The sequence below is a fragment of the Leucopleurus acutus genome (genome assembly GCF_964270905.1).
Source record: "Leucopleurus acutus genome assembly, chromosome: 8".
NCBI lineage: Eukaryota > Metazoa > Chordata > Mammalia > Artiodactyla > Delphinidae > Leucopleurus > Leucopleurus acutus.
The window spans coordinates 106279305-106422831 of record NC_139151.1 but is presented as its reverse complement, the minus strand read 5'-3'; the positions used below and the strand labels follow the sequence as shown (position 1 = coordinate 106422831).

General features: G+C 51.2%; 2 protein-coding genes across 4 annotated transcripts; both read right to left on the bottom strand.

Moving 5' to 3' along the window:
- Positions 1–7347: 7347 nt before the first annotated feature.
- On the bottom strand, positions 7348–40482 carry CTTN (cortactin). Of its 3 annotated transcripts, XM_082845801.1 has the most exons (18): positions 40392–40482; positions 36521–36617; positions 34191–34277; positions 33981–34054; positions 31849–31978; positions 28134–28244; positions 27012–27066; positions 25745–25855; positions 23413–23523; positions 22760–22870; positions 21892–22002; positions 20589–20644; positions 16829–16898; positions 14623–14771; positions 11875–11964; positions 9888–10029; positions 9009–9080; positions 7348–8560 (listed from the first exon to the last, which is right to left on the bottom strand). In XM_082845801.1, the coding sequence occupies exons 3-18, from the start codon at positions 34275–34277 to the stop codon at positions 8424–8426; spliced, it is 1617 nt and encodes a 538-aa protein (XP_082701927.1). In that variant the 5' UTR covers positions 36521–36617; positions 40392–40482; the 3' UTR covers positions 7348–8423. The 3 variants fall into 3 exon arrangements, with proteins under 3 accessions (XP_082701927.1, XP_082701925.1, XP_082701926.1); XM_082845799.1 differs by lacking the exon at positions 21892–22002; XM_082845800.1 differs by lacking the exon at positions 21892–22002 and having other exon boundaries at positions 40368–40465.
- An 11472-nt stretch (positions 40483–51954) lies between these two features.
- On the bottom strand, positions 51955–141614 carry PPFIA1 (PTPRF interacting protein alpha 1). The gene is made up of 28 exons (XM_082844956.1): positions 141448–141614; positions 139929–140192; positions 105570–105671; positions 104892–105056; positions 104393–104467; positions 103937–104038; positions 103493–103714; positions 100999–101145; positions 99446–99580; positions 98031–98114; positions 95842–95973; positions 94603–94665; positions 93455–93534; positions 89509–89644; positions 86538–86761; positions 84015–84246; positions 78670–78821; positions 77627–77799; positions 77128–77221; positions 68551–68632; positions 68258–68458; positions 61037–61212; positions 60839–60936; positions 58924–59099; positions 58147–58215; positions 56757–56922; positions 54006–54074; positions 51955–53332 (listed from the first exon to the last, which is right to left on the bottom strand). Exons 2-27 carry the CDS (start codon positions 140190–140192, stop codon positions 54016–54018), a joined length of 3609 nt encoding a protein of 1202 aa, XP_082701082.1. The 5' UTR covers positions 141448–141614; the 3' UTR covers positions 51955–53332; positions 54006–54015.
- Positions 141615–143527: the final 1913 nt, after the last annotated feature.

Genomic DNA, 143527 nt, shown 5'->3' with positions numbered 1-143527 from the left:
GCAACCCTCCAGCTGTGCAGCGTCGGGGTACAGCTGAAGAGCCACAGCGTCCTATTTGGCTGTGTGGCACTGAGTGCATGCCCCCGCCCCCCACTCTCCCAGGGGCGGTGGCCCTGCAGTTTGCCGAGCCTGCATGGGGACACCTCTGAGGGCAGCCCATCCGGCCACACCGAACACCCCGAGGCCGCCTCCATCCTCCTGAGCAGAGGGGCCGGTGATTTTGCCCTGGGTGACCCCCCCCCAACCATGGTTTACTCTCCAGGGTGGGACCTCCTCATCTGGGAACCAGTCGCCCGGTTCCCACCTGTACCAACCACCAATGAACCAAGCAACCTCTGGGCTTCTCAGTGTTTCCATCTGAAATATGGGCTGACAATCCCGGTGGCCCCAGGACCTTTGTGGGGGCAGATGAGGTCCTGCATAGGAAATTCTTTGGCAATGCAAAAGGGAATAAACACACACAGGCTGAAGTATTTATTTAACCAGGAGGTAAATATACATGTGGTACAAAACTCAAATCAGGAAAAGGCATGTCTCCCTGCCCCACTGGGCTCCCCAGACCCGGGGCCCCACCCCAAAGCCTATTAAAGATCCCTTGTGATTGTTTCCTGGCCGGGTGCATACATCTGCAAGCATGTGCGTATGAATCATTTAAAAAACCCAAATATACCTCACTCTACACACTGCTGGGTACTAGTCTTACCCTTTTTAAAATTATTATGAAATATATTGGACATGCCAAAAGGATGGGGGAAAAGGAGCACCCAGGTCCCCACCCAAATGAAGACACCAAACACCACAGGTAGCTGTGGTGTTTGGTGTCCAAGCCCCTTGCACCCTCCCTCCAGAGTCTACCTCCTTTCCTCCCACCCAGAGGTAACCACTGCCCTGAGCTTGGCGCTTATCATTTCTATGGATGTGTTTATATGTTTATTGCTTGTGTATGTGTCCATAAACAATATGTAGTATTATTGTGCACATTTGAAAGCCTTATGTAATTGGTCTCTACTTCATGCATGATAAACCCACAATCCTTATAAAGAAAGAGAATGGTGCCCGGCACTCATTCACCACGCAGCTGTGTCCGCTGCCATCATCAGCGGTAGTACCCTGATTACTGGCATTCATGAACTCTGCAGCTGTTCCAATACGACTTTTGAGATTCATCTAAGATGACAGATGCATCTCTAAATCATTTGTGTTCACAGTTGAGTAGTATTTTATTATATGCATATATCAAAATTTATTTATCCGTTCATTTGTTGATCCATCTTATAGAGTATTTCCTTTTTTTCTGCTATAAAAACAATACTTTTGGGGCTTCCCTGGTAGCGCAGTGGTTAAGAATCCGCCTGCCAATGCAGGGGACACGGGTTCAAGCCCTGGTCTGGGAAGATCCCACATGCCGCGGGGCAACTAAGCCCGTGCGCCACAACTACTGAGCCTGTGCTCTAGAGCCCGCGAGCCACAACTACTGAGCCCATGTGCCACATCTATTGAAGCCTGCGCACCTAGAGCCCGTGCTCCGCAACGAGAAGCCACTGCAATGAGAAGCCCGCGCACCGCAACAAAGAGTAGCCCCTGTTCGCCGCAACAAGAGAAAGCCTGCATGCAGCAACGAAGACCCAGTGCAGCCAAAAATAAATTAAATTAAAAATTAAGAAAAAAACTTCATCACCCCAAAAGGAAACCCCATGCCCATTAGCAGTCACTCCCCACTCCTCGTCGTCCCCCAGCCCCCGGCAACCACTAGTCTGCTTTCTATGGATTTATTGAGGCTGTTTTTTATCTCTACGTCACCAATTCTTATGCAAAAAAGCAAGAATATATAGTCAGTCAGCCCTCCATATTCATGGGTTCTGTATCCTCAGATTCAACCAACCACAGATTGAAAGTATGTGTGGGAAAAAAAATTCCAGAAAGTTCCAAAATGCAAAGCTTGAATTTTCCATGCACCCAGCAACTATGTACATAGTACTGACATTGTATTAGGTATTATATGTAATCTACAGAGATTTAAAGTATATGGGAGAATGTGCATGGATTATTTGCAAATACTACGCCACTTTACAGAAGGGACTGGAGCATCCACAGATTTTGGTGTCCGTGGGGGTCCCCGAAGCACCCTCCCCAGTCCCCGGGATACTGCGGGACAACGATAGTGGGAAACAAATCACTGCTTTGCTCAGAGAGGGCAACCAAGCTGTACGGAGTTATTGGCACCATCTAGTGGTCAGCTTGAGGAAATGTCTTGCTAAACCTCCTCCCCTTCTCTATTCTATCCACGCCCCTTACAGGATCCTGCCCAAGCTTGCCCTTTCCAGCTCCTTCCAACAATCATTAATCTCCTTTAGGCAAAATCTCCACCAAATACCACACAACCTCTTCCGCCACCCAGAAATGAGGACTAGACAAACAAGTGATGCCAGTATCTCTCTTTGCCAGTGGGCAGATTTTCAGAAACGCCGCCACCCTCTCCTTGAGGCAATGTCCCCTTATGGACCCAAGCCCTACTCACGTCCGCTGTTCCAGCAGCACACCTTGCTGGACCTAGAGCCTCATCTCCTGCCCCATGCGCCTGGCAACGCCCCTAGGCTCTAGGTGCAGGTACTGACGAATCGATGACCTCGTGGTAACCTGGGTGTCAGGGCTAGCTTTCTGTGCTGTGTGCCTGCTCCCTCTTCTGTTTCACCCCTAAACACGTTCTTTACCTTCTTACAAGCTGGACTCTGCATTAACAAGATGCTTGTTAAAATTTATCTAACACTCTTGGTGTTTTATGGCAAGAGGGTTTTCATAATGTCTAGTCCCAAATATTTTCAGAATTGAAAGTCCTTGTTTGAATTTCCCGTGAGCTTGTAGAGAATCATTTGTGTATTTTTAAGAAAGGAAGCAAACAAAGGAGAAAAGGAAGAAAAAAGGGAGCCATTCACTGAAAGTAAATTAAACCCAAGCAACAACAAAAAATGTTTTCACTTACTAGATTGTCAGAGGTTTAAAATTTTTACAATACTCATATTCGGCAAAAATACGAAGAAACATGCTCTCTTGCGTAAACTACAGCAAACCTATTTACAGAGAAATTTCCTACTCATTAACCCAGTGAATCAATCGGGAATTGTGTTTGCACTTACAACGGATACTGAAAATAACAATGGTGTAAATAGAAGTTTTATCAACACACACACACACACACACACACACACACACACACACACACACACACACACACACACACACACACACACACACACACACACACACACACACACACACACACCCTGAGCTGTGAGTTGAGTTTTACTCAGGTTCTTACTGAACGGAACCTGAACTGGAGACCACCTCTGATAGCTCTGAGAGGAAGGGGGAGGGGCCAGTCTGTATATGGCCGGCTAGGAACATGCACGGCCAAGCATACACCTCAACGAAAGGTCACTGTTGGGACTTCCCTGGCGGTCCAGTGGTTAGGACCCAGCACTTTCACTGCCAGGGGCCCAGGTTCAATCCCTGGTCAGGAAACTAAGATCCCTCAAGCCACGTGGTGCAGCCAAAAAACATTTTTTAAATAAAAGTTAAAAAACAAAAGTTCACTGCTGCTCACGAGCAACAGGTATGCATCTCATTTAATGATGTGTGTGCGTGTGTGTGTGTTTTCTGTGTATGGGAAGATGCAAGAATCTGGGTTCATTACAATTCTTCTGAGGTCTCCATCTACCTAGGGGGCCTGTCTTTCCGAAGTACAGACAGCTTCGTGCTGTTCTTCGTCCTCAGTTCCTCTCAGGGTGCACTGTCAGCAGCTGCAGTGACTAATGATTTAATCCTTGTAGAACTGGATGGTGGGCATCATTCTTTATTTTAGTTTATTTCTCTGCCTCATTAAAAAAAGAAGTACTGAAGCGGCAAGACTAGTGTGGCCACTCCATGACGCCATCGTGAACCCAAGCTCTGCTTCTGCTCCGCCATCCTCAGAGGGAACCTTCAAAATGCCTCATAGTCCAAAACAGCTGGCAGAAGGCCAGCCATCACACCCATATTCCAGACGACAGAAAGGGGAAACAGGGGAATGGGGACTGGCTGTGAATGAGCACGGGATCAGGGCCTCACCTACGAGGGACACTGGCCAAGGGGAACGGCTCTGATTTGAAGCCACTTCTCAACACTCACACCACAGCAGCTTGGGTCACTCGTTCAATCACTACATCAGCTGCAGATCATCGATCCAGCACCTTCTGGGAACCTGATACCAGCCTCGTGGGGGAGGAGAGGGAAAACAGGGACCCTGCTCTTCAAAAACAGCCTAAGGGGGCTTCCCTGGTGGCGCAGTGGTTGAGAGTCCGCCTGCCGATGCAGGGGACACGGGTTCGTGCCCCGGTCCGGGAAGATCCCACACGCCGCAGGGCGGCTGGGCCCGTGAGCCACGGCCACTGAGCCTGCGCGTCCGGAGCCTGTGCTCCGCAATGGGAGAGGCCACAGCAGTGAGAGGCCCGCTTACCACACACACAAACAAACAAAAAAAAAAAAACAGCCTAAGGACGGGAGATTAGCTCCCCGTGGCTGCTGTCACAAATGACCCCAAACCTACTGGCCCAGAACAACAGAAGTCCGTTACCCTACAGCTCCATAGGTCAGCATCCAGCGGGCGTCTCTCTGGGCTAAGATCAAGGTGAGGGCGGGGCTCGTGGCTGCAGGAGGCTCCCAGGATGAACCTGTTCCCTCGCCTTTTCCGGCTTCTAGAGGCGCCCCCAGTCCTTGGCTCGTGGCCCCTCCCTCCACCTCCCAAGCCAGCACCGGCGGGTCAAGTCCTTTTACAGGCCATCGCTCTGATCCCCCTTCTGTCTCCCTCCTCCACTCTTAAGGACCCTTGGGATTACATGGCACCCATCGGATAACCCCAAACCAAGGCCAGCTGATTAGAGACCTTACTTGCCCTTTGCCATGTAGTGTGACACAGTCACAGGCTCCCGGGACTGGCACGTGGACATCTTTGGGAGGTCACTATTCTGTCCACCCGAGGGTTATCAGGCCTACAGAAAATGTTCACACGCATCTCCTCACACAGCCCACCCGGGAGGTGGTGTTTCCATTTGTTTTTTTTCTTTACGTTATTTATTTATTTTTCGCTGCGTTAGGTCTTTGTTGCTGCACACGGGCCTTTCTTTAGTCGCGGTGAGCGGGGGGCTACTCTTTGTTGCGGTGCGCGGGCTTCTCATTGCGGTGGCTTCTCTTGGAGCACGGGCTCTAGGCCTGCAGGCTTCAGTAGTTGTGGCACGCGGGCTTAGCTGCTCCGCGGCATGTGGGATCTTCCCAGACCAGGGCTCAAACCCGTGTCCCCTGCATTGGCAGGCGGATTCTTAACCACTGTGCCACCAGGGAAGCCCGGTGTTTCCGTTTCTAATAGGAGGTTTAATCAACAGAGAAAATACTGACAATCTAGAGACGGCAGATGTTAGTGGGAAATCTCTACAGCTCACAAATGACAACTGAACTGTCTCAGATGGTTTTGAACATCACTGAAGAAGCAATATTATAACTCTGATTGTGGGCAGGAAAAAGGAAGCTTCTCAGCCAACCTATTTCTATTTGCCTACGTTCCCTTCCATTTGTCATTTTCACAATCACAGATGCAGAGTTTGTCTTCCCAGGGTAGAACAGACAGGTCAGAAGAAATATCCAAAGGGGTATTGGGAGAAAAAAAAAAAACCCAACAGAATTTAAAACCTGGGTCTGAGAGGATAAGATTAGGGTCTCCTAATGTTTCAGGAAAAACAAATTCCTAAAACGTATTGTTATGTCTTACTGGTAAGATGCATACACTCTACCCATCAGATCCTTAAGGTATATCCTGGCAAAACACTCCAAATTCAAGTACAGAGAATGAGCCCTGAAGCCCCTGTCTGGGAGGAAAGAAGACATTGTTTTTAATCCCTTTTTCAGATGAAGAAATCAGAGCGTAAAGTCAAGCAGGTGCACGCCCCATGCGGCACGTCCAGGGCGCAGAGCATCAGAACAGGCCTTCCTTTCCCGAGAGGCCCCACCTGCCCGCCAGGCTCTGCGGTCAGCAGGACACACACAGACACGTCACACGGACACGGCCAAGAGGTGGTCACAGGCGGAGACAGGCTGGGCAGACGCTGGGCCAGCGGGGCCTTCCTGCCCCTGCCTTTGTCACGTTCTGCCCTCACCCCGTCGTGGGGAAACCTCCCTGCCCCATTTCTTCAGGAACAGCGTCCCCCGCAGGCGGCTGCAGGCAGGGCGGCCCGACTCCCAGCACTGGGGCCTCCCATCCGACCCCACACATTGCCGTGGAGGGAGGGGCCTCTCAGGCTTGGGTCCCGCGAGCAAAGCTGGCCCAGGGGGCAATGGGGCTACCTCCAGACTTGAAGGGGCTCAATGGGGCAACTCAGCACCATGAGAAGGTTCCACAGGGGGGTCTGGTGGGAAGGAAATGAGCCCAGGAACTCAGGCTCCCAGCTCCCAGGTGACCCAGGTCAGCTCCCACCAGACCCGGGGAGTCAGGAACACGATGGGGGGCAGCCAGGGCCGACTTCCAAATTCCTGAATTTTCAGAGAGCGCCACTGTAACAGTCCTCCAGTCTTAGCTTGAAAACAAAAGGTCACCACCACACCTGCCTGAGGGTCTAGGCAGCCCACCAGGCCAAGGTCCTCAAGAGGGGGCTGGGGAGAGCACATCTTCCAGAAGCTTCGAAGCTCTCGTTCCGCCAGATGAGCCGCCTGCAAGGGGAGCCCTGCCTACCGCCTTGGAAACCAGGGAGCCGGGTTAGCACGCAGCACACCCCACCCCTCACCGTCGGAGGCTCCAAAGCAGGAACCTGCACAACTGGGAGCGGACCACCACGGAGCGGGGCGGCCTGGACGTGTCAGTCCTGACGCTTCTCTGCTGCCGCCCACGACCTCCGGGGCTTCCTGGAGGCTGACCTGGAGGCTGCAACCCCTCTCCCCCCACCACCCAAGCCTGCCCTTCCTCCGCTCAGCACCACTGTCTCCTGGACACGGACTGCTGCGCCCCAGAGGAAAATGATACCTTTGGCTACACTGCAATCACCTCGCGATGTATTTTGAAAACCGTAATTCAGAAATGAGTTTTAAACACAGCATTTTCCGTCTTGCTTGGAGCCCTTGCACAAATTTCGAGAGTTAAAACATTTCATGTCCTAAAAAATACCTTTTAAGGAGCGTGCTTCTTCAAAAGGGAAGCTGGCTGGCCCAGAGCTGATAAATACAAGGTTTTATACCTCGCCGGGTGGTGACAGCAAGGCCGTCCCCCACTGTAGAATGAAGTGAATCAGCAGCAAGTGGATCAAAAAAAGTTTATTTTGAATATTTAATTTAAAAAAATCATACCTATGAGGTGTGCTACAGAAATTCAGATACAAGAATTGCATATAAAACCCGACCTAATCGTTGTAAAGCAAATGCACTTCAGGAAGGAAAACGTGTACCTCATGGTCACTGGCATCCCAACACCAGAGACATTTCCACGTGGTCCCCCAGGAGGACACTGCCGCGGCCACGTGCAGGAGCCGGGTGGGCCTCGCGGTCCCTCCCGGGGGAAGGGCTCCCCGCAGCAGCCACGGCAGCGTCTCGGGCCACAGCACTCCCTCTTGTTCTCAGCCAAGTCAATCCATCAGATTTTGCTGTCACTTAACGTGATATTTTGGCAAAAAGAGCATGGCCTCCTTGATGGGAAGCATTTCTGCGGTTCACCATGGGGAAGGGACCTGCCTTCCCCCAGCAGCGGCTGTCTCCCCACAGGGCGGACACAGGCCAGCTGCCCGGGGCTGGGGACAGCGGGAGGACAGTCTTTAAGGGACTGGTGACACTGAAGCGGGGGCGGGAGCAGGGGCCCAGCAGCCCTCCTGGAGGCCGGGCGTCGGGGGGGAGGCGAGAGAACGAGGACAAGAGGAGGGAGCCGCGGAGAAAGGGGGGGGTCTTCGCTGAAACCCAGCAAAGACTGTGGGATTTCACAGCGCAAGGGGCTTTTCCGACCGAGCCGACAGCTCCCGTACTTTCTAGCGACTGCCCCACAATTCTAACTTCCTATCAGGCCCTCCCTCTTCCTCCAAAACCCTGGGTGGGGACTCCTGCCCCCACCTCGTTGGAGCAGAGGGCGAGAGGCGGGCAGGGACAACACGCACTCAGGACCAAAGGTCCCCGAAGTGGCTCCAGGCAACAGTTGATTTGGCAGGAAAAAAAAAAAAGAAAAACAACTTAAATGCATAAAAACAATCACCGAGTCCTCCAAGGAGCATGATTACAATATATTAGCAAGTTCTGTGGCGTAAACATTTTCAAAAGCATCAGCAAAGTATTAAATATAAAAGCAGTGCACACTCCCCTCGGCACCCTGAAGAAAACACCGGAAGGCGGGCGTGGCCACAGACGGCGAGGGCGTGGCCAGCTACCTACTGCCGCAGCTCCACGTAGTTGGCGGGGAAGAGCCCATACCTGCCCTTGCACAGCCCGCGCCACCAGCCATCGTCAATCATCTCGATGTTGGTGATGATGTCATCGGGGTCGAAGGAGATCTCATCATCGCCCGCTAGGGAGGAGGGCACAGAGAGAGGGCAGCGGTCACACTCGGCGTTCCCTGCTCAGCCACCAGAGGAAAAGCCTCCAGCAGCCCCTTGAGCTGGCGGTCTCCCACTGAGGCTCCATGGGAGTGCAGGGTTCTGGGGGTGCAGGGTCCTGGGGGTGGAGGGTTCACTGTCTCCCCTACTCTGTGAAGGGGGCTCTGCACGCACAGGGGCGGACACAGAGACAGGGCAGAGCCCTTCGAACAAAACCCTAACCCAGAGCAGATGAAGTGTGGCTGAGGGAGATACAGGAATTCCTTGGACTGTATCTGCAACTTTTCTATAACCTTGAAATTGTTCCAAAATAAATTCTTTTTAAAAATCGTAAATAACGCCCTGAGAGTCAGACTTTGAAGAGACGAACGACTGGAAGCCCCGCCACCACCATTTCCAGCCCTCGGGGCGGTGTCTCACCAGCCTGGTAGTCGTAGAGGGCGATGGCTGTGATTCCAAGATCGTTCTCATATTCACCGTAGGTACCCTCCTCTAGAACAAACCAGAACAGGGTCTGAGAGGGAAGCAGAGCTCACTCTCCCTCCCGTCAGATGCCCCTTCCTCGGGTCCGGGTGGAGGAGCCTGTCAGGAGAGGATGCTGCAGGGGTGCCGAGCGTGAATCGGGAGGGTGCGCCGTGGGCCGCCGGGCTCCTGCCCCCAAGGGGAGGACCGGCTCCAAGGAGCGAATCCACGTGTAATGATCTCGATAGAGGCACTGGCGGCTCTCGGGGTGTCGTTTCTGACATTTTAAAGACTGACCACTACTTTTAGGAAAGGTCGCGTCATGAACGAACGAACGGCAAGCAGCAGACGGCTGACCACACCTCGCGCTGTGCCCAGGGAAGGTGAGAGCCCTGCCCTGGTGTAGACTCTGATACTGATTCTCAAGTCACTCCAAGTGGGGAACGGGCTTGTGTTAAATCTGTCCAAACACAGTAAAGGAAAGCTCATCTCTAGAAATCAAAGACCAATTTGAGTGCTCATCCATCCATAGGATTTTCAGAGCGCGCAGAAATCTCCCCCTTCAGAGACCTCAACGTACTCTGGCTTCCTGGAAGACCTCGCGAGCTTCTACTCTGATACAACAACAGCAAGAGCCCCTTCCTCCAAGCCCACCCCTCTCAGCGCCCTCAGCACAAGCAAGGATCTCCTGGAACCCCCCGGGAGGCCAGGCCAAGCCCCCTGGGGTCTGGGGCCCGCAGCAGGAGGACAGGAGCCCCGCAAGCATGGCAGAGGTGGGGCAGGTCGGCCAGCAGGGGAACAGAAGCAGAGGGCGTGGAACGCAGGAGACCCGTGTACCTGCTTGGTAGTGGCCCGGGGCCTCCGTGCTTTCGTAGACGGCCTCGGGGTCATAGGCCTCCCGGTACTCGGTGGCCTCCGTGCTGTACACCGGCTCAGGCTCACCGGTGTGGCTCGGCTCGGCCTGGAACGGAGCCGCGGCCTGCGGAGAGTCAAGGAGACGGTTCCCGTGGCCCGTGCCGGGTCACGGCCACGGCCACACGGCCAAGAGAGACACGCGGACCACTCTCGGCCCCGGCTGAGACAAGACAGACACAGGGATGGGGAGGCGTCACCTGCTCACACCCCGCGGATGCCTGGGCCCTAATGGGTCCCGCAGTGCTGAGGGCCAGGCTCCCCTTCACAAGCCCGTCCTCACACCCCCGATACCCTGAGTCCTGCCGTCACCAAAGACCTGCCAGCTGCGAGAGCCCCACTTTCCTGGGGCAGGTCTGGCCCGTTTCCTCTTTGGGCCCCAGCCCTCCCGGGCCTCTGCCGGCAGCTCCACGGCATCACCCCATCCCACTGGCTAGGGCAGCTGAGCCTGCGGGTGGCGGGTTCCATCCTCACCGAACCCTCCGTGGAGGTGAGGCAAGGAAGTGACCAACAAGTCCCACGCAAGAGGACATCAAGAGCGCTCTGCTGACAGCCACCTGCGCCCCGACCCCAGTTCCCAAACATCCACCACCGACAGCGGCTTCAACCAGCGTTTCCGACCAGGGTCCACCTGAGGGCACCCTCGCGGGTCAGAAAGGAAGGTGCCCACGGAGAGCCCCAGGGAGAGCCGGCGGTCAGGCCTCGGCTTCCCACAGAGGGTGACAGAGGGGTGCGGCAGGCCGGGAGCGCTACTCCACAGGCCACAGGGCAGGGCTCCACCTGGGCCGGGCACCGGGCGCCACTCCAGGGCTAAACAACGGGGTGACGGACTCCTACTGGCAATTGCCCCTGGAGGTGAAGGGAACAGACCGGAGGGTGAGGGGCCAGACGGTACTGCAGGGTCACGCGGAGCCGCTCAGTGGTCAGCGGGTCACCCCGAGCAGGTCACTGCAGGGACACTGCACACAGCCGCCAGCAACGCCCTAACCTTCCCGCAGCAGCCCCCCCACCCGTCACGTGGTTGGGCAGGGCTCCCTGCCCCACCCAGCACAACGTGTCATTCCAGCCTTCTCAAGGGACCAACCGCTGGTGACGGGCCCAGCAGTGGGCCCCGACGGGCGGATGCACAGGGGCCCCCTTTGCACGGGATTACAGATTCTAAGACCGCACCCGCCATACCTGCCACACCTGCCAGGCAGAGGGGTGAGCCTACGGACCACCCCGAGGCCCAGGCCCACCCACGGTGCTCCCGAACCCTCAGCCCCTTTAGGCCCCAGCCGAGTTGAGCCAGTTTCAGTCCCCTGTGACTCAGTGAGCTCTAAGTGGTGACGTCCAGGTGAAAGGGACAGCGGGACAGAGGGGACTCGGGCTGGGCCGGGTGTGGGTGTGGACGGCAGGGGCCGAGCTGCTCTGGGAGGGGGGCCTGCGGAGCCTGTGGAGACCCGGCCGTGGGCAGGGGGGCAGGTGGCTCAGTGACCCAGGGGTCAAAGGAGCAGGTCCTGGGGACTGAAGACTGAGGAGGAAGGGCCAAGGACAGAGCCTCCGGAGAACACGGTGCTCGAGAGAGGCCAAGGGAGGAGGGCCGGGGGCTGCGGCCGGGCGGGCGGGGACGAGGGTCCTGGAAGGGGGTGTGGTCCGGGTCGAGGGCAGCAGGGAGTGGGTGAGGGAAAGACCCGGGCACCGGCTGACCCTTGGAGGCTGACTCAGGAGAGCACAGCGGGGCCGGCAGGCGGGTGAGAAGGCTGGTGGGGAAGCCGAGGCAGCGAGCGGCCCCCCCACCCCTCGCGCTCAGGAGGGCTGCCCTCGGGGCACCGAGCAGCACAGGGCGGGACCCCATCCACGGGGTGCTAAGCTGGGAAGGGCGTCTCCAGGGCGTCAGAGACTCATGGGCAAAGCGGATAAAAGCACCAACCTCGCGGACGGGGCTTGAAGGCAGCCTCTCCCGGGCCGGCTGGGGCGTGGGCGACGCGGGGGGCGTGGGCTTCTGGGCCCGGGCTTGCTCCTGGAATGCAGAGACAGCAGCAGTCAGCACGTCGGCAGGCCTCCCCGCGACTGCTGCTGCTGCCGGAGGAAGGAGCGGCAACACGGAGCAGAGGCAGGGCGCAGAGACGTCAAGGGAGCGTCTGCTCTGCAGGCAAGGTCATGCGGTCAAGTCTTCTCTCAAGACACGGCCCTGGTGGCCCACGCAGTCCTGCCCCCAGGGCTGACGGAACCAGCCAGAGGCGGCAGTGCCCCCCGCACACCTGATCCGCACGCCGTCACCTGGGCTCCAAGCTGATGCTGTAACGGATTGAGACCTCCGGGGACCTTCTAACGGAGTGAAGGGATTTTGCACGTAGGACGGACGTGAATCTTGGGGAGGCCAGAGGATGGACAGCGGTGGACAGATGCTGACATCCCAACCCCCAAAGTCCTGTGAATGTGTGCCCTCACAGGGCAAGAGGCTGCAGACGTGACCAAGGTAAGGACCCGAGACAGGAGGTGACCCTGCATTACCCGGGTGGGCCCAGTGTCATCACAGGTCCTTACAAGCGGTCCTTACAAGCGGGAGACAGACAGTCAAAGCAGAGCTTGGAAGGGGCCACGAGCCAAGGCGGGGGCAGGGGGGAGGGGAGGGGGGCTCTAGAAGCTGAAAAAGGCAAGGATGCGATTCCCCTCTGCAGCCTCCAGAAGGAAGCAGCCCCGTCACCCCTCCCAGGCCTTCCGGCCTCCAGCCTGTGAGGCGGTAACCGTGCGCCATCCTAAGCCACGGCACGCGGCCCCGGGAAACCGGTGCTGACGCCTGTGAGGTGGACCTTCTCCACACCACCGATCAGGAACCTGACGGCCCGGGGAGGGAAGTCGCTCGCCCAGGGACAGGACGGGGGCAGCAGACGCAGGAGCCGCACCGTCCCCACCCACTCCCCGCCTGCTCTGCCAGGCCGCCTGACAGCCGGCGGCGGCACTGCCCACTGGAAACCACCCCCTCCGGAGACCACGCGGCTCTGGACCCCAGTGTGGCTTTGCCTGACCCGCACCAGCAGGACGGTCACGAGTCCTCACGGCGCTGGCAGCTCGCCCACGAGTGAAATCCCTGAGGCAGCACGATTCCCCGAAGGGGCCAGGCCTAGGCCGGGCCTGCCGCCCACCACGCAGTGGCACGAGGACCCGTGACGGCCCCTCCACCCCACCACACCCCAATCTGGCGGGGAACAGAGACGTTCCTTCTCGGGGGCACACTCGCTCCCGAGAACGTGCGGGTCGAGCATCCGTGGCCGCCCCGCCTGCCACAGGGAGCGCTCGGACGCGTGCGGGCCGTGTCCTGCCCCAGGAGAGCGCCTCACAACCCAGAGGGCTCTGGTGCGAGCGGTACCGTGCCCATCGATGGGAGCCACTCGGGGACAGGCGGGCGGGGAGAGGCTGGCAGGGGCTGGACACAGCGAGGGACAACACGGCGGAAGGGACAGCGAGAGAACCTCAAAGGCAGAGGGGCTGGACAACAGCGACCGAGAGCCTCCTTCTTCTCAAGCCCTCCAGCCCTTCTGCAGCTTTCAGACTGCAGGGGTCCAATTCCGAACCATAAAACGAGGAAGGCGTTATGTGAAAACGAGACCAAGTTATCGGAAAAAATGCCTCCTAGTGTGCACGTGTGTGTCTGCAACAAAGAAAAACTTATAAGCACCTAACTAAAAACTTAAAGGAGAGACAGCTTTAGAGTTTCTGACAATTAAGGAACGGTATGTGGTAATTATACACGTTTGCTATCATCCCAACTTCACCACGTGTGATAAAAACGTGTTATCAGGGCTTATTTAATTCCCAGCTCCAGCGCCCAGCGTTTCCTGCCCCTGCCCGTCGCATGTTAACTGCCTCAACCGCCCACTCACCCTTGACGGGCTCTTCAGAGCCCTAACCACTGATTTGAGGAGGAAATGTCCTTAGGTTTAAATAGAGCTTTACAATCTACAAAACAACACACGCGTTATTTCAGATTCGACTTCCTAGCCACCCGAGTCATGGCGCCCCCACACCCGTTTCACGGGCAAGAACGTGGGCCGCGGGACAGTGCGCTGATCCCGTCAGGCCGCCCGGCTGGTAGGTGGCGGAGGGGGACCCGGGCCATCAGACGTCAGTCCAGCTACAGAGCTTTAGGAAGGAGCGAGTCCACACCCTCCGGCTCACCCCTCACAGCTCGCACCTTCTCCAGCGCAAGGACAGTTTGTAAAGGACCACAGAAACAACCGCCGACCCGAGCTCCAGAAGCAAGGGCTACAGAGCCGGCAGACGGCCTCCTCCACGGGGATCCCTTCTGTGTCCTCAACCTGCCACCCGAGGGGACAGCGGGTTCCCGAGGGTGACGGGTGGGAACAGACTGAGGGGGAGATGTGTGGACGGGGGCTGGGCCAAGGGCACGAGGGCCGCCAGCCTGACGGGGGAGGACAGGCCCGCAGTCGCCCAGCACTGGAGCAGCACGGCTGGAGCCGGGGCACGTCGACCGTCTCGTGTCTGGTGGCAAGAACCTGGATCGTCTGTGTGGCTGAAGGCTAAGTTCCTGAGAGCACAGCCTTCGGCACGAGTTCAAAACGCTTTCTACTGACCACTTTCTGCAGCAGATGCAGGAACGAGCCAGACACACAGCCCCGCGCACGCAAGGGGGGGCCCGGGCGCCGCCCGCACTCACGTCCAGCTGCCTGCGCGCCGCCTGCTGTTCCCGCTGCTGCCTCGCCATCCTCTGCGCCCGCTCCGCCTCCGCCTGCCGCCTGTCCTCGTGCTCCTTTTCCCTCGCCAGGTTTTCAAAATTCGCTCTGATGTCACTGGTTTTGCTGCTCACTGCAGAGGAAGGAGAGATTTACTCAGGGCACCACCATCTCCCCCGGACCGGGCCCGCGCCAGGGCGGCCTGTCCCTCGGGCAGGCACCCCAGCTGAGGGCGATGCGCCCCCTCGGCTGCCGGCTCAGTCCCCCACCAGGAACGGCCTTCACCGTTGCGTGTGCTGTACCCACAGCGGGAAGACGGCATAGCCCTGCATCTGCAATGCTCTTACATTCCGAACACCACTGTTTTCTTTACCACCAGACACTCACAAGGAAAGAAAATCCCCCTAAGGATGCCCTTGATAAAACAGTAGAAAGTACTGATTGTGAGTAGATCTCAACCCTTTTAACATTTTGTGTGACAAAATGGGAGGGCGGAGCCCACTGCGACTGCCCCTGTGGACGTGCCGTGGGGCCTCCAGGGAGAACACGTGCAACTATCTGAGATGCAGGCTGAACTGATTTTTTTCCTGGAACATCATTTTCCCGGAATGGACAAACTACGGTTACGCCGCTGGGGTACGTGCCAGACCCTTTCTCCGAAAGGAACGAGCTGAGCCTATCCTGTCAAAAAACAACTACAGTATTTGTTGTCAGTAGGAAAACTCAAGCTTTCAAGCAAAATCAGAATTTTGGAAAATCCGTGTCCACTGCCGTGAGTATGACAATTTCCCGGTTTTACTCAGAGACTCCACGACGAGGTTGATACCGTTACCGAACGTGACCTGGGGGGCGCTGTATAATGAAAGGTGCCAGGGTGTGGAAGATCAGCGTGACTCGGTGATCGATACTCTCCAATGACCCTGACGTGATGTCACAAAGTCTTGCTGCGCAAGAGAGACCAACCTTTAAGAAAACCACTGGAAGGCTGCCTGCTGGACTGGGGTACAGAGAATACGACCGGAAACGACCAGTAGAATACTCTTCCCTTTTCCCACTGCTTATCTGGGGAGTCCAGATTTTCTTCACCACCCTAACGTGTCACGAGAGACTGAAGGAGTGAGAAGCAGCTAAGAGAGCTCAGCTGGCCAACACTGAGGAGATTCCACAGAAACGTAACACAACGCTACCCTGGAACCTAGCCAATATCGTATAATAACTGTAAACGGAGAATGATCTCTAAAACTTCTGAATCACTAGGTTGTACATCTGAAACTAATATTGTAAATCAACTAACTATACCTTAATGCAAAGAAATGCTACTCTTCTGCACTTTCTGGTTTTGAAAATGTAGTTATTTTTTTCATAAAAAGTATTATGCTAATAAGTGATAGTTTCACTGCTTTTAAATGTTTAAGTGAATTAATAAAATGGTAAATTCTTCTCGCCTCTATTTTAATTCTAACACAGTAAAGATCAGAAAACATAACCCATGTAAACAAAAGTTCTTTGGGGCCTCAGCAATTTCTGCCAGTGTCCTGAGACCAGAGTGTGTGGACTGTTGGCCCACAGGGCGTCCACAGGAAATAAATGGTCGTCTCCACTTGCTGCGTTTAACTGACCACTTCTATCATGTGTAATAACTCCCCCAACTAAACGATGTCCTTCCCAGGCTGGCCCATGTTTAACGGCTCCCCAGCAGACACCAGGACCGCAGGAGGCCCCACGCACGCAGCAGGCACCGGAAGGGCGGGTTGCGAGCAGCCCGGTCCTCGCCCGCGAGTGAGGAAGGAGAGGGCTGCCTGAACTCATGCAGACGCGGTGACATGCTGCTCAGACATGCCACGGCCGGGGCAGCGGCAGGTTCCGCAGGAACCTCCCAGGGCCCTTGAGGACGTGCAGTTAACCTAGCTCTGCTTTGGGAAGCACCCCCCAAAACAGATCCCCGCCGCCAGAGAGCTGCAACGCCCGTGTCTGAAAGGTGCCTCTGAACCTCTGCAGGAATGAACAGCTTCAAACGGGTAATCAACTGCTGTCCCCAAAATACACAGATCAACCACGGTCTCCGTCAATGCTGCATCTGCTCCTGCCGACGCTCCTCTCCCCCTTTAGCACTGTCCTGGGGACACCACACAGCGTGGAATTTCTCCCGGGAAAAAACACGGTGCTGCCAGGGGGTCTGCTAGGACTTACCTGCTTCGACAGGGACAGTCTTCTGGTAAGTGGGGGCCACCGTGGCAACGTCCTCAAAGGTGGAAGCGTTCTACCAAGACAGGAAAGGGGAGATCAGGAACGTATTTTTCTTTCTTCCTTTCCTCTCCCTGCACAAAGGCCTGCCCCAGGTCTTCCAAAAGAACCAACCAGAGAGCCCAAAGATTTCATATCCACCTGTTCTGCACATTAACAGAGGAGTGAAAAGTGTGTTGATAACACGTTGGCTGGTGACCATACGGGTCAGTCAGAGAAGAAACACACCTATGGGGAGTGGGGGGTGAATGAGCAGGGCCAGGATGTTTAGGGCAGTGAAACTACTGTGTAGGAATCGACAGTGGTAGATGCGAGTCACTACACGCCTGTGCAAACCGGCAGAATGGACCATCCCAGGAGAGAACCCTAAAGCCGACCTCAGCGCTGGGTGCCTACGACGTAGGCTCAATGCAGGTGCACAGATCCTAACAAATGGACCACTGGGTGGGGGAGGGGAGGTAGGGAGTATACGGGAAATCTCTGCACCTTCCTCTCAAATTCGAGCAAATTGCTCAAAAAAGCAGAAAAACCAAAAACCCTACCACATGCCTCCACTTCACAACCATAAACCAAGCACGTGTTCCTCCCAAGCTCTCGCCACGGACAGAATTTGCAGGCGAGCCCGGAAGCCTCTGCTGCGCTAGGAGAGGACCCTGGGACGTACAAAGGCCCCCCGATCGTCCACCTCTCCCAGTAAGCGCGACTCCAGTTTGGTTCTGTAGGGACCCAACTCTGTGAGACTAAAAGGACAGCGACAACCGTCCACGTAAAGGCTGACACGGGCGCGGACTGACAGCTCAGGGCAGCACTGGCCACTGGGCACAAACCCTTCCCAGGGAATCACGCCAGGGGCTCAGGACGGTCACTGCTTTCTTGACACAGGAACCGTGAGAAAGGATGCGCGGAAGGAAGCCTGTGACCGGCTGACCCTGAGGCCGGCCGCGAGCAGCAGCTTTGGGAAGTGCGCACGGCCCGCACCAAGTTCAGGTGCAGGCAGCTCCACGAGGGCGGCAGTGGTCCAGGGGCTCTGGTCGGCACGCCTGGGGGCCAGCCCCGACCCTCCCGCCAAAGCCCCCTTCTCCTGCCTCCTCCAACTCCGAGGTAGCTGCTCGGCTGCCCAGACCACACCCCTCCTCTGCTCCCCAAACCTCCCCATCTCTTTCCAGAACAACCTCTAAGGCCCCGCCCCCACCGGCTCTCCCACAAGGCTCCTGCCTGCCCTGCGGCCTCGGCGGGGAAGGGGTCAGCGCCCCCCCAGCTTCCGGGCCGTGGCTCCGGCACACCCGCTGCCCGTCCCGTCCGACCAACTCTCCAGCACGATGCTCAGAGCCACCTCTCTGCCTTCGCCCACAGGCTTCTGGCAAACACCACGACCCCAAGCCTCTAGTTTCCAGCTGCGGGGTCCCCACCACACTGCACCCCCATCACCAAGACCCGCCCACCGACTACAGCCTTCCCCTCTCCTGCTGGCCACCCTCCTCCACCTAGACCCAGCTCCCCGCTCCCCACCGTCCAGCCTGACCAACTCAAGGCCTCGGCCTCTCCTGGGGCTCACCTGCTGGAAACCTCACACCTGCTTCCACCACCCACGGGGACTACGTCAGACCTGAGTCCCTGCGCCGCCTATCCCCAGGGATGGTCTCATGCTGCCGCCAAGGCTGAGACCTGGGCAGGTGCCTCACCCTTCTAAGCCCCGGGCTTCCCAAGCGCACAGCACAGACCACTAGCTGGCCACAGGGGCACCCCGCGCACCCCCGCCACGCCCCGGGGTCTCCCTGCACCTCCCTGTCTATGGCCTGGGCTCCTCCCACCTTAAAACAGAACCATCCCCTCGGCTGACCAGTGCCCAGTTCTCCCCGATCATGGCCCAAACGTGGTTGGCACGGCTCCCTCCCTCCCACAGCCCAGACCCCTGCCAGACGCCAAGTGCCACCACCTGGCTCGCCCAGACAGGATGTCCCCAGCAGTGCCTCGGGGCAGAGACGGCCCCTCCCCCCACCAACTCTCCACCCTCAGACCAGCACCAGTGGACCCTGTGGGCTCCCCGCACCTCACCAGGTGCCCTGCCCAGTCTCCTCAGACCAGCCTGCCACTGCCATCCCACAGGCGTGGCCCATGGCCCCCTCGCCGCTCTGCAGGCTCCCCAACCCCACCTCCGTCTGCAGGCACCCCCCCCACCCCCTCCATCCGAACCACCTGCGCCGCCTGGCAGCCCAACCAGACGTGCCCACGGGGAACTCATCCCACCCAGCCCTGCCCCTCCCCCAAGTTCCTGAGCTCAGCAGACAGCCCCACCATCCACCCGGGAGGCCCTCCCCCTCACCCCTTAAGCGCAGGGGCTTCAGCACCCACGCTGCCTCAAGGAAGCATCTCTCTCCCTCCGCCGCCATCCCCAGGCCAAGCCAGAAGCACCCCGATCAAGGCGCTGAAGCCGCCTCCTAACCGGGGCCACAGCCTTGCGGCTTCCCCCGCGATCCACTCTCCACCCCGGGGCAGGGAGGCTGCTTGGTGCACGTCCTGTTCACGTCATTTGCCTGTCAAACCCTTGCAGGGCCGCTCAGAACCCATCTGACGAAACACAAAACCTCACCGGGGGTCCGCAGGGCTCCCTGAAGTGGGTCGTGACCAGCCACTCACCACCTGCCCCCCTGCAGCGGGCCCCGTCTGGCTTCTCTCAGACCTCCTGTATCTGCCACAACACCGACCGCAGGCCCGCCAGGTCCTCGGTGTCCCCGTCCCCACGCCCACACACACACTGGCCTCGTCCTCCCTGGCGAGCTCCCACCACCCGCAAAGCCGAGCTCAGACTCGCACCCCCTCAGGACACTCCCGGCCCCGCGGCCAGAGCCCTGTGCCCTGCCGCTCGCTCCCAGGGCCCACACGCAGTCACGTGATGGGGTCCCCCGAGGGGTCAGTTGGGAGCCTGATGGAAGGGGAACTCCACAGGGATCGGCCCTGGCGCCCAGACTACCGACCGGGCAGGGCAGCCTCAACCTCGGTCCAGCTGAACCGACGCGAGACAGACCACGCCCAGTCCCCAGTGAGGACCGCTCCACGCGGCTCCACGCAGCTCGTGGGTCTGCTCCTCTGACGCGGTTGGAATTTAGACCAGAAACCCAACCACCTGACGCACTGAGACTCTGAAACCAAGCAGGAGGGACCAGCTGGACTAGGGCACCACAGGGGGAGCAGAGCGTGGAGCCGCGCGGCCGTGTCACCCTGCCTCTGGGGACCCCCTGCGGCGACGTGCACCTTCCGGATCCGCCTTCCCCAAGACGGCAGGCCCCACGACGCGGCCAGCGTGACCAAAGAGCTCGGTTTCCAGATGGGTTCACTGCCAAGTACAGTCACAGCCACGTGTCTGGGAGGCGTTCGCGACGGCGGCCCAGCGCCGCCTGCCTGGCCAGGGACCCCGCCCCCCCCCCCAATACGTGACAGGGACAGCAACTGCCTCACAGCGTGGCCTCGAGGGGTCCAGGAGAGGACACCCGTGACACAGGAGACGAAACCCGGCACGTGTGTCAGCTAATGGCACCGCCACGGTGATGACACACGCCTGCCTGAAACGCTCGCGCTTCTGCAAACACGCGCCAGGCACCCACCAGAGACCAGAGACCACCCAGGGAACAGCCATCTGCCCGCCAAGAGCGTCAGACGGCCGATCCTCCCAGCAGAAAACCCCGAGCCCTGGACGTGAAGCACTCACCTTATCCATCCGGTCCTTCTGCACCCCGTACTTCCCACCGAAGCCTCTGGAGTAGTCTGCAACGTGACAGCACGGCATTTAGTCTCGGGCTGAGGCCCGCCAGCTGCCGGCAGCAGGCGCATGCAAACAGGTCCAGAAAGAGCCCGAGAAAATGCACCCAGAGCAACAGAACGAGAACGTGGAACGATGAGCCTTTGCTTGTGAGTTGGGCTTCTACCCGTGGTGCTCGGTAGCAGGCAGGTGAGAGGCAGGAAAGAGGTGTGGCATGCTCCCCGCGTGCTCCCGGGGGACAGGGGTGCGGGTGGCAGGCAGGGCGCCACCTCCTAGCACAGTCTCTGCTCTGCGCTCCTGCTCTACTGAGTGCTAAAAAGAGGCTCAGGTGCAGGGATTCTCTCGTTTTACTTATTTTTTTTCTCTTGCTTTTTTAAAAGAGAAAAAGTTTCCCGGAACTTCTACCAGCCAAATACTTATGTTGCAGCAACACAGGTCTACGTGACAGTCACACTGCCGTGCAGTATCAACGCCACGTCCACGCGGTCTGCCGGGTCAGCCCGAGGTGATTCTCTCCCTGAACGCTGGGGCTGAGCGCCTAAACTCAGCCCCGTAAAATGAGGACACGACTCTTTGCCAACTGTGTGTCCCGGTTCTAATGATCAAGCCTGAATTTTGACAGACATTAGATAGCTGCTCTGAGCAAAAGCACGTTTGCCATCTGGACTCCCAATATATGCACCCAGAAACCTCCTGTCGAGTTCCAGCTTTGCGTACGTACTGTCTGGTTCTGTGTGAAGGAGTCACACAGAGATGGTGTCATCAAAAAAACTAGCAAAAACCAAACAAACACCACCACAAATGAGACACAGAAACCACGTGGACACGCCTGCCCCGCGCCCCTGGCCCAAGGCCAGTGATCGGGCTGAACCAGACACGTTTCTCCCGGTCTCAGAAGCAGGGAGGCAGCCTACGCGACGCTCACAGGAGTCCCGGCAACAGCAAGCACTGCTGCGGAAGGCCGCCGGGAGACCAGAGACAGCCCACCCCAGGAGCGAGGCGCGCCACGGGGTTAGAGTGACCTGCACCTCGCGCCACCTTTGACCAGACACGCACCCCAACGGTTACGGGAGAGAAAAAAGTCAACAGGGAAGAAAGGGCGCGAGTGAATTCCGCTCCGGCACAGCACTGGGCTGGAAGTGCCCAGGGGCCCCTGCAGGTGACAGCGGGTGACTCGGAGGCTGAGCCCTGAAGTCTGTGCTAGAAGTGGCGGCACTGGGCGGGGCTGGGGGGAGCCGGGGAGCAACTGTGCCTTGCTGGGACTCGTGCTTGGCCAGTCTCTCCTTGTAATCAAAGCCCACAGCACAGGGGTCCTGCCTCTCGGACTGAACACCAAATCTGCCTCCGAAACCAGTCTTATAATCTGAAAATCCACAGGTGACAGTGGAGAAAACAACCGAGAGGAAACACAAGTTTGGTTAGACTCAAACACGTCGCCTGGAGGAAACAAGGGCTGCGCCGAGCTCGGGGACGACAGAGCCAGCTCCCAGTCTCACCAATAGTCACAAAGGGCTCAAAAGGTTAAAGGACAGACAACGTCTGAACCCGTGGCCCAGGCCCGAAAGCAGGTTAGCAACTGTATTTGAGCCGATTCGGAAAGGCCGCTCCGTGCTCCGGGACTCTCTGCAGGGCCCCGCCCACGCTGCACACAAGAGCACGCGTCTCTGCTCACTTGAAGAAAGAGACACGTTACACACACGGCCCACCCCACAGCCCCGCGGCAGCCCCGCTCCCCACCACGCTGGCTGCAAGCCCGGGGCCCCGGCGGCCACGCTCCCAGGGACGGGGCGCCTCTCAGGCTGGGACCACCGTGCCGCCCCTGTGGCCGCGCGGAGTGGCAGGCAGCAGCCCCTCAGGAACACTGCCGCAGCGGCCGGGGCTTCAGGGCCCAGGCGAGCACAGGTGCCCTGCCCCGCCCAACCGCAGCCCCCCCAAGGGGGAAGGGGGAATCACTACGGGCGGAGGGGTCCTTCCAAAGCCATGGGGACAGAGGACGCCTCCCCCACTGAAGACAGGACAGCACCGCGACACAAGTACCGTGAGGCCAGGCACACGTGGACCTGTAAACAGAAATGAACTTCTCGAAGGGCCTCGCGGGCGAGCAGCCAGCACGAACGTACCTTTTTGGGATTCGTGCAGATGCAGCTTCTCCTGGTGATCCCAGCCAAGGGCACACTTGTCCTGTCTGTCTGTCTGCACACCGAACTTCCCTCCAAAGCCTTTCACGTAGTCTGCGTAGACAGTAAAAGGCCATAATCGAGTATTAATGGGCAGCCTGCGTAACAGGGAGAGAGCAGGTTTTCCGTGAAGTTCAACATACACAATTCACTAAACCATCCTTTCTCTTCCTGACCTTTGGTGAAACTTCAGATGACATTAAGAGGACCGCCTCGTACTGTGTCAGGAAAATAACCTCATCTACCATCTCCGCACCATGGGTTAACACTGACGGGACCCCCTACAGGAACCCGCGAAGCATGCAGTGTCACAGCGCTGACGCGCCATTGGGTCTCGCCACTTACACAGACGTGCGACACGTGGCCCCTGCTACAAGCCACGCCGCTGCAGCGTTCAAGCTAAAAGAGGTCTAAGGACTGGATTTCTCAGTTAACGGCTCTGTTTTTGGATTTTCTGTTTTACAGTTCAAGGTTTAACAGAAAGAGACGTCCACCCTAAGTGTTCCCGGTTACGCTCTGTTTCCCCACTTCTGTTCTGGTTATCGCCCATCACGTTAACAGCCGCCAGCTGGACAATAAGGTAGAACTGAAGCCACCTTTCTGGGACTCGTGCTTCTCGGTTTTGCCTTGGTACTCAAAGCCGACCGCGCTCTTATCCACCTTGTCCTTGTCGACACCATACTTGCCACCAAAACCTTTGGAGTAATCTGAAAACAAGAAGAGTACTGTTCGTAAACCAGTCACAAGATCAGCGAGCACGCTGCGGATTTCAGCAGTCTTTAAGGAAGTATTCTGATCACTCAATTTAAAAAAACAAACCTAAAGTCTCCGAGATCACTTACGTAGGAAACATTTGAAAGTATTGTTTGTATGTAATGATGGAACTATGAAGTGCAGCAAGTAGAGCAGACGAACAACTGCAGCGCCTCTCCTTCACCCCAAGAGACAGCATGAGGTAACAGGTGACATAAAGTTTCTGAACTCAGGATGAGCCACAGGGGAAGCTCTTGGAGGGTCACCCTACCTCCTAACCAAAGCCAGCAGAGCTGTGCCGGGGACACCGCCAAAGGAACAGGATAACACGGACTACCTTCCAGAAATGTCAGTTCAACTCAAAGCTAAGTTATTATTACACTAAATCGCTATCTTTACACTAAGGCATGACTCCATCACGGACACATTAACGGGGTAGAACGCACACAGAGATCAAATCCCTGCCCAGGACGCCTAGGGCTGCTCCCGGCACTTCGGCCTCTGCTCCCCGACTGCCCAAAGGCATATTTATTCTTCTTCAAGGGCATCTCGGGGAGAAAATCTGGTAAAAATGAACAGGATCCAACAGCAGGTGCTGACTGGCAGCAGGCATACAGTGCAAAGGAGTACAGGTGTGTGCCTAGCAGAGAGAGAAGGCAGAGTTTAAAGGAACCCCATGCAGCAGGCCCAGCAGCCTCAGGGCAGGCAGGCCCTGCCAGGTGTAAGGGAAGCACCACCCTCAGCAAACAGGAGCCCCTCAGGCCCAACGGCCATCCCCCTGGGGAAATGCCAAGCCAGTGGGGTTTCCGGTGATGGCTTTCATTTTTGTTTCTTAAAAAAATCTGGGGTTTTAAAAAGTACGTGAGCTCTCAGTTTGTACGCTGGCCAATGTTCAAATAATTTAAACGTGCAGGCCAAACAAAACAAACGATGCAGAACCACCAACAGATCAGGAGCTCTGCAGCGGGGGCTGAATCTTTAAGTCAAGCTCCATAAACACACACCTCAGAGGGCAGAGGGCCGTAACTGGTCACTTACATCACAGTGAAAGGAAAGTCAGGATGGCATCTAAGGACAATCTAGAAGGCTCTATCAAAATTTTAAATTCAACGTCTTTTGACCCAGCAACTCCATTGCTAGGAATTTATTCTTTTAAATAATCACTTATGTATATAACAGAATATTCACTGCAATTTTTTTTTTTTTTTAATGAATTTACTTATTTTATTTTCGGGTCTTGGGGTTTACTTCGGGTTGGGTCTTTGTTGCTGTGCGTGGGCTTTCTCTAGTTGCGGCGAGCGGGGGCTACTCTTGGTTGCGGTGCGCGGGCTTCTCCTTGCAGTGGCTTCTCTTGTTGCAGAGCACGGGCTCGAGGCGTGTGGGCTCAGTAGTTGTGCCTCGTGGGCTCTAGAGCGCAGGCTCAGTAGCTGTAGCGCGCAGGTTTAGCTGCTCCGTGGCATGTGGGATCTTCCCGGACCAGGGCTCGAACCCGTGTCCCCTGCACTGGCAGGCAGGTTCTTAACCACTCCACCAGGGAAGTCCCTGTAGGCAATTTTTAACATCAAAACTTGGAAATAACCTAAATTCCACATTCCAGAGAGGAACAGTTAACTGGACCACGGAACAGAGGACTCAGCAGTCATCAAAATTACGACAAACCGCGACTTCCTTGGTGGTCCAGTGGTAAAGAATCTGCCTCACAACACAGGGGACGTGGGTTCAATCCCTGGTCAGTGAGCTAAGATCCCACATGCCGGGGGTCAACTAAGCTCACGTGCCTCAACTAGAGAGTCCTTGTGCCGCAAACTTCAGAGCCCACGTGCCCTGGAGCCTGCGCGCCACGTCTAGAGAAGAGAAAACCCGAACGCCACAACTGGAGAGAAGCCCACGCACCACAACGAAGAGCTCACGTGCCACAACTAAGACCTGACGCAGCCAAAAATAAACAAAATGGATAAATAAATAAATCTTTAAAGGAAAAGAAATAAGACAAACCACCTACACCGTCCAGAAAGTAACAGGGACATCCAAACACTTGAAGTCAGAAAAATTATATAAATATAACATAAACCGATTTGCATCAGGGAGAAGTCCCCTGGGTGTGTGTCGGTGAATGCATGAAAAACAACGGGGCCCGGGGTGCCTGACGGTCAGCAGGGCGCCGCTGCGGCCCACCTCTCTGCGACTCGTGCTTCTCCGTCTTGCTCTGATAGTCGAAGCCCACGGCGCTCTTGTCCACGCGGTCAGACTGCACGCCGTACTTGCCACCGAAACCGCTCGAGTAGTCTGGGGAGACAGGGCAGCAGTCAGGAAAGTGTGTCAGGCCAAGTGCCACCTTGGTCAGATGAAGCAAGACTCACCAGGAGGTCAAGCACGCATCTTAAAATGTACAACAAGCTACCCGCTGCCACACACGGGTGACGCTGGACGCGTCTATGCGCCTCTGCAGTCTGGTCCCCTTCGACTACTGAAGGGCAGAGGTGAGCTGCAGGCCCACTTTGGGAAGTAACCGTTCAAATAAAGGTCAGTGTATAAAGACAGCTAGGCAGCTGCATGGGTCTTTCTAGGAAAGACCCGACAGCTCCAACACATCGAGCCAGGTGGGCTGGGTGGACCGGCGGGGCCTAGAGCACTCCCAGGCCGAGCTACTTCCCTGGGTCATCGGATGACCCACAAGAGGCAGAAGTAAACAAGCTTGCAAAAAACACCTCAAGGGGGCTTCCCTGGTGGTACAGTGGTTGAGAGTCCGCCTGCCGATGCAGGGGACGGTCCAGGAAGATCCCACGTGCCGCGGAGCGGCTGGGCCCGTGAGCCACGGCCGCTGAGCCTGCGCGTCCGGAGGCTGTGCTCCGCAACGGGAGAGGTCGCAACAGTGAGAGGCCCGCGTACCGCAAAAAAAAAAACCAACCTCAAGGGACTTCCCTGGCGGTCCAGTGTTTAAGACCCCACGCGTCCACTGCAGGGGGCACAGGTTTGATCCCTGCAGGGAACGATGATCCCATAGGCTTCCATTTACAGAAAGGCTTTACCAGGGAGCACTACCTCATAAAGATTAGCCTGCGCCGCGCCAAAAGACGCACGCACACGCTGAAAATGTCAGTAATTTAACGGCTCCGTTCCCATCCTCAGGGGAAAGTTAGTTTTGCCCACCAAGTTAGAGAGGGAACTGTTCGGGGGCAACGCTGCACGGATGAGGGGAAGCAGCTTCTGCTGCCACACGGGAGGTGGCACAGGGACACGAGATGCCAGCACTTCGTGGGCTGCGTGGCAGGGACCCCACTGTCACACCACACCCGGAAGACCAGACACCTGAAGGCGACAGCAGCGAACTGCCCGTGGCGACACCCCTGCCCCCAGGAAGAGGCCTCGAGTGACAACGTGCTCCTGCCCTTAAAAAGCAGGCGGGGCTGCCTTCCCATCACCGGGGTCTTTCACATCTCACCTTTCTGCGAGGCGTGTTTCTCAGTTTTCCCCTGGTACTCAAAGCCCACAGCAGACTGCAGTCACAGAGAAAAGGGAAATGCAGTTTTAAATGCCTGGATCCACGATGCATAGGACACTTTAAAAAACATGAACCGTGTTATCTTTTGATCTTTGATTTCCCAAAGCCATTAACACCCAAAGCCCTGCTGTTTTGAATTCGTAACCCATAAAATGCTCACAGAAGCGGGGGCGGGGGGCGCTGCCCAGGCCAAGCTGCAAGCATAGCGGCCTGTCCCTCCCTGCCTCCCCCCGGTGGCCGACCCCCCCACAGGACACCGACCTGGGCCGACTCCCATCAGCCCGCTTCTCAGATGGGCTCCCCAAGAGCCACACGAACAGCAGGGACAAGGCCCGGCGCTGAGATGGGCACCACGCACGCAGCCCGGGGCAAGGGCGAACGTGGGACCGTGGCCACACACAGCCAGGCCTAACCCCCAAGCCCAGGCTCGCAATGCTACGACATAAAACAAAGGGGCTGACGGCCCTGAGCCAGGGACTCGAGAACAGCGGGGCAGCATCCGGACGCTCAGCACAGCGCGGGAGGCGGGAGGCGGGAGGCGGGAGGCACTCTGCCAGTCCGCTCTGAACACCCTTGGGGGAGCCCTGTCACAGTGACATCCAGGCAGGGACAGTGGGTGTAAACAGTCCCCGCTGGCATCCTTGGACGAATCTAAGGCTGTCCCGGGGTCATCCGATGAGTAGATACCAACATGGGGGTTTCTACAGCGATCAGTAAAAAAAACCCTTACACTTGACTGTTCTTCTGTTTGTCTGTTTGGCCACACGGCCTGTGGGATCCTAGTTCCCCGACCAGGGATCGAACCCGGGCCCCTGGCAGTGAGAGTACGGAGTCCTAACCACTGCACCGCCCGGGGAAGTCCCTGTTCTCGCCTCTTAAAGGGCCAGTCATCTCAAAGCAACTGGAAAGGGGGGCCCTGTGAGCCCTGTGGTCAGGACACCCACCCTGCAGTCCCACGGAGTCAGGAGGCCCGGAGCACACACACCTGGCGGTGGGCTCTGACCTACGAGGACTGGCTCCTCGCCCTCCCCGGGCGCCAGCTGCCCAGGATGCTTCACTCACCTGATCGACTCTGTCCACCTGGACGCCAAACTTGCCTCCAAACCCCCGGACGGAGTCGACCTGCGAGCAGTGCTTGGAAAGCTTCGACTGATACTCGTGGCCGACAGCTGACTGGAGCAGGTTGCAAAAATAAAAGTGTCAGACGCCCACCGGTATCACCACATTGCCCACCCCCCATGCGGGGTCTAAGGGGGCAGCCCGCACCTGTGGTCAGCGTGGGTGACCCTAATTGAAACCACTCGACGTGGAAGTTAGCCTGGGGGAAGCTGCCTCCCGGGGGGCATCGCAAGCCATGGCCACCGGTCAGGTGTTCCCCAAACTCTCTCCGTTACCGGGCTCCCCGGAGACTGCCCAAGAAGCCCGGCCACAAGGGGGGGCTTCTCACATGACTGGGCACGAAGAGCCAGGAGGCCAGGCCCCATCCGGAAACCGCAGAGCCAGCAGCCTGCAACACGACTCCTGAGACCCAGTTCCGGGAAGACCGCTGGCAACCATCACCCTACTCAAACAGGACATTTTCACACCACAGGACCCAGGAATCAGGACACAACGTGCATTTTGCTAACAAATGCAGACACAGACAGGTGCGCTGGAGTCACGCCTCGCGTTCAGAGTCAAGAGCCACTGTGCGCCCAGCCTGTCCGGGAGCGGAGTGGGCCCGTCAGCACATCATCAGCCCCACGGACGGGCAGGAAGGGAGTTTGGTGACATCCTCTCAAGGTCACGTGCCGAACAAGCAGTCCACCCCAGGGTTCCCGCGGCGTTTCCCACGGTGGGGTCAGCAAACCATGGCCCAGGGCCCACGCCCGGCACTGAGGCTTTTTGTAAGTAAAGCTTTTGGGAGCACACCACCTCCACGCACTCACAGAACGTCTACGGCTGCCTCTGCGTCTCGACAACGCAGCTAGTTCGGGAGCTGCTTGAGACCCCATGGCGGCCGCGAGGCTGAAAACACTCCCCAAATTCTGAGCGGCCCCCGTCCTGCTCCAGCCTCCCAGGCCCCTGACCCTCAGTGCTCGGCACCAGGGTCCCAGGCTCCCTCAGCAGGATGGACAGTGGTCACGGACCCCTTGGCGGACATCGAGGACACAGGACGCGTGCCTGCCACGTGACCCAGCGCGGGGCGAGAAGGCACGCCCAAACGCCGGTTAACGATGACTCCAGTGAGCCACCCCGCCTCGGGCCCTCCTGCAGTGAGGGACCCGCTAGCGCACTGTGGACCCCCTTCCTGTTCATCTACAACTTCAGCAGCTGGGTTTGGGATCCAACCACTGCGGAGTCACCGCCACAACTGAGAACTCTGCAGGCCACTCGGAGTGTGCATTCTTTCCACAGCCCAGGGAGCCAAGTAGGTTCTACTTTAAAGTTTGGAGCTGTTACTTTCTCTCCTTTCCGGGTTGGTTCCGACGCCTGTAGCTAACAGCAGATCCACGGCACCGCAGCCTCGGAAAACCTCTGCGGCAGAGACCACCCACCCGCAGCTTCTGGGTCTCACCCAGAGAACGTCAGCAGAGTAACACGGAGGCAGCAGCACGCAGAGAGGATTCCCCAACTTGATTCTTCATCACAAAGAAGTTCTAAGGACACTGCTCTGAAAATATGGCCAGTGACAGCTTATTAATTTTTCCAACTTTTTGATCAAAAGAGATTTATCCCTCAAATTGCCCGTGACCTTACGTTGACAAGACAGTATTTATTATCGAACAGTCAGCACCGGGCAGAGCGCTGCCAGAAGCAGGAATGTACACTGGTCCCGACATGTGCCTGGCGAGGAACAAAACCTGCATCATGGACCACGGCCCCCGTGAGCCCCGAAAGAGGCATGGGAGATGCTCAGACCACAGCGCACATGGGATCCCGATGGCTGCTGCACCTTCCCAGGCCACAATCCTCTCACAAGTAGGTGCCTGCCCAAGATGTGTTTTTTTCTGGAAGTCTCTATCACACAGTCTCAACACGCAGATCTCAGGGCTCTTTTCAATGTCTGGAAAGGACAAGTTACCAACAGCTTCAGGGTCACTTGTTCCGGTTTGGAACCTTAGTGATTTCTGATGACAGGTTGGTCCAGTGGCGCTCCCGTGAGCTGCAGGGGAGGAAGCACCCCCCGACCGCGGCGCCCCCCGCTGGATCCACCTGAGGGGAACCGCCGGCTGGAGTGAGAGCTCGGTTCCCTGAGCCGCCCGGGTGCCGTCAACACGTGGCTCCAGGCGCTCACACACCGTCCGCTGAGCGCCTTCACGGTGCCAGGCCCAGCATGAGGCGAGCACAGCTTGTCCAGGCCTCGACGGGAAGGACAGCACAACGCAGGAGTGACGCTGCCAGAGGGCGGCACAAAGCACGGGGAGGGGCAGCCGCGGGCCGGCAGGAGGCCGGCAGGAGCCGAGGGGCCTGGGCCGCGGGTGCCGGGGGGATGCGGCTCAGCCCGCACAGGGCAGTCCGGCAGCAGCCCCAACAACCGTCTCCCTGTCCTCAGCCAGGGCTTCCTGGTGCATCTGCAACGTTCTCCCCAGCAGGTTCTTCCGACCCAGAGCTGGGGACCCAGATTGTGCTGAGCGTCTCTTTGCTCTCGCTCCCCGCGCCCGAGCGCCTGGACTCCGCTAGGCGGGAAAGGCTTCTGCCTACGCGACGCTTTCGTTGCCGGAAACGTGGGGATTTTGCCCGTCTGTGTTCCTAAACGCCACCACACTTTCTAGGGTCCAAAGATGGTTTCTGCTCCCCACGCCCCTGTGTGCCGTCCAGACGTCTCTGGGGGCAACGGGGTCACCGGGGGCGCCCCTGCCTCTCTCCTGCAGCCTGCCCTTCATAGACTCCGCCTCCAGGCTCATTTCAGACCTGGCCTGGGGTGCCCACAGGTCCCCATGTATCCACTCCGTGGTGACACAGCCCAGATGGCATACTGTGACACAGCCGCGTCATTCCAGGCCCAGCTCAGATGCCGAGTCCGATCCAGGCACAAGGGGGACAGGGGTGGAATTACAGCCCAGAATCCAACCCAGTTGATACCTCTGCACAGAATAAAGGCAGACATCTCGCATTACCAGCCTGGGAAAAACCTACCTCTCTGGGGACGTCTAAAGACTGCAGACCTGCTTCACTGCAAACGCGCTACGGTCTACCATCCTCTCTGCAAGGCGGACACCAGCCCCGCCAGCTGATCCAGTCCCTTCTCTAGGGCCAGCAAAGGCTGCTGCACTGTTAACAGCTTCAGTCTCCACCTACTTGGACTTGCCTGCCCCCAGCCTGGTGGGCAGTGGCATGACGCCGGGGGCCAGGGTCCTCTCTGAAGTTCACTAAATGTGGGAAGGACAACAGCACGCCTGGCGGCTGAATTTCCACCCTTGACGTGAACCAAGGCCCGCAGACTCGGCTCCGGTCTGCAGATGGGTAGCATTCAGGCCGCAGGCTGAACCGCGGTCAGGCCGCTTCCAGGCCTCCATCCTGGTCACAGAGCGGCCTCTGGCAGAACCTGATCTCCCGCTCCGGGGCTCCCGACACACCACCCACTCCCCAGCAACTCAGCATCTTAAAAGACCTTCCAGAAACGGGAGCCCTTCGCGGGTAAGGTCAATGGAGAGAGGATTACTTCTGGCAAATCCGTCCTCAACAAGTAGACTCCCAACTTTTCATCTACGGGGGAGGCTCCTGAGTGACCACGCTGCCGACCATGGTGAGGTCAGGCACGCCAGGACCCACCGCGACGTGGCCGGGCACTTACTCTGTCCATTCTGTCCTGCTCCACACCAAACTTCCCTCCGTAGCCGTGCGAGGCTTTGGGTCCCGTTTCGAGCTCCTTCTCCTTGAGGGTCTGGTGTTCTTGAAACACATTCTCCCTCAGCTTGTGTATGCTTGGGGGGAAGAGAACAGACAGGAAGAAACCGGTCAGACAGACGTGCGTCCTTGTTTTCCAGTGGGACAGACGAGGACAGGACGTGTCATCTCGGCAGATCTGCAAGGTTCCACTACTTGGTGGCTCCCCAGTCCCTGTCTCCCTTGTGCTCGCTTTACTGTTCCACCAGCTGGTCCCCCAACTTCGGCAGTTCTCAGATGCAAGTTAACAGAAAAAAGAAACTAATCTGAATTCACACAGTGAGTCATCTCAAACCCCCCCCCCCCCACACACACACACAGAGCTGTGCTGAAATGTGGACTTTCTCCCATAAGGGGAAAAGCTCCTCAGGGTTTATCAGACACCTGACTTGGGAGAGCTAGTTCTGTAAGCGTCCCCAGAGGCAGAGGGGAAAAGCAGAGTCAACAGCCCCACACCCCAGGCAGCCCTAGGACAGAAGCCCAGAGACACAAAACACTTAGACGGTTGCTCTTTCCTTGGAGCACTCCAGCTTTTCATTCAAAGGTGAAGTGAGAGGTTTGCAGAATTTACAATGTGAGCGCCACTTTTACTTTAAACACTGGGAACAGTGGGACAGATCACAAGATGTGGCCAAAACCGGGCAGGCCAGGAAGCGTCTGCAGCTGTCTCCGTCGGGAGACCCACAGCAACACGACGGCCACCTGATCCGGTTCCTCTCTGCCCAAGGGACAACATGTCCACACCTCAACATCTGGACAACAATCCCAGAAGTTCGGCTACAAAACCAACCAGGCCTGGCCACCTCCCGACCCCCTGACGAGCACAGGAGGAAGACCAGCCTCCCAAGAACACGGAAGGACCAACAGCCGTCCTGTCCCTGTGTGCTCTCTGAGCTCTACCCACCCAGAGGCTGCCTGATGAGAGAGCTCCTTTCTCCTCCAACCTGCCCTCCCCAACATATTCTGAAGCCACAGGGAACAGAAGAGATGAGGCCCAGATGGCATCAAGTCAGAAGGCAGCCTAACCCCACAGCGGGCGACCCGAGTCAGCCCCTGGCACCACCTCCTCCGGCCGGTCCCAGGCCCTTCTTCAGGGGCTTGTGGGGAGAGGGTGGGCTCAGCGACTCAGGGAGGGAGGAACACTGGTGTCTAAACGCCTGAGCTGCAGACTTCACCTCCTTTTCGGGACGATCTACTGAGTCTCTCTCAGCCAAGAACAGCTTCATTTTACTGCAAAGATCCCAGGGCCACGCAAGACCAGCTCTCTGCCAGCGACCAAAGCGGGTCAGCAGTCCGTGAGGACACCTTCACAACCAGGGCATGGGAGCACACTCTGAAGCTGGCACAGACTGAGCACATTCTAAAAGGTCCCTTTATCTACACCTCCCGACAGGAAAACAAGCTGCCCCAGAGGTGGCCAGCTGCGACAGTGCCGAGGCAGACAATGACACGCTTCAAGCAGCTCTCCTATTTGAGGCTTTTAAGAGAACACAATGCTGAGAATTCAGCTCGTGGCATCCAACTGATGACGATAAAATAATAAAAGTATAACAAAAAAATTAAAGAAGGGTGTTTATGGTCTAAGGTATTCAAAGACATCCACACTTTAGAAACCTCCCATCAGCAGAGAGAAGAGCTTAGGTAACTGTGTTCCTCGATGAAAACCACAATATTGAGAAACAGACTCTAGAATTGGAAGCACGGAAGTCATTTGCGATGGGAATTTTTAAGTTACCGAGCACGTCCGTATACATACACGTACACAAACACGCAGATGTACACATCAGGTCTTACGTTCACCTACGGTATAAATAGCGAGTCACAGCATGCAGCGACGAAGACCCACTGCAGCCAAAACATACACACATACATACATACAAAGAACAATGCTGCGAAAAATAAAAACAAAACAAAATAAAAAATCGAGTCACAAAGCAAAAGCAATCCCACCATATGGAGCCACGACCTCGCCTCTCACCCCGGCCTTATCGTCATCTTTCAGAACATCACTGTCACACAAATACCGAGAGAGTCTCTTACTTGATGTGCTCCTGGTGCCCAGACCCCTGGACGGTTTTGGCCCCCCATCGCTGCTCTTTTTCACTTACGTCATTCTGAAAAGAAAAGTAAATGACGAGTGCACCCCACAGCCTGGATTGTAAGACAACCACCCACCCGCCCACCCAAACCCAAACCCTGGGGAAATCCACTCCGGGAGACGTGAAAGGCAGGCAGACTGGTGACTTGTACCACGAAATCAGGGTCGGTTTCCCAGTCGTCGGCTCCCGCGTCGTCCTGGGTGATGGACACGGTGTGGCCGGCCGAGGCTTTCCACATCTGGAAAAGCAGCCCCGCAGTTACAGAGGCCCGGGAGAACCCTGCGCAGAGGCCGACGCAGACACCTTTGCCTGGGACCCCAAAACCCTAGAGGGCACAGGGCAGGCTGGGGGGCTACAAGCTCAAATAGTCACTCATAATCCCTGAGTGACACCCGTAGGAACAGAAGAAACGCAACATTTTTTAGCTCTAATACTGCTGTCAACCGGCATCAGAAACAAATAAGAAATGCTCCTGGCTTCAACTCAAGTGAGGAAATTTTCTGGAAAATAAAAAAGTCACGTGTGCACTTACCTCACTCATTGGGAATGTCTTCCTCTCCCACTGGGTCTCACGGCAACGATGCTGCCCAACGCTGGGGGCGCACCGAATGCACCAACGGCAAATTTTGTCGTATTTTACCACAACGTTTTGGAAAGCGCCCATCTTAACTTCAAAGCGCAAAATCTGGAAATTACTGGAAACCTAATAATGATTTTCTTAACTCGGACTCTGACAAGTCAAATATTTCAAGCGTTGCTTTGCCATCTACTTGGGAAAATAGCACATAAATGCCAACCTGTCCTCTACTAGGCAGCTCTGAAGACTGGCCACCCTGCTTCCTCAGCAGTCCTGAAATTCTGTACGTTTTATCTAGTGGACAGAACCATGATGCAGCTTCACAACTGAACCACATCGTTCTTTTCTTAACTGCAAAGGCAAAATCTAGCTTTTAAGGGTTTCAAAAGAAAACTATGTATGAGAAGAATGGATTCATTCTCCCCAAAAGTACTTATAAAATTTCACATAGGCCAGGAAGCAACTGAAAGCTTACTTTCATCTAATCAACCAGAAGCCCCATCCCAGCGTCTGAAGTGAGGACGAGCAAGTCTCGCTCTGTGGGGTCACCGTGCTTCTGTGTGAACCCAGACTGGACGAGAGCCCTTCACAAGCCTGAGACTCCCCTGTGCAGGTCCACCACCCCCGCCAGCTCCGCTGGGTCACAAGTCCAAGGCGGTGGCAGGGGCGAATCAGGGTGCAGGGCTCTCAGATTTCCAGATGCAACTCCCGCCATGTCACCTGGGCAGGGAATCATGTGCCACCAGGTGGGACAGGACCAGCAATGTCCCTTCATGGCCACTTCAAACCTTGTTCCCCTCTGACCAGGTACGGCAAAGCATGGCAACAATTTCCCAGACGTGGACTTCCCTGGTGGCTCAGTGGTTAAGAATCCGCCTGCCAACGCAGGGGACACGGGTTCGAGCCCTGGTCCAGGAAGATCCCACATGCCACGGAGCAACTGAGCCTGTGTGCCGCAACTACTGAGCCTGCGCTCTACAGCCCACGAGGCACAACTACTGAGCCCACGTGCTGCAACTACAGAAAGCCTGCACGCAGGAACAAAGACCCAACGCAGCCAAAGATAAATTAAAAAATAAATAAATAAGTAAATAAAAGACCAGTTTCTTTTGAGATTAAAGTAAAACATAGAACTTAACCAAGAAATAGTTTCTTAAAAAAAAAAAAAAAAAAAAAAAGAATTTCCCAGACGTGAACTGCTTTTGACACAATTTTCGAGAGCCGACGGACTAGGTTCAGCACAACCAATGCACCCATTCACAGATGGGGAAACAGCTGCCTGAAGCTAAACGGTTTGCCCTCAGCCTCTGACTCCCCAAGCCAAGTGTGCCCCGTGACACCACACTGTCCTGGAGAAGGGGCTGCCCACCTGTAGGACTCTAGCTGCCTAGAGTTCCAACCATTGAGGAGACGGTCACACAAAAGTCGGGGGTCTCCAGCGAGGCTCACTTCCCCCCGAAGGCAAAGGTGAAAGCCGATGTCCCAGCCTGAGACCTTTCCAGACTCATGGGGCTAACGCTAGCAGAGCCCACTCTTCACCCATCTTTCTGGAAGCCGGCTTCACTCATGCGCAGGTGAGCACTTCCAGGCTCTCCCTAACATCGTGCCCGCTGCCTCCCCCGCCCACCATGGGACAGGAAGAAGGCACCAGGTGGCTGCTCAGACAGGACAGAGATGCTCCAGGTCCTGCACTCCAGAGTTCTGCAGAATCCCCTCCACTTCCTAGACCACAGGCAACACTGGAAATGGACTTTATTTTTCAAACAAGGACATTTCCTCCCAGACAGTCATCGCCCCAACCTCTGCACGCCCAGCGAAAGAGCGCCCCTCGCGCTCCCTGCCAAAGGGGTTTTGCCTTGCCCCCCCCACGGGAGAGCACAGGAGAACGTTCACAGTGCACAAACCTTTCTTTTCCAAGTAAAGATGAAAGGTGCTCACAAAACTCTGTTTAAAACACGGGAATCCAGCGAGGAATTTCCAGGCATTTGTGAATTATTCTGTCTGTAAAAAGATTAAGAGTAAAAAGCTCAGAAGGCTATGTGCTGACGGGCACCCAGGGCAAATCTTCACGTGTGGAGATCCTTTTAGAATACCTCTGAAATCCTCCCAAACATAACGAGGTTTTGCAGAGCAATCTGAAAGGAGGGTGGGAAGAGTACATTTTACTAACCAAAAAACTCAACGGAGTTTCAGCCACAGTGAGAAACTACAGAAAATAAAAAAGTTCCAAAAGATTTATAACTGTTTGAAGTTTCTTCTTAATGCAACCAGAAACTATTGCCTCAATTGCTAACATACATTTCCTGTTCGCTAGAATCCTGACTGCTTTCCATTTCTGGGCCATCCTAATTTATGACTCTACTAAAAATCATAAAATTCTATTACCCTGGGTTTTTAAGAAAAAATAACATAAGAGAAGCACTCCCTGAAGGAAGGGATCATGATGTGGCTGGGATAAAACCCAGCGTGGTGACGGCTATTGGAATGTGAAGAGGGGCGACTCGGGGAGCAAAGGAGAAACAGGCTGCATCTCTGATGAACGGGTATGGTTACTGCACAGGACCAAGACTCCAATTCCCCAAGCCACCAGCTCAGCACCTCTTGATTGGACACTGCACTGCCAGACATTACAGATGAATACAATCCCCTTGTTCTCCAGGAACAAACCAGTCACAGGCAAACACCATTTGTATCGGCACACGGCTTGCCATGCTTTAGGAACTAGAGGGGTGATGCTCTGCTGGCCCTCCTCACACTCAATTTCCCCTTTGGAAACCCTAACTTCTGCAGGTTGCTTAGTACATTCTGGGTATCGCAGTTACCAGCCAGCATCTATAAAAGTCTACCCAAGGGCAGCTAGTGATAGGCTCAAATCTACAATAATTTATTACCCTCGCAACACTTTAAGTTTTTGAAAAATTAAAAGCCTGGGATTTTTTGGATCCAGAGGTAATGCCTCTGGACCCCTACCTCACACCATACACAAAAACTAACTGAAAAATGGATCAAAGACCTAAATGTCTGAACTAAAACTATTAAACTCTTAGGGAAAAAAAAAAAAACATAAGCATAGATTTTTATAAGCTTGAATTTGGCAATAATGCTTAGATATGACACCAAAAGCACAAGTGAAAAGAGAAAAAAATAAATTGGACAAAGTTTTAAACTTAGTGCTTCAAAGGACACCTACCAAGAAAGTGAAAATAATTCACAGAGAGACACATATATTTTCAAATCATATAGAGAATATATAAAGAACTCTTACAATTCAATAATAAAAAGGACAATTAACCGTATTTTTAAATGGGCAAAGGACCTGAACAGACATTTCTCCAAAGATACAGAAATGGATGATAAGCTCAAGAAAAGACAGTATCATTAACCATCAAGGATATGCAAATCAAAACCAATGAGATACCACTCCACACATTCTAGAATGGCTACTATCCAAAAAACAAACAATAATAAGTTTGCTAAGGGTGTGGAGAAATCAGAACCCTCTTATGTTGCTGGTGGGAAAGTAAAATGAAAAAGTCTGGCAGTTCCTCAAAAGGTTAAACACAGAGGTACCGTATGTCCCAGCAATTCCACTCCTAGGTATATACCCAGAGAAATGAAAACTTCCACAGAAAACTTGTAAAGGAATGTTCATAGAGCATTACTCCTAACAGCCCCAGAGTGAAACTAACCTAAATGTCCATGTTATGTAATAGATACATAGCAGGTAGTCTATGCATACAATGGAATAGTATTTGGCAATAAAAAGAGTGAAGTACTGACACACGCTACAACATGCATTACTCTTGAAAACATCATGCTAAGTGAAAGAGGCCAGACACAAAAGACCAGATATTATACAGTCCCATTTATATGAATGGCCAGATCTGGCAAATCTACAGAGACCAAAAGTAGATTGGTGGTCGCTTAGTGCTGGGGGGCTGGGGGACGGGGACAGGGTTTCTTTGTGAGGTGATGAAACCACCGGCGCACAATTAGCTTTCCATTAACCTCACCCTCTCCAGGGCAGCAGGAAGCCAAAGGGAACAGAAAGGTATCTGAGCAGCCAACAGACATCGCAAGGCCCACTCTCCGCACCACGACTGCTCAGAGGACTCCCCTCCCACCTGGCCTCCTCCAAGGTGACTCAAAGCACCGCCTGCCCAGTGAAAGAGGAGAAACCTGGTGGACAACGCGCCACCCCAGGACATAGGCCACTGCAACACAAGGCAGTTCCCGGGTCTCACCACCATTCTCTCCCTCAACCATGTGCCTCCCCAGCCCCTACTGAGTGCCACGGACCAAAGATCTGCATCACCAATGCCGTTCATACAATTTAAGTGTTTTATAGATACGTCCCGCAAAATGTTTCAACTAAAAGTCACAGGTAGTGCGGGCAAACTGCCAGTTGGGGGGGGGAGGGGCAGAGCACTTCACTCTTGTGTCCGGAGGGGCCTTTAGGACCCTTCCTTGCTCCTTGGGCTCCGGGAGTACCTTCCATCCAGGAGAGGAGCAGGCCCACCTGCGGCACCGGCGTGGTGACTCACCCCGCCGTCAGGCCCGGCCCAGCGCCGGCCTGCGGGGCCGCCGGGCCGAATCACGCGGTCGGGCCCCGGCGGCTTAAGCCCCGACCAAGCTCCGCGGGACCAAGTCACCGCGGAGCCCCAGCGGGGAGCGCTCGCCAGGGACGCCTCCGGAGCTGCGTCCAGCGGGAAGAGGATTCCTCGCCCCGGAGCCCGACGCGGCCAGATCCCAGGGGGAGGAAGCCCTGTCCCCCTCCACCCGAGACCCTCCGGCAGGGCCATCCAGCTCGCGTCGGAATACTCCCCAAGAGCCCCTTCCAGCTCATTTCCAGCACCCCCAGAGGAGGGGCTGTTCCCAACCCACAGCCTCTCAACTCTGCAGCTGCGCCGGTCGCTGCATTTCCACTGACCTGATTGCAACACCTCCCGCTAGGTGCGGGCCCGGGAGCGGGGCGGGAACTGCCCCGCCCGGCCGCCCGGAGACCCCAGCCCCTCCGCCCCTGACCCCCCCCGGGTCCCGGACCCCTTCCTGTAGGGCTCCTCTCCTACCCTAGTCCCCCTCTCAGCCCTCCGCCCCGGCCCCTCCCTCTCGGCTCTCTGCCCCCGTCTCCTAACCCTCCAGGAGGTCCTGGATCCCCTCCCCATAGGCCCCCTCTCCTCCTAGTTTCCCTCGGCCCTCCGCCCCCTTCCCCTAAATCCTCGGGGCCCGACCTCTCCCCCTAAGCCCTCTCTCTGCCCCTTCCCCCGACCTCGCGGGTCCTGCGCCCCCTCCTGGAGGGCCCCTCCCCTCCCCTAGACCCCCTCGGCCCTCTGGCCCCTTCCTCCTAGGGACCCGGGCACCCTCCCCTCATACCCCGGACCCCTCCGCCTCTGGTCCCTCTCCTCCCCCTTCCTGCCCGCAGCCCCAGGCCCCTCCCCCTCCATCGCCCCCGACCGCTCAGAACCGCGTGCCCTTCCCCCCTCAGGCCCCGACCCCTTCCCCTTCCCCCAACCCGCCCCCTTTCCTCTGACCACAGCCTCTCCCTCCGGCCCAGGCCCTCCCTCAGCCCCCAGCCAGCCCATCCCCTTCTCTCCGACCACAGCCCCCTGCCCCGGGAAGCCTCACCCGCGCTCCCCCCGCGCCCGAAACCGCGAGCGGAAATGCGGCGAGACCGCCGCGGCCGCCGCTTCCTTCCCGTTTCAGGACCCGGCGGCGCCCCGGGACCGCAACTGAGGAACCGGCCCTCCCCACCTGGCGGAAGGCGCGCTCGCTCACCACCACTGCGGTCGCTCCGGTCCAGCCCAGCTCCGCCCTGCCTCCGCCGCGCCGCCACCTCCCGCCGCTCCCGCTTTCCCTGCCGCTCCTAGGCGCCCCTCTCCACTTCCGGTTCCGCGTGCGGGGGCAGGGCCGCATCCGGGTCCCCGAGGCCCCGCCCCCTCTGGCACGCCCCGCCCCCGCCCGGTCAGAGGCCTACGGCCTTGCTGAGACAGCGGGGTGGGAACCGTGGTCAAACCCCGGCTGACTGGCCCGCGGTCCCTGCAGCCTCCCTCGTCCACGTGGCGCCGGAAGCGCCCACCGCTGGCGCAGGCCCGAGCTCCGCCCAGGTGCCAGCCTGCAAAGCATGCTTAAAAGTTAGATGACTGTACAGAGTATATTTAGGCCCACCATGCGCGGGCCGGACTGTGCTCAGATGGACACAATCCAAGGAGCTCATACTGAATTCATAGCACAGCCCGAGGGAGCAAAGGGAAAATGAGCCTGGAAAGGGGACAATGCCGAGTGCGCTGAGCCCTGAGGACACAGGAGGTAACTGTGACGGCCAGTCACCTAGGAGGAATAGCGCCCTCCTCATCCGTCTGACCATCCATTACCCATACGTACATCATCCATCCATCCATCTTCTCCATCCATTGTCCATCCATCATGCATTCACCCACCTGTCCATCCACCCACCCATCCATCCACCTGTCCATCCAGAGAAGGCCAGATATGTGTCAGGAATAGAGGTCAGCAGAATAAACGTGGTCCTTGCCCTCAGGGACCTTTCAGCCTAGAAGAGGGGTCAGGCATTAATCGAATAAGTATATAGTTAGGAAACAAGGTATATGCTATAGAAGAAGTCAAAGGTCATGACATTATATTGGGGAGAAGATGGGACCCGAGCTCATCCAGGAGATTGGAGGTTTCTGTGAGCGATTAACATTTGTGCTAAGATCTGAAGGCCAAACAGAAGTAAACAAGAAGGGAAAAATTTTCCAGGTAAGGAAAGAGCCTGTGCAAAGGTCCTGAGTCAGGAAAGGTCTTGCCACATGGGAACTGAAGGAAGTTCAGTGCAGCAGAAGTGTGGTGATGAAGCAGGGTAGTGGGGCAAGATGGGGCCAGGTCATGTAGAGATTGGGAGGGCAGAGCAAGGACCTTAGTCTTTATTCTAGAAGAAACGGGAAGTCCTTGGAGGAGATTAAGCAGAGGGGAGACATCATACAGTTTGAACTGTAATGAAATCCCTCTGGCTGCTGGGTGGAGAGTGGATGGGAAGATGGCCAGGTAGGATCCTAATATCCTACTTGCTACCACCAGTTCAGGCAGACTGTTGGTAGCAAGTAAGATGGAGAGAAGCGAGTAGGTACACGATACATTTAGGAAGTTAAATTGTCAGGTTTGAGGATGGACTGGGGGTATGGGGTGGGGAAGGAGATGTCAGGGGTCAAAGGGTAATTTTTTAAAGATAAAATCATGATTTTCATACACATGTAAAATGAACACATGTCAAACATCTTATTTCACTTAATAATAAATGAAGCAAAAATGTGTTACAACTTGTTCAGAGAAGTCAAAGGCATGCTGAAATGAATTTGCAAAAACTGGTCTATCCATAGGGCAACGTCAGCTGTATTTCATTGGACACAGGTAATTTGCCTTTCTGTGGGTGCAAAATATTTGCATTGCTGTCTGTTTTCTCCAAGTTAACTTCTACCTCTACAGAGTACGGAATAATCTAGGCAAAAATAAAAAAGGCACACATCCTGTAGAATCATGTTTATCAGAGGCTCCAGCGTTCTGTTAAAAGAATACCTAAGAATCATTTTTGCCCATTCTAAAGTCTGGAATTTTTCCTTCCAAAAGAATGACTCCTAGTATCTGAGTAGGTGCTCAGACAGGGCAGATGGGCAGGGTGGGGAATGAGGGTTGGAGGGTGGGGGAGAAGATACACCAAGATTGCGATGGAAGAGTGAGGATACATCTGTGGACTTGGTACCTTTGAGGGGCCTGTTGCATGTCAAAACGAGGTCCACGAAGTGATGCTGGAGAGATGGCTTTTGAGCAGGAGCTTTAAGACTAAGCAGAATAAGGACGTAAAAAGGTAGGAAAGACCATCCCGGGAAGAGGGAGGGATTGCAGCAAAGGCACAGAGGTGGCAAAGAACGGGGTCCGCATAGAAAACCTTGAGGTCAGATGGATAGAATCGAAGTGTTTTCGCTTCCATCGTTACCACGGACAGTGCAGTGCTGTGTGCAGTCAGGGATCAAGCTAATTGCTTGGTGGACTAAGGGAAGGCTCCCTTTTGATATAGGATTTTAGGCTCTGGACGCAGAGGATCTGACAATAGATCCCAACTCCAAGGCCTACTAGCTTTGTGACCGTGGCCAGTCACTCTGTCTTTCTGAGCCCCAGTCTCCCCATTTGTGCAGCTAGCTGTTGTCTCCTGGAGATTGTAATATGCAGGTCCCACGTTGCTTGGTTAGCCCAGGACCCGGCATACAGTTAGTGCCCAGTAAGTGTTGGCCCTGTTGACTGAAAAAGGATGCACAATGTGAGAGTTGTGAGTTAAGTTTTATTTGGGGCAAAGTGAGGACTACAGTCTGAGAGACAGCCTTTCAGATGGCTCTGAGGACCTGCTCCAAAGAGGTGGAGTTGGGGGGGTCAGTAGACATGATTTTAGTGAAGGGAGGGGCACATGCAGTCAAACACACATTTTCACAGAGGCTAGCTGCTAGTCACAAGGTGCAGATGTCCCTGTTAATAATTTTAGTGCTTTTCTAGGTATGAGAAGACGCAAGAAATTGGACTCAGAAAATCTTCTCCTGAAAATATCTAACTATCTGAAGACCTGTTCTGCCAGTTTTTCCCAGAGTACAGAGCACTTCATTCCTGATCTCCACCCTGACCTCCTTTCAGGGTAGGTTGAAAGTCAGTGACTGCAGCAGCTCATGACTGCATCCTTGTAGAGGCAGAGGGAAATATCCCACCTGGAAGTAGGGGAACTAACATTTGGGGACAGCCTGGCCTTGTCAGACACCACTGTGAGATTTTTAAAGTATAAGTGTGATACTGTGATTTATAAGAAATATGGGGACTTCCCTGGCAGTCCAGTGGTTAGGATTCCGGGCTTTCACTGCTGTGGCCCGGGTTCAATCCCTGGTTGGGGAACTGAGATTCCCGCGAGCCACGCAGCACGGCCAAAATAAAAATTTTTTAAAAAGAAGTATGTATTTGGTCATTCAGATGACCAAATGTATATTTCTCATATATAGTTGATCTTCATTCACAGTTCCTGTTTTACAGCTCCCCAAACCCTTGGAATTTCCTGTTAAGAGCATAAATGTGTCTCGTTATATGAATGAGCTGACTTTTGGAAAGCACCTAAGGATGGGAGCTGGTTGCCAGGAGAACCAACTAAGCGACTAGAGGGTTGGAAATTTCAGTCCCACCCTTGAGCTCTGGGGAGGGGAGAAGTGAAGAACGGCGGGTTGAATTAATCGCCAAGGGCCAAGAGTTCATCAATCGTGCATGTGTAATGAATCCTCCATAGAGACCCAAAAGGACGGGGTTCTGGGAGCTCCCGAGTTGGTGAACGTGTGCAGATCTGGGGAGAGCGCTGCCTGGAAAGCATGGAAGCTCTGAATCCTTTCTCACACCTTGCCCTGTGCACCTCTTCCATCTGGCTGTTCCTGAGTTCATAACCTTTTAAAATAAATCTGTGATCTAGCAAGTAACAAGGTTCTCTGAGTTCTGTGAGCCACTCTAGCAAATTCATCGATCCCAAGGAGGGTTGGGAACCTCTGACTTATAGCCAGTGGCTTAGAAGCACAGGTGACAACCTGCACTTGGGGCTGGTGTCTGAAGTCCAAGGAGGAGGTCGTGGGAACCTCCAGTCTGTAGCCGGTGAGTCAGAAGCGCAGGTAGCAACCTAGACTCGCAGTTGACGTCTGACGTGGGCGTGCGGGAGTTGTGCGACTGAATCTGTAACCTTCAGGCTCTGACGCCACCTCGGACCAGGTAGCGTGAGAACTGAGCTGAATTCTCAGGCGCCCTGCCGGTGTCTGAGAATTGTTTGTTGGTGGGGGGTGGGGGGGACTACCCCGACATTAGAAGTGGAGTCTCAGAACACCAATAGGATATTTCATTTTCCCCTCGAAACAGCTTTATGCGTTGAAATTATGTTTTAAGAGTAGTTTTTATTGAGCTATAATTACATAAAATACAGCACACCCACTTACAGCATACAATTCAGTGGTTTTTAGTACTGTCAGGAGGTGGCACTGTTACCCTCCAGGGCTCTTGCCCCCTTAATCAATAGAAATGGATCAGAAGCCAGACAAGAAATTCAGGCAGGGCTGTACTGGGGCCCCTGCTGCAGCAGGGGGGAGGGAGAACAAGTAAGAGGTTCCCTCGCTCACTTCCCGAGGGGGGCAGCTGGTTCCCTCTATGGGGGGCGGGTAGGGGTGTGTCCTGGGGTGGGGCTGGAGCGGTGACTTAGGGGGTTTGCCCAGCCCTTTTTTTTTTTTGCAGTACGCGGGCCTCTCACTGTTGTGGCTTCTCCCATTGTGGAGCACAGGCTCCGGACACTCAGGTTCAGCGGCCATGGCTCACGGGCCCAGCCGCTCCGCGGCATGTGGGATCTTCCCGGACCGGGGCACGAACCCGTGCCCCCTGCAGTGGAAGCACGGAGTCTTAATCACTGGACCACCAGGGAAGTCCCATTGTATGCATTCTAAATATAACGTTAAGGATCCTTAACATTACGGTGTTAGCCCTTACGACGCCTTGCTGCTTCTGGTCTTGCAGTCTTGGAACTTGAGACTGCACTGCTGTGAAGAAGCTCCTGGAGTGTGAGACACGCCACATGAAGGAGAACCCAGGCCTCCCAGCCAAAAGCCAGCACCAGCTTCCAGGTACCTGACTGAGACCATCTCGGACTTCCCAGCCCCACAAGAGCTGTCAGGTGACTGCCATCACGTAAGTGGTTCCAGGAAAGACCAGCGGAAGAACCACCCAGATTGCCAGTCCACCGAATGAAGAGAAACAAGAAATCATTGTTTTTACAACTAAGTTTTGGGGTGGATTTTTACAAAGCAACAGATAAGATAGCAGATGGTGATCTTTCAGGGAATTGTGAAATCGATTTTCTGGGGGAGGAAAACAGTATAAAAAGTATATAAGATGGCAGAATAGAATATATGAGTTCATTTCATACAGAATCGTTGCAATTATCTGTTGCTGTGTAATAAGGCACTCCAAAAGTTCAAGGTGAAAAGCCACCACCATTTTATGCTGAAACTTCATATGCTGGACCAGGAGTTTGGCAAGTGCAGGGGATGTTTGTTTTCAATGGAGCCTCGGCTGTGATAGATCAAATTTGGGGCTGTGGCTGGATGAACTGATTAGGGCCGTATGTCTGGGGCCTTGACTCTGTCTGCTGGGTGCGTTCCTCGTTTCTTCTCCCCATCATGTCTTCAGGAACAGGAACGTCCAACTTGGCTTCTTCACTTCCAATAGGCTGGCAGGAGCCGCGAGGATCTCGCTCTGCACAGCTCTCCATGGGGCCAGCTTGGGCTTCCTTACAGCACGGTGGGCCTGGGTAGCTGGACTTCTTACTCAGTGGCTGGTTTCTGCAAGGCTTCTGCTGACCTCGCTTCAGAGGTCCGTGAACATCACACCTGCTACATTCTGTTGGTCAACCAGGTAAGTCGCTGAGGCCAGCCCAGGCTTAAGGAGGTCGGAAGGGGGGATTAAGACCCCACCTCTCAATGAGGGGAGCAGGAAAGAATCTGCAGCCTAGGGGGTATTTTGTCACATACTGTATTTCTAAGATGTCATTGCTTGTAAGACACATCCTGACTTCACGGGTAAAAAGATGTGAAAAAACGGTCATAATAAAATTGATGAAATGTAGTGCATACATGCTGAGCTGTGGTGTAAAATGTTTTCCACTGTGGCTTGCTTAAAAGTTCAAAACTAGGCTAAATTACATTCCAAAGTGAGAGCCAAGAAGCAATTTCCAGACATCTAGTCCAGACTAAGACAGTTTGTCACATGGAGGATGTCCCTAAAATAACTATTAAAATTTTTGTTATGCTAAAAAAATTCACACGAATGCAAAAACAGATTAATATAATAAACCTTCATGAAACCGTTACCCATCTGATTTTCTTTTTTAACATCTTTATTGGAGGGTAATTGCTTTAAAATGTTGTGTTAGTTTCTGCTGTATATCAAAGTGAATCAGCTACATGTATACACATATCCCCCTTCCCTCGTGTCTTCCTCCCACCCTCCCTATCCCACCCCTCTAGGTGGTCACAAAGCACCGAGCTGATCTCCCTGTGCTATGCAGCTGCTTCCCACTAGCTATCTATTTTACCTTTGGCAGTGTATATATGTAAATGCTACTCTCTCACTTCGTCCCAGCTTCCCCTTCCCCCTCCCCATGTCCTCAAGTCCATTCTCTATGTCTGCATCTTTATTCCTGTCCTGCCCCTAGGTTCATCAGAACCTTTTTTTTTTTTGTAGATTTCATATATCTATATGGAATACATATATACGGTAGTTGCTTTTCTCTTTCTGACTTACTACACCCTGTATGACAGACTCTAGGTCCATCCACCTCATTACAAATAACTCAATTTTGTTTCTTTGTATAGCTGTGTAATGTTCCATTGTATGTATGTGCCACATCTTCTTTATCCATTCATCTGTCGATGGACACTTCCATCACCCATCTTTAAGTTATCTCCCCACAGCGTCAATTTTTTTTGATCCATATCCTGACTTATCCCTGCCCCAGGATTATTTTAAAGCAAATGCCAGACACTGTATTATTTCATCTGTAAATACTGGGGAATACTGTCTTTCCACATGCCTTTTTTGTCGTAATCACAGTAATCCACTTGGCTTGGCAATAGATAATATTTACAGCCTTATTAATGGAAACAGTGGACATGGATTCAACCAACTTTGATTTAACTGTGTTGGGAGAGGAAAGGGCAGGGCAGAGGAATGCTAAAATTCCCATCTACCATAAAGAGTTGCCAATCTGCAAAGTCTAAAATTGGTGAATCAAGGGTTTCCCTGATGGCGCAGTGGTTAAGAATCCGCCTGCCGGTGCAGGGAACATGGATTCGAGCCCTGGCCCGGGAAGATCCCACATGCCGCGGAGCAACTAAGCCCGTGTGCCACAACTACTGAGCCCGAGAGCCACAACTACTGAAGCCCACACGCCTACAGCCCGTGCTCCGCAACAAGAGAAGCCACCACAACTAGAGAAAGCCCGCACGCGGCAACAGAGTCCCAATGCTGCCAAAAATAAAAACAAATAAATTTATAAAAAAATATAAATAAATAAATAAAATTGGTGAATCAAGGGGCCACATTAAGCACAAATTACTTAGGAGTAAGGAAGCAACTAGAGGAAACAGTTAACCCCGCTGCACGCGGACCACAGAAGCGGAAGTCAGAGAGTGGGGCCGCTAGGGTCTCACTTAAGTGATATACACGTTATTACTTTGATTAAAATAAAACATTAAAAAGAAAGTAAAGTGGGGACTTCTCTGGTGGTTCAGTGGTTAAGACTCCATGCTCCCAATGCAGGGGCCCCGGGTTCGATCCCTGGTCTGGGAACTAGATCCCACATGCATGCCACAACTGAGTTTGCATGCCACAGCTAAGGAGCCTGCCTGCTGCAACTGAGGAGCCTGCCTGCCACAACTAAGACCCAATGCAACCAAATAAATAAATATTAAATTTAAAAAAATAAGATGTTGGAGAATTGATGACTAAAATCTCTTCGGCCCTATAGGTAGTGTAATACTACAATTCCTCAGTTACGTTTTCTTTTTTTTTTTTATAAATTTATTTATTTCATTTATTTTATTTTTGGCTGCATTGGGTCTTTGTTGCTGCGCGCGGCTTTCTCTAGTCGCAGCGAGCTGGGGCTACTGTTCGTTGCGGTGCATGGGCTTCTCATTGCGGTGGCTTCTCTTTGTTGCGGAGCACGGGCCCTAGGTGCACAGGCTTCAGTAGTTGTGGCGTGCAAGCTCAGTACTTGTGGCGCACGGGCTTAGCTGCTCCGCGGCACGTGGGACCTTCCTGGACCAGGGCTCAAACCTGTGTCCTCTGCATTGGCAGGTGGATTCTTAACCACTGTGCCACCAGGTAAGTCCCCAAATCATTTTTTAATAGAGCAGAGCCCGTCTGTCTACCTTTGCAGCTAGGGACACTCGACACACTCCAGTTGGAAGAATACTTCTCCTACCAGTCAAACCTGTTTGCACGCCACGGGTCATTTTGATTATTTTAAAATATTTTCCATGTTCTACCTGGCCAGTCTCTGCCAGCACCTGCCAGGTCACTGTGAGCCGTTTGATGGTCCTTCCCCCCACGTCCCAGCCCAGCCCCCTGCTCTCTGCTCACAGCGCCCTTCATGGGATGTCGAGGGTCCAGTCCCCACTAGAGGGCAGTCCCTGGGCAGGGCCAGTTCTAGCCATCCTGGTATCTCCAGGGCGGCAGGGTCTTCTCCAGAGTGCCTGATGGTGGTGGTCCCACAAAGATACGTCTGTGCACATCTCTGGAACTGGTGAATGTGACTTTATTTGGCAAAGTGATCTTTGTAGATGTAATTAAGGATCTTGAGATGAGATCGCCTTGGATTACCTGGGTGGGCCAATGAGAGGTGTTCTTATAAAGAGATAGAAGATGAGACACTCAGAGGAGAGGCCACGTGAAGACAGAGCAGACTGGAAGGATGCGGCCACGGCCACGGAAGCCAGCAACCACCGAACACTGGAAGAGAGAATGGACCCTCCCCTCGAGCCTCTGCAAGGACCTGGCCCACCTCCTCTCCCACTGCACCTGCACGCTGGGCGTAGGGCTGCACACAGTGCTGGTCTCAGACAGCAGTACTTGAAAAGGTGCCCCGCTGAGTCCAGGACATGAAACAGCAAAGGCACCGGCTACCCATTCTCACCAAGGGATTAAGCCAAGGAAATGTAAGAAACAAAAGGATCTGTGATATTTAGAAAGGTATTGAGGACTTCCCTGGTGGCACAGCGGTTAAGAATCTGCCTGCCAGTGCAGGGGACACGGGTTCGAGCCCTGGTCCAGGAAGATCCCACATGCTGCGGAGCAACTAAGCCCGTGGGCCACAACTACTGAGCCTGCGCTACAGAGCCTGTGAGCCACAACTACTGAGCCCTCGTGCCACAGCTACGGAAGCCCACGCGCCTAGAGCCCGTGCTCCGCAACAAGAGAAGCCACCGCAATGAGAAGCCCGCACACTGCAATGAAGAGTAGCCCCCACTCGCCGCAACTAGAGAAAGCCCGCACGCAGCAACGAAGATCCAATGCAGCCAAAAATAAAAGTAAACAAACAAATTTACAGAAATGTACCGAATGACACGTGGGTAGTTACACAGCAGCTGTGGTAGCACTTGGATATGCACCTACTCATCTATCTGGCAAGAACACAGGAAAGACGGACTCTTCCGGATACCCCGGAAACCCATCTTGGGTGAGGAGAGGACTTAGCTCGTAAAAGGCAAAGAACAAAAACTAAAACCACAGTGACCTCAAAAACGCGTGACAGGAAACTTAGAGAGATCCTTAAGGGTAGGATACGTAGCCTAACAAAGAGTTTCTAATGGTGGGAAGAGTCAAGACCCTCTTTAACGTGACCACACCTAGACTGCAGACTGACTTCCCTCCCATCCCCGTGAGGGGCAAAGCCCTGGGCACTGGCTGTGAAGGGAGCAGACCTGAGAAGCGTGGTTAACGAGTGTTCTAAGAGAAGCAAGACTACAGAAACGTCTCCTTACTGCTTTCTTTGGGTACTTCTCCATCGACACTTGTTTTTAAGGCCTAAGTGGAATCCATGAAACAAGTTGTCATAAAACACCTGCAGCTTATGAATCAGGCATGACTCCGTTTCCAGAATCTTTCAAATACTCAAGGCTCGCTTGGCTTTGTTCAGGCAAAAACGGAGTGTGGGATGGGAAAAGCACTCTGTGGTTTTAAATCTCACGCTTAAGTTAACCCTGAGAACTAGGAAATGCAGAAAATAAGGCTGCTCCTAAGTTAAACTGGAAGACGAGCAAAGCACAGGTTCTAAAGAGGGAAACACACAATGACCTGACAGCTATGTTCACGGAAACAAGCCGGAATGCATTCATCCACATAAACAACACATGTGCCATTCAGAAAGGGAGCCCGTCAGCCCTGGAGGGACAGTCGGGACAGGAATGAAACCGAGGCCATGGTCAGCAGTGCCCACCCAACAGGGCCCAAGTAGGGTGGTGGCAGTCACCAGGCTTGCTGCGTCCTCAGACCTGATGGCAGTAACACCTTCGTGGTGGTGAGGGCGGGAAACGTCACCTAGTGAGCTAAGGCGTCCGTGCTCTCGTCCTAGTGCCGCCTGCAGTGGCCCTTTGGGAGCAGCCACCTGCACCCACCCTGCCACCCACTAGTGCCCGGCTGTCCCCCTGGGGATCCACTTTCAGCCCTCCAGCTTGGGTGTTCCCACCCCTCTGCCACACTGAACCTGGATGTGACTCAGGACTTGGCTTGAGCTATCACAGAGGCCATGAATCTGGAAGGACACAGCCCTGGGACCCTTGTGTGGCCACGTGGGAAGAGCAGGACACCAAGCCTGCACAGAGGCAGCGGAACTGAGGAAAGCGCGCGCGCACACCGCCACCAGCACGAGTGCCTCTGCTTCGCCACTGGCTCCAGCTCTGGCCTCACCTCAGCTTGGAACAGATCCCAGCTGCTGCTGCCCCACCGGTGGCTCCTAAAAATGCACCTCCTGCAAGAGCTGCTGTTCCGGCTGCCCTGAGCGTGCCCAGGGCTGTGGCGGCACAGGGGCATTGGACAGGTGTGGCTGCCGTGCCTGATGCGGGGGGAGCCTGATGCGGGGGGAGCCTGATGCCGGGGGGAGCCTGATGCCGGGGGGGAGAGCCTGCTCCCAGATGTACCCAGAGCTGTGATTACGATTCTGCATTAAAAATCTTTTTTCATACTTCCCTAACTCCCTCGCTACATTCCTGTTTCTATGGAATATGTGAATAAAATTTGCTGACTAAAAAAAAAAAAATTAAAAAGCACCCACACCCACACACATGCACGTGAGCACACGCACATCCCCGGGTGTCCTCCTTCGGGTCCAGGTCTGGGTTGCCCTCGGCCGCCCCATCCCTGGACTCCACAGGTGAGCCTACACAGCGCCACGCTGTTGCCGACAATCGGCCCGGTGCCTGTGGCAGCAGAGGCTTCCAGGGCCCGGCTCCCCGAAGGTACTGATGAGAGGGCGCCTCTGGCCTCCAGAACCGAGGGCACGAACACCTGGTCCCCCTCTGGAGGACACCTGACCCTACACTCCCATCGTCCAGCCTTTTCAGTCTGTCCGTCCATTCCTATAACAGAATTTCCATATGACGACACTGGCTCCAATCAGTCGGCCTGGAGCGGGAGATGCAACAGCTGCGGTCAGTTCTCGGCAGGAGCACAGCTTACCCTCGTACTCTGTATTGGCAGTGGAAAATTCTGCTTCAGTACTTTATTGAAAGAAAGCAATAAATAATACTGTGATAAAAATAGTTCAAAAGTAGACTGTACATACTTTGTTACATAATCAGGAAGTTCACAAAAGATGAATAGAAAAACAGAACGGTAACAGTGAACTGTACAAGTAAATTAAAGGCAGAGCCCGAAGGTAAAAAGACGCGCCACCTCTGTCCACCGGTACAGCAGCTGCGTAATGAATAATGCGCCATGATCTGAACACGTCTCTTGCTGGCGTTTTAATATGCCATTAAAAAGTAAGTTACATTTGCTACTTATGCAATCCAAAATGGCTATATCGTCAAAATCTAAAAATGTACGGCTAGGTCCATTCTTTAAACATGTTTACAGACAAATGTAAAAGGATGATTTACATCAGAAAAATAAGGCCTTGATTAGAGCCGCACTACATTATTCTCAGCATCTCAGTGCCTTCACCTTCCGCGTGCGCCAGTGTCTCCTCAGCGAGTGCAGTGCTTCGTGATTGGTCCTCTAAGAGTCGGTGCCCTTGACCCGGCTTCCCAGGAGGGGGGCGGGGAAGGGGGCGGGCGCGGCGGGCCGCGGGGGCCCAGGCCCCACCCCCCCACCGGAGTCGCTCTTCCCCCAGCTCGCGGCTTCTGCCAGCCACCCAAGACGAGGCGTCCGGATCCACAGAGGCCAGGCTACGGGAGAGCTCACCACCGGTCCGAAGGGATTTTCAGAGCGTTCTAATGATCCCTTCAGTCCAAATTTGATTAGAAGCTGCTCTTTAACACCCCGTATTTTTAATCTCTTCACGCTACAGAGTAAAGCATTTCTTGCTAGAAAAAGGATAGCTAAGGTCAGTCATTAAAATACAACAACAATTGCTTGAAAGTAAGTTGGCTTCTTTCAGAATGATTGTTGCAGGGCTAGGTTACGTTTTGTAAAGGGTAATGCACACTGTGTCATGATTTTACAAACGCGGTAAAATCCTTTGCTCTGTCATGGTTTATCATTAAAAAATTAAACAAGAATAATTACAATAAACGCATAATTTACAAAAGCCCTATATTTGTTCATAGGATTTATACATACAAGCATTACAGTACATTCCTTTGAAAGACTAAAATCAGATATAAGAACATGAATTGATCTGAAAGGATATTTATAGCCTGGATATACATGAAAAAGTAAGTAACTATATAAATGAAGTCATAAGTTTACATAAATATAAGAAACATTAAATTCTAAAATATTTTCTCTATGGTATTCATGAATTTTTCACTAATTAAAAACTCTGTAATAAAATATCTTAGGGTCCATATAACAAGTATTAACAGATTAAAGATTCCGTTGAGCTCAAAATGTAGTCTTCGCTGGATTCAAAATGCTGCATAATCATCTGTAGAAGTAGTGTGGGTAAACTGGAAAATAAAATAAAAGCAAACGAGTCAGTCTCGAGACAGCTTCAAGTGCCCGAGCTCCTACCCCTCCACGACCCGTCCCCAAGCCCTACGTTCTGTGCTTTGGCTGCTTTTGGAACGTAGGTAAGTATCAAGGACCAAGCGGATCACGGAGAGAATTCCTTGACTGACTTTCTTTTGACACACATCTAAAAGGTACTAATACGAAAACCAATCATGCATTCCAGCTGAGACGTGACAACAGAACCCTGAGAGCAGCGAGGGGAAGGCTGGGCTCCCGGGCCCACACCCACCCACAGCACCACCTGCAAAGCAAGGGTGGCCCCTCAGCAGCGGCCGACCCCGAGATGCCAGCGCAGTTTCGTTTTAAAGACGGGCCTCTGGACTGAGAGGCACACGGCGGTGCAGCCTCGTGAACCCTGATGCTTTGGGGCTTGTTCCCTTTGAGAATGTGCACGCAAGACACAGTGCTGCAGCGCCGCTGACGCGGGAGCGACACCAGCACGCAGGGCAACGCGAGGGAGACCCGGGCCGTGCACTGACCACTCCCGGCGGCAGCTAAGGGCCAAGGTCACCTTCCGCTCTCCTGCCGCCCCATCCCCCCGGACGCTCCGGCGCCAGGGCGTGGCCTCCCCGCACCTGCGGGCCGGGGCCAGGGCCGCCCTGTACTCACCGGCGTTGGCTCAGCAGGAGTAAGTCCTGACTGCAGCGGAGTCCAGCCTCTGCGCTCCCGCCACGCTGCCTGGTCCGACAAGCACGGGAGGGAGGAAGCGTGCAAACACAGCGTGCGGTTAGTGGTGGGACGGCACACGGGGCCACAAGGACGGACACGCACTCACATCCACAGCGGCTACCTCCTGAGGGCTCTGGGGGAAACCACCAGAGGGGGAGGGGCGGACGAGCCAGAGAAAGGGAGCCTAAGGGCCACCACGTGAGGGTTCCCTTCACCTCCGCCACCCTGGGGGGCACGGGGAGGTCACACTACAGCAGCAGCCGCAGTCAGATGACAGAGAAACGCCTGCACGGTGGGTGATGACTACTCAGCGTGACCACGTGGTCCCTCCTTAAACCCTCTAGATTCAGAGAGCGCCTGGACTTCTCTTTCGCTGTATCCGCGAGGACGGTAGTCGGGCAACAGTGACAGCGGCCACGTGACGGGCCCCGCCAAGGGGACTGAAGCCCAGCACCGATGGCCCGGAGGCCCCGCGCTCTGTTGCCCCAGGGGGACCCGCCTGCTCTCTCTCCCCTGGGAGCCTTCCCCAGCAGCTTCGACAGTGGGCAGAGGGCAGAGGACTGGGATGTAGCTAACAAAGCGGAAGAAGCCCAGTGTCAGCTTCCACCCGAAAGGATGTCACCACTGACGATTCTTTTCTTGTCAAGAAACAGGCTGCGGGGCCCAATAGGTAAGCCCTCACCCCGCTTTAAACTGGGTAAGAAATTTCCATACCCCTAGCAGAAATCCGCTGCTCCCAATTCAACATATTTCGTTTCCCCACAGGTCCACCAGGAACACATTTGACCAATATTTGGCCGCGGTTCCAGAAAGGGCTTAAGACAGCTGGCGCTAATGATCGGAGCAGATCTTTTTTTTTGTTTTTAAAGCCATTGATTTGGACATTTTATTTTACTTTATTTATTTATATTTGGCCACACCACGTGGCACACAGGCTTAGTTCCCGACCAGGGATCGAACCTGCGCCCCCTGCACTGGAAGCGTGGCGCCTTAACCACTGGGCCACTGGGGAAGTCCCGCACAGCATCTTTCTAAATCCTTCTGATCCTAAGAACCCCAGGGACCTGCTGCACTTTTTGCCTTCAAAAGCCATGAAAACAACCCATTTTAATAGTTTATGCCTTCCTTATCACACAAGGGTAAAAAGTCATCTCCCATATAATATACTGCCTACACCTCTTTCTAGGAGTATTTTTAATTTATCAAAACTCTAATGTTAACATCACTGTGAGCATTTAACAGCGAAATGCGATTTATAACGAGGAGAATGGAAATGAAGCAGTGAGGAAAATAAGAAAGCACTCACTTAGACTATCCAATAAATTGAAGGCCAAGCTACGGTTAAAATCCGTAAAAATGGGGCTTCCCTGGTGGCGCAGTGGTTGAGGGTCCGCCTGCCGATGCAGGGGACACGGGTTCATGCCCCGGTCCGGGAAGATCCCACATGCCGCGGAGCGGCTGGGCCTGTGAGCCATGGCCGCTGAGCCTGCGCGTCCGGAGCCTGTGCTCCGCAACGGGAGAGGCCGCAGCAGTGAGAGGCCCGTGTATCGCAAAAAAAACAAAAAAAAAAACAAAAAAAACCACATCTGTAAACCGCCCTCACTAAAGTGCCCAGCTTATGTAGCAACGGCTTCCCTAAATGCACTCTGCTCTGATTTTCATACAGGCAAGTGGGAGCAAAACTTACAAACCTACGCACGGGAAGGGCTGATAACAGGAGAAAACTGCAAACCCCGTCAGCACACTTCGAAAACCCCTCGCTCTCCTGCAGCCCGGCCACGGCAGGCGTGGGGACGGCCTGAGTAACAGCAGCGCCGCAGCGGCCCTAAGGGCTCCGCCCTCACGGGACTGAGGACGTGCCAGGCGCTTTCCTGAGCCGTGACCCGCTCTGTGAATCACTTGTGTAACCGGCACGGGCAGCCGGGGAGGAGGGTGCCCTAAGACGACCCTTTCCCAGATGGGAAACTGAGGAGCGGTGCTCAAGGCGCCTCCTAGGCCGCAGGGCCAGACTCAGACCCAGGCCGTCCGTCTCGCTTTTGCTGCCGAGTGGGGACATAGCAGCGCTGAGAGCCCACCCTTAACTGGCGGTGCTCTCTGGCAGAGCGGTTGTCAAAGGGAAGAGCAGAGCTGGGTGTGAAATGACTATGGGCCCAGCCATGCTCGGGTGATGACTTCTCTCGGCCTCACCTTCTTCCTTCTCCCTGGCCTTCTACAGCGTGCAAGGGACAAATAACAGTGAGGACGGAGGGAGGACAGGAAGGTGGAGGTTATTTCAAATGGACTCAGTCACCGTTCTAGCGTGAAGAGAAGTCGAGGGGGAGCTGGTGGGGTCTGAAAACTACTATGTGCTATTTTATGAAACAGCTTCTGAGCGCTGCCTGCCACACACACATCTTTACGAGCATGGGTGTCGATCTAACGCTCTGAGAATACACACGATTCTTAGTTTTATTAGTTAGAAGAGTATGCTAATATTCAACCAGACAAGAACTTAAGAATTAAGACTCTATTACTGTTAAACTTTTATAAACAGATGTTAGGATTAATTTTAAACATTTACACCTGGGCATGCAACAGTACTCAAGTGCCTTGTCACATATTAAGTAGGCCATTCTAGATCATTATTAACGTTCCAGTCCCAGAGCTGCTCAAGCCGCCTACCAACGGCTGGGGCAGCACTGCATCACCTACCGTCCAGCTGCATCTTCTTTGGCTGCACAGAGGGCGAGGACAGAGAGGACGGGACCCGGAAATTTGCGGGGAGAGTCTCTGCTGACCCAGCAGCTAAGCCACGAACATCCTTTGGTCTAAATTTTTTTCTCCAAGAAGGTGCTCTCCTAAAGCTTTTATCATCATCCTGGTGAATTAAAGGACAGAAAACAAGACAGATTTAAAAATAAAGGACAAAAACATAAAGTTACCAGCCCTTTAAAATGACTGAGCTTGTTACCGCATCTTTATTTCACCCCGTTCGTGACAACCATGTGATTAGCTGGGAACTGTGGAGAGTGGCCGGGGGCCCGGTACCACTGATGCTGGGACCCTAACCGAGCATCAACCAGGACTGCCTGGGCCGCCCAGGTGTACGTTCCTCCTGACAATTACCAGGCTTCACTTCTTATCTTGAAGGAATCACCTTCTTGCTATATAATATAACACGTTTTTATTTGTCTTTAAAAACAGTTTTCGAGCTGTAAACAATTCTGTCTCATGCTGGGACAGAGCCAGCAAATGCTGCTTTAGGTGCCCTTCTACTCTCTTTGTCAAACTCAAGTTTCCTTAATGTCCAATGAAGAGAATAACGATAAGTGTGGGAATAAATGAGTCATGGTTTTGTGTAAGGGGAAATTAATATTTTGTGCTTTCCAATATACTTATGAAACAGTCCCCCAAAGCACAGGGGCTCTGGATTAGGGTAAGACATCCAGCTGGTCCCCAAAACACAACTTAGACTCCATTCCTAAGCTGAAACCAGTGTTTCACGATATAAAAAAATACCTTTGAGGGGTATCAAAAGTTAAATAGCAAAAATTAAAAAAAAATACAAACCCCTATCTTACTGAAGCCATTCATTTTTTAAAGATTAATTTTATTTATTTATTTTTGGCTATGCTGGGTCTTTGTTGCTGCCCACGGGCTTTCCCTAGTTGTGGTGCGCAGGGGCTACTCTTCGTTGTGGTGCGCGGGCTTCTCACCGAGGGGGCTTCTTTTGTCGCGGAGCACGGGTTCTAGGCGCACGGGCTTCAGTAGTTGTGGCTCGCGGGCTCTAGAGCGCAGGCTCAGTAGTTGTGGCGCACGGGCTTAGCTGCTCCGCGGCATGTGGGACCTTCCCGGACCAGGGCTCGAACCCGTGTCCCCTGCATTGGCAGGCGGATTCTTAACCACTGTGCCACCAGGGAAGTCCAAAGATATTAATTTTTTAATAGCTCATTTGTTAATAAATTTTTAAGAGCAAAGCTTAACTTGTAAAGTAAAATTGTCTCCACATTTAGAAGAAATACCCTGACTACATGGTTCATACAAGTATGATAAGATACTGACTTTTAAAGTTGCATTAATGTAAATTAAGCTGAAAACTTACTTCATCAAACCTTCTGTCGGTCCCCATGACCAAAAGGTTGTTAAACTCTCTTTCCAAGACAGCACGAGCCTGAAATCATAAAACAACACCACCCTACAGCTTTCAACAATCTCATTTGAATATCAGCATTTCTGGACTGCTTTTTAAACCAAGACTTTAAAAACAAAACAAAACAAAGAAACTCAAACTCTGACAGTATTTTAAATCAGGGGTTTAACATGGAGTCCGTGGATGGCCTTTTGGGGAGAGGGATCCATGACCTCTTGGAAATTATATACAAAAGTGTGCTCTGTGGGTTGGTGCTGGTGGGAAGATCGGGGTACTGGCAAAAGATATACAATCTTCCGTAGAAGAAAAAAAAAATCCCTCATTCTCAAATGAGCCCACAAGTCGACAAGAATTGCAATTACACATAGAAACAAAATTAATAAAACCTTCATCTGACACACAAAGAATTTCTCTTCCCACGGAAGAACTAAATCTCGATACACGTCACTCTTACCAGAGTACTGACTTGAATGAAAGTTCCCCTTATTGTGTTTACTGTAAGACTCTCATGCTTCCAACGGAAAATGAAAAGTCAATAGGCAAAAATACTAAGGAGTGAAGCATTACAGATTTTGAACTATTATATGACGGATTTGGTATGGAATGAGATTACTAGTGGTCTGAGATGTTGTTAAGTTTGGTCTCCATTCAGATAGGCAGCAGCATGTCTGCATGGGGGCAACGGACCACACGCTGCGCCCCAGTGAAGGCCCGGCGTCTGGGCTGTACCTGTGTGTTCTGCGTGGGGATCTGTAGCAAGAGGGCCAGCGCGTTGAAGTCGAAGGTCTCGTCTAGGGCCAGGAGGGCGCCGTGCACGCCGCTCTCTACGAGGTTGTCCGCGTACTCCCTGAGGCCGACGGAGAGGGCCCAGCGCATCACTCGATCGTTGCTCCAAACAAGCACATCTGCAGATGAATAAAACCTTTTGAAAGTGGCCTCAGAAAGCTGTGTTCATCACGTACACCCTGCAGGCACGGCGGAAAGATCCCTGCCGCGAAACTGACCCTTCAGCTCCTGACAAAAGCTGGGAGACACCGTTAGGCGGGCAGCCAGCCCCTCCTGCACGGAGACGCTGATGGCTTGGCCCTTCCCCACTCCAGTGGAGACTGTCCCATTAGAACTCATTCTTCAAGTGAACCCAAGAGGAATGAAGTTATTACGTACACTTAGTTTCTAGAGAACAGAAAACGAGGATCCGGGGATCAGAAATAAAAGGACACACAAGGATGTGAACGCCCACCAGGTACGAACACGTCTCAGATACAGACGTGAGAGTCTTCTGATATACTTTCTTCCCGTCCCAAGGAGGAGCTGGCGCCGTATCTGGACACCCTGCTCAATTCAGCATCAACCTCTCGCTTAGAATTGTGAAGTCTTTTTTCTTGAAGCCATTTTTGTTGTCTCTCTTTTGTTAAAAAGAGAGAAACTTAAAGATATTCTCCAGCATATTGGAGATTTGGGGGGAAGATTTCATGTTAAGCCAAGTCATAAATGAGTAAGTCTGTGCTAGCAGAGAGCTACACAGAGCCGCAGGTGACAGAGAGCTACACAGAGCCGCAGGTGATAGAGGGCTACACGTAGCCGCAGATGATAGAGAGCTACACAGAGCCGCAGGTGATCACCGATTACTTTCAAAGGCAGCTCCCATCCACCGTAAGGAGATTTAAACCATTTAAACCATAGAGAAAACAAGTGAAACAGATGCACAGATTTCATTTCCAACGCCCTTTTCTGGATAAAGGTATAGAATATATAGATGTTGGCTTCTGCCTTTTCTCATGTTTCACATCAACTCAATCACGACTCAACCATCCTTCACATGGGCCGCATCTCCCCAGCCGTATTTACCTTTAGTTTCCTTCTTAGTAAAAGCTGGGGATGAAAACAGCACTGACGCTCACAGTGCTGTGGCGAGGATTAAATAAAGTAGCCTTTGAAAGTGCCTGGACTCGTTCCCTAAGTCTTACTATTATTATTACTCTTAATATTATTAGATTTATTTTCTGAAAATGCTGGGAGGATTTACATCGAGCTTAATCACTACCTGATCACTGAGAGGCGCACAGAGTGAGACGCTCCCCCTCGGAGACAAGCATCTGACATCTCCCAGTGGGACAGCCCACGTCCTCCCAGGCCTCCACACCGCCTTCTAGCTGAAATGCCTCTGCCCTCCTCCCTGGCTAAGCAGCTCCCACTGCACCTTCAAGGCCCGCTCGCCCCAGCCTGGGAGGAGAGCCACGCGCTGCTCTCCTCTGCACTCCTCAAGTCCTTTGACAGATGCAGAGCAGTGTTTTTCACACTTAAGTCAAATGAGTGAACAGCAGGTCTCGTTCTTTTCAGCTCTGGAATTATCTACAGTGTGTAGCAGCATTTCTGAGTGAAACAGGACACGTGTCATAGTAACAGGAAATCTCTAGAGTCATGGGAAAAATGTTTACCTTGAGACACTTAACCTATAGACTGAGCACAAGGACACAGGCACAAGTGCTCTGGCCACAGAGGAGGATCTTAAAAACACTCCCTCCTCTGTAATGATGCCAGACACGTTTTCTCCACTTAAAGCATTTCCTGATTTTTTTCTTTAAAACAGGAAATCACTGAGGCTGCTAGTACACTGGGAAGCAAGAAACACGACTGTACTAACCTTTCAGTTCATTCTGGCTTTCTTCTCTTTTTCTTTCCAGTTCTTTCCGGTCATAATTTAACCTTCGCAGGCACATAATTCCACACTGGAAACTGTTTCTATTTCCAAGAGAAAAAGAAAAAAAAAAGAAAAAATTTAGACCGGGCAACAGTCAAACGTCTCTCAGCGAATTAGCAAGAACTACTTACGGCGACTAACCTGTGAAAACTATCGACCATTTTCAGTTGCCCGCGAAGGTCTTTCTTGGTCAAGTGGTCGAGCATCCGCGCGTCCACGAGGCACTCCATGAAGTAGCTCCGGTACTGCGGGAGGCCCAGGCTGGGCAGCCACTCGTTGCCGATCCACTCGTGGTTCATGTCCCCGTATGCCAGTGTCTGCTTTCAATAATCAAGGACGATCAGCTCAGGAAAAAGCCCATGAAAGCAGCCACAAGGACCGTTTATATCATCTTTAAACTGGCTTTTTAATCTGTTACATATTCTCAAAGGCTGATAAGCTAACGACAACGTGATTGCTTATAATTTCAAAATAACTTGATCTCTTATTTACTACCTTATAAATTTGCTGGCAAAATTTTATACAAAAGGAATTATGCCATTAAAACTCTATGACTCTCTTGTGTGTATAAATTTAACGTATTTAACAACCACGATAAAATTATAACTGACTACACATTACTTTTCTGAAATAGCTTTTATACATAATAATCACGACTCATGAACAAGTTTGAAGGATCCATCTAACTCTACTCATTAACAATATCTCTGGCTGTCTTTAATTTTATTTTTAACGTTTTGTTTTCCAAATTTCCTTAACAAAACATCTGTTAATTTCCAAGTCAGTCCAGTGAATTAAAAAATAGTTTTAAAAGGACCGATAAGCAAAGCAGTAACTGACAGGCTGAAAGGAGAAAGAGACAAACGCACAATTACAGTCAGAGACCTCAACCCTCCTCTCTCAATTATTCAGTAACTGATTGAACGAGGAAGCCAAAACAGACAACCAACCAACCCCAGTAAGGATAGAGAAGCCTTAAACAATGCTATCAACCAACCTAACCTAACTGACATTTTATGTAACACTCCATCCAACAGCACGATACGTTCTTTTCAAGGGGATATGGAACACTCTTCAAGGCAGACAAGTCTCAGCATACTCAAAGTGACTGAAATCATACAAAGTATGTTCTCTGACCTCAACAGAATTAAATTAGGAATCAATGAAGCAGAAAGAAGAAAACAAAGGAGCAGAAATCAATGAAATGGAAACCAAGAAAACAGAAAATAAAACAATGAAACTAAAATCAATTTCTTCATAGATATCAATAAAATTGACTAACCAGAGTGATCAAGAAAAAAGAGAAGACATAAACCACCAATGTCAAGAATGAAAGAGGGGACATCAGTACAGATCCTATAGACATTGAAAGGATAGCAACAAGGGTAAACTGTGAACAACTTTAAGCAACTTACATAAAGTAGTCTAATTTCTAGAAAGACACAATTTATGAAAGCCACTCAGTAAGAAACAGATAACCTGAATCTATTAAAACTCAAATTTGTAGTTACAAACCTTCTACCCACCCATACACGCACACACATAAAATCTCTACCCTAAATGGCTTCACTAGTGAACCCGATCAAGCATTTATGAAAAAAATACCAATTCTACACAAACTATTCCAAAACAGTGAAGAAAAAAAACGCCTAACTCATTCTACAAGGCTGGAATTATCTTGATACCTAAACCAGAGAAACATATAATAAGAAAACTGCAAACCAATATCCCTCAGAGACACAGATGCAGAATTCCTTAACGAAGTATCAGGAGATCACTCATCAATTAAACGAACAGGGTATCATGACAAGTAGGGCTTATCCCAAGAACGTAAGGTTGGGTCAATGTTTGAAAAACCAATGAAATTCACTGTATCGATGAACTGAAAAGAAAAACCATAATATCATCTCAAAAGACAAAGAAAAGGCATCTGACGATATTCATCATGTATATACAGGAATCTCAGCAATCTAGGAATGGAAGAAAACTGCCTCGACCTCACATACAGAGCATTTACAAAAACGGAGAGCTGACAACACGCAATGCACTCTCCCTAAGGTCAGGAACAAAGCAAGGATGTCTGCTCTTGCAACTTTTATTCAACACTGTATTGGAACGCCTAGTCACTGTAATAAGACAAGAAAAATGAAATCAAAATCATATGAATTGGAAAAGCAATAAAACGGTATTTGCAGATGACCTGGTTATTAATGTCGAAAATGAATCCGCAAAACAGTTACAAGAATAAAAATGAGTTTATTAGCAAAGTTGCAGGATACAAGGTCAACATATAAAAATGCACAATACTTGTAAATACTAGAAATAAACTGGAAATTGAAATTTTTAAAAATACCACTTATTATAACATCATCAAAACCCACGAAATCCTCAGGGACAAATCTAACAGAATATGTGCAAGGTCTGCACAATGAAAAATAAACACATCATATGTCTATACACACACACCAAAGAAAGGTACTTGACGTTCTGCAGTCCAGGAAGACTAAGGTATATTCAGAGGAATTCTGTACATTATGCAATCCTTGGAAATAGTATCTCTCGACCACCACCATGGTCTGTCTCAAAAATATGGCCTCTAATCTATTTTTTTTTTTTTGCGGTACGCAGGCCTCTCACTGTTGTGGCCTCTCCCGTTGCGGAGCACAGGCTCCGGACGCGCAGGTTCAGCGGCCATGGCTCATGGGCCCAGCCGCTCCGCGGCATGTAGGATCTTCCCGGACCGGGGCACGAACCCGTGTCCCCTGCATCGGCAGGCAGACTCTCAACCTCTGCACCACCAGAGAAGCCCTCTAATCTATTATTAATACCAACAAAGCTGGAAGGAATGATTCAGACTCCAGCAAGAACACTCAAATTCTAATAAGAAAAAAAAATGTTTCTAATAGAAAAAAAAAATTCTATAAATAGTCATGAGTGGAGATAAACATCACTTTTGGGACATCATCCCAATATCACGTTTCTTCATTCTGTCAAACCCAACTCTCACCTCAAGCCTGACACTTACAGCATGAATATCTCTCATAGCCTGACAACTACAGCGTGAATATCTCTCATAGCCTGACACCTACAGCATGAATATCTCTCATAGCCTGACACCTACAGCGTGAATATCTCTCATAGCCTGACACCTACAGCGTGAATATCTCTCATAGCCTGACACCTACAGCGTGAATATCTCTCATAGCCTGACACCTACAGCATGAATATCTCTCATAGCCTGCCACCTACAGCATGAATATCTCTCATAGCCTGACACCTACGGCGTGAATATCTCTCATAGCCTGCCACCTACAGCGTGAATATCTCTCATAGCCTGCCACCTACAGCGTGAATATCTCTCATAGCCTGACACTTACAGCGTGAATATCTCTCATAGCCTGACACTTACAGCGTGAATACCTGGTATTATTTCCTTTCTTGCGGATTATGTGTTCTTAAAGAGACACAAGATGCAAAGACATTTCTAAACAGAGAATTCCATGGAAGCAGAAGCTTCTGTATCTTTGTTTACTCCTTAGGTACTCTAGTCACACCTCAATGGTCGATCATATAGGTTTCTGGGAAAATCAGGCTCAATCCAAGGGAGACCCACACCTCCTAGGCTGTCATCACAGCCTCTGAAAGAAAGCACACAATGGGGCTCTCTCATGGTCAGAGAACATCTGGGATACAAGAGACTCTACAGGGTCTATCTTTCCATCACTGAAATGATCACACATACAAATCAGTTTTCTGAACTCTGTACAAGGTGAGAGTGATGGCACGGATGCGGCTGTCCTGCTCGATCCTGTACCACCAGCGGGCAGTGTAGTCTCGTGCGGACAGCTGGGTGATGCTACTTGCCAAATGAAGGCATCCAAGACTTTGACAACACCTTGATGTCTTCTTCCCCTGAGTGCCCAAGGGAATCTCAAACTTCCCCTTGGGTTAGGAGCTGGTCACTGTGCTAGTACCACAGGGAATACGCACTGTACGCCATCTGCCCCTGGCAGCTTCGCGGACACCAGGAAGCCTCTTTGCTTTCCTCTCCTCTAGGAGAGGGGTGGAGTGAAAGCGGTCCTTGCTTATGCTGAGGACTCAACGTTGGCAATTCTGGTGTCATCGGCAGGGCTCATCCTTGTTTATATTTCCGTTGCGAAAAGCAAACGTCCAGCTTATTTAATTTACACTTCGTGCCCCATGACGCAGGGAATTTTATACTCAAGTGCTCACCAAGTTCTGCTTCTTAGTGTAAAATATACTGATGTTTAAGTAATTATGAAATGCACTCTTTCAAATTCACTGATAATCATCAGTGACCAGGTTAAAAAATTAATGAGGATGTGTATCTGGAGTAGTGGCACAGAATACCTAAATGGTGGTGGGGAGAAGCTCACAGAATCATATTATAGCGTTTCCTCTTCTGTTAAAAAGTGATATAATTGGCTTTATTTCAGGAGTACAAATAGAGGGAAGCAGGTGTTTCAACCAACAACCTGTGATCAGGAAAATTCTGGTTTAAAATTCCTTTGACTTTTCGGTTAAACAGTTATCCTCTCAAGGTCCGTGAACAGGTGCCACTAGTGAGCGCCTCACGGAAACTCCAGCCGCAGCCGGCAGGCTTCGACTTGTCGCGAGTCACAGGGCAATGTCGTGGGATCACACGTGGGGAAATCACTGTTTTTAATCAATGGGTCTCAAAGTAAAGCTGCAAAACAGCTGTGACAGGGCTTTTCTCGAGCTGAACTGGGGACCCAACAATTCCACACGCACGGTAAGCGAGAATGGGCTCAATTTCTGAGAATCCCACCAGTAAGAAAGCCTTTGGAACAACACCGTATTAGGACACTCTGTAGCAAATGCCGACAGAGGCAGAGGCTCTACGGCAACCTTGTGTTGGAAGTTTATTAGAACACGATTTCCTCCTCAGTAGGTCTTGTAACTAACGCTACCCCCACCAGGGACTGAAATACATCATCTCAGGAGCTGCCAAAGCCAACAGGGCTTTGTAGGAAGGACCACGTGTCAAACAAAGTAATTTAAGTGAGTGAGAACTAACTACCAGGGCACCACACGAGACATGTTCAAAGTTGTCCATGAGACGCACTCGTTAATCCCGTGCTTTCTTTGGCTAATGCTTTCAAACCATTAACAATATTCTATGTCAAGAAGTTAAAAACGTCAAGAAAAGTAAATTACAAGTTTTCATACTCCAATTCTTTTTGTTGCTGTACATATAGTGAAGAATACGTTATAGAAAGTCTCCAACCTGAGCCCAGCTTCCCTCCTCATCTTCCTGATGTTACGTGGTCAGGGATGCAAAAGAACATAACTATTAGTATTGGCGAGCTTAGCAATGCAAGCAAATTAACTTTGCAGGGGAGGTGCAGCTTAACGGGGTGAAAAGGGTCAGAGAATCAAAGCATCATGCAAAACTCATGCAAAACCAACAATTCCCACGTCTCATGCGAGGAGCGGACTTCCCACGGCAAGCACACCCGGAAGAGGAGAAAACTAGGGCTGGAGGGCTGAACTGAGGGCTCCCCTAAAGAAGACAGCAATTAAGTCTATTTTACATGGAGCGAGTCTACCAACTTTAAGTTCCTGAAAAGAATATAAAATAGGATGAAATACGGATTGTGTTTCACACATTTAACTATTACCTAAAGGAAATACTTGTCCAGAACAATCGAACGTAAGACGACATTTCTGTTTTCCACAGAAAGGCCAAGAACGGCGCCAACCTGAGGTGGGGCTGCCCGGGGAGGGGTGGGGGTTGGGGGTGAGCACGGGGCGGGACTGACCGTCTGGGGCGTGGCCGTGAGCGTCTCCATCTCCTCGTGTGTTAACCAGACATTTCCTGTGGTCTAGGGGCACCCCGTGACCGGCCACATCCAGGGCAAGGGCAGCGGTGACAGAGGGGAAAGGCGGCAGACACGTCAGCCAGGTCAGCCAGGGCACGGGAGGGGAGTGGGTGGGGCAGAGGCCGTCCCCACCCACCTCCCCGTCTGAGATGCCCACAGCGAGACACGGGCGGGCGCTCGGCCCTTCTCCTGGCAGGACCCCGCCTTCTTAAGGAGGACAGCCCTAGAGCTTCTTCCTGTGCCACGCTGACACCTGAGCTACGTGGGATCTAAAGAGCTGTTAAGCCATTGTACTTAAGACGGTCTCACCCAGTCAAAGCACAACAAAGAACAGGACAGAAGTCCAGCTTTGGGCTCTGGGGAGACGCTTCTGAGCAGGCGCCCGCCGGGGACCGGGGCCTCTGTCAGAGGCGGGGCGCGGGGCCGCCAGCGTCCCAGTGACGGCACCGCCGGGCGTCCCCGCAGCCCCAGACGGCTGAGCCCCCGTGGGCAGTGCCCCCGCCTAATGGTGGGCAGGTTCCTCACGGGAGGCCTGTTCGTCTTCACCGTCCATTAAACTCAACTCATAAGACGCTCCCTTTACCGAGATACTTGATAAAAACTGCGGGAAAACCCCCAGCACCTTCATTTCTGAAAAGGCGACTCTGGTGAAACACCTGGGCACAGAGCAGATCAGATACACTGAGATCACGCACACCTGTGCAAGAGGTGAGGACACGGGCTACTGTCATCACCACGATGTTCCCACTGAGAAACAACGGAAGACAAGTGAACAGAAAAGCTTTCACGCTTTTTGTGTAAAGTAACCGTGAGCCCTGAATCAGGCGTCGACCTTCTACTCAGAGGAAGTACGTCTGTGAGCCTTAGTTTCCGCACTGGTTTTTCTCTCCGGAGTAGACAGACTGAAAGCAGAGTGGGAACTGAGCCGGTGTACAGAGTCTGCCCTTGAGAAATGAAGGGCTGGCCCGCCCTGATCTCCCAATTATCATTCACGTTTTCATTACGTTAGTTTTTCACTTTTTCAACTAGGAGGACCCTCTTAAAGGACTTCCAAGGTCTTCCCACGTGGAGCAAAACTGGATGAGCACAAACACTACTTGGAGTACACTTGCAGATTTACGGACTCTTAAAATCCCAGGGTCTACAGCTCCCGAAACGGAGAGCGCCAACAGGCCGAACAGTCAAACGAGGGGACCACTGCTTACAATGCAGCCTGGGGTCTAAGCTTTTTCTCCTTCACTTTCTTTAAATTCGTATTTAAATTTGTGATGGTTACTTTTTTACGTTTTCAAAGACTCCCATTTCTATATCACAATGCCACTGTAGCCAAGCTGTTATAAAAGTATTTAATGACGTATCTTTTAACAGCCCAATTGCTGCAAATTAAAAGTTGTCATGTCTTTGAATGCTAAACCTTTAAACTGGAACACTAGATGTGTCTATAAAGAACTGCAGAAGCAACACGCATAGGGGATGGACTCTTTTTACGGAAACGTACCGTTCTTGACGTAGGAGGGGCTGACGGACTTGTCAGGGACATGATCTCCTGAATCGCCAGCCTCAGCTTCAGCCGGTGCAGAGGGTTGCTGATGCCGATCTCGCGCTGGATCTCCGTGTCCGACAGGGCGGACATGATGGCCCCGCTCTTCACGTTGGCTCGGCAAGCAGCCACGTACCAGGCCGGCATCCCGACCCAGAGCTGAAGACGGGAGACACGGGGGCCAGAAGGTTATGCGTGGCGTACGGACGGGCTCGCACACTCGGCCAGGATTCGGAGAGGGGCATACGCACCTCCAGCCAGACGACAACAGTTGGCCCGTCCCACTGTGCAAAGGGTAAGCCTTGTCTCCGGGCTTCTTCGAGCAATTCATGCCTACAGGTGACAGATGTTCAGACCTTCAGGAGCCACACTACACACAGGCAAAGCGTCCTCTATAAACCCCCAAAGTGTGACGCCACACATCTCATCGCTGTCCTTCAACCTTCTAAACCGTCCACTGAAGGGTAGTTTGGAACACATCACACTGAACTCCTGAGTAACGAGATGCTGAAAGACCCTCGAGGATTCTCTACAGAAGCGTCTCCTTCCAGGATTAAAGAATTACTACCAACTTTAAAAGACCCAGCAGAGTCTTCATATCCAAGGTAGGATATTCAACACAAAACATAATCACTCATCCCTTTCCAAACAAGAAGGACAAATCTGTAGGAAGAGGAAACCATACCTAGGTCTGAACAGAGGAGTCTGCCTCAGAGAGCTTCAGAAATGCTCAACATTTCACAACAAAACACACAGAGAACAACGCAGACCTTTAACACTAACGACGCTCTAATACAGCGAGCAAGGAAAGGGCTGGATTTTGGCTGTTTCTATTCTGCACTGCTATTTAGCTAAGTAGGTATTTGCTAAATTAAGATATTGGGTCATCTTTTTTGGGGGGGGTTATTTAATTTATTTCTTTTGGCTGTGCTGCGCGGTTTGTGGGATCCCAGTTCTCCGATCAAGGATCAAACCTGGGCCCCCTGCAGTGGAAGGGCAGAGTCCTAACCACTGGACCACCACCAGGGAATTCCCGGGTCATCCTCTGGTTTAACCCACAAGCTTCACATCCAGAAAATTTAAATGCCAACAACCTCTACCAGTGCACACAAGGCAGGCCGTGAGCCTATGATACTGATGGCGATGCCAACTAGCCCAGGGCAGCAGGCAGCAAGGAGTCTGGGATCCTTATGGCAGGGCTCCCCAGGCCCCGGGATGTGGGCCGGTGGCGGTCCGTGGCCTGTGAGGAACCGGCCGCGCGGCAGGAGGTGAGCGGCGGGGAGCAGGCAAAGCTGCATCTGCTGCTCTCCGTCGCTCGCACTGCTGCCTGAACCGTCCCCCTGCCTGGCCCCCCCACTCTGCGGAAAAACTGTCTTCCACGAAACCGGTCCCTGGCGCCAAAAAGGTTGGGGACCGCTGCTTCATGGGATCAGAGATGTTCTGTGTGCCTGACTTTAAAATGCCCAAACCATAATGTTAACATCTTTTAAAATGATTTTGTCTACGGATAACATACTCATGTAAGAGGTAACACAAGAAGCTTTATGAACCTTATTGTACTTCTCTGCGTTATGTACTTACAAAACTTTCTGAAAGTCACTAATTAGCTTAAAAATGAAAAGTCTAGGAGAGAAGGTGGGACTGGAGTGGAAAGGACAGGTCCATTTACCTGACTGGACATCCCTGAGTCACTGCGAAATTCCTCGGTTGTTCTTAGTTATTTTTCGGTAATAATTTCTGCAGATCACCCCACGGAATCTTTTATTTCTAAAGATACTTAGTGGCTTTTCTTTCTTTTTCCTTTTTTGGCCACGCTGCACGTCTTGGGGGATCTTAGTCCCCCGACCAGGGACTGAACCCGGCCACCGCAGTGACAGCGTGGAGTCCTAAGCACTGGGCCGCCAGGGAACTGACTCCCTAAAGAAACAGAGCGGCTTTTCATTCTATTCAAGCAGCATTAGACTTAAGACTGTGACGTCTATGTACAATTAAAGCTCGAAGTGTTTCACGTAAAATTTCAAGTAAGTGTTCCTTTAAGTCAACCTTAGGTTTCCTGGGAATAGTAAATACTGTACTATTCAGGAATGATTATACCAGAGAACACAACATGCATCTTAACAGCTCAAGCAGAGTAAAAAACCCAGTAAACTTTTTAAATTAAAACAAAGCTATTCATAAATTAATAACAAGAGCTGAGTCCACATGAGATTGTGACCACCCTGACACAGGACCCCAGCGCTGGAAGGAGTCATGGAGGCAAGAAGGGCCTTGTCGGGCAGAGCAGCCATCAGCGCTGAACTGAATGCTACTTCCTATTCCCTGAAGATGACTCCTCCTCAAAGACAGCAGCTACACCTTATGTAAACATTCACGGGGGCCATACAAGCCTCTGAGCGACGCAAACAAGGCCTGCACAGGCCAGCCGGGGACAGCCTGAGTGTGGTCCCCAGACCGCCAGGCTGGCCAGGAGGGGGCGCGGCAGCACCTGCCAGGCCGGGGGCTTTCAGAACCCTGAGCTCTGAAGGGAGCCAAACAGGTACTGAATCCTTGGCATGTTGCCAGAGGCTTCATTTTTTTAAAATATGCAACAGGTATTCACTGTAGACGAGAAATTCAGGGTTAAAAAGAGCCCACTGATCCCATTACCTGGAGATTGGTGCACACCGTTCTGACTCTTTTCCAGGCAAGAGTCGCTCGCTTTCATAAAAGGCCTTTTCTACTATGGATGTATTTCTGGGATTTTAGAGCTCCGGTCCAGCACCCTGACGACACTGGGATACGGTGACGGTGACGGAGGCAGGACAACGCGGCTGAGAGACGCGGGAAGCCAGCGAGAGGGCGAGGAGGCCCGCGGCCTGGGAGCACGAGCCCCCCTCCTCCCCGAGGTGCCCGTCCCGCGCTGGGGGAAGCACACCTGCAGGCGGGCATCAGCGGCAGGGCCCCCACTCCTGCCCCTCCCGCCAGTGGGGCACAGGAGCAAATCACTGCTGCTCTCCCACTTCATCTAGGAACCCACTTCTGCCTGCTGCCGACACAACCCGCGACTGCTCCGAATGGAATGCCGCGTGCCCTGGGATTCTCTGTTTCTACTCTCTCCTGTTTCCAGTTCTTCTCAACTGGAAACGCTCACGCTCCCCCCAGCAGAGGCCCACCTGCTCCCGCGGCTGCTTTTCTTCGGCGCGCTCGTCCGCACCACAGGGCTCTTGGCTGCCTTACGACCAACTGCTGACATTTTATCTGTTCGAGATCTGGGGACTGCCACGGCACACAGTTTTGTCTCCCTCACTGAACCCCATCATAGACAGTATGAGAAACCAGGGGATGAAAGCAGCTACCTGGAGACTATTTGGGAAGCTATCGATAAGTCCTCTGCCGGAAGCAGAACACCTGGTCTCTGCTAATGGAATATCGGTAACAAAAGGCCAAGAGAAAAAGACTTGAGGACAAAAAATGGTATTTAAAAAACTCCTGAGTGGCAGAATAAAATCTGTTCAGTCCCTCACTTAGGAGCAAATGTGTTTCTTTAAAAAAAAAGAAGTACTGATATCAAGAGCAAAGAAATAAATAAATGTGAAGTAGAGCCTACCAACTCGCCCGTTCACTCACAACGACCACTTTCTAATAATCAACAGAACCGTCTTTTCTTCCTTCTTTACTACAGCTACCAAGATAAACATGACAGGCATTTAGTCCTCAGCTAAGTTAACTGCAAGGGAAGGAGGTATTCCTTCACAGGTCAATCTTCTAGAAAATAAGAAATCTTCCAGTCATTAGCTCCCAAGCCTAAAACACGAGCACTAAGGTGACAGGACTCCAAATGCCTTAAATCTCCCCAAAGCATCCAGCTCTGTTCCGAAGAAGCTGAGCTACGAGCCAGTATCCTGCGGGATGAGGCGTATGCCATCTGCCGGGATCCCGCGGCCCCGAGCCACGGTCCAGAAGCAAACAGAGGACTCGCTCCGTTTCTGCTGGGATTGATTTCCTTCCTCTGCATCGCTCTCTGCTGTCACTGTCTCACTCTCATCTTTGACCTCAGTTTACAGAGAGAACTGGGGACACGGGCTCAAGGGGGCTGCCTCCCCTGAGGGCCAGCTGGGACGAGGTCAGCACCGTGCCCACCCGGCTCGGGCCATGCGTGCGGGGCTACTCGGCTGGGACTTGATCTGCCCCGTCAAGGATCAAATTCTAGACCCCAAGCGGGATTTCTTAAATACCTGCTCTAGTAGTCGACTCATGTGGCACACTTACTAACCTCAGAATCAGAGGCACAGGAGAAAGACCTTCAGAAATACGCTGAATTCTATGGGGAACAGACACCCCTATGAGAGAAAGGTCATGTCATATGTGAATGACAACATGCGTTTTAAATTGGGACAGAAGCACCACGGTCAAGCTATCTTTCGTAACGAGACGGTTGTGTGAGCTGCTGATCAAATACCATACGAGTGGCATCATCCAGACAACAGACAGGGCCTCATTTCTCTGACACTGACACTCTGCACACCCGGCACCTCCTACAAAGGCTCACCGGGCTCCACTTCACCGACGCAGCCGCGCAGGCCGGTGCAGGGCCGGAGAGAGGCCCGGGCGGGAGGACTGCGGTGCCGCTTCCCGTCAAAAGCAGTGCAGCTCCGAGCCTGTAGCTGGCGATGGGCAACGCGGAACGTTTCAGGACACACAGCACAGCAAACCCCACGACTCAGCTTCCCCCGTGAGCGCACGACAGTGTCAACCAAGGGGAGGTGGAAAGACAGCATTTACAGCACCAGGTCCTTATTAACGGGGCCCAGTTCAAACTCCGCTGAGCAAGTGCCCGCACGCGGGGAGCCCGTCGAGAGCCCAGGCCACCGCGACGATGGTCAGGGACGCCGGCTCCCACGACAGCTGCAGCCTCCACGCCCCACCGCGCACACGGGGACCCCGTCGAGAGCCCAGGCCACCGCGACGATGGTCAGGGACGCCGGCTCCCACGACAGCTGCAGCCTCCACGCCCCACCGCGCACGCGGGGAGCCCGTCGAGAGCCCAGGCCACCGCGACGATGGTCAGGGACGCCGGCTCCCACGACAGCTGCAGCCTCCACGCCCCACCGCGCACACGGGGACCCCGTCGAGAGCCCAGGCCACCGCGACGATGGTCAGGGACGCCGGCTCCCACGACAGCTGCAGCCTCCACGCCCCACCGCGCACACGGGGAGCCCGTCTAGAGCCCAGGCCACCGCGACGATGGTCAGGGACGCCGGCTCCCACGACAGCTGCAGCCTCCACGCCCCACCGCGCACACGGGGAGCCCGTCGAGAGCCCAGGCCACCGCGACGATGGTCAGGGACGCCGGCTCCCACGACAGCTGCAGCCTCCACGCCCCACCGCGCACGCGGGGAGCCCGTCGAGAGCCCAGGCCACCGCGACGATGGTCAGGGACGCCGGCTCCCACGACAGCTGCAGCCTCCACGCCCCACCGCGCACACGGGGAGCCCGTCGAGAGCCCAGGCCACCGCGACGATGGTCAGGGACGCCGGCTCCCACGACAGCTGCAGCCTCCACGCCCCACCGCGCACACGGGGAGCCCGTCTAGAGCCCAGGCCACCGCGACGATGGTCAGGGACGCCGGCTCCCACGACAGCTGCAGCCTCCACGCCCCACCGCGCACGCGGGGAGCCCGTCGAGAGCCCAGGCCACCGCGACGATGGTCAGGGACGCCGGCTCCCACGACAGCTGCAGCCTCCACGCCCCACCGCGCACGCGGGGAGCCCGTCGAGAGCCCAGGCCACCGCGACGATGGTCAGGGACGCCGGCTCCCACGACAGCTGCAGCCTCCACGCCCCACCGCGCACACGGGGAGCCCGTCTAGAGCCCAGGCCACCGCGACGATGGTCAGGGACGCCGGCTCCCACGACAGCTGCAGCCTCCACGCCCCACCGCGCACACGGGGAGCCCGTCTAGAGCCCAGGCCACCGCGACGATGGTCAGGGACGCCGGCTCCCACGACAGCTGCAGCCTCCACGCCCCACCGCGCACACGGGGAGCCCGTCGAGAGCCCAGGCCACCGCGACGATGGTCAGGGACGCCGGCTCCCACGACAGCTGCAGCCTCCACGCCCCACCGCGCACGCGGGGAGCCCGTCGAGAGCCCAGGCCACCGCGACGATGGTCAGGGACGCCGGCTCCCACGACAGCTGCAGCCTCCACGCCCCACCGCGCACACGGGGAGCCCGTCGAGAGCCCAGGCCACCGCGACGATGGTCAGGGACGCCGGCTCCCACGACAGCTGCAGCCTCCACGCCCCACCGCGCACGCGGGGAGCCCGTCGAGAGCCCAGGCCACCGCGACGATGGTCAGGGACGCCGGCTCCCACGACAGCTGCAGCCTCCACGCCCCACCGCGCACGCGGGGAGCCCGTCTAGAGCCCAGGCCACCGCGACGATGGTCAGGGACGCCGGCTCCCACGACAGCTGCAGCCTCCACGCCCCACCGCGCACGCGGGGAGCCCGTCTAGAGCCCAGGCCACCGCGACGATGGTCAGGGACGCCGGCTCCCACGACAGCTGCAGCCTCCACGCCCCACCGCGCACGTCCAGCAGTGTGCCTGCCGCGCTCTCTCATGTAGCTTTCATGAAACCTGAAAGTCTCATCTTCACCAAATTTTGAAAATTCTCTAAAAAAGTGGACGCACTGGCTGTGTAAATTCAGCAGTTAAAAGAGCACCTCTGAGATAAATTGGGGCTTGATAAAAAGAAAATATTTCTGACAAGCGTATTTTGATTCTCCCATCGATAATGCCACAAACGTTAAACTATATTCAAACAGTACTTTTTCTGGAAAGCTAAAATATTTTTTTCACATTTATAAGTAAAGCATTCTCCCTGAAGCCAATTGTATCTCTGGTTAACTGACAGAACTAAAATCACCCACTGTAGTCAGAAAACCTTCGGACTCTGCGTTGTTCTCCAAGTCGTCCGTACATGTTAGAACTTGCCGCGCGTGACGATGGAGCAGAGAACAACCTGCTCGTGCACTCTCAGCCATGGTAACACAGAGTCAGAAGTTCAGCCTGAGCACCCGAGCTCCAGGGGAACCTGCCTAGCAGACACACACACACCAGTGCACGGAACTTCATCACATGCCGGGCAAGTAACCCAGCGACGTCTGCCACGTGCAGCCCACCACTCGAGCTTCCTCCTGAGAATTACAAGACAAACGGAGAAAACACAGGGGAAAACTACGTTTGATGCTACGTGAAACACCAACGCTCAGGAGCAGAGGGTGGGAGGGCTGGCGGCACAGCCATAACCCCTCCTGGTCTCTAGCAGCTGAGCGGGAAGATGTCAAGTGAAACGCCCCAGCAGAATCTAGGGCACAGAAGTGTCCTGGCATGACTCCAGAAGGGCAAAAGGCTCTGACGTTAAGTCCCCATAAGCGAACGGCAGTCACCTGAGTTCGGGTACGACACTCTCTACAGTTCAAAGACAGCAACACTCAAATCAGCTTTTGCTGTTGAGTTTCTACAGTTTTCCACTTCCAGGGAACCAGAGACCGAGTATTCCTACGGTGTCGTGAGCAATGACCGGACGGACAGCATTTCCCCCGGAACGCAGTCAGCACTACGCCATGCAAGATAACTGTGATTTCTAAGAAGAGAGCTAAAATGAGGCAGATTTCGCAAAAGAAAAACCAACAGGCAACTTGAGGGGCTAAAGGCAAACTGGCCTCTAGTGGAGAGGGTCCCCGTGGGCTCAAGCGTGGTCCCGGGCTCAGGGCCTGCAGGCCCCGGATTCCAGACCAGCGTTGGTTTCTCAAGGTGCCTGACAGTGGCCAGATGACCTTCCCCATCGTCAGATTTATCACAGAGCCCACCCAGCTTCCCCCGTCTCAAGGGCCAGTATTACCATCTTATCACCACCTTCCCCACTCTCAGGTTCGTGCTCACCCGAGACTACAAAACGTTCCATCTTATTTCCCACTTGTCAGTTCACTGGGACAGTCTCCGCCTATCCAGGTCATCTACTTAGCGCTCGTTTGGGATGTGGTCACCCGACACACAAATCGTCCTGGGTCAGAAAACGTCTCTGGACCCAGAGACACATGCACACGCTATGTGCCTCTGTGCCTGACCCTGGGGCATCACAACGCCCGAGCTCCTTTGTAGAAAACCATCCCTACTGTTATTGCCTATTTTCAGAAATCAGCACAACTCAGAATTAAAATTTAATAAGATTGCAAAACTGAGAGTCTGTTTAAGGTAAAAATACAAAATCTACCAGAGGAGGGAAAAAAAGGGCAACATGGTAAGTGACAACTTCCTGACTGATGGCTAGTGTGAGCCGCAAATGCCAAGGCCCCGTAGTGGCTGCAGTCACACGTGCGTCTTCCCCTGTGCCGGCACTGTTTAAGGAGCCTCGTGGACGTATACGTAGACGTATCTGTACAGCTAATGCTCATAAAGGCCCCATGGGGTATGTACTACTATGACTCGCATCTCACAGATGAGAAAACTGAAGCACAGGAAAGCCAAGCTTCCCAACGCCCCAAAGCTGGCTTGTGCAGGAGCCGGCATTCAGATACGAAGGCTCCGTGGCTGCGCACGACTCAGCCATGACACGTCCTCGCCAGAGAACTCTCCAGAGGGGACTAGGAGCCCACGTGAGAGGCCTCCCCGAATTCACAGGTGTTCTAAGTCCTCCGGGAAGCACAGTTTAATAAAGGCTTTGGGCTAAGCTTTCAGAAGATCGTATATCTACAGAGCTGGATATCACATTTAATCAATAAACATTAGTTAAGCATCAGGAACAACTGAAAACTATTCAGTGAGATCGACAAAAAACAAAAACCTTACTTTTTTTGCAGTTTACGATTTTTTTCAGCCTGTCCTCCCAATTTGCTGAGTCCCAAGGCATCTTGAGATGAGTTTTCCGTCTCTGAAATGACAGCTACGAGGAAGCAGAGTGGTCGAAATACGGAGAGAAAATCAACACGGCCGAGTTAGGGTCTGTGTAGCGGGTGGAGGGGTTTCTACAGGGAGAGTGAGGAGATTCTAAGGGTGAACTTTCCGACCAGGCGGCCCACGCGCACACACGCACACACGCACACGAAAACGCTCAAGAGGCAGGAAGGCTGACGCCTGGGAGACGCTGAGCTGCTCAAGGCAGGCGGACATAGTTACCCGTGCTCTCTGGGCCATGTGTGGACCCACTGGGGAAACAGACCCGGGAGAACACCCAGCTCGTGTGAGAGGAAGCACGCGGTGGCGACGGGGCGGCGGAGGGGTGCGCAGAGGTGCGCGTGCAGCCCCCTGCCCACTCCGAACACTGAAGGGTCGGCTGGAAACCACCCACCTTGTCCCAGCGACTCCTTGCCCAGGGCCCCAGGCCGGCCCTTCTCTTTCTTGCCGAACAAGCGGCCGATAGAGGACTTGATGCCCTTCTTCTTGGGGGCTTTGTGCAGCGAGTCCTGGCTGCTGCTGCTACTGCTGGGGTTGCTCGCGGGGCCGTCCTGTGAGCCTGTCGAGCTTTGGGGACAGAAAGTGACCTTTAACGGGTGGCCTCGCGCAACCACACCCCCTACAACGCTCGCTCCCCCCACCACACGGCAGACGGGACTCCTCGCGGACCGCGGCGCGCACAAGAGGTGCAGGCTCCCCACCACGGACAGCTGCTCCCGAGAGGCCGGGACTCTCTGACGTGAGCTCTCCTCCGAAGAGGGAGGGGCCCAACTCTAGACCACCCAGTGCAGAGGGTGCTCCGAGCCCCTCAAGGTAATGGCCTGGCAGGTGCAGACACCCCCGGGGCCGGGGCAGGAGAGCGATGGTCACCGTGCCGGGGCGCTGGAGAGATGACCACACGTGCCCTGCATCGAGTGCTGCCTGGCTCCGGACAGGAGCTCAGCAGGTGGTGGTCTGAACAAGGCCAGCGTCACAGAACTACAACTGACAGTCTCCTGAGAGGAGGCACTCGGGGAGCATGGAAAGATGGGGTGGGACACCTCACAGCTCGGAAAGGACAAGAACGCATCCGAGAGCCACGCAGTGTCCTACAGAGGAGTAACGCTCAGAAACAGCCCGCGCCGGGCGGAGGCTCCAGCCAGAATAGGAAGAAAGTTCCCAAAGGAGTTAATCTGTAGAATCTGCAGAAACGAGGTGTTTCTAAAATTGCTGATATCTCTTAACTCTTTCCTTGCCAAGCTGACTCTGTCCAAACAGAAGGTACCCCCTGCCGGATTTCACTACAGTGCCCAGAGCAGGGGTCGGCACCCTAAGTCTATCACTTCAACAAACAGGCTGAACTGAGTGGTATTTCTTTAAAATCATCATTCTGACTTGTTTTTCAAGAGAAGACGAACAGATTTCCTGAAAGTGGAAGGAGGAGAGCAGGGCCCTTACTTGCGTGCGTCCCTGATGTCCTCGTGGCTGGCTGTGTGCAGCGCCCCTGTGTGCAGCCGGTCCAGCCGAAGGGATCGTGGGGACGAGGGGGGTGAGGTTTCACATTTGATGGTTGTCTTGTCATCTCGTACCTCGTCTCGGGAAGCCGGCAGCTGAGGGATTGAGGTAAGTGTCAAATTAGGCGACAACAGACTGTGACGGATAAAGGAAATCACGGAGGCTCTACATCATAACCAGAAACTTATTTGAAAACCTATTAGCTATGCTTTCTGCCAGTACAAAAAGGCTTGATCTAGCCTAATGCCATCTTAAAGGGCTGTCTTGTTCATGAGAAGCAAGGCTGTCAGCAGAGGGAGCCGGCCTGCACCCGCATGAGCGCGGAGACCTGGACAGCGGCCTCCCGTGGCCTGCCGTCCCTAGAATCCAGGCCACCCGGACAGCCCCGCAGGGGCAGCAGAGAGCTGAGCCCCGCCTGAAGCCACCACCATAAACCACGCATGGCATTAACCACCGCGATGAAGAGGACCCCGAGGAAGAGGACGGCTGTGTTTATCTCCTGATGCCATTCAACAGAAACACTAGCACGGGGAAGAAACCTCTCAGGCAAACCTGTCCAGACCTTTCTGTTTGAGAGGAAAAAAGAAATAGCTTGTTCTAGGTCTTCATCAAAAGACGATCTCTTCCAGACTCCCAGCTTTTTGGCTTATAATGGGATGTGAGTATGGGAAGCAGGGTGGTGGTTAGGGTGTGGGGAACAGATTAACCCCTTCAGGGTCCAGGCAGATCTCCTTATAAATTTGGGTTTGTGGTTAAGCCAGGTTAGATTTTACGAAACATGCACGGCAAGCATTTGTAGAAACAATGAGACTTGAGCAACCGACCTGTGCCTTTTTAATGGGATTCTGTAAAGAATAATACTGATCCACTGCAGCCCCACAGTGGCTTGGTGACAACAAAGTGACCCGGGGCAAAACATAGCTGAACTCATTTAAGCGACAGTGGGATAAACTGTGTCCTCTCCTGATTTCTAATTACAATCATCAGATAGCAAAAGGCTAGAAAGGCTAGAAATCATCAATGTGAAACTTAACAGGGATCGATCTCAAGTTCAAGTTCAAACAATCCTTTATAAAAATCAAACGGGTCAGGGAAGTGACACAGGCCTGAGTTGACTAGGGACTCCGTGGAGACAAACAGCTGCTTTGAAGCCCAGTAAACACGACAAGCCCCTTCCCAAGGGCCTCTTCCTAAGAAAGTCCTCCGGGCCCACCCAGCCTGGCACCTCCCCCGGGATGAGAGCCCGCCCCACTGTGCCCACGTGACTAGGACGGGCAGCTGCACGCAAGCTGGGCAGGCGTCCCGGCATCCACGTGCGGCGTGGAGGAGGCGGCAGGTCCGTCGGTGCCTGGTTCTTGGCACACACACGCCAAACCTAGAACAAGGCCCTCTCAGTAGCCAGCCAGCGAGCTCAAGCTACCACATGCAACAGACCAGGCCCCCCGGCCGGGACATAATCAACAGGCCACTACCTTTATTGAGAAAGTCTTGCCACCAAGAAAACTACGAACTATGCAGCAGAACTGTGTCTCACTGCCGACCTGTGGACTGTGCAGGGACGGCACAGCGTGGCCACCCCGAGGGGCACGGGTCTACCGCTGTCCTCACTTAACAGCAGGGCAAAGCCGGGCCCAGAGCGGGCGAGCGGCTCAGCCAGGTCACAACCAATCGGTGACAGAGCCGGGACTTTAAACTGCCGCACTGCTGTGGCCTGGCAGAGGGGCGCTGGCGCGCTGGGCGGCTGGGCCGCAGCACGGCTGCGTGGTGAGTGCACGCCCAGGGGGTTGTGAGCCTGAGAGGGAGGGAGACATCGTGGTCAACAGATCTGGCCTTCAGCGCACCATATTCCCTCCAAGAACAGGGGCTCAGTCCAGGGTTATCTGAGAGGAAGGAGCCCCGAGCGCTCTCCGTCAGGAATGCTGTGAAGGAGACAAGAGCTCCTGGTGGAAAAGCGGGCCAGACGGCACCAGGGCTGAGGGTCCAGGTTCTGAAATCAGACAAATCCACACTGCGCTGCTGACTGACTGTGCGAGCCTGGGCACAGCACCTGGCCTCTCTAAGCCTCGGCGCCCACGTCTGTTGAATGGGGATAACAGCACCTGGACCTCACGTGGGTGTTTGTGGGATTAGGGAACAGACTCGTAAAGCATTCAGCACGACGCCTGGCACAAAGTAACAGCCTACCGAATGTACTACCTGTGACTATTAAAATTGCTTTCCCCCAAATCTAGCATCTATGGCTCCGCTTCCATCATTTCTTTTTTTTTTTCTTTCTGTGGTACGGAGGCCTCTCACCATTGTGGCCTCTCCCATTGCGGAGCACAGGCTCCGGACGCGCAGGCTCAGCGGCCCTGGCTCACAGGCCCAGCCGCTCCGTGGCATGTGGGATCTTCCCGGACCGGGGCACGAACCCGCGTCCCCTGCATCGGCAGGCGGACTCTCAACCACTGCACCATCAGGGAAGCCTCCCATCATTTCTTTTTAAAAAACACTATGGGGAATTCCCTGGCGGTAGGGTGGTTAAGGACTCAGCGCTCTCACTGCCTGGGGCCCGAGTTCGATCCCTGGTTGGGGAACTAAGATCCTGCAAGCCTCGCAGCGCAGCCAAAAATAAATAAGTAAATAAATAAATAAAATTTAAAAATAACAAAAAATAAAAACCACTACGTCTATTGTAAATAAGCGTGCAACACTTAGAAGGCAAACGAGCGGGAGAAAGGCAAACTCTTACATTGTCCCAGCGAACGACCTATTTCCAGCGGAACCATCAGCATGTGTTAAGTGGAGGGTGAGTTTCAACACTTCCATTAAAACGGCAATTATTCACCAGTACTCAACCACATAGTGTTCATTCACGTAAAACGACAGGGACTCTTCAATACTTCACAAAGAAACAAAGGCATGCTGAATTACTGAATATTTTACCTTTCTACGATGCTTCCTTAAATCACTAGGCTGACAGATGCATGCAAAGAAATGAAGAGAAACCAGATTTACTGCACACTTTGAAGTTAAAAATTCAAGGATCAGTACAGGCAAATATATTAAAAAGAAAATGACAGAACACATGTAAGTGAGATAAGATTTAGAGAAAATGTAACTGGAAATAGAACATTTTTTTGACCACAAAAGTTAAATATAATAAGCTATTCAAGATTTCCTAGTGAAACAGTATAAATTTTCCTCAGGAAGATACAATTCTATTACAACATACTCCATTTCTTATAATATGGCATTCTGTATAACAAAGGGCCCTAACAGTTGTCTATTTTAAGCCAAACTTCTCTATAACTTAGTTTTTCTTAATAAGAAACATGTTATACTTTAAAATAGCAATCTAACTGATGAGGAAGTAATTGCGATACCCATTTTAACACTGAACAAATCTAACCACCTATTGGACATTAAGGTAAAATCCTTACCTAGAATTTGATTTAAAACTTCTCAAAATAAATTTATTGATTAAAGCAGGTACCCTGTGAAAATATGTAAGAATAAAAGCTAGCATAATAGCAGATAGTCTTTACATTTTATGATTCATAGAAGATAATTTAATTAAAAATAGTCTAGTAAAGACATTAACTGTGCATGTTTAATAAGCTGATGAGATTTACCGTCTTAAGTAATACAAGCACTGAACCAGAAAGGACGTTGTGTCAGAGTCCATGAATTCTACACTTAGCGGGTCATTTCTTTATATAGGCAGCATCTCACTTATGCATTACACGTATGCTATACAGTGTGAGCAAAAACACTCTGGTCCATCTACATCATGCCTGTAGCCATACCTATTATGCAGTGATACACTAAATAAAACTCACCACTACAGGGGAAAAACACTGTTTAATGAGAAACGAAGATAACGCAGAGACCCCACTCATGAGCCACGACCAAGCATAGACACACGCTGTGGAGCACAGCACTGCTGTGGAAGGGACTGATAACCAAGTGGGGTGGACGGGGAGCGGAGCTGGATGGTAAACTACAGACCCGGCGGTGGGGAGGCTGGGGTCTGGATTAACTGATAAAACAAAGGATGATACAGGGAATCAACACCGATGACAGAAGCAGACACACCGTCAGCCAGTGCAGAGAACCACATAACAACAAGGAAAAAAATACACAGAACTGTTTTTACAAATTCTCTGAAAGATACTAAGCATGAAACCACAAATGAAATCGTCAAAGAGTTTAATTATCAGCTAATTAGCTAATGATGTAAATTACAGAAGCAGTATATGCCCAAATACCACCACATGGACTAGTCACCACTTCACGTGTCACTGAAATGATTCACAGTTGATTTAATTATACTCTAACAATGCAGCTAAAATGAAAATGGGTGGTAACAGAAAAAAATTATAATACAAGTGCAGCTAAAAAGCAGAATATTATAAATCCGACTTCACATGGTGAACAGCAATGCACTCAGAAGACCTAAATACACAGAAAGCTATAACGTGTGCTCCAGAGCTGCACGCTGTCACCACGTGCTCATCGCGTTTCCAGATGAGGAAGAGTGAGGACGCCCGTTTGCTTCCCTGGGAGCTGCGGGGCACCAGCTTTCTTTCTTTTTTTTTTTTTTTGCGGTACGCGGGCCTCTCACTGTTGCGGCCTCTCCCATTGAGCACGGGCTCTGGACGCGCAGGCTCAGCGGCCATGGCTCACGGGCCCAGCCGCTCCGCGGCATGTGGGATCTTCCTGGACCGGGGCCCGAACCCGTGTCCCCTGCATCGGCAGGCGGACTCTCAACCACTGCGCCACCAGGGAAGCCCAGGGGCACCGGCTTTTAACCTGGTTTCACATGCAGAGCCGGCGTGAGTGCGTGGCCAGCTGCCTCAGCAAGAGGACCACTTCAGCTTTTTTGGTTTTGTTTTGACCGCATGCCCTGCCCCCTCCAGTGAGACATCCCCAGTGTAAAGGAAGACAGCATCGACTCTCTGTACAGTGTTCGAGATGCCATTAGGGCTGCCTATGTTTACTCTCGCTAAGCTGTCTATTCCTAGAAAACAAAAACTTTCCTGTAGCTGCTGCGCCTTGCAGAGGCCATGCCCAATGTTACACAAAGGAGAACTTTGGATGAGTTCATGATGACATGCTAAGCTGGTGGTCCAAACATCAAAATTAATTTGTCATTAATTGGGGGACTGATTAAATACTAGCTTTAAAAATCTTGAACCTCTGAACATAGCAAATGCACCTGATTTTCTTCTAGGTTAACAAAGAAAGCAAGCAAGCAAACCAGGTGTGCTGGGGGAGGGTGCAGCAGGGAGAAGGCAGACACTTACCAGAGTCATGACGCCTAGTCTGTCCACTTCCCTTGCCGGGCTGTGCGGGGCCCTTCGAGGGGTGGGCCGCCCGCTGCTGGGAGGGGAAGAGCTGGCCCGAGAGGAAGCAGGGTACGGGGGGATGGAGCTCACTGATCGAAAACGACCAAGGCTGTCTAAGCTCCCACTGCCCACCCTGCTCTCAATCTCCTCCGCCCGCTGCTCCGTGTTCTCCTTTTCTTCTTGTATCAACCTGAAACAGAATAAAACCGTCACCTGCCTTTGTCAGAAAACAGAGGAACGTGTCTGGATAACAAATCTGGGTCTGTACTCTGTGTTATGATTGACGACTCAGCACTGAGTTGCTTCCGATCATTCACGTTTGATTTTCCTCATTTACACTAAATTCTGATGGGGGCTGGGTGGCAACTCTCACTGCATAATGAGACATTTAAAATTTACAGCTTTTTTACAATATTTAAAATTTACAACCTTCCCTGTTGTTACAGCAAAGCAGCACACCTGTCTGTCAATATTTTCAACTGGAAATAGGGAACTCTGATATAATCAAAAAAGCAATTCACAAAGCAATTTGGAGTTTCTAAACACAAGTCTCTAGACCAGATGAAAATGCTGAGTTGATTTTTTTTTAAGGTTGAATTTGAACAAAAGTATTATTTCATAAAGTTCTCTACCAGCCTCATGTGAGTTTCTTTTTTTGTTTGTTTTTTGGGGGTTTTTTTGTTGTTGTTCCCCAACCAGGGATTGAACCCATGCCCCCTACAGTGGAAGGGCAGAGTCTTAACCACTGTACCGCCAGGGAAGTCTCTCGTGTGAGTTTCTGGATTCATGTCGACCACAGCTGCATTACTCTGGAATTCAAGGTTAATGTTCCTCTCCCCGAATGTGTACTGGATGGTTAAATAGCAGTCTAAATATCTGACTATGCAAATACAATTATTTTGATATTAAAATACCGGATCCTTGTCGTAACCTTTCCAATTTAAGTTCTACTTATATATCCTGAAAGTATTTTCTCATTTTTGATAAAAAGTCGACGGGCAGAATTTACCAGTTACATCAGGTCAACCTGTTGCATAAGGAAAAAATCATTTTTACCTGGCTACAAAAATAAAGGTATATTATCGTTTCATAGTTCCCGCAGGGATGGGGAAGACAGTCTTTCAGAGCTCGTCTGGGTTCAAACATGGCACACGAAGAAGTCAGTCTATGAAGTCAAAAGTGCAGGCAGGGCTTCCCTGGTGGCGCAGTGGTTGAGAGTCCGCCTGCCGCTGCAGGGGACACGGGTTTGTGCCCCGGTCTGGGAGGATCCCACGTGCCGCGGAGCGGCGGGGCCCGTGAGCCATGGCCGCTGAGCCTGCGCCTCTGGAGCCTGTGCTCCGCAACGGGAGAGGCCACAACGGTGAGAGGCCCGCGTACCGCAAAAAAAAAAAAAAAAAAGTGCAGGCAGCACAACCTACTTTTGCCATTTATTCTGCGGCCTTTCCTCTCTGGCCCCCGTTCTCTGCAGGTGGGAACGGGCACCTCTGCCTGTGTTAATGTGACAAGAACAATCTGAGCAGCAACTCTGACCGGGTCCGCCACAGGGTCACCGGCCTGGGGCTGCTCTGCATGTGGACTTGGGACAGGAGGTGTGGCCATGGCAGATCTGACACCGGGCAGGCCTCAGGGTACCCAATCACACTGCTGCCCCCAGACCTAAGGCCTCCTGATCACTACAAGGCAGTCCTCTGGATTCTATTCCGTTTTGCAAAGTAACTATTATAATTGCTACGACAGGTTCTAAAGAAAACATCTTAAATATACTGATGAGACTAAAAAATACTCAAACACACATCCTCTGACCACTGTCTTACAAGAACCAATTTTCACATTATGTTAATTTAAAAGCAAATCGCAAGTCCCAGTGGGAGCCTGCCAACCCGAAAACCCCAGCTTTTCTGTTCCCGGTGGCTTTGGGACACACCACAGAATACGCGAGGCTCCAAGGGACCCACAAGAGGGCGACCTCTCTGTGCCGGAGGACGCACGGGCTGCAGGGGGGTATCACCTCGGGGCTCAGAGCTGGGGGGGACACAGCCGGCTGGCAGAGGCCGAATAAGGGTGTGCCCTCACTTTCTGCGGCACGCCCACCAGCCCTGCCCCGGGAAAGGAATCCGGGGAGCCGACTCCGCCCCGACTCCCTGGCGCCATGTCTCCGCCCTGCACCCCGGACGGACATGGCCTCGGCTCTCTGCACCCCGCCATCTCTCTCCAGGTGTGTCGGCAGCTTCCGGGGGCAGGGGCTGAACACCTCACGCCTCTCCCCCTTCCACGACATCTCACACAGTGTGCTGACCCACAACTGTGGAGACAACGCCCTGCTTAACTGAGCTTTATAAGCAAGGGCAATCTCAGGACTTAAAATTCTTAAAACAGAACCGACGTACGTTTCCTTATTTATGGAACACTTAGGCTTTTCTAAGTAGCGACCACCCCTCGGAGACACCGTGTTTCCGGGGAGCCAGGCACGGGCACACGCACCGGATCTCTTTGTTGATGGCGTCCAGCTGCTCCTGAAGCATCATGGCCAGGGTCTGGGCATCGGCCTGCCCGCTGGGCGACAGCAGAGTGGCCGAGCTGAAGAGCGTGTCCCCGTCGCCGGCGCCGTCAGGCACGTCCGCGCCGCTCTCGAACGCCTGCGCCACGTGAGCCAGCACGCTGGCCTGCCGCGCGCGCTCCCAGTCCTGCTCGTCCAGGGTCTGCACCTGTGCACGAAAGGCCGCGGTTCAGCAGCGACAGTCAGGGCAACTGCAGGCTACCAGCAACTTGAAACAACTTTACACAGAGACCCAGAAGACCTTGGAAAAATGGGTCACGCTTAGAAGCCACTGACATCTGCTAAGTGAGCAGTACTTAGGAAACGGGCAGGAGGAGAATCTAGTTCTCAGACAGCCTGGCCACGTTCACTTCCTGGCCTGGACGGGAGGCAATTCTACGACGTTATTCGCAAGGCTGAGGCAACCGCGTCAGAAACAAAACCCGAAAATTAAAAAAATTAATTCCGTGCCACCATCAGCCAGGCTGAAGGGAAGTAAAAAAAAATCCCTCAGATCCAAAGCTGCCGGGTTCACCTCGGCTGCCATAGCTTTTACCAGCGCCACTAGGGCTCTCAGAGGCCCCTAAGTCTCGTCTCCTGAGGCTGGTCCCAACATGTGCAGACAAGAGCAGCAGCAGAAGGGAGATGGGAGAGCCTGCCCCCGACAGCCCTCGGGGCGAGGGAGCCGCAGAGCAGCGGGGCTTTTCTAGGGAACTGCAACTCGCGTTGCAAGGGAACCTCCGTGCTGAGCCCGGACCGCCCTCTGCGCTGTCATCAGAACATGCACAGAAGAAGTGTGCTCGCTGGGGCCCTGCGCTGCCTCTCCTCTGGGGCCGTCCCACACCCCTTCCCTCCCCAAACCTCCTCCCACTCCCCATCTCCACCTCCACACTCAGCCCAGGGTCCTGCCTTCCGTTTCCCAGACACGACCTCAGAGTAACCGCGGGGCAGCCTCTAGACGCAGGCTCCCCAGCCCCCTGCCCCTGGGGCCTGTGCCCACGCAATCCGTCTTCTGACCCTCCCCAGGGCCGGGCCACCCCCTTCAGCTGGTCCAGGATCACCTGCCATCACTCCTCCTTCCCTGTGGCTAATCCACGTCCTAGGGGCTCATTCCCAACAGCCTCAGGATGTCCACTCCCTCCTCTCTCCTTAAAAGCACCCAGCAGGAACCACAGAACTCTCCCTCCAGGGCTCCTTCCAGCAACCACTGCGTTTCCCTGAAAGCGCCCAAGGGCAGCCTCTACGCCGCCCCTTCCCGCCTCCGTCTGTCTCCCACTCTCTGCAAGCAGGTGTGGCTCCAGGGGGCTCCGTGGAGCCCGCACGCCTAGGTCCCCTCCCCCACACTGCCCAGCAGAGCGCTGGAGCCTCTGACTCAGCAGCCCCACCCTCCCGGGCTACTCCTCACCCCCTGCCGCCCTTTCTCAGCCTCCCGACCTCTGAATCCGGGGTGCCCCACGGCTCTATCCGTGGACCTCATCTCTCTCTCCACAGGCACCCACCGGGTGACCCTATCTGGCTCATGTCTTTAAATACCACCTGTATGCCCATGACCCCAAGTCTAACTCGAGTTGAGAGCTCTCCCGGGTCCTGGAACACCCAGCTGCCGACCTGCCCACCTGAACAGGACCGAGGCCCAGATCCCAGCCTCCCCCGACCCGGCTATCTCCCTCACAGCAGGAAACAGACCCCAGCCTTGAGCTGCTCCCGGACCACGACCGCCCCCGCCCCCGTAGCCTACGTCCAGTGCACCGGCCCGTCTGGCTGGCACGACCGCTACCTCCAAATGGCTACTTCCCCTCCCTTCCTCAGGTCTTTGCTCAAACGCCACCCTCCTGGAGACCCTCGCTGGCCACCCTGTTTAAAAATTATTATTCCCCTCCTTGTTTGGCAACTCGGGTACCCTTGGTTTCCTTTCCCTGCTTATTACCATCTGACAGGCTGTGGTGACTGAAAAATACATCCATGAATTCTTTAATCCTCCTCCCTTCAAGAGGCAGAGGGCAATTCCTCCCTGACCCCCGTGAGCGAGGGCAGGACTTCGCAGCTCACTCTAATGATCAGAACGCAGTGGAAGCAAAGGTGTGCAGCTTCCGGGACTGCGGCATGAAAGGGCTCTCCCCCGTTCTCTCTCGGAGGGAGTTCTGAGGAAAGCCAGCCCCATGAAGAGGTCCACACGGCAAGGACCGGGGCCCTCTCGCCAACAGCCAGGTGAGGGAGTCTGAAAGCATGCCACCCAGCCCCGGGGGAGCCTTCCGGTGGCAGTGACCTCAGGAGGCCCTAAGCAGGGCCCAGCCCACTAAGATGCTCCCACGTGCACACGAACTGTGGACTATTAAATGTTCACTGTGAAGCCACTGAGCTTTGCAGTGACTGGCTATGCAGCAGTGGATAAAGAATACACACAGCATGTTTTATTTTACTTTCCATTCACTGCCGCCTCTCTCTTCTCACTAGGGGGTGTGTGTTGGGGTGTGCGTGCGTGCAGGTGTCTTGTCTGCTTTTAATTCTCTGCTGGGGCCCTAGGTCTGAGGATGCCTGGCCCAAACTAGCTGCTCACTGAACATGGGAGCTCAAAATACAGAGACATATATAAAAAATACATGCCGTGAAATGCACAAAAATATGAAGGCAGTTGAACTTCCAAACGAGAATTCTTCTCACTACAAGATGATGAGTGTGTGTATTCATTTACTCTTAAGGACGACCTCAAACCTGTGCTAATCAGCACTGTGCTGTGCCTAACAGTACGTCACATGTTACCAAAATTTGTTCTTAAAAAAAAAAAGCTTGCCTTAAAAGTAAACTCTTAGTCAGAAAAAGGAAAATGGGGGGAGGGGAAGTGAGGAAGCGACCCATCAAGCTTTGTTTCAAGACAGTCTCCGAACCGCAGGGTGAGGAGGGGTGGGGGGGCCTTGCCTTGGAAGGCTCGTCGCGCAGCGCTGCCAGCCGGCCTTTCTGCGGGCGTCGCAACACCGCGCTGCTGCTGAAGGAGTCCGAGGGCCCGTCTGGCACGGGGAACCTGAAATCTGGGACGCTGCCCAAGTGGGGTCGGCTGAAACACGGGGGAAGAAAAAGGTCATTATTAGGAGGAAAGTGACCTCACTTTGTTGGCCAAGCCAGAACCTGTCAACTTGGAAACTGAGTGATGTCACAGGAGAAGGTCGCCCAGGAGGGCACCGCTCGCCCGCTCCAACAGCAACCCGCCGCCTGCCCCACCACATCCGGGAAAGCCAGCGCGGACACGAGGACATGCCAGTGACAGGGACGGCACCCAGCTGTCTGCGGCGTTCAGGGGTCTGTGGTCCACCTGGGAACCCGCCCTCAGGTCAGGGCGCTGGGCCCAGCACCTGCCCTGCTGTTTCCTTGACATCCACACCTCCCCTCTGGCCTTCAGCTGTTCTCTCCTTTCCTGTTGGGGCCAAGATGCCCAGTGTGAAGCCCATCAATCACAAACATTCCTCTACCTGCAACATCGTCTACACCGCTCACAGCGCCTCAGACAAACCCGCAGCAGAAACCCCTCTGAACCACGGCTTAGAGCTTAGAAGGACTGGTGCTTCCGAATCAAAAGCAGAGTCCTGGGTGTAATTACATTAACGATCAAGACTCTAGGCTGAAGAAGTCCCAGAACAGGTGGTTGGGGCCCTGAGCATGACGACAGAAACTGGGCGTGGGTGTCAGGAGACACCCCGGTCAGCGGAGGCGTGGCCCAGCCTTGACCATGGGCCCACCTGCACTGCGGGCCCAGCCCAGGAGCTGCTCGGCCCTTGTCTCTGGGAAGAAGGGTGGCGCCTTCATTTGCAGGAGTCCTGAAATCCGGGAAACAGACCCCACTCCCCTGAGGAGAGTAAAGCTCTCCGCACACCCTCTGCAGAGCGGGCCAGGACCACGTGCTAGCTCAGCCTCCTCTGGTTCACCCACTGCTCGACGTTTTTAAAAGAAATGTCTTCCCAACAAACACATGAAAGAATGCTCAACATCATTAATCATTAGAGAAATGCAAATCAAAACTACAATGAGATACCATCTCACACCAGTCAGAATGGCCATCATCCAAAAATCTAGAAACAGTAAATGCTGGAGGGGGTGTGGAGAAAAGGGAGCCCTCTTGCACTGCTGGTGGGAATGTGAATTGGTACAGCCACTATGGAGAACAGTATGGAGGTTCCTTAAAAAACTACAAATAGAACTACCATGTGACCCAGCAATCCCACTACTGGGCATATACCCTAAGAAAACCGTAATTCCAAAAGAGTTATGTACCAAGATGTCCACTGCATCTCTATTTACAATAGCCAGGACATGGAACTAACCTAAGTGTCCATCAACAGATGAATGGATAAAGAAGATGTGGCACATATATACAATGGAACATTACTCAGCCATAAAAAGAAATGAAATTGAGCTATTTGTAATGAGGTGGATGGACCTAGAGTCTGTCATACAGAGTGAAGTCAGAAAGAGAAAGAGAAATACCGTATGCTAACACATATATATGGAATTTAAGGGAAAAAAATGTCCTGAAGAACCTAGGGGTAAGACAGGAATAAAGACACAGACCTACTAGAGAACGGACTTGAGGATGTGGGGAGGGGGAAGGGTGAGCTGTGACAAAGCGAGAGAGAGGCATAGACATATATACACTACCAAACGTAAGGTAGATAGCTAGTGGGAAGCTGCCGCATAGCACAGGGAGATCAGCTCGGTGCTTTGTGACCACCTAGAGGGGTGGGATAGGGAGGGTGGGAGGGAGGGAGATGCAAGAGGGAAGAGATATGGGAACATATGTATATGTATAACTGATTCACTTTGTTATAAAGCAGAAACTAACACACCATTGTAAAGCAATTATACCCCAATAAAGATGTAAAAAAAAAAAAAAAAGAAATGTTTTCAAGTGTTGCACAGGATTTATCCCTTGTTTGCAGGAGATCAAAGTCTGGAATCTCCCTTGAACCGCAACCGTCTCTCCCTTCCCCTCTGGCCTCATTCCTAAGGAAACTGCTCCTTCTTTCTCAGCATGACTTCTACCCAACTGCTTGGGGGCCACAGCACACTTCAAAATCGGGTGAAAGCTACGACGCAAAATCCCGCACGTGCTTTTGGTGGCTGGCGGATCCTCTGAAGTCCACAAACGCCCCCGGGTTCTGTCGCCCCGCAGCAGTCATTTCCCAGTCTCCTTACGGAGCCCAGCCACCATCTTTGTCCCCCACTTGTCAACCCAGGCTGGCTTTCCTCCCAGAAGATCTCAGAGACAAGGGGACTGATTTCACTGTGAAGTCCTGCCAAACAAGCCGAGCCTGCCCTGCCCACGAGCCATCTTTTCAGTCCTCCCTCCGCACCCCGAGGCCCCCCTCCCCACCCGCTGTGATCCGTCTTTTCCCATTTCTACAGCTCCCGACCACCTCTCTGCTAAGCCACTTGACATTACACCTCTAGAACTGCCTCCTTGAAACGTCCCCTCCCGCGGTACCCAGCCCTTCCAGCCCACTGTCTTCAGAGCACAGATTTCGCCTACAGCCCCCACCGCGCCATCAGAGCACGGAGGCCCCCCTCCGCCCCCCTGCGCCATCAGAGCACAGAGCCCCCCTCCCGCCCCCCTGCACCATCAGAGCACCGAGCCTCTCCCCCCACTGCCCCCCTGCACCGTCAGAGCACAGAGCCCCCTCCCACCGTCCCCCTGCACCATCAGAGCACGGAGCCCCCCTCCCGCCCCCCTGCGCCATCAGAGCAAGAGCTGCTTCCTCGTCCTTGACTTTCAATGTCACACATGGCTCTGGTGACCATGCCCAAGGCTCTTCCACTGAAAACCCCTGCAACTGTGCCAGCCCTTCGCTTCTGGCCCCCGCGCCCCCTTCATCACTCAAACTCCCAAAAGAGTAACAGGCTGTGTCCACCTCCTCCTCCAGGTACCCGCACCGTCCTCACACGCGCCTCATCTACCCCGTGAGCAGGGCTCTGCCTCCACCTCTGACCTCACCCTAGAGGACCTTAGCCAGCAAGTCCAGCGATGCCGCTGTCCCGATCTCCCTCCACCCCCCCACCCCCCACCGTCCGTAAGCTCACAGACTCTCCTTGAAATTCTCCCCCCCGGTGGTTCTGGAGACAGGGAGTTTCTGGCTCTGCCTCTATCTTCCTTGATTTCTCTTTTTTTCTAGGAGGTTCAGCAAGGACCCTAGACCCTGACGGTCCCCTACGTTTGCAAATGCTGCAATATCTGTATAGGCTCCGAACTGTCTCCTAAATCACGATTCAAGCAGGAGTCTCTTTCCTACAGATGGATGAATGTCACCAGTTAAGCTCTTCAATAACTTTTGCTAAAGTTTAACTCTCACTTGATGATCATTTTCCACAAAGAAAGCAAAGAAAAATTTAAATAGCTTAAAAAGAATTATCGCCCCTATAATGACAAGTAAGAAAAAAATCAGGATGCTGAGTCATTTGCTCAACTCACTCACAAGCCAGGTGGTTCCTCCCACGGCAGCCAACGCCAAGTCATGTCTCAATACATTTTAAAATGCCTGCAAGTCACTAACCTTCTGCGATTCTTAAGAAACATCAGTGTCACAGTCTGTCAGGTCCCTCAAGTGAATACACCCAAATATTAACGAGCCACCACCCTCCAAACCGCCTCCTGTGGTTTTGAGTCTTGTCAGTAATGTGACTGCCACTCTCCTAGGTACCGAGTTCTAACCTTAGGAATGACATTCTACTCTTCCCTCTAGCCTGCCACTAAGCTACAGGCTCCTGGAGGCGCGACCACGAGCTATACCCACCCAGTCATACTGTCCACACAGCCATGACATGCCCTTGTATACACACGACAGTGCTGAGCAGAGCTGTGACCTGGGGAACGTCCTACCTGTGGTGTAGGGGAGCCCCTCTCAGCCCCGTCTGGTCCAGTTCAGCTCTCAAGGCTTCCAGGGTTAGTACGAGCTGATCCTACAAAATAGCAAATGACATAACACGTGTTGCTTTCAGGATATAAAATGACTTGCATCAAAATGTGCTCAAATGCTGAACAAAACCGTAACAGGTTACATTAGCAGTTATAAAATCCAAACATTTTAATTCTGAGAAAATGTTCTCCAAGAGTCCTATAGCAAACATAAACGCTCAGACCAGTATTAACTTTATAAACTGTAGTGAACAAAAGGTTACATCTTGGTCGTAGAAAAGCTCTCAGAAGAGAAACGCCAAGCCATGAACAATAATGAATTCTGAGACAAGCTGTACTCGGGGCAGGGGTGGGGGACACACACGCAGGATTCACTCTCCATGGCACCTGCTCCTCTGTATTGCTTTCAGCTGTCTACAACAAGCACACATCCACTCATGTGCCACCCCTACTCCCAACGCCACTTCCTCACGGGGCAAAGCGACAAGGCAGACTGCCAGAGTTTCTGAGTCAATGCACAGCCTTCCTGCTCTGCGCTGTGGGCCACAGCTGCCACTCACCTCATGTGGCTACTGAGCGCCTGGGACGGGCCACCCCAAAGCGCCAAGTGCTGTGACCAGAAACCACACCGCAGGTTTCAAAGATGCAGGTGGAGAGAAGAACGTAAAGTAGCTCATTCGTTTTTAGAGCAATTATGCCATAACATTCTGATTACATAGGGTAGAATACAATAAAATTAACTTCACCTGTTTCTTTCTACTGTTTTAAATGTGGCTACTAGGAAACGTTAGATTACACATGTGGCTCTTATTATCTTTCTGATGGACGGCACTGTTCCAGATGAAAGGCTCCTGCTTTGTTTCAGCTTTCAGATGAACCCAGAAAGGACTCAGAATTCTGAACCACACACCCCTGCTGGACTCTAAATCCACCTAAAATGCAAACGCCTTCAACATACAAATCCCGGAGTGCTATATATGTTATAGCAGTGGACTAGCCATAAAGAAAATGTAACTCAACTTCTGCTAAACAGCTGTAATAATTATAATAACAATGAACCCAGCTCAATTCAGCTCTTAACAGATTTCTAAACAATCTAGAGATTGAAGCACCTTATCATGTTGCATTTCTTCTAATTGCTTTTTTGCATTTTCAACTTCTCGTAGGAGGGAATTCTGAAAAAGATATAAATAGCCTTTTAGTGTTAATTCTTAAAAATGTTCCACGTACTATAGGACGGCTACAGTTCTGTCTGAAACAGTGAAGCACGGCGAGAAGGAATGGGCCACGTGAACACACTAATGGGCAGATCACACTCCCAGGGTCAACTGCCAGCCACGAGGCCAGATGACACCTTTTAATCATAACCTGTACATATAAAATTTCCTTCTTCACCGACTGATTTTCTAGATGTAAGGAGGTCAAGTTCATGGGGTAAGTTAAACTGGTTTATACCGGCTTTCAGCTTTTGCAGTTCAGTGGTCACTCGGGAAACCGGCACAAGTTTCACATGCAAAATTCAAATCTGAGACAAAAATATTCCTACCTTAAGGCCAGCCCGCAGATCAGGGAGAAAGTGAGGTGACTGCCCTATGTGGTCTCTAGTAATGCATTTCATCGTGGGTTTTGTGTCAAATAAAATGTGCCACGTAATTAGTAGTAACCACTGGTCTCTCCCAAACAAGCATCAGCCAAGGTGCCAATCTCAGGGAAGATTCTTGGGCCTCATCTCTAGGGCACTGGTGCAGTCGGGACAGGTTTTTTATCAAACCTGAACCAAAGTGTCGCCCATCAGAGCTTCTCTGACATAGATTCTCGGCTACTCCTTTACTCTGGTTACAGCTAAAGTAGTTCCCTGATGAGAGTAGCAAGAGTCCAGGCTCAGACATTTTCCAAACCAAATGAAAAGAGAGAAGGCTGGAGTTGGAATATGAGAACGCTTGTTTTTAGATGGTTAAATCTTTTATATTACATCACACACAAGAGACAGAAATAAACCTCTAATGCAAGAGCAATGAAGGGGTGAGGGTGGACCTAGAAAATTCTGGCGCAGGGGCTGATAAACTCGGCCCATCAGTGGCACCCAACCACGTCCATTCCTTTAGGGATTGCCTGTGGCTGCTTTCATGCTACTTAACTGATCAGCATGAACGTCTTCTACTCAATTACTCACAACTGGTAAACGCCTAAGATACTTACTACGTGGCTGGCCCGCTATGGAAACAGTTCTCTAACTCTTGTTTTCGAGAGTAAGAGTGATAGGCAATTTCCCATACGCACAGCCTGGGCAAGGACGCAACCCCTGGCGCCCCTTTTGCAAAGGGGCCTTCGGGGACGGCGTGCGAGCGCACCTTATCTTCCAGAGCTGCCATTCGCTCTTTAAGATGAAGCTGAAGCCGCTCGTTGGATTCTGAAAGCAGCTTGTCAACAGTGTCTGATAAACGTTTATTGTGTTCTTCGTTCATTTTTTCTCTCTGCCTTGCCTAAAATAGGAAAAACAAAAACTTATAAACTTCAAGAACAAGTATGGTCATTATTTTAAAAGCGCCAAGGAGCGATGACGTGACTGGCCTATGCCCTGGCTCCCCAGGCTGCCCCTCCCACTGCCATCTCCGGTGGACTCTGCACCGTCACCAGAACCGACTGGATCACCAGAGCTGACTGCAGGTGCAGAGAAAGGTCCCTCCCACTGCTTCTGTTCCACAAAGCACCCAGGGGGCCTCATTAGTGTCACCAACCATTAACTGTCTGATGGACTCAAGGAGCAGATTTACACGCAGAAAACAAGCACATTTTAAAGGGGATCAGCTTACACACACACTGGAGGGGGAACTTCCCAGCATGTAAACAGAAGCTTGAATTTGGATTAAGGGGGTAAAATGAATTCAACTTATAAAGCAAAAGGTAAAAAATTTCATTTTGGGAAAAAAAACAGTGGAGACAGACTTTCACATGTTTTTCTTTATACTCTTAACATCACCTGAATTCTTTGTAATCATAATTTATACTAAAAAACTAAAAATAATTACCGCAAGTAATTTTTAAATGTAATAAAATTGGTAAGTCTGTGTTCTATAAAACTAGCATCAACTTCACGGTTTCAAAAGCTTATTTTCACCCCACACCCTGAATGAACACAGAAGAAAAGTGCTGACAGGCAGCACACATCAGGGCAGGTCCCCTCGGCGGGTCTCCCTGCTCTCCTAGGTTGTTGGAAGCACTAAATACAAAGCGCTCAGAATCACGCCCAAAACACAGCGACCACCACCATCCAGAAGAGACCCAGCTCACCGTACGATAAGGCTGTCAGCGTTCAAATTTAAAAAAAAAAAAATTTATGTATTTATTTTTGGCTGTGTTGGGTCTTTGTTGCCGCACGCGGGCTTTCTCTAGCTACGGCGAGCGGGGGCTACTCTTCATTGCAGTGCGCGGGCTTCTCACTGCGGTGGCTCCTCTTGTTGCGGAGCGTGGGCTTCAGTAGTTGTGGCACGTGGGCTCAGTAGTTGTGGCTCGTGGGCTCTAGAGCGCAGGCTCAGTAGTTGTAGCGCAAGGGCTTAGCTGCTCCGCGGCATGTGGGATCTTCCCGGACCAGGGCTCGAACCCACGTTCCCTGCACTAGCAGGTGGGTTCTTAACCACTGCGCCACCAGGGAAGTCCTTCAAATATTTTTAAAGCAAAACCACTTAAAAGTTTGCTTTGAATTGCCTTAGTCATAAACTGCATCCCTATTGCTACGAGTTCTGGAAGTAACGAAGTGCACCCCTCAAGCGGTCAGAGTCGAATTCTCCGCCTAAGAGGGGAGGGCGCATGCCTGTGTCGGGGGCAGGGGCGCCTGGCATGCGGATCTCTTGATGGGAGGCAGACGCTTTCCTTCCTGGAAGCTCACATTTGATGCTCTGCAGTCCAGGCCCAGGAACGCCGCTTTCTGGTGGTGACAATACTGATGTCGCACGCCTGGACCTGGGGCCACCACTCGCTCTATTTCCTGGAGGTTCCATCTCGCCGTGTGACCAAATCTTCCAGGAAAGCTCTCTCAGGACTCAGCTGATGTGAGCCTGCACCACCACGCTTTCCCGAGGCTCCTTTTTATCCCATCTCCGAGCACAGGAGTTTTCCTCCTGCTCAGGAACAGCCATCCCTACGTCTACCTTTGTGTCTGGAACAATACTTTGGGGTTCAGGACAGCGATCAGGCCCGTGACCGGAATCTGGGACTCCAGTGCCACACCCCAGGCAAGCAGACTCAACGCCTAGGGCGCTGTGCCTTAAGTGGCATGGGCACCCTGGGCTGGCACCTCAGGCTTGTTTGAGGGGGGCCCGTAAGGTCCCACCTGTGCCTGGAGCAGCTCCCGCAATAGGCTGGTCAGAGCGGCAGGCGGCCTCCTCCCCCCTACACACCGCCTGCGGGCAAGCATGTGGTGGGTGCGCCAATCAGCAGACAGCGCGCAGACGAGGCCGCACACTGAGTGCACACGGCGGTGGGGGTGGGGAGCAGCCCCCAGGCCCGGCCCGGCGCTCGGCCTCTCTGCCCGGACACGTACCCGCTGCAGCTCCTGGTGCTTCTCCTCCAACTGGGCCTCCATCTGGCGCAGCCTCTCCTCGATGTTGCCGTGTCTCTCCTCGGCCTGCCAGCAAAGGATGGTGTCAGTTCAGCTCACAGTTGCCCTTTCCTGACAACACGCGGGGTACGACTGCAGCAGCAACAAGCAGGACGTGCTGTGCGTGGACTACGCACCCCGTGCTCAGTGGAAGGCACGCGCTGACGCCTGCTCGCACGTCCTGCGTGGCCCCATGCGTGACCCCGGGAGGCAATTCACCCTCTCGGGCAGGTGACAGGCGTGACGGGCGCTGGCGATCGACTTGTGAGAGAAGATGTGCTCCCCCACCCCAGGTCCCACACCCGGGGGCTGTGTTTCGCCCCAGCCTCAGACTGCTCTGGGTGAGTCAGCACAGGAAGCAGGAAGCGGCAAGCACAGTCAAGAGCGATGTACACGTTCTACCTTCCTCATCTGGGAGGTAAGTTCGAACAGTTTAGCTTCCTTAGTGGCCGAGTTTCCAGCAGACAAAAGGTCAGACTACAAGGCCAACCAGGGACAGGAGAGATGACAGGGGAGAAAAGAAACCGAGACTTTAAATGCAGATCATGGAGGAAAAGGAGCGCTTCTGTTACAGCTGTTAGCAATGAACTTGCTCTAAGGAAGGTCTGCGAGCACCTGACGCCATCTGCCCACCCCGGGTCTGTCCGGCCCCCTCAGCAGCTCACTAAGCTCCAGGCAGGCAACACAGAACTCCTGACGGATGCACCAGGGCCTCTGGGCCTGGCCAGCGCCTACTGGCAGTGCAGGACCATATGCCTGAAAGACTGGGCCGGTGGCCGGTTGTGCGCTTCCTCCCCGCCGTGTGGACGAGCCGCCCCCAGCGCCGCTGCGTCACCGGGACACCCCCTCTCACCTGCCGGCTCTCCAGGGACGGTGAGGCTGTGAGGGCAGGGACCGGGCCTGGCACATGCCCCACCATGATATGTTGAACCAGTGAATGAATAAAGACTCAAAAACTTGTTTACTACGAAGTTACTTTGGCGGTCTTCGACAGAGAATGGGATTTTCCTACTTCTGAGAAAAACTACCCTGCTCTTCCCCAAAGCTTCTGCCCTAACCTTGGAGCTGCTGACTTAAGTAGCTCCAAGCAGCAGTGACTCTGAGCTGAAGCACCCTGGGGACACACAGAACACATCTGACAAAACTGGAGGGAAAAGAATGTGGGGATGACACGAAAGCAGGGATAATGTCTGACATTCAAACTTGCTCCAGTCTCAGACAGTACAGCACTGAAAACAAGTCTGAGCTGCTTGGTGGATTTAGGGGCGCTGACAAGACCACAACGATAAGGCACGTGAACAAATCACCCTCAACACCCAACTCCGGCGTCTGCCCCACAAGGAGACCCAGGGCAGCACCTTGGAGAGCGCGGCCACCCGCTGGGCCAGCTCCGCCTCCACCTCGGGGAGGGTCTCCGCTCTCCGCAGGGTCTGCTGCAGCTTCTGCTCCGCCAGCTCCAGGCGCTCTTGCAACTGGCGGTTTTTATCCTCAGTCTACAAAATGAGAGCAAAGCGTCAACACGGGCGAATGGTTCAGCCATTTCCGTTTTCAATCGTCTAATAAGTCCGTTCCGAGGGGGGCACAGCTGTTTTGCCAGCTGCCTCACAGTGAAGTTTTTCTTTCTGTGAAGAGCGCACACCCACTTTCTTGGGCTTGACTTCAACGTGCAAAACACCTCTTGCCAAAAGTATCTGCTCTTCCTAAATACCTCCAAAGAAGTCTTAAAACACACACACACACACACACACACACACACACACAAGTTCCTATACATGAAAGCAAACCCGTTTTCGGTAGGAGCTTATTTATTCTTATTGACAAGTTAAGGAAAGAAGGGTTCAGTACTAACCCTTCTTAAAACATCATCAGAATCATCATTTGAAGGGAACCTTACTGACAACAGGCTGCCACGGGCATGTAAGCCAAAATACAGCGTTCATCTCCTTTGAAATCCAGACCTGCTAAGAGTGGGCCTAAGGGAATACTGGTCAAGTTTTAGCTTTGTAAACGTAGGGTCATTCTTTTAGAAAATCCTCTTACTCTGAAAAATTTTCAATGTAGAAAATTTAGACAGATTTTTCTTTCTTTAAAAAAGGGAACATGTTAAATCATCTGTAAGCTCAGCTCCTGAGAGGTTAATGCTTGTTTCTGTGCAGCTCTTGTTTTCTGTGTGCATATATCTCTACGCACATATACAAACAACAGGTTATGCTTCAAAACCCTCAGAAAATAACAGCGCATGGTACGTAGTATTTTCTGATCTGCCTGTTAAAGTCATTATTTTGAACATTTTAATGCTCTTAATTAGCATTCCACACCGTAAGTTTTAATGGCTTTCTAGTATTTTATTTTTATTCTGGGGCCAATGATACACTTTATAACACACCAGACAAACTCACTTTGTTTTCCAGAAGCCAGGTTTGGTTTCCCTAGTTAACTCTTGGTTATCTGAGACCACACAGAAACCGGAGCAAGTGAGGCGAACCGAACCACAGGAGGCACAGACCTTACTACTCACTCAGACTGCGTCTCTCAATCTGCTATTTACCACACTGACCCCAGTTACCAACAGGCAGCCAGCTGCCTTGAAGTTCTTTGCCACTCTCTGCTCTTTTGGTAAAAATGCTAACAGGCAACAAGAGTCAGGAGTGCAGCTCCACAAAATGGCTGAACCAAATCCTAAAAAATGAAAACCTGTAAATTGCAGTCACCCACAATTTTTTTAAAATTGATTTTATTCTAGTACAGTTGATCTACGATGTACACCACACTTCTGAACATAATACTCTAAGATCATAAAAACTTTACCCTGGGACTTGATTTCCAACATGGAAGTCACAGGAAAAGGTCTTCCCCCGTTCATTAGTAAGTAATTAATAAAACCCAGAAAAAATTCGATAAAAACCACTACCTGTCGATGCATAGACTCCTTATTTGCAATTTCATTTTCCAGTTTATCGTTGAGGTCGTGCACAGAGGTGGCTTCACGCTGTGCTGCGAGGTAGCGTTTCTCGAGAGTAGTGACTCTCTCTTCCATGTCTTCCTTCTGGGCCATGGCCTATGTCGGGCATTTCAGAGGGAGAGAAGGGAAGTAACCAATACGTAACAGACGGGTGTACTCAGAGAGAGAACAAACTGGGCTCAATCCTAAGTTTCAAATCAAATATAAAATTACTGTCCTCAAAATTAAATGGACAGACATGCCAGTTTTCTCCGATGTGAATGAAAACGCACCTACCTCAAAGATCATAAATATTCCCCAAGTAATTCGCACTCATCTGTCTTTTTATCTATTTTTTAAATATTTATTTATTTTGACTGCACTGGGTTTAAGTTGCGAAACGCAGGATCTTTGTTGCGGCATGTGAATTCTTAGTTGTGGCGTGCGGGAACTACTTCCCCGACCAGGGATCGAACCCTGGACCCCTGCGTTGGGAGCACGGAGTCTTACCCACTGGCCCACCAGGGAAATCCCAGCACTCATCTGTCTTAATGCTATGTCTGGCCACTCAGTTTACCAAGTTTATCCTTTTCTACATAATATTACCAAAAAAAAGAGAAAAAGTATAATAAAATATCCTGTTATTGCAGGAATTCCAGGAGGGGGAAGGTATCTGCCATGAAGACAGGACCTCTGTTTGCCTCACGATACAGGTGGAGATACAACAGTGAGATATGTGTCTCATTTTCTTGGGTAAAAGTTGGATGAAATCTCATCCAATTACCACAGAATTAAAGTAATAATATTAACAAATGGAAACAGAACTCAAAGTTTAATACAACTGGGGACTTCCCTGGTGGCCTGGTGGTTAGGAATATGCCTGCCAGTGCAGGGGACGTGGGTTTGATCCCTGGTCCGGGAAGATCCCACGTGCCGTGGAGCAACTAAACCCATGCGCCACAACTACCGAGCCTGCGCTCTAGAGCCTGCGAGCCACAACTACTGAGCCCGTGCTCCACAACTATGGAGCCTGAGCTCTAGAGCCTGTGAGCCACAGTGCCACAACTACTGAGCCTGCGCTCCACAACTATGGAGCCTGCGCTCTAGAGCCTGCGAACCACAACTACTGAGCCCGTGCGCCACAACTACTGAAGCCCGCGCGCCTAGAGCCGTGCTCCGCTACAAGAGAAGCCACTGCAATGAGAAGCCCACGCATCGCAACAGGAGTAGCCCCCGCTTGCCGCAACTAGAGAAAGCTCGCGTGCAGCAACGAAGACCCAACGCAGCCAAAAATAAATAAAATTGAAAACAAACAAAAGAAGTTTCATACAACTGGAAGCAGCCTTCTAAAGCCTAATTCTTCTAAAGCAAAATTATATTACACAGTATCAAACGCTGAAACTAGGACCTGAACTTTCTGCTACTGCAATTCCCGTCCCCAGCTAAAAATCCGCTTCAGGTCCCTCCCTGTTCACTAAGTAACCAATATTAGCAAAGTCTTAATATTAAAAGTGGCAAGTCTTAAAATTTTTGTTTTCAAAATTCTCTGCATGTTAAATTCTGCCACCTCACCTCCTCCTGTTGCCAAAGAATAATGTAGATAGGTTATACAGATACATGCAAAGATTTGTTTTGAATTCTTACATAAAATTACTCACACCAAGCTACTAAACAGAATGTACACCTGTTCTACATACACGTGAAAGGGGTTCTCTCTGCGGTGGTCTCACAAGGTGTGGGGGAGGGGGTAGGAGCTGTCTGTTTACAAAGGAGAGGTTACGCTAACAGGAGGAGGTGCCAGGGAAGGCACCCAGAGCTCATTTGTTTTTAGTGACAGCGGGCTAGTTTCTCATAAATCATGCCACACGCAGAAACGTCTGCCAGAGATGCACACATTTCTACGTATTTTTACAGCATGAGCCTGATGACCCAGGTGTGAACAAATGCCACTCTGTCTGACCACCACCATCAATATCGTACATTCCCCTCAAGGCGCGGAACATCAGAAAACTAGAAACACAGCCGACAGTGCCGCCCTGGCAGAGCCCACAGCCCATGCTCGCGTCTCTCCGAGAGAACTACCGCCGCAGAGGCCACCACGCTCGCTCGAAGTGTATCAAAAGGAAATCTGAGCATGATCAGGAATACATTCGACAGCCTAGGACTTATAGGAACGAGGAGTCCACACCCAGGGCAGTACAGCCACAGCAGCACAGCAGGAAGGGCCGGCTTCGTGTCCGTGCCGCTGCCAACGGACCAGCTGGACCAGGCCTCCCCTACCTTTAAAGACCTTGACACAGAAACGGGGAAGCCGCCAGTCAAAGTCTCAGGGCTCTGTTCTGTTTTGCTCTTACTCATACAGTCACCCCAAGGTTGAAGTAACTGGGAGAATAAGTGACAATCAAACCAAAACAGTCCACACGTTCAACCCCATGACAACACTGACATGGCGACTGTCACTCACTTCACGGACATCCCGTTGCAACTTTGTGTTCACTTCCTCAGATTTGATGAGGTCTTTCCTGGCCGTGTCCAGATCTTCCTCCAGCTCTGTCACGTGACTGGACAGGGCGGCCAGGCGCTCCTTCATCTGGCTCTGCTCCCTTGACTGCTTGTCTATGACTTCCTGGAGCTCAATCACTTTAGCCAGGTCTTCCTCGTGGCTTAGAGAACCATCAGAAGATCTCTAATGGGGGGAAAGAACCCTTAAACAGCCTTGTTTGCTGAGGGAGGAAATAAAGCACTTCTGGGAAGTCGGTAAGGTCAAAGCTGCCTTCTGCACGCTGTGGGTTCACACAACTTTCACGGCCACTCGGGCCGAAGTGGTGCGTTGGCGACAGGTTCCCAACACGCGTGCACAGACTGGACGGGTGGGACGAGAACCACACAGAGGGGACCAGGGACTTGCCTTTCCGTTCGCGCTCGGCGTGTTCTCTTGCTCGTGGTTTATGTCAAGCACCCCGTCCGTTAGTGTCTTTTTCTGGTTATTCTGTTCTTTAAGAATCATTAGCTAAAAGCAAACAATTGAATGAGAGTAAAGAAATAAGTAAAGACAGCAAAACTCCATTTGGAAAAACACAACTGAAAAGAAAACACATGGTGATGTTATCCATCCTGAATATAACCAGGTCATTAAAGTCAGAATTTACCTTCTACTGGAGACATGGGTACTTAAGAGATTCTGCAACTCCGAAATAAAAGTCTAGTTTACTAATCATTAAAATGACCCATATGGGCTGGTCCTCAATCAGAAAGATAAGTAACATCTGATATCTACTACTACAGTCTTCGTACTTTTTTAAAATGAAGGGATTAAGAATTAGGAACCCTCAGTTGAAACTGTATGACGATTTATCAAGCTTACCTCTTTATGTGTGGCACCTAATTCTTCTTCTAACAAACTACACCTTTCAAGTGCTACTCGTAACCGTTCTCTCACCTGAAAACAAAAGGGATTCAGTTAGTGTGTGTGTGTATATGTGTAGATATGTTAATTCAATTCTTATTGCATAGCTATTCTAGTAGACTATTAGTGTAATATAACATAATAGAATACCTTTAATGTCTTTCGTCGATCTTAACGTCAAGAAAACCGGCTTGCTAATAGCTTTAAAATTTCACCCTAAATAAATTCTATTACCCAATTCCTAATAGCCACTTGATACACAGGATATAATAAATCTTGAGACATTTATGCCAACTAATACTTTTTAACCATGTAGAACTCTGGCTTCTTATAGAAAAACCGTGTTTACAAGAATTCAAGAAGCTCAAAAGTCAACTAAAGTTGCACAAACACCTGCGTTGTCCGCCAAATGACGCAGCACGTGTACAAACCCGGAACTGCCGTGTGGCGGCGGTACCTTCTCATCCAGGGCTTTGTGGTGCTCAAATAACGACTTCAGCGCTTTAAGCACTTCCACCTCGCTGGACACGCCTGCCGGGGACTGCGCCTGCCGCTTCACCACCGTCATCCTGAGGGACCGCTCGTGCCGCGAGACCAGGCACTCCAGATGTTCCAGCAGCAGCTGCAGGGCAAGGCCAAGGTGAGCACTGTTTACAGAGCACTTTCAATCTCATATTTGAATCTGGGGCAATAACTCCTTTCAATCTCACACTAAAGCCAAAACCGTGTGAAGACAGGTCTGAATCCCTCTGGTTCTGTCTAAAGTCAGAGAGAACTTCCCTGGCGGTCCAGGGGTTAGGACTGCGTGCTTCCACTGCAGGGAGCGTGGGTTCGATCCCTGTTCAGGGAACTAAGACCCGCCCCCGCTTGCCGTGCGGCGTGGCCAAAAAATAATAAATAAATAAAGTTAGAGAAATTCCCCCTCGAACGTATTAAAATTGCATTAACTCTCATCATAAATTTCAAGCAAGGTATGAGAACCCTGAACTGATCAACCCCAGTCCACTCAGTGGGAAAATGTCGAAAATGTGTTTAAAAACAGACAGAGTGGATCATCTTCTGAGTTTAAAGACAGCAACACAGAGCCCAGTCGTGACCCCAAGGCAAATGTTAACACAGAGAATCCCCTACTAACCCTGGTGTTGTTCCTTTCCGCTTTCAGTTCAGCAATTTCTTCTTCTCTTTCGAGGAGCTGTTCCCTGCATACATTTAGTTCTTTAGTAAGTGCTGCAAACTCCTAGAAAACAGTTAAATAAGTAAATAGATATAAATATAAATACAAAAGAGAGCGAGAGAGTGTCTCTAAAGGCCAATTCCCGTCAAGCCTCCCCAGGCTTCACACAGAGACAACTCCCGCCCTGGGATAAGCGGGGCCTCTCTGACCCTCCAGAGAACGAGGGGTCCACCGAGCAGCCCAAGACCACACAGAACACCACAACTCCGACCAACCTTCACCCCTCCACCCCCGAGCCTGGCACGCACACGGCGGGGAAGGGAATCCAAGCCTGCCTTCTCAAGACCCAGGGAAGTCCGAGATACTTTCCTGAACGTAAATCCTAATGCCAAAGTGGATAAAGATTTTTTTAAATGACTCACAGGCATGTGACCTAGAACCACTGGGGAGAGTAAAGAAAAAAGGTCTAGAAGGCAACAGGCTTTGGAGTGTCCCCCGGGAAAAAGGCTAATGGTACCCCAAGGCCAGTCTGTTAGCCTGACCCCACTGAAGTCATCCAGACAGTCAATAAACTGGTTAAAATGGTAGATTTATGTTGTATATATTTCACCACAATTTACACAGGTGCGCGCGCACACGTATACACGGTGCTGTTTGGAGACAAGGCTGCTCCAGAGAGCATCAATCAGCTACAGAACGTGAACAACTCTTTACTTCAGTACTTCAGCGCAGACCTGCAAACACGAAGACATCCCAGGAACGCTGGACAGAAATAATCCAACGTGTCTTCAAACCTGACCAAGATTCTGAAGATACATCTTCAGAGACCTGGCCGGCAGCATCGGCACTGGGCTTTGTGGCTGGGAAGCAGGAAGGGCGGGGCAGCCACATGGACAACGTCTCCTCTCCCTGTCCTGGCAGCAAGCTCTTTCCCTTCCTGAGTTTCTGAGATTTCTTTCAGATGTGCCCATGTTAATTACACTGACTAGCTGATTCCTCTGGTAAATAACTAGCTGACTGTCAGATCATCTAATGTCTAACATCAGGGAGAGGTTTCCATCTAATTACTAAGATCCTGTATGAGAAACACTCTTCCCGCTACAGGTGAGAGAAAGCCTGACTCAGACTAGCCTAGGCTGAGAGGCAGTTACTACTCGTGAGGGTCAAAGGCAGGGCTGGCTCCAAGGTCGTCTGAATTCAGGGCCCTGGATTTTTCTTTGATCACACTGTCCCCCTCTGCACTGCAGTCTGAGTCAGTTTCATGAAGAAAATGCCTGTCACTAAATGTCTTTGATTATGTCCAGCCCAAAGTTCATCGTCCTAACATGATTCTCACTGACTGGATTTCAAGTTGTTTCTTGGCCAGGCCCTCCTGCTCTTGTTTCATTTTTGTCTCTTCTTGTCCTATGATTTCTAGTTGCTCTTCATGGATGTTAGCTCAGGTCTGAAGCACCTGAAGCACACTTCTCTGACGGTTTTGCCAGGCCCCATCCGCGAATCTCACATGGAGTCAAGGCACGGCTGCATAAGGAGCGGGCTCTGGGAGGGTCTCTCAGCGTGAGATCTTCGTGTTGTGGGACCTGGGTTCCAGCTCCCCTCGAGTAGGAGGTGACGCTGTTGGTGCCGACCTCCCCCCCACCCAGCCTAGGTCCTGTGGTTGCCCCTCTGAGCCTCCCAAGGCCTCAGGCCAGAACTACGTTTCCATGGTGACCGAGGGCCCCTGCTGCCTGCTTCCATTACAGACAGTGCCGATCCTCTTAGAGAACCAACCACCAGACAGAGCCATGCCTTCCAGGTATTGCTTTCTATCCTCCCCGGGCCCACAACTTCCTATAAAGCCCCAGTGTATAGAGGGCAGTTGGCCTCTATACACTGAGGCCAACCCCAGCTTCAGAAAGTGAGTCTGAATCTAGTTCTAATTCGCCTCAACACTTTGGATCCTATCACCGTAACCCACGGGAGCCACGTCTCCTGTGCCACGACCGGCTCAGGGCCTGGAGCACCGCAGGCCGGGGCATCAAGCCAGCTCAAGCTCCCCACACTGGGTACCCCGCTTCTATCCTTAAGGGTATTTTCTTGTTTTGGGGGCCTGGCCATATTTTCTGGTTTATGTTTCTCTGTTTAAATTTATCTTTCCACTGCTGGGTCTGGAGAAGACATATGTCAAAGCATGAGTTTATGCTGCCATCCTAACTGGAAGTCACAATGCATCCGAGAAACGGCTGAACGCCAGGAGGTGAGCCTGGCCGCTCCCCGGGCGCTCCGACAGCACAGACAGGCAAGCGAGCTACGACCCCCGTGCTCTGCATGGGAGTCACCCAGGCCACCGTGGGAGCAGAGCGGAAGCCATCTCTGATGGGAGGTTTGCTGCCGGGATGGCCCCTGCACTGAATGGCAAGCAGGACCCAGCTGTCCAGCTGGCAAGAGCCTCGTCACGAAAGTACAGCGCTGAAGTTGGAGAAGGGCACCCGCAGGCAGGAGTAAGGTGAGGCTGGAGGTGGGCAGAGGCTAGACTAAGGTCCCGCGGACCCCGTAAGGAGTCTGTGCTTCATCCTGAAGGCTCTGGGAGCTGTCTTATTTACAGACTTTGGGGGCCCTGAACAGGGAAGGGGCCAAACTGTTCAAAGTTCCAGGCAGTGCCTGACACAAAGGATGTGCTGCTCAAAATGGGTTTGCTGGGTAAAGAAAAGTCCCTGGGAGAAGGGCCGAAGCTGGGCTGGAGGAGGTTAAGAGTGAGAAGCCAGCTGAGGCCACAGCAAGAACCCTGGGGAGAAGTGAGGGTCTGACCCGAGACCAAGACTAGAGAGACGCAGAACATAGAAGAATTCTCAGGGCGAAATGCAAGGATCCCATGTGCCCCTGCTGTGGCCGTCATCAGCCTTCAAAGGGTCCTCTGGATGCTGTGCTCAGAAGAGCCTGTAAGAGGGTGAGGCCAGATGTGGGGAGGCAGCCTGGCATCGGGAAAGTGCAGGAGAGGCCAGGCGAGTGAGCACACCGCGGGGGGTGGGGGGGGCAGGGCGCGCTGGAGAGTAGAGCCAGCAGGATTTGCCGACAGATCCAACAAATCTGAGAGAAATAAGGGTCCAGGACGATTCCAAGGATTCTGGCAGGAGCGAGGGAAGGATGGAGGCCCCATTCTCTAAGAAGGGAATGTCTACGGGAAGAGCAGGCTTTGAAGGGAGGTCTAAAAGTCCAGTTTCGGACAAGCTTAATTGGAGAGGTTCTAAGGCATTCAAGTGGAGCTGCACCTCCCGGTCTGGACTTCTCGGGGATGCTGGCCGAGGTGGAAGAGTGATCTCATGGCACTGAGCGTGGGCGATAAAAGATGAGGCTTGAGCCCTGTGAGAAGCCAACGCTGGACGGCTTGGAAAAGAGAGGCGGCAGCAAGGGCGGCCACGGGGGGCCAGGAGGGAAGGGGAACACCTTGGAGTCCAATGCTCCAGAAGCAATGGTCACCAGGGTCAATAGCTGCTGGGAGTCATCTGACTGGCCCCTGGTGGGCGGGTCTGCTGAAATGGAGGCCAGCGGTGACCATGACCATAGCAGGTCGGGAGCCCTGGCAGGGCCGAAAGCCTGGGTGGACAGAGGGCAACAGAGGATGGGAGGAGGACGGCAGTGGGCACACTCTCATTCTTTTGAGGGACTTTGAGTTAAGAGGAGAAGAGAAATAGGGCAGTGGTTAAAGGAGACACAGGGTCAAGAGAGCCCTGCTGCAGGAGGGGACAGGGGCTCGCACGCTGACGGCCAGAGTCCAGGGGAGAGGTGGGAGCCAATGGCCACTACCCGAGCAGCCGAGAGCAGGTCAGTCAGCTGGGGCCGTGCAGAGGGTGCCTTTCCCGGGGGCGCCCAGTTCACCCACAGTCAAGGGAAAGGCACTCAAATACGTAGGCACAGATCCAGACACACAGGGAGATGTGTGGTGGGAATTTCTGGAAGTCCTCTTCTAATTTCTTCCAATCTCCCTGAGAAAACAGATGCCTTTGCACTGAGTGGAAGGGTGCACGCGGTGCATTGGGGAGGGGAGGAGGGGCGGGCACCAAGTAGCCACTGAGCAGAGAGGGGGTCGGACACCAGTGCCACGACCGTGGGCATTCGGGTCCACTGCAGGCTGCCAGCGACACCCACGGACAGGGAACGGACTTAACGGGAGCGGGTTTCCGAGTACGGTGAGGTAGGGTGTGGTGTGTGTGTGTGTGTGTGTGTGTGTGTGTGTGCGTGCGTGCGTGCGTGTGTGTGTGTGTGTGTGTGTGCTGAGGTAGGGTGTGGGTGTTCAGGTAGGGTGTGTGTGTGTGTGTGTGTGTGTGTGTGTGTGTGATGATAATGGACCACGGAATTTCCGTGGGTAAAGAAGACAAGGGAGACATGGGAAGGGCGAAGGACCACAACAAGGTGGTAGGGTAGCAGCCTGTAGGCCCCAGGAGGGTTGAATTTCGGGGTTTTATTTTCCAAAGTCCTGCCATCTATCATGAATACATTTCACTGCCTTTAAGTGAAATATGGAGTCAAAGCATAACAAGTGCACACTGCAAGTTTGTGGGCTGGCGGGGGCGGGAGGAGCTTGAAGACGCCTGTACACGCCGGCTGCGCGCAACTAGCGATTCACACATTCACCCACCTAGGAGCTAGAAGGGATCGCCATCTAGCCCCACTTCCACACGCAAGCCTTTTTCCGTAGTCACTTTTCCTTTAACTCTTTCATCACCAGAAGCAAGCCTATGTCTTTTACATACAAAGTTTCCTCAAGTTTTTCCTAATAGCTCCAAACTGTCTTCATTCACCTATTAAGAGAATATTTAATTCCCAACATTTTGGCTAAATATAAGTGTTTCTTACAATAAATTCAACAGCTAAAACCATTCTACGATATACTGCTTTGAATATGGTAGAAAAAAATTTACAGAACTTCACAATTATTTTTACTCCGTAAAGAAAAACCTTTCTCTTTGCTCAAAAGAATTCAACCGAAAAAGTATCAAAGCACATTTAAACTTAGGAGTTTAGATAAACATTAGACAGGAAATTCCAAAGTTTAAGATTCCAAAAGCATGTTCATATGTGCACTGTTTGTGTTATCATTGCAGAAAAAAACTGTAGAGCCTGAATAAATCCCAAATACATGCAATAAACGATCTACTCTATCACCATGACAGGAACCTAACTGTCAGCATCTAAATTTTTTTCTCTTTAGAAAAAAATGTCTGTTTAAAAAGTACTGTAAGCCAGTTAAAAGTGACATTCTATTTACTGTAATTAAAGTTTGAAGTATTCTTTGAAACGGAACAGATACAACAATCACTGGAGTATTTTCAGTTTAAAATATAAGTCTGCACAATACAGATTTGTATTTCCATTTGACATTTTCTAGGACTGAGACGAGGGAAAATAACATTCAACCACTAAAATCAATTTAAGAACTTGATTTCACATAATGCGTGAAAATGCCGATAATTATCATTTCTGGATCTAGATAATAGGATCAGATTACATGAACCAGACATGACTGATCAACGTCCATGATCAAGAGACTTTCCCAGTGGCGCAGTGGTTAAGAATCCGCCTGCCAATGGACATGGGTTCAAGCCCTGCTCCAGGAAGATCCCACATGCCGCAGAGTAACTAAGCCCACGTGCCACCTACTAAGTCTGTGCTCTAGAGCCCTCGAGCCATAACTACTGAGCCTGTGCGCCACAACTACTGAGCCTGCATTCTAGAGCCCGCAAGCCACACCTACTGAGCCCACGTGCCTAAAGCCAGTGCTCCACAACAAGAGAAGCCACCACAATGAGAAGCCCGCACACTGCAATGAAGAGTAGCCCCCACTCGCCGCAACTAGAGAAAGCCCGCGTGCAGCACCAAGACTCAACACAGCCAAAAATAAGTAAATAAAAATAAATCAATTTATTAAAAAAAAAAAGTAAGTCCTATGGATCAGATGCAACATTTGGTTCTAGAAGCGATGACCATTCTCTCTTCCCAGACACCAAGGGAAGTGGGAAGCAGCAGGGTCTGGCCACTTCCTACCCTCACGTGGTCCCGACACCCTTCCCGTGTTCTTTACCTGACCATCCGTGTTACGGTTCTACATCTTCTATTCTCTATAATCTCCACCAATAGCTCTGTTTTATTTTTAAATTACGTTTCATTATTTTTGCTAACCTGCTGAAACAAGACTAAAGCTTCGCTGGAGGCAAAAAGTATATGTCCTCTTACTGTAGGGACACGGAGTATAATAAAGAATGGAAATGGGGTCTAATTTTTAGCAAACTAAAATGAACACCTGAAAAACTGACTTGCAGAACTGACTTAGTTTATCTTCTGACGGAAGCTATTGATATTGGCCACAGTCCTAGGTTTAAAAGCGTGTCAAAGTTTGAACTGAAAGAAAATTAGAAGTTTATACATTAAAATGAATCAGCAAATCATATTTGAAACTCTAATGTGTTGATTAAAATATGCTTGGAAAGGTTATGTATAACTATCTACTTATTCTGCGACCTAATGATGGGAGAAGAAGGACAGAGGGACACTTGGAAAAAAGACAAACTTTACACCTGTGCAAAATCTGAGTCATGAGCTCACTAGACATATTTAAAGCCGTGAATGCAATAGCACTGGATTTTCAATTACTGATTATTGCAAGCAACAGAGCAAAATGCATAAGCAGTTCAAAAGTCCCAATATATCTGATTTATTTTTTCTCGTTTCTAAGAATAGATACTGACAAAATTTATGCTCATACTTAGCATTTGGCAATTACGCAATTGAGACTGTATACTCTGAACCTAACAAACATGGTGCAGAGCAGTACTGCAATGCGATCTCAATTGGGTTAAAAGCAAACACAAACTTGTATTTCTTTCTTTTTTTTTTTTTTTTGCGGTATGCGAGCCTCTCACTGTTGTGGCCTCTCCCGTTGCGGAGCACAGGCTCCGGACACGCAGGCTCAGTGGCCATGGCTCACGGGCCCAGCCGCTCCACGGCATGTGGGATCTTCCCCGACCGGGGCACGAACCCGTGTCCCCTGCATCGGCAGGCGGACTCTCAACCAGTGCGCCACCAGGGAAGCCCCAACTTGTATTTCTTATTTAAAATATAGATGGACACCCACCAAACTGTTAATGCAGATTATCCACTATGGATGCGAAAGTGGGCCGGAAATGAGTCTGTCTTTTTAACTTATATTCCTGTTTAATTTCAATTAAGTACGTACTCGCTTTTTCTTAAAAAAAAAAAAAATACCAGGGACTTCCCTGACAGTCCAGTGGTTAGGACTCAGTGCTTTCACTGCCGGGACCCGGGTTCAATCCCTGGTCAGGGAACTAAGATCCCACAAGCCGTGCGGTGCAGCCAAAAAAAAAATAATAATAAATTTAAAAATTAAAACAAAAAGAATGAAATCATTAGCCCAACTTATTAAAAAAAAAAAAGGCCAATCTTCACTTCCTTCTTCCTTTCTAAACAAGGTTAAAACTACAGGGCACGAGCAAATACAGGCCGCCTACGTGGACGTAAGCTGTCCAGATACTTTCCCCCAAAGTCGCCGTATCTCAATCTCTAATTCTTTCTCCTGCTCTCCCACTCATCACTACAAGGTGGCCTCAGCCTCCAGCCTCACTGAATGAGCTCTGGCTGACACACCAGCACCACCCCTGTCTCCACTGAACCCAGTCCAGCTTCAGTGCTCACCTACCCCGCCCTATGGGGGAGCTTCTGAACCCTCCCCTTCCCACTTTCTTCCCCCTTGTCCTGGTCCCTAGTTCTCTGCTCATCTCATAACGGCTGGTGCTCCGGGGGCTCTGTCTGAGGTCCCCTGTTCACCCTACACACCATGCCTGTCTGACCTGTGTCAGGCTTCACCCCCCCCGTGCCGGGTCACTGTCCAACTGCCCACCATGCACCTCCACTCGGCTGTCTTCCAGGACCTCATCATCTTCCTCCTGGCCCCCAGAGTAGAGGAGACCACATGGCCTCCCTCCTTTTCCTCCATGTTTGCCAACTGCTGGGCCTGCTAATTCGATCTCACACTTGCATCTCCTAGACTGGCCACTGCCGCCACCTCCTCCGCCTGGGCTGCCGGCCTCTCTGCCCCAAAGAAACCCGGACCCATTAGGAGTCACTCCGAGCTACCCGTTTCCTCCAACCTCCGGCAGCCGCCAGTCTGCTTGCTGTCTCTAGGCACGTGCCTATTCTGGACATTCCACACATATGGACTTGGACAATACTTGTCCTCTCGTGTCTGGATTCTGTCACTCAGTGTAATGTTTCCAAGGTTCATCCACGTTGCAGTGTGTGTCGTGCCTCATTCATTTTTGTGCCTCAATAATAATTCCAGTATGCGGATGCAGCACGGTTTGTCAATCCATTCACTGGTTAGTGGGCATTTGGGTTGCTTGTGCTTTTTAACTATCATGAATCATGCTACTATGAACATTCCTGCACAAGTTTTTATGTGGATTTATACTTTGGTTTTGGGGCATACAGAGCAGTAGACATACTTCTCCACAATGTAAATGAGTGAACTGTTCCATTTCTGTTTCTAAATTCCAATTTAAATATCCAGCTATCTCAGTCATCACTCCTTTCTTCTTTGGAATGTATTTTCTTTTAGGCAAAAATTGGGATTTCCTCATGGACAGTAATTATAAGTTTTGCTTCACATATTTTTATCTTTCTGCTAAAGAGCAAACCAAAATGTTTTTGGTTGTTATTAGCATTTCAGTATTTAAACACACATAGTTTCTTACAATTAGTCAAGATAATCTGAAAAATAAATGCACATGTGTATTTCAAAACCACCTGAATATAAGTATGAATGCATATTTCATATGTTTTAGAAACAAGTGTATAATGTCAGTGAAATATCACAGGCGAAAACATTCTAATTAAATTTAAAAAACTGAGCCTGGGGGTTGAGGGAGAATCAAACCAATGAAGTAAAAAAATCAAGGGCAGAAATCCTTCATTCAACTAGGAATGAGGACCTCCTGAGCTCTAAAACACGGGAAGCAACAAAAGGAGGGCACAACATGAAGTATGTTAACATCCAGTTTGTATTTATATAATGTTTCAAATTTCCCAATAAAGCCGGTTATGTGGTTTTTAGCACTACTCATGCTTACTAGAGTATAAAGCAGTTTTCATCTTCAAATATTTCATTTCATAGATCTATGCGTGTCCCAAGACATTACTGAATCATAAAGAAACTGTCTTCAGAGTATGAGACCAGAAACTGCCTGTCTGACCTTGACTATCTAAACCACCATTAGCAACAGCATAAAGTCCATATTTCCACAGAGATGTTTCTTTTCAGCTGTAACAAACTTTTAAAAAACAGTAATAGCAGCAGCAATGGAAGGGGGCTTAGGACAGAGCTTTTTTAACACAAACCTTCAAAAAATATATATATTTTTGAAACAGTAATAAAGGTATACATAAGAAAAGTCTCCCTTGCAGCCCAGTTTGCTCTTCCACACAATAGGTAATTAAAGTCATGGGTTTCTTGCTTATCTAGAATTGTGTGTGTGTGTGTGTGTGTGTGTGTGTGTATATATATATATATATATATATATATATATATGCCAATAAATACATCCATTTCCCTTTGCTTTTCTTCGGTTAAGGATATAACCTGAAGATGTTTCCATATCAGTTCATGATGTCCTCTTCCTTTTTTATAGCTGCAATGATTGCACATACCAATGAATTCAAAAGCCCTAATTTATTTTTTATTCACTTGCTGATGGACATTTGTTTGTGTTTCCAATCTTCTGCTATTACAAATAACATGGTAACAAATAATCCTGCGCATATATCATTTTGCATGTGTGCCAAATATATCTGTGGGATAATCTGAGAATTTCTGAGTCAAAGGATGTTGATCATTTTAAAATATACTGTTAAATTATTCCTCACTGGCCAGCAATGTGTGAAAACATGTTTCCTTATAGTCCCACCATCCTGGGTGTTATTAAACCTCGGTGTCAATTTTCCTTTTTTGGATCCATCCTCCTTCCCTCCTGCCTATCACATCAAAGTCTCCAAAACCTTTTCCTATGCTAGACACCAAATGCAAGCCCGGCACCCGGTGTGAGCAAGAGGTAACACGTTCTCTGGAGCATCCTTCGCTCCCCTGACCCTCTCACGGCCGGGGAATTATGCTGACATTTCTCTTACAAAGAAGGCTCAGCTCGTTCGTGAGGTTATTACACGTCCTCATTTTCTCACCTGACAATCTGTAACACAAACGGCACATTTTCCTTATTTCAGTTACTGTTATTTATTTTTCTTGGATCAAATACAAGTGAGACTGGTCTGTTTTTTACTTACCCTGATGCATCCTGACATCCCTATCCTTTCCTATAGAATGGCCTCTGATCATCATCTCTTACACCCAAACATCCGTTAGCAGGAACACAAACACCTGACTTGTGTCTGCTAGTGCAGTCATGCCCCAACACGTACATAACAAAATACTTCACTGTAAACTGATTTTTAAAATTCACTTTATATTACAATTAGGGTATTGTACTGATTTCTTAAAATCATGTGTTCAGGTACATTTTAAAATGGATATAATTTTATGATAGCACAGATTATAATTTAAAATATTGTAAAAAGGAGCTATTGTATTGCTCTAAGGTACACACCTAGAAACAGACCTGCTGGGTCAAAGGGTTATGTAATTTAATTCTCAATGTTTCTCATGTGATAAACTACAGTGTACTAAAGAAATATTACTTTCACTGCTTTTGGCATCTCTTTGTATATTTTATAATTTACAGGGTTTTGATGTCCTGACAAAAAGAAGATCACAACAACTATAACTAAGTCCACTGATGAGGAAGACTGCTTGCACAGGTTCAGCCTGCATGGTCACCTTCACAGTCCTGGGCAAGGTGAGGACTGCACTACTACTTTTTAAACATAAAACATCATTTGCAAAAAAAAATTTTTTTAAGCATATATTTTGTTCAAATGTCACCACAATTTCTCCACTTATAATCTTTGCCTTTTCTTTTTTTTTTTTTTTTTGAGGTACACGGGCCTCTCACTGTTATGGCCTCTCCCGTTGCGGAGCACAGGCTCCGGACGCACAGGCTCAGTGGCCATGGCTCACGGGCCTAGCTAATCCACGGCACGTGGGATCCTCCCGGACCAGGGCACGAACCCGTGTCCCCTGCATCGGCAGGCGGACTCTCAACCACTGCGCCACCAGGGAAGCCCAGAATCTTTGCCTTTTCTAACCTCCCCATGGCAATAAAGGGCAAATTAAAATATTTTGCTATTATGTAACAGTAAAAATAATCGCAAACCTATGATTATATACCTGAATATCCAAATTATTTATTTAAATATTACATATACAGCATACATGCCCAAATATAAGGCAATTTCAAGTAAAATTCAATCCCCCTGGTTTCCCATTAAGACAACTGCCAAAAGTTTTCCGGCCACTTTAACAGATGCTTTCAGGAATGCAGATTAAACAGCCGACTCTGACTCAGGCTCAGTCCTACACATTTATGAAAATAAATAGACAGAACTACTTATTCTAGTTGCATGCTAAGTTATTATACCTAATATGCTTATATTCCATCTACAGTCACATCACATGGACTCAGAACATTTCTGAGAGGTCCTTTAACCATGTTTTCTTCTCTTTGCTGGGAAACAGTGGTTCACCTGCTAGTGAGCCATTTGGGAATCATCGACGCCAACCACCATGTGGGCATCCCCGAGCACCTACGTTAAGAAAACAACACGGCGCGCTCCAGCTGCAGGACACCAGGTGGATCACTGCCCCGTCACTCCCACGGCCGAGCTCCAGATCCTGCCGCAGCCTCCTGGCAATGGTGGCACCATCAGAACATGGCACAGAGAAATGTCTGGGAGTGGTGGGAGGCTGCCATCAGGGTTTGAGGCGCGCTGAACTTGAGAAGGAAGCCAAGGCCATCCTGGGGGAAGGACAGCACGCCTGAGGAGCATCTCCACTCCTCTGGTGAGATGACACCATGCTGCTCTCCCCGGCCCCGCTCGGGAACTGCCGTACAGTTTACAGCTTAGCAAGTCTCCTGAAAAACCTTATGGTGGTGTGCTCCTGGCCTTTCTGATTTAGTCACAATTTTAGAATATTTCAGGCTTGTCATTAGCTCCTAGTAGCACCTCTATTTTGCAAAAAAAAAAAAAACCAAAAAGCCACAATCAACTCTTTTACATGTGATTAAGCACTCTGTGAAATTACTTCATGACCTTTATTAACTTAGAACACCCTAGATGTGTTAAATTAGGTGTAGGAGCCTTCGGACCCCACCTTCCAGGGCCCTCATAGTATCAGCAAACACAACTGCACAGAAGGGGTTATAAGACAGAACCTCCTCTGTTGCCCTGTGAGACTGCACTGTCGACAGGAAGAGAATTTTCCATCAAATTCCCAGCAGGTACTATTGAAGAGCAGCTCTCTGACACGCAACAGGGTCAGCTAACACTGCACCTGACTCTGCTCTAAAGCTACAATGTGACTCTGAAAGAACTCAAAAAACAATTATGGGGAATCATGGCCACCTTTTAACAGACACGGGGGACCGCGACTGAAAGCTCAAGGCTCAGCGCACAGAAGACCAAGGACAACCGAGCGGGCTGCTTTCCTGATACACCAGACTGAAGACAGGTATCTCGGGGTGAATCAAAGGTCTCGGTATAAAACCATAACTGAAAGTACTTTATTAGGGGCTTCCTCTTGCGGCTCCACTCTGCCTAGTCAATAGAAATACAAGTTTAAGAATGAGTAGTCTCAGAGTATCTACGGCTACGTTTATAGCATTTCCTGAAATTCTGCTGACGAGCCAAAGAAACACAAATGCTGCAGTGTTTCAGGCCACAGAGCAAAGGCTGAAAGTAATAAGTACAAATGAACTTGAAAAAGGCTTCTGATTCTCTGTCATGCAGCTTTCATAACAAGAATGACATTGCCTACTAGAAGACCACAAAGCTGATTGGTGGAAATGATACAGATAAAGGGTTGATTGTCGACAAAATGTCTCGGCTGCCTGCAGATCCGCCCCTCTGCCTGTCCAGAGTCTGCCCGTCCATCACCATCCTCCCCCAGAAGCTGTCAGACAACCAGGTCTGCTCCTGGTCACCACTTCCCCGGGGCCACACTCTCAAGGCCTTTGTCAACCGTTCTCTTCCCAGCCCCGTGCTGAGGACCATCCCCACACTGTGTCAGGGCCGCACCCCCATCACCGTCCCGCCTTCCCCACCTGCTGACCTGCAGGCCCAGCCCCACACCCTCCCGCAGGATGAACACAGGGTCGCGCGGGCTGGGCTTGACCACCCATCTCCCGCTTAGGCTCCCCCAGGCCTCCGCCACCGCTTCACTGTGCAGACCCCAGTCTACTCGGGGTAAAGACGTGCCCCCTCACTACTGAAACCCCAGCCCCCCAAAGGCTCTAGCAACACACCAGTGATCAGGCAATAGCTTTGTATGGAAACAAATCAGTAACATACTACCTCTGACAGCAAATATTACTACTCTGTAACCTTCTTAACCTTTTGTGGGTCTGTGTATTCATGTCTTGCAAACCAGTCTGACAAGAGCCCCCTGTTACAACAGTTTTACCCTCTAATTTAACAAGAAGACACCTGAGAATGAAACAAAGGCCAGCTACAAAACCATAACTGAAGGTACTTTATTAGGGTTCCTCTGTGGCTCTAGTAAGCTTAGTAGGGTAGGAACACAGGCCTAAGGATGAGTAGCCCTGGAAAACACCAGCTGGACAACACCAGCAATTTCTGAGGTGCTACTCTAAGTACACGTAGATGTACACGTACACGTAGATGTATTAATGGCAATAGCGCTATTTTTGTTTGCTGCTTTATGGTTTTCAAAGTATTTTCACATATGTTATCACATTTTATTCTCAACCACCCAGTAAGGTGCTCATAATGACCTCATTTTACAAATTATAATACTGGCCCAGGCAGGTTAGTGAAGTGCAAAGGTCACTCAGTTAATAAGTGGCTTGGGACTGAGAACTCAATACAGACAATATGTTATCTTCAGGGGAAGATAACACAGTAAGTATCAACACCAAGGCCACATGTTGGTAAGCAGAGGATTGAAGACTTGAAACAGGTGGGGAGGGGGGTGGAGAGAAGGAAAGACTGGTGGACAAGAAAAATATCACTCAGCAGTTAGTGAAAAGGAAGGGACTGTTACAGTCAACCAATAACTTCACCACCATCAGCACGTGGAAAGAAAGAGGGCAGCTACATATCCCCCAGGATATCTTTCTGTGATTTCTTTTGCCCCCCTCAAGGATGGCCTTGATATATACCCAAGCCTACTTACTTCATCTGTGTTTTTCTTCAAGCTGATGACATTTTTAAAAGCTGAAGAAAAGTAAAAGGAATAAAAAGTAACACCGGCCCCAGGCATCAGACTCCATCTTCTCCTAGAGATGGGACAGATGCTGAATCCCAGTAGGAACTAGAGGTGTGAGAACAGATCTCACAGGGTTGACCTCGGCCTTGAGACACAGGTGGGGTTTTGAAAAAAGGGAGCGGGAAAGGGACTCCACAAGCAGGGAATTGTGTAGGCCAAGGTGTGAGGGAAGGGGAGCAAAAAGACTGGTGTGGCTGGAACGAAGGGGTATTTACAGAGGGAAATGGTGTGGGAAGGCTGAAGAAAGCCAGATCGTGGAGTTGTGAGTGCCACACAAAGAGCTTAGGTTTTGCCTCTGCTACCAGGGGTGGGTGCTGCAGAAACCTGCGCGCAGCAAAGGTGCAGGTTAACCTGGGGGCTGTAACAAGCGTGCTGGAGGGACTGGAAAGGGGAGAGGGTGCATCACGGAGGTTCGAGGCATGGAGGGGCCAAGCAGCGATACCAGAATACAGGAGAAAATAAAAACAACATTAGGAAAGAAAAACCGAAGCAGCGCTGAGTGGTCCTGGAGGGTGAGAAGGGAAGGAAAGGCGAGGCACGGAGAGCTGGGAGGGGAGGTGGGAGGGGAGGAGCAAGGAGGACGTATGGCGCAACCCTGGATATGAGACGCAGCAGGAGAGCCTGGGTCACATCTAAAGGATGTGACAAAGCTTGGGGCTGGGGCGTGAAAGGTGCATCACAGACTTGGGGATGAAGACACAGCCGTGGCAGTCACCTTCAAAAGGGGGATGCCGAGCCCACAGAGGTGAACGAATCTGCACGACTACAGAAAAGGGGCAGAAGAAGGCTAGGATTTTAATGTATTTCCTAGTCACGAGCACATGCCTAGGATAAAATGAAAATAATTATCCAACTATCTTTGGGTAGCAAGTGCTTCCTTTCCCTCAATTCTTTCCACAGAGGTTTTCCAAACATGGAAAAAAAAGAACCTAACACCTGCCAGTGAGCACAGGAAATACACAAAGACGAGAACACGAGCTCCCTCTACATTACTGACAATTTTTAAAGTTACTTTAAATTAGGATTATGTGTGTCAGATTGCTTTTCTGTAGTATTACTATAAAACTTCCAGTGAGAGAATCTTAAGATGAAGTTAACTGAAGCAACACCAGTAGCGTTTCAAAGCACAGGAAACACACATTCCAAGTCAACACCAAAGACCTTCATTTCTTCGTTGAGTGCAGTGAAATCGTCTGAGCAGCAGGGTGGGGTGCCAGCCTGGAGGTCACTTACTAAACGGGCTATAGCCTGAGCACCTGCAGGCACACCAGAGAACATCTCACTTCCTGGCAGCACCGGCCCTTTTAATAACAGTCATTAATCGTGAAAACACTATTTCAGCGGGGAAACAAAGAGGAAAGCACCGGACACTCAAGGGTTTGTACAAAGCGCGCAGAACCTATCAGCAGGAATATGCTTTCGAGCAATCTCTTAATTCATCGTTAAACTTTTTGGGACCAAGTATTTCTCTGGTTTGCACAAGAAAACAACCTTGGAATGTACATTCTTCCCAACTTAAACCCTTTGTTCTAACCACCCACCACTCGCCCCCCATGGACCTTTCTACGCTCAGGTCATGTTCAGGCACCCTGCTACGCAAGCCAAAAGGGCAGCGCTTCTAGTTTGTGGAACTTTCTCCTTGAAATGGAGCACAGATAACCAGGAGCAGGAATAAAACAGCAAAAGACTCTGTGATGCCACAGGAGGCCGCCGGGAGGGGCACCCGACTTCAATCTCTATTTACTGTGTTCTTTTCTCTCTCCAGCAGGTCAGGGCGGAGGAGAGATGGACGTGGCGACTGTCCCTGAAAATCCCAGCCAGGCAGTCTTCGCTGTGTGCCACCTAAGCAAACGCCACGCTGCTTTCTGACACTGTCAACGCGCATGGTCATACTGTTGCCACGTGGCATCTATTTTAGCCACGCAGCCTCGGAGCCCCCTTCCCACGGCTGGGAAGTGGTCTGTCCTTGAGGAACGGCTTGTGACCCAGAGGACGAGGCAGAAGCACCAGCCCCCTGCTCTCCTGGCCTCTCCCACATCTGGGGACAGCGCAGAACAGCCCCAGGCCCACCAATCACAGGCCTGGAGCCCAGACTCCGAACGGGAAGCAACAAGCGGTGCCCAGAGGTGGTCATGCATCCGAGGCTCCGGGCAATGGTGTGGGCAGTGCAGGTGCAGTTTCCGGACAAGCAGCTTCACCAGAGCCTCGCACAGCAGGACAGGGCTCGTGGCCTCCAGGCCCGGCGCCCCCACCTTCCCCGAGACGCTGGGAACTACTCAGTGTGTGCACAGCCATTTATTTTTCTGCATGGATCACCCAGGCAGTCTGCAACTAAGCCCCCCAACTTAGCATGCTTGCTTTCCTCAACGCGGAACTTCACCCATTTTCCTCAGTGAGAAGCATGAATGAGCGTGAGAAACGCCACTGCCTTTCTGACGTCACCCCACCCCGCGGGCACGCTGGATGGGGGCAGAGACTGTTACTCTGTGCATCTTACAGCTGACATTGTTTGAACTTCCTTTTTTTCACTTGCCTCCTTTTTTCCCCTAGTAACTTTGGGAACCCAGAAGGAAAGGGCCCCTCATCATCGCCACACTCCCTGACGCTGTTCAGCAGAACACCGGCTAACGCCTCCCGCTCTGCTCGGAGCCCAGGCACTCTTGGGAGGGCTTCTTGGACACGCTCAGGGTGGCGTCACCGCAGCCTGTGAAGCAGCTCTCAGCACAGGCGGCAAAGTGAGGGCCCAGCCCCAGAGCCCATGCTCTTAGTTAAGCACGGCCTCCAACTCACACAGTAAGAAAAAGCGGCTCCCTCCACACAGGCAAAAACAAACGCGGTGAAGAAAGTCCTTGCAATTTCCCTCCCATCATCTGATTCCTTGCCCTTCTCACAAAACCTCCATTCTTACACTCACGGTAGGAATCACATCCCATCCAAATGCACCAGGATGTTTCTCGTTGAGTGGCTAAAGGACGCGGCCTCGGCCCGGAGAGAGACGTCCGGAGGGGCAGAGCGTCTGCTCAGGACCAGCTGTGCCCCCAGCATCACTCCTCACTCTTCGGCCCCAGCTGCGGTGAAAACCACAGCCAAACGTCGACTTTCCTTCCCACTTACAGTAAAGGGCTGTGCAGGAGCTACAGAACACTGACAGTCACAGTGCCCAAAGGGACATGGAGACCATCTAGCTCCCAGGGCTTCCCAACCGTCCTCCCCGGACCCCCGTGTGGCCGCAGGTTCTTGGCACATGAGGCTCTAGGTGGCACTGCGCTCCCTGGGGAGCCAGCCCCTCGGAGACCCTCCAGAGACAGGCTCCTTTCCATAAGGCTTTGAACTACAGGGTCGAGTCCCCTTGCCCCTCCCCATTCTACAGAGATGCGACCAGAGGCTCCAAGAGGTGACCCGGTGACGGAACCAGATCAGAAGCTGTCTCAGGGCTCTGCCGCGCTGCCACCCAGCTACCTGCATCACAGACAGTGACAGAAGACGGGCCTTGCACACCCTAACATGCAAACTGCCGGCTGATCTGTTGCGTTCCAAAGCCACAGCTCTTTCCTTCCTCACTGTTGCAGTGATCCACCCAGACGTGGCGCAGTTCAGTGCATGTGACTCTCACCAGGGGCCGAGAGTTGGCTGAGGGACACGCGCACTCCGGAGCCACCGTCCACAGCACACGTAGACCCCCGGGCACACACTGCGGGCAAGAGCTTCTGGGGAAGGTGATGAGGGACAAAAGAGAAACTCTAAACGTCCTGGATTCGTCAAGTGAAAGAGCCACAAGAATAGTCAGAAACAGAATTAGACAAGACATCTGAGAGCGGAGGACTTTAAAGATTCTGGGCATTAGAGGAACCAACTGACGGTGTCAGGAAACCATCGTATTCGCCCCACGAGGCTCCGCAGGGCGGCAGGTGCCATGGGGACCACTGGAGGGCTCCTGTTCTGGGCGCTGCCCGCCGCCCACAGGCAGAGCCGACGGGGACAGAGACCCTTTGCTGAAGAAGCAAACCCTGGCACTCACAGGACCACCCCCACGGGCATTGGGGGCATCCTGCCGGCCCCATCTCCTCCTGCGGGGAGGAGCCCTGGAGTCAGACTGCCTGGGTGCAAACACTGACCACCACCTGTGATCTATGGGGCTCTGGGGAGCTCCCCAACCTCAATTTCTTCATCTATAAAATGGGGTACATAATAGCATCCTGCTTTCTAGTACTGTTTAAAGTATACTCTATAGGCGACTTCCCTGGTGGCGCAGTGGTTAAGAATCCGCCTGCCAATGCAGGGGACACAGGTTCGAGCCCTGGTCCGGGAAGACCCCACATGCCGCAAAGCAACTAAGCCCATGCGCCACAACTACTGAGCCTGCGCTCTAGAGCCTGCGAGCCACAACTAGGGAGCCCACGTGCCGCAACTACTGAAGCCTGTGCGCCTAGAGCCCGTGCTCTGCAACAAGAAAAGCCACCGCAGTGAGAAGCCCGTGCACTGCGATGAAGAGTAGCCCCTGCTCGCCGCAACTAGAGAAAGTCCACATGCAGCAATGAAGACCCAACACAGCCAAAAATAAATAAATAAAGTATACTCTATAGTATCATTATGAGGCCTCAGTGAGATAATTCACATAAAGAGGCTTAGAGGCTATCATATATCGCTTATATGCGGAATCTAAAAAAAAATGATACAGGAATCTCTTGGTGGTCCAGTGGTAAGGACTCCGTGCTTCCACTGCAGGGGGCATAGGTTCAATCCCTGGTCGGGGATCTAAGATCCCACAGGCTGCTTGGCGCAGCCCAAAAAAGAAACAAATGAACTTATATGCAAAACAGAAATAGACCCACAGACATAGAAAACAAACTTATGGTTACCAAAGGGGAAGATGGGAGAGGGATAAATTAGGAGTTTGGGATTAACATATACACACTAGTATATATAAAATAGATAACCAACAAGGACCTACAGTATAGCACAGGGAACTATACTCAATATTTTGTAATAACCTACATGGGAAAAGAATCTGAAAAAGAATATATATATATGTATGTAAAACTGAATCATTTTGCTGTACACCTGCAACTAACACAACATCGTAAACCAACTATACTTCACTTTAAAGAAAAAGGCTTAGAGGCAAAACATGTTGGCTATTACCTCATTTAATCCCCCTAAACATCCATCCACACAGCCCCTGGCCAGTGCCTAACACATGGCCAACACTAAGTATAATACTTGCTAAATAAAAACAAACAGTTACTGTTCCTCACCGACTGATGACAACGCTGAAGGCTCACCTCTGAGGAAACTGACAAAAGTAACCAGGGAAGGAAGGCTGGCCCACAAGTCCGCCGACTCTGCCTGAACAGGCTGCTTTCCTCGAAAATGCACCCACCTTGACCTGGGGTCCATGGTGGGGCAGGCGTGGGATGGAATCTACCCAGAGAGACAGGCCCGCGAGTGAGAGATGCGGGGCACACCCGCAGGCCTGCTTTAAGGTCTTCGTTTAAGTCACTGTCGGCTTGAGGAGGGAGCTGCGCTACTGTTTTATAAAATGCCCTCAGACAGCGCAGGGGTGAAACGCCAGTGTGCTGACAGTCCCCCGTCAGCATGTGTCTGCGGTGGAGGGAAAGGAGCTGAGCCACAAAGCAGCAAAGTGCCATACACAACTTCTTTAACCCTTGGCCTCAACTGGATTTCACACTTGGTCACAAATAAAGTCCTTTAGATTTTAATTTGCATGAAAACAAATACCACATCAGACTATTCAAATTAATACTCAGACTATTTGAAATACTCTTCCCCTGCCACATCTGTTTCTGTTTTGGGGTACAGAGGATGCCTGACCTTACCTGGCATTCACGTTCTCCCATGAAAGACTGTCAAGGTGGGGAGAAGAGCGGGCCCTAGCTTCTAACAGCACCTTCCGATTTCAAGAGAGATCAATGGCTCAGAAATATCGACTAGTCTCAAGTAGAGCTTAAACTTTTATACCGACATGCCACACGTGAAATCAATGATTATGTTACTACTGACAAGGGTTTAAAATTACACAGGCAGAAGGGATCATTAGCCTATTTGCAAAGCAGGAAAACTTGGAAGTGCAGGATATGCTTTAAGCTCCCAAATTTATTTTCAGAGCAAAATGAAATTTCCCCCTCAGAATAACATTGAGACTCTGCAAGCCAAGCGTAAGAACTCTCCGGGTGGACCTTCCCTGCCAAGGACCTGCTATCCAAGCCTGCAGAACTGGGCCAAGAGCTCACTTCCAGCTACAGGGAAAACCTACGAAGTGGAAACATTCTGTCACTTCTCTAATTAGCATTAGCAAGCAACAAACCTTCAGCTGTGCTTCATTTCTGAGAGTGAAAGGGAACACTTGCTAACTGCTCAGGATAACAGGCAAAACCCAGGACCATCTCACGCAAACTAGGAGACATGGTCACCCCACCTGTGAGGGTTGGGTGGGACAGAGACAGGAGAAGCAAGATTTCTGAGAATGCCTTTTCCTATAGTTCCGATTTTTGAACCATGTAAATGCTTTATGTATTTGAAAAAAATTAACTCCAAAAGAAGAATGCAAACCCTAAAATTAAGAATAAAAAGAGGGCTTCCCTGGTGGCACAGTGGTTAAGAACCCGCTTGCCAATGCAGGGGATGTGGGTTCAAGCCCTAGTCCGGGAAGATCCCACATGCCGCAGAGCAACTAAGCCTGTTGCGCCACAACTACTGAGCCCACATGCCACAACTACTGGAGCCCGCGTGCCTAGATCCCGTGCTCCACAACAAGAGAAGCCACTGCAATGAGAAGCCCGCGCACCGCAATGAAGAGTAGCCCCCGCTCCTGCAACTAGAGAAAGCCCACACGCAGCAACGAAGACCCAATGCAGCCGAAAATAAATAAATAAAATAAATTTATTAAAAAAAAATTAAACAGAAACAAATGAACTGTATATCAAATTTTATTTGTGCGGCTATGTTACTTCACATTGCTTTAAAACCCATTATTCTAACTATATATTATTTAGATACATTTATTTATTCTAAGACCCCAAAGAATTGCAAAGAAATTATAAAACTTCATACAGTAGGATGATTATAATAATATGGTATTAAAATGTTGAAAATATTTCATGTATATCATAGGATAAAGAAAATAATGCTAACATCATTAGAAATCAAAACAGTGTAAGACAAGAATTATAAATAGAAAATAAACTAAGGGGAAAGACTTCGTTTTAATTTGTTAAGGAAACATCAATACGAAATCCATGGTTTTTAAAGAATGAATATTTTTGTCTAGCTCTGTTCCCTAGGAGGACCTAAAAGACGCTAACCCCTGTGACATGAGCACACCTGGCCCCCAGATACTGATTTCTAAATACTTCCCCACGAAAAGGAACCAGGGCTCCTCAGAGGAATGATTTCAGATCTGAGGCAGGAAAAACACAAAGTGGGCCTGGGACAAATTTTTGTTCCAGAAAACAAGGAAACATTCAAAGCCTAACAGGGCCTTGGCAAAGGCCACAGGAGCCAATCCAAGGGGGACAATATAAGCATCTAAGGAATAATGATAACTGACTATAATACACTGAATAAATACCAATCCAGTGTCCACAGTGACTGAGAGAGAAAGAGAATAAAAAGGGATGCTCTTGAAAGAGGAGCATCAATTAATAAACGAAGGAGGACCGAGAGTCGGAGAAACCATCACTCCGCAACTTCCAATGAAAGAAGTGATTTGGCAGGAATGCCAAATGGATGCTAAGGTCCTAGGAAGTCCCCTAGTGACCAGGAAGGTCCCTGGGGAGCAGGAGGAAGTGCAGAGAGAGAGACGAAGAGGGGTCAGAAACCACCACCTAAGCCCAGTGAGCCCACCTCCCACCACAAGAACGGGACCACCAGAAATCGTTCCCTCTCAAAGTGAGGGCAAAAATGGGGGAAGTGAGGTAAGGCTGGGAGGTAAAGTGGGAGACGTTAAACCCCTGTGGAACGCGAACTACACATCATTTATACTTTAAAATGGTTTCTAACTGGTGTATTGCTCTTATAATTTTCTAACCAGTAAAAAATGTAAATCGTATTTAAAGCTGTTATGGTGAATATCATTATGCATAAGTTTCCTCCAGATAAGAACCATTTCCTTGGGCTTCCCTGGTGGTGCAGTGGATAAGAGTCTGCCTGCCAATGCAGGGGACACAGGTTTGATCCCTGGCCAGGAAGATCCCACATGCCGTGGAGCAACTAAGGCCGTGCGCCACAACTACTGAGCCTGCGAGCCACAACTACCAAAGCCCGCGCGCCTAGAGCCCGTGCTCCACAACAAGAGAAGCCACTGCAATGAGAAGCCCGTGCACCGCAACAAAGAGTAGCCCCAGCTCGCCGCAGCTAGAGAAAGCTCACGCACAGCAATGAAGACCCAATGCAGACAAAAAATAAATAAAAAATAATTTAATTTAATTTAATTTAAAAGAGAAAAGAGCTAAGCCACTGGCCTAACAGCAGGCAGTTAATTTGTAGACAGAAGTAAAATGCAGATCTGTCTAGCTGCAAAATCCATGCTAAAAAATAAATAAATAAATGGAAGAGTAATCTGGAAAAGACAGAAGAATAGGAGTTTTCTGAGGATCTTTCTACATAGGGCCAAACTGGCTCTCCAAAAGAGTTAGCTACCAAAGTACTCAGCAGTAGCTAGCGCTAAGAGCTAGCAAGCAGAAGACAGGGTAAGAAGGGCCTTCTTCTCTGACAGAACAGCATATTTACAAAGAAACTGCAGGAAAACAGAACATCTCCTGTGAGGAATGACCTCCAACCCAGTATGGCTGGTGCAGGACAGAGAGGTCGCTGGGGTCAACCCCTCCTTGAATCAACCTGGTGGAAGAAGAGGGTCCAGACCTCGCCAGCGGACCTCAGAGGCGGCGTCCGAGAGACAGGAAAGGTGCCTCCTACAGGGCCTGGAGACTAGGAGGGTGAGACGAGGGGTCTCTTGCTTTCTGACCACCTGACTCGGCAGAAAACTGCACCATCTCAGGAGGAGGGACAGACGTGGGGAAGAGCTGGTTTGGGCCCATGCTGAATTCAAGAGGCCCAAAGCCCACCCAAATGGAGGTGTGCCAGGCGAGGACGTGTGTGTGAGCTCAAGCAGTAGAGCGGGGAGGACAGAGGGTCGTGGAAACGTGAGGAAAGCCGCCGGGCCGAGTCCTCCTGTGCAGACACCCGGCACCAGCCGCTGCTTCTGCTGCGGTTCTGTCCACGCGTCAAACTTGGTCAGACTGAGCTACACAGAGTCTTTCATTCTATTTCTCTTTGCACAAATAAAGGGATCTTGGGCCACGTGACCCTTCCTACATACTGAGTATTCAGCACCTAGAACAGTGCCTGACACAGAACAGGCGCTCAGTGAATATTAGTGTTTACATTATACACATAAGCAGTATGTACACTTCATTAAAATGTTACATACATTGTTCTGTGCTTTGTAAGATGGGTGATGTCAAGGGGTTTAAAACTTTTGCCTAAAGTACTGACTCTACAGCTCAACCCATGTACCCCAATGACTCTCCGCCAGTGGTTTCTTCCCCATCCCTTCTAGCCCCGCCCCACCCATCCTCCACACAGCACCAGCACGGCCTCTTACAACCTTCAACCAGATGGTGTCAATCCTTCCCCACTGAGGCCAAAACTATCACCACTATCACCACTATGACCACTATCCCACTATGACCACTACGACCACTATCACCCCTATCCCACTCTCACCACTGTGACCACTCTCACCGCTATCTGGAGACGAAATGGCTGCATATAGCTCTGCCTCTGCCACTGTCTCCCAGGAGCCCAGAACCCGGAACCAACTCAGTCACAAGGGGCTTCACGGAGACCGGAGGGCTCTGCTCAACGGTGCAGTGAGCGTGTGCCGAAGAGGGAAGGCGCCCGTGCTCAAGGGTACTGTTTCAAAGTAGTACTGAACAGTATTAACTGTTTCAGAAAGCAAAAGCACTGGAAATACCCATGGTCTTCTGAGAGGGGTTTTGCCACCTGCACCTGCTGAAGAAGCTCACTGGAAGGGCCCCACCTAAAGTCAAGGGCATCCCTAGACTCCAGCCTGGAAGAGGAGTCACCGAGCTCCTTTGACCTCACTCTGATTCTGAGGTCAGTCCTCCCTGCCTGACTCACTCACTTCAGCTCAGCAGCACTGATCCAACCTCGGTAGGGGCACTGACCGTGAACCCCCAGTGGAGTGCTGGACCCCGCTGTGAACTCAGCGGTGCTTGAGACAGGCTGGGGATTCTTCCCACCAGAGCCTCTCAACCTCGGCCCTCGGCTGCCAGGTAACTGGTGCCGTGGAGGGGGCAGCGCAGACGTTCAGGGGCATCCCTGCCCGAGCCTTGACGGCCGCAGCCCCTCAGACCCCACCAGGTGTCACCCCTTCCTCCGTCCCGCATCGTCTCCCGTCCCCTCTCACCCTCCTGGCCAGGCTGCGCTTCCACCCTCCTTGCACTCCGATCCCCCGGCACAGGCTACACTGCTCCCCGCTCAGCCCAAACCTCTGCTGTGACAACCAACACTCCTGACACAGGCAGACTAAGTTGTGATTTTAGGACCTTAGTCCTTAGGGTGCTTGGAGTCCTATATCCACCAGTCTCAGGAATTAGCAGACTCTGGGAGAGATGGCAGCACAGTTTGGGGTTCTGCCCACAATTCAACCTGAACACATTCTCTTTTCTCGGTTCTATGTATTGGAGTTCTCTGAGACGTCTTTTTAAAATCTCAACTGTTGCTTTCAAAAAGACTGTAAAATCACTACACTCAACTTTAAGAATAAAATCTTCATATTCAACTTTAAAATGAAATTGAAAGGAAGACTAAAAGCAGTCATTTTTTTAAACACTGAAAAAGAAAACCCACATGTGATCAACTCACAGAACAAAGGTCACATAACCCCTCCCACCTCCTTATCCTCCTCCTCTGCCACCGCCAGCCCGCCATCACCGCCAGGCTGGCACAGGGCAAGCGGAAGAGGGGAGACCAGTGCGGGGCTGGGACAACGGCCGCGGGAGGAGCCCGAGTGCAGGTCCTCTGTGTCCAGGGCGCGTGGCCGCTTGCTCCACGCTCTTTCCAGGTTCAAGTGGCCGAGCGTGGGCAACCCGGGGATTCTGACTGGAAACGGGGGGGTGGGGGCTGAGCAAGGACCAGTGGTCCTTGTTCTCCTGCATCAAATAGAGACGATCAAATATATTTACTATTACGTGTTGCTTCAGAGGGAGCGAACACACCAGTTATTCCCCCACTTCCAGTTATGTACGTGAGCAGTTTGTAGGTCAGCCCGCCAAGAACTAGAAAAGCTAAATAAAATACATTTTTAAAGTCTGTCTGAAGGCATCAAAGAGGTACTGAGGCAGCCAAAACTGGAGGGTACAAGACTCCAAAGAAAAGGGAAACCCATTGAGGGAGCGGGAGACTGAGAGGGGCGCTCCCTCCCTCGGGGCGTCTGCCCATGCTGACTCTGGGAAGAAAACGCAGCGAAAAGGCAAGCAGAGGGTACTAGCTAACAGAGCTCTGGACAGTTCCATAAGGCTGGGAAGACAAACATTCTAGTACAGGCCTGACAAGTCAGCCAGGACTTTAGGGACTAAGCTCCCCGAGAAAAGGGGGCACAGAAAATGAGCCCAACACTCCGCACACACTGGCTGAGCAGCGGAGCTGCAGCAGAACCTCACGGTGCTCAGGACCTGCCAAGGAGGGGCCCTGGGAAGCTTCCAGATGGAGACCCTGCAGGGCTCCACCCTGGGGGGGGGGGGCGGGAAGGCGGGTGAAGGCAGCTGAGCCTGAGGCTGACAAGGACTCCCAGCCTCCAGTCGCTGAGCCCCCAACTGAGCCAAGAGCTGTGACCCTACCCTGGGTCTGCGTCACAGGAGACTCTGAAGGAGGACAGCATCACCCAGAACCTCTACGGTTTTTCACACATAATGTCCAACACTCAACTAAAAAGACAAAAACGGGCGTAACAACGAATAGGACCAGGAGAAAAAAAGAACAGAAACAGAAACAGATCCGGAGGGGACCCATACACTAGAGTTATCAGACGCAAACTTCAACTGTTCAAAAATATACTTGACAAAAGGAAAATTTTCCAAAATTCAAAATGGATTCTAGAACTTGAAAATAACAGTGATTGAATTTAAGAACTCAATCTATGGGCTTAACATCAAATCAGACACAGCTGAAGAGAGGATCAATGAACTGAAGGATGGATTAGTTTTAAAAAGAAAATAGAAGTTAGAGGAAAAAAAGTCTATCCAAGGAGCCCAAAAGACACCGCAGGACACTGTTAAAAAGATCTAGTGTACATATAAATGGGGCTCCTCACAGTGGAGGAGTGACAGGAAGGGGAATAAGAAACACCTATAAGATAATGGTCAACGTTGGTTAAAGAATCAAGCCATTGACTCAACAAAGAAAACCACACATTGGTTTTCAGCAGTTCTTCTGGTGTCTAAGGCAAAAAGAAAATGTTAAAGTGCCCAGAGGAAAAACGGCGTTGCCTCTAATGGCACAACAACACTGAGAGCTGACTTTTCCAGAAAAAGGAAGTCAGAAGATAAGGGATTGGCATCTATAAAATGCTGAAAAACAAATAACCACCAACCTGGAATTCTATACCCAACAAAAACATGCTTCAAAAGTGAAGGCAAGGGCTTCCATGGTGGCGCAGCGGTTGAGAGTCCGCCGGCCGATGCAGGGGACACGGGTTCGTGCCCCGGTCCAGGAAGATCCCACATGCCGCGGAGCAGCTGGGCCCGTGAGCCACGGCCGCTGAGCCTGCGCGTCCGGAGCCTGTGCTCCGCAACGGGAGAGGCCACAACAGTGAGAGGCCCGCGTACGGCAAAAAAAAAAAAAAAAAAAAGTGAAGGCAAAATAGGGGCTTCCCTGGTGGCGCAGTGGTTAAGAATCCGCCTGCCAATGCAGGGGACACGGGTTCGAGCCCTGGTCCGGGAAGATCCCACATGCCGCGGAACAACAAAGCCCATGCGCCACAACTACTGAGTCTGTGAGCCACAACTACTGAAGCCCTCACGCCTAGAGCCCGTGCTCCACAACAGGAGAAGCCACCGCAATGAGGAGCCTGCACACCACGGGGAAGAGTAGCCCCCACTCGCTGCAGCTAGAGAAAGCCTGCGTGCAGCAACAAAGACCCAATACAACCAAAAATAAAAATAAATAAATTTATTTTTTAAAAGTGAAGGCAAAATAAAGACGTTTCAGGCAAATGAAAATGAGACAACTCATCACCCACAGACATGAACTAAAAAAATATTGAAGTAGTTCTTCGAGAAAAAGAAGTCTCTGACAGAAATATGAAAAAACAAGTGAAAAGCAACAAAAAGGGTACCTATGAGAATAAATCACAATATTAACTGTACAAAACAATGATGATAATGCCAAAAATATATCTAAAATTTTAAAGTATCATAGCAGTGACACAGGAGGTGGGAGGGCATTCAGGGCAGTTTGAGTGTCAAAGCAAACAGCAGTGTCAGGGGGGCAGTAAAGGCAGGCACGAACCTAGGCTGAAGTGTAAAACACGCCCTGTGTCTGCGACTGTATATCCGACAACCGGCACAGGAACACAGAGTTAAAAACACTTCATACTTCTCAAAGAAGGTAAGAGAGAAAGGACACAGAATAGGTGGGACAAACAGAACACAAATAGTAACACTGTACCTATAAACTGAAATACTGCAATTACATTTAAATAGAGCAAATACTCTAATTAAAAGATAAAAACTATCAAACTGATTAAAATAAAAACTACACACTATTCACAGAGGTACATGTTAAGATATAAGATCACAATCAGGCGAAAGGAAAAGATACCCAGGCAAACACGGACAGAAAACTGATGGGCAGATATTACTGTCAAATAGTGTCTTAAGTAAGAAGCGTTACTAGAGATAAAAAGGAAAATTTCATAATGATACAAGTTCAATCTAGCGAGGAGAATTCTAAATTCGAATGTACCTAATAACATAATCTCAAAATACCAACACATAAAAGCGGAGAGAAGTAGAAAAGGATAAACAGCCAAATTCATCATCACAGTGGGAGCCTTTAACGCATCTCTCAGTAGAAGGGGGCTGTCCAGTACGCAGTCACGTGCAGCTATGAGGCAGTGATGCTTGAAGCGTGGCTGCTCCACACTGAGATGTGCTGCAAGCAGGAAACGCACAGCGGATTTTAAAGACTTAGTACGAAAAAAAGAGCGTAAAATATTTCATTCGTTGTTTTCATGTTGATTACACACTGAAATGATAATATTTTGGATATCTGTGCTAAATAAAATATATTAAAATTAATTTCACCTAGTTCTACTTTATTTAATGTGGCTACCAGAATCTGAATTACATGATTAACAAACTTGATCTAACCGATACACACAGAATACTGCGTTCCCGCGGATACGCATTGCTTTCAAGTGCCCAAGGAACACTTAACAAAATGAATGTGTACTGGGCCATTAGGAAAGCTCAACTCATTTCAAAGGATTGAAATAATGCAGGGTATCTTTAGGGATTGCAGTAGATAGACAGTTTATGCCCCCTCAAAATTCATCCCCCGCAAGGCGATGGTATTATGAGGCACGGACTCTGCGAGGGATTAGGTCCTAAGTGCAATGAGCTCCCTTGCCCCCGTCCGCCCGGGGAGGACAGTGAGAAGAAGCTGGACATCTAGGGACCAGGAAACAGGACTCACCAAACATGGAATCTGCCGGCACCTTGATCTTGGGACTTCCCAGCCTCCAGTACTATGAGAAATAAATTTCTATTGTTTATAAGTCAGCTAGTCTATGGTATTTTATAACAACAGCCCAAAAAGACTAAGATAGGGATCTTCATGGAATTAAGCTAGAAATCAACAAAAAGATAACGAGAAAAGCCTCCCCAAACATTGGGAAGTTAAACGACACACTTCTTCAAAATTTTTTTAAATAATAATTTTTAAAAACACAATGAAAATTAGAAAATACTTTTACATAAAAGATAAATGAAAGTTTGGTTTATTCAAATTTGTGGGATGCAGCTAATGGTGTTTAGAGGGTAACTTATAGCCTTAAACACATGTACTGGAAAAGAAAGAAGGCTAAAAATCAATTAAGCATCTATCCCAAGAAACCAGAGAAAAGAATAGCAAACGAAACACAAAGCAAATGGAAGAAAAAGGAGCAGAAAATAAGGAAATAGAGAACAAATATGAAATTAAAAAAAAATCAATAAAGCCAAAAGTTGGTTCTTTGAAAGGACTGATAAAATTGATAAACCCCTAGAGAGACTGATTAAGAAAAAGAGACAAAGCACAAATTACCAGTACCAAGTATTTTTTAAAGGGGATATTATGAACCCTTTTACACTTACTAATTGGAAAGTTTGGGTGGCCTGAATAAATTCCTAGCAGGGGGAAAATGCTTTACCTAAACAGACACAAGAAGACATATAAAATCAGAAAAATTCTATTTCCATGTAAACAATTAAATCTGAAATTAAAAGCCATCCCTTAATGAAAATCCTACACCAGCTGGTTTTGCCAATCAATTCTTCCAAAAATCTAAGAAAGAAAACACCAATCTCACAGGAACTCTTCTGGGGGGAAAAAAGGAACACTTTCCACCTTGTTTTATGAGACGAGCATAACCTTGATACCAAAACCCAACAAGGACAAGAAGTATAAGAAAGTAAAATTACAGACCTTGAATACAGATGCAATAATCCTAAACAAAATTAACAAATAAAATCCAACCAAAGGAGAATACATCAAGATCAGGTTGGGATTATTCTAGAATCACAAAATTTTTTAAAAAGTTAAATCACCACATAAAAGAAAAATCACTTGATTGTTTTAAAATTTGCAGAAAATATACTTAAGAAAATTTAATGTAATAATTTTAATTCATGATTTTAAAAAACTCTTAGCAAACGAAGAATAGAGGAAATTTTTCATATTTTCATAAAAATATCTACAAAAAAGCCACAGTAGGGCTTCCCTGGTGGCGCAGTGGTTAAGAATCCACCTGCCAATGCAGGGGACATGGGTTTGAGCCCTGGTCCGGGAAGATCCCACGTGCCGCGGAGCAACTAAGCCCATGCACCACAACTACTGAGCCTGTGCTCTAGAGCCCGCAAGCCACAACTACTGAGCCCGTGTGCCTGGAGCCTGTGCTCCACAACAAGAGAAGCCACTGCAGTGAGAAGCCCACAGTGAAGAGTAGGCCCTGCTCGCCACAACTAGAGAAAGCCCACACGCAACAACGAAGACCCAAAGTAGCCAAAGAAATAAGTAAAATAAATAAATTTTTTTAAAAAATTAAAGAAAAGTTACAGTAAATATCATATGTAATGGTGAAATAGTGAAAGCTTTTCCTCTGATACTGGGAATGAGACAAGGATATTTATTCTCATTACTTCTGTTCACCACTGTATTGGAGATCCTAGCCAGTACAATAAGGCAAGAAAAAGAAAAAGGGTTACAGCAACTGGAAAGAAAAAAAAAAGAAACTTATCTGCAGACATAACAGTGTATACATAGAAAATACAAGCATTATTACTAGAAATAAATGGATTTAGCAAGTGAATACAGAAAAATTAATTCTATCTCTACATACTAGTAATTTATAATGGCATCAAAAATATGAGATATCTAATTAAACATGCATAAGACATACAGAAAACTGTAAAATTTTAAGACAAATTAAAGAAGATCTAAATAAATGGAGGACTATATATACTGTGTTCATGGATTCTAAGAACAATATTAAAAAGACGTCATTTCTCCCCACACTGGTCTACAAATTAAATTCAACCTCAATTAAAATCCCGGCACATTTTCTGGGGAAAGACAGCCTAGTGGATTCTAAAATTTATCTGAAAACGCAAAGGGCCAAGATTAGCCAAGGCAATACTGAATAATGACTCAGGTGTAGGATTTAAATTACCAGATATGAAGACTGACTAAATCTACAGTAATTTAGATAGCGTTGCATTTGTGCAAAAGAGACAAAAAGATCAATGGAGCAGAGGGGAGTCCAGAAACAGACCCATACACTTACGGTCACTTGATTTACAACAGAGATGACACTGCAGCACACTGGGGAAAGGATGCTTTTTTTAATAAATTACAACTGGATAGCCATACACTTAAAGGAAAAAAAAAAAAAGGAAGCCTGGCCCCTATCTCACACAATAAACAAAAATCAGTTTCAGATGGATTACAGATCTAAATGTAAAAGATAAAACAATAAAGCTTTTACAGGATAACATCTTCATGCAACTTTGTGATGGTATCTTTCAATGAACACAAAGCTCATTAAATATTACTGAAAAGATTGATCACCTGGGGTACATTAAAATAAAAAATTATGCTTTTTAAAAGACACCACTGAGAAAGTGAAAAGGCAAACACCCCCCCCAAAAAAAACCCTGCCATACATATATGTACTCAGAATATATAAAAAGAACTCCTTCAAATCAGTAAGAAACAAAACAGACAACCCAATCAAAAAATGGGCAAAAGACAATTATTTCACCAAAGAAGGTAAGCAAATGGCCAACGAACACCAGGGATGTTAACTGGCCATCAGGGAGCAAGTCCCCACCCCACTGAGTTCCTACCGCTCAACACCATCAGACAGCCACAACCAAAGGACTGCGGATACCGAGGGGCAGAACAAGCAACGGCTCACGCTGTGGGGGGCAGGACAACGGTCACGACCACCACCTTGGATAGACCTACTAAGGCTGAACATACTCCATCACCTGGCAGTGCTACTCCTTTGAACACACCCAACAGAAACACATACATATCTGTACCAAAAAGCAAGTAAGAACATTCAGGGCAGCATTTGTAAAAACTAGAAACAACCCAGATACCCATGAACAACAGAAAGAATAAATTACGGTACATTCATACACTGGGTTATTAAATAGCAGATGAGAACGAACAAAGCTACATGGATAGAGCTCGCAAAGGTAATGTTGAATGAAAGAATCAAGAAATAAAATATACACGTTACTTTATTTCATTTACACAAAGTCAAGAACATGCCAAGTTAATCAACGGCAGAAAGTCGAGACCACAGTTAGCTCTGGGAGACAATTACTGGGAGTGGGTGGGAGGGGGCTTCTGGGAAGCCTGGTAATGTTCTATTTCTTGGTCTGGGCAGTGGTTACAAGAGTGTGTTCGCTTAATGAAAAATTCACTGCGATGTACACTTATGATTTGTGAATTTTTCTGACGTATGTTCTGTTACAGTTAAGTTTTTCTTAAGTACACTATTACTTGCCTACATAATCTGGCAGGAGTTTATTCACACGCCTACCTGGTCACACAATTAGCCACCAAACAGAAGACAAATACCAAGAAAGGGAAGGATCCAAAAAATGTTTACTTAATGGTTCCTGTGTTTCTAAAACGCTGGACTCAGGTGCTCAGGTGGTGAGGTGAGCTGGTGACGTCATCACATTCTCCACTCAACAAGGCATTTCCAGGCTACAACACGGAGCAGCAGCTAGCAACAAATCACTGAGCGACTGTCCCATTGGCTGGTGTGACAACCTCCACTGCATGAGGCTGGACTTTACAAAACTCCTGTCCCTTACTTGTTACAAATCCCTTGTGCTCATCCTTTCAAAAAACTACACTTCAGTGTATGCACCTCAAATTACAAGAAGACAAATACAGCTACGAAAGAAACAAAACAAAACAAAAAACCCCAAAGTACTGAAAAGATTTACAAATACTACAATAAAATCCCAGTGAAACATAATTTGGCCAACCCTTCTAAGCTTGTGGTAATAAAATCTGACCCAAACAAACTTGGTAATTTACAAGATTCAAATGAGAAAAAACTTAATGATTCTCAAATTGACAAAGACAGAACATCACAGCACTGACATCAGATTATTGTTGCTAAAAAGGAAATCCAAATGTTGAGCTTACCAGTCTTTCAGGAGAATTGACTAAAGCCCAGAAATGCATTAAGGCTAGCAATTATTCATTTACTATTTACCACTGCAGACCCATCCTGAGAGAATAAATGCATGCTTATTCATGTCCACCTGAAAGCACCATAAAGGCACCTATATGAATAGGTAAAATGGCACCTACACAGCTCGTAAACACCCAAGGAACACACACATCTCCCACTGTGCTCTGTGCCACCCGGCGCACACTCTTCTAGCTGACACCCTCTCCCTGCTCCTGTCATTAGATCCTCACTCGGCTCCACAAGGAAAGGCCTTGAAACACTGCTCCAAACACAATATCCTTAGATGAAAAACTTCAGTGTGACTGTAAGCTTTATAATTCTCACCTGCCTCAGAGAAAGCTCCAAAGGAATCCATCTTCCGTCTTCTATCCCCTCAAACAAACCTGATTTACAAAACACCGGTGTTCTGAGAAAGGTGGACTGTAAAGATATTTTTCCTGTGAAATCAATCCTATTTGTCCAGTAAATTTCATTAGGAAATTGGAAATACATAACACAACCCATGGAAATACACATTTAGGCAAGGAATAGCTTAAGACAGCGAAACGGAAGGCACCACAGAGCTTGGCTGCTTCATAGCCCTTTTTCAAGAACCCTGGAGCGCTCTTCCAAATCTAGGCAGTTCCTTCTGCCGCTCCAAAGGGGAACAAGGGCAATAAGGTGTTTTTACAGAACTTTATGGTACACTAGAGCTTGTTCTCACTAAGAAGTTTAATCCTCAGGAATTTTATCTATATGGGACTTACAAATAACAGAACCACCATTTCACAAGTGATTACGCAAAATACACATCGAAAAATTTCAACATCGTAAAAAAGCGTTTAGAAAAAACTCAGGTGAAAATCACCCATACCTGTGGAAGCGCAGTATTGAGCTGCCTCTGCAAGGAATCTCTTTCGTGACCAACCTCGTGTAACTTCCCCTGGGTTAAGGCCAGCGTTTCTTGGGTCTCTCTCAGAGTGTCAAGGAGACGGTCCCTCTCTTCCAGCATGGAGACCATCAACTGTTCAAAGTGTGAATCTGCATCTGGCTGTGAAGGGGAGCTGGACCCATGGCTCCCACTTCCTCCTGGGGGGCCTTCTGCTTCACTGATGGTCGGCATCACCTCGCACATCATCTTGAAATGAAAGACCCAGACCACAGTCATCAAGTGCAAAATAAAGGCTTCCCCAAAGCTGCAACTTTATAGCTATCTGTAGCTGATAAGTGAAAGGCTGACAGCCTCATTATTCCCAGATCTGACCGCTCTGCTCTGTACAGAAAAAAACTGGGAAAACGTACACATGCATATACAAAGTGCCCAGAACACACAAGATGAAGACATCTAATACTGACAGTAATCCAGTGAAGGGGTAAAGACCAAAGAAGACAACCCTCACATAAAGAACAAACCCTGTGGCATTCTCTCTGCAAAGCTGTACTTTCTAGTTGTTGAAAACAAGTGTGCTTCTGTAACCTTTTTTTTTTTTCCTTTCTATTTCCCGGTGGGGGAGAGAAAGTCAAAACACGTGCCATCCAATCATTTTTCAGGAAAAGCACAGAAGGAGCATACAGCCAGTAAAACTGACAAGTACAAAATCCATCAGGCATCTTAGAGGAATGTGTGCAGTCAGCTCCTAGGAAGGACTGACGGCTCCCTGAATTCTTGGGCTGGATTTGGTGAGCGATAAACGGAACTGGACTCGTTAAGGGCGCGAGAGGTGTTTTTCAACGGCTACAATGGTTGGTCAGTCAACCTAACTTACGTAAATTAACAGACCCCCCGCCCCCAAAAAATTCCACAATGGAAAGATAGCAGGTCGAGACAGACGTGCACGGCTAGGAAGGAAGGAAAAGTGAAAGGTGAGATTACGAGAGGCTACTAAGTGTCTCAAATATAATGACGGGGCGAGGGGCAGGGGGCCGGTTCCCGAGGCTGCCGCCGGTGCTCCGGGCTCGGCGGACCCCCGGGACGGAGATGCCCAGGACCGCATACCACGCACCTGACAGTGACAACGACTCTACCCCCGCTCGCACCCGCACCCGGTGCTGCAGCAGCCCGGACGCCAGGGTGGCGAGAACGATTCACCACGGGAACCCAGCCTGGCTCGGGACTTCCCGCGGCTACAGGTCCTCGCCCCCGCGCCCAGCGCTGGGGTCCCCGGGGGCGCGGGTCACCTGGCGCTGGGGTCGGGGAGGGGGGGCGCACGGCCCCGAGAGCCCGTTCGCCGGGGGTCCCGCGGGCAGCGCCCCCTGCCCCAGCGACCCCGGGCTCCGCTGCACACCCTTCCCCCGGGGCTGACACTCACCAGCCGCGCGGCCCCCGCGGGGAGGGCGCCGGCGCCCGGGGCCCCGCTCCGCCCCAACCCTGTTTCAGTCCCCCTATCCCTTACCTTGCTCGCCGGCGGGAGCGGGCGAGGAAGCTCCGCGGCGGCTCGCGGGCGGCTGCTCGCTCCAGGCGAGCTCGGGGCCCGACGAAGGCAGCCCGCGCCCGCCGCCCGCCCCGCGCCCGCCGCCCCGGGCCCGCCGCCCCCAGTCACTAAGGCCGGCCTGCGGCCGGACACTGGCAGAGCACAGGAGGAGCGGGCCCGGCTGCGCGTCGCCGGCGTCAACGTGCCCGACGTCGGGCGCGTCGGCGCAGCGTCAGCGCCGAGCGCCGCCGGCACGCCCCGCCCCGTCCCCCGGGGGAGGAACTCAGGGGGCGGCCGAGTGTGCAAGCACCGCCTCCTCAGGGGGGCGGGCTCGCCTCTCGGACGCCGATTGACTGGATACAGTAGAAGCCCCGCCCCCGGCCCCGCCCAGGTGGGTGAGCCTAGGTCAAGTCGCCGCTCCTGATTTCCGGCACCGGGCTCCGGGCTCCGGGCTTTGGTCCTCTTTCCGAGCAGCGTCTTCCAACTCGGGGGCTGCCCCCAACTCTCCGCTTACAGCCGCGGAGGACACCGAAGGCCGTTATCGAGCGTCTACTGGGTGCCAGGTTCTGAGCCCGACACTTCCCGAAGGTCACGGCTACACACCTTACGCCGGAGCGCACCCCAGTGCAAGTCACCTGTTCGCAGCCGGTCGGAGCCTGCGGTGTGGCCTCCGGAGCCTCCTAGGAACCGGTCCTTGCACGATTCGGAAGGACGCGGTTTCGACGCAAGACCCATTACCGAGCTTTACCTGCAGTACCTGGGGAGGCAGAGATGGGCAGCGTTTGATGTTGAGGCTCCTGGGCGCTGTGTCGAGAAGGCAGGCTTTGGAGCTAGGCACACCTTGTTCAACTTCCAGCAGATACTTCTCCCTGCGGTGGGGGCCTGGGCACCGCGGGGGAACCCACTTGTAAGATGGGAGAGTGAGTGATACAGACCTACCCCAGGGCTGTTATAAGAAACAGAATGTGTAGGGAGCACCTAGTCAAGGACCTGGCTGGGGAGGTACTCAGCGAATGGTGGTCATTTTTATCTTTCTCAACATTGTTATCCTTATTCATATCCATATTTAATCCTTGCGCAAGCTTTCAAAAATCCCTGCTGTGTGCCAAGTCCTGTGCTATATACTGCAGATGCAGAGATTAATAAATACACCTTTAATAAATTAAAGCAGATGCTCCCCACTCAAGGTCTGACTCCTGGATCACAAACTCTTGGCAAGACAAAATGTCCAGGCATTGTTGCCAAGTGACACTGGCTGCTGTCTCGCTAAGTCTAAGTAAAGGTTGCATGGTGGGGGAGGGGGGTGAAGCCTTCCAAGGTAGATTCCTTGATTCCCAGTTGCGAACTCACCAAGAACAGGTGCTATGTCTGATTGGCTTTCTTACCTCCCAAGTCCAGGACCACACCTTTCATCCATGTATTTGTTCATTCAATAAATATTTGAATGACTCCACATAAATATGAATTTGCATCCCCGATCCAGGGTCTGTAACAGAGGAAAACATCCAGCTCTCCTCAAGTGTACCAGCTTAATTCATCCAGCCCATATTGGCACCATGCTCAGCAAGTACCTGCGTCCTAAAAAATCAGCACAATACTAAAATTGTGTTCAACAGAGTAGAATGTTCATTCATTTCATGATCATTTATAGAACACTGTGAGCCAGGCATGGCCTAGGTTTGGGGAACACAGGACTGCGAAAGACATCAATTCACAGCCTGGAGGGGAGAAGAGAAACAGACTATTACAATGTCTGTCCTATAAACAGCGTGTGACTTAGTGCCTTGGGACCGCAGAGGAAGGAGGAACCAACTCTCCATTTGGCATCACAGGGGCTTCACAGAGGGATAACATCTGAGCTGGGTCTCAGGATGAGCAGTTTTCCAAGCAGAGAAGGGAGAAGCCCATTTGGTATAACGGCAGGAAAATGAGAATCCCAGATTTCACTCATTTTCATGCATTCATTTCATTCCCTCAGATTGCAAAATCAGTTAAGAGGAAAATTGTAAGCAACCTCAAATGGCCAACAAAAAAAGACTGGTTAAATCATTGCACTGCAAAT

Bases quoted from the DNA above. Each gene is read 5' to 3' on its own strand.
- CTTN (XM_082845801.1), bottom strand. From the start codon at position 34,277: ATGTGGAAAGCCTCGGCCGGCCACACCGTGTCCATCACCCAGGACGAC. The intron at 14,772-16,828 runs GTAAGTCCTAGC...CTTCCTCTGCAG, and splicing joins GACTGTCCCTGTCGAAGCAG to TGAGCAGCAAAACCAGTGAC. The intron at 10,030-11,874 runs GTTGGTGCTTTT...GACTCTCCGCAG, and splicing joins CTTCAAGCCCCGTCCGCGAG to GCCGCGGCTCCGTTCCAGGC.
- PPFIA1 (XM_082844956.1), bottom strand. From the start codon at position 140,192: ATGATGTGCGAGGTGATGCCGACCATCAGTGAAGCAGAAGGCCCCCCA. The intron at 86,762-89,508 runs GCAAGGCCCCCC...TTTCGTGCACAG, and splicing joins TGCGCGACGAGCCTTCCAAG to GTGCAGACCCTGGACGAGCA. The intron at 84,247-86,537 runs GTGCGTGTGCCC...ATTCTGTTTCAG, and splicing joins GCCATCAACAAAGAGATCCG to GTTGATACAAGAAGAAAAGG.